The sequence below is a fragment of the Takifugu rubripes genome, chromosome 14 (assembly GCF_901000725.2).
Source record: "Takifugu rubripes chromosome 14, fTakRub1.2, whole genome shotgun sequence".
Lineage (NCBI taxonomy): Eukaryota > Metazoa > Chordata > Actinopteri > Tetraodontiformes > Tetraodontidae > Takifugu > Takifugu rubripes.
Genome location: NC_042298.1, coordinates 8519098 through 8657065, shown reverse-complemented (window position 1 = coordinate 8657065; position 137968 = coordinate 8519098). Strand labels below are relative to the sequence as shown.

Sequence of the window (137968 nt, the reverse complement as noted above, 5' to 3'; positions counted from 1 at the left end):
CCACGGACCGAAATATACGTCACATTAGTCTCGCACAGATCGTGAGGATTGTGCCTTTCATCCCAGCATCAGTCCTTAGACACGTCTTCTCAACCAATCTGCCAAAAAAGAAAAAGAAAACGTAAAGGTTGCGTCCATGTCAAATCCCCGTCTCCTGCTGACAGAAAACAGACGGCCAGTAAAGATACCCTCTGGAGAGCAGGTAATAAAGGGATTTGTACAGGACGTCGTACTGAACTGGGGTGAAAGGTCATCCTATGGAAGGGGTGTTTCGGCTCGGAACAGCACTCCTCCATCTGGTTTGCTTTTGCCTTGCAGGGGGCGTAATGCCGAGCGTCTTGGGTAGCCAAGAGGCGTGAGATTAGCATGCGTGGCCGTGTACTTCACCGTAACGTTGAAGAACGCAGAACAGGTGCAGGCCGAAATGATGTAGTAAAGAACGAAGGGCTGTGTCCAATCCCTTGTGTGTATCAAGTGTCCTCTGTTGACCAATCGTCCCACTGCAGCACGTCTGCGTCCAGCCGATGGAAATGCAGACAAGTGCGTAGTGAACTTCCTGGTGGGAACGCGATGTTTCAGAGACGCTGGTGAGAACATCAGCCCTGAAGCTCAGTAAATCTGTAAGCTGTCCTTGACATGGACTGAATACGTTTATTACCCCTCACCTCTTACATTCAACTCCAGATGTAAAGGAGGCTCCAAAGCTTCACTTGCCTACAACAGTTGGTCCATAGAAAAACAACAAATAACATGAATAACATGTGGATACTGCTCTTCTTCTACGACGAACGTACTCTTCGATGTATTTCGGCGACCTTCAAAAGTTCATTTGTGTGTGTGCATGTGTGTTCTTGTACTTGCTAGGTATAGAGTAAAAATACTCATTCTATTAGCAAAGTGAGAACAATTTGGGGAACGTGAGGACATTTTGGCCGTTCCCACAACTCAAAAAAAATCAAAGGATTGTTTAAGGGTTATGTGTCAGAGTTAGTTGTGATGGTTAGAGTTAGAGTGATGAGCTGGGAAATGTATTATGCCTATAAACGTCCTCACAAAGATAGAAGTACAGTGTGTAGAGTGTTTCCATATGCATATATGTGCGTGCAGGTATTGGCTCTTAAAACTGCCCTCAGATTTCATCTCTGGTCATGGATGCTTTTTGAAGACCTGTATCTGATTTGGTAACAGGGTGTGGAGAAAGGCCACCACTGGTCCCCATCCAGCTGTTTTTCACACCACTTGAGCTGAAAGACTTCAGAATTGTTGCTCTGAGGAGATTGCAGGACCAATTTGTGATCTGGTGTTCCAAACGTATTGCTCTAAACTGGTTGTTAAACCCTGATCAGAGCTCGATGTCTTGCTGGGTGTCTAAGCCGACTGCAGCCGTGTGATCGTGATGTCTCTATTAAGCTTCTTCAATTTGAGAGAGATAGGGGAGATTCCCCCAAATGTCAGACTCTCTTTTAATATCCTGTCAAATAACTTAGTCCAATTTTTCTTTCTTTTTTTAAAAAAAAAAAAAAAAAAAGGCATTTGCAGAGATTCCTTTTGAATGTCCACGTGTTCCTGGAAACCCTTTAAATATAAAAAATTTGAAACCTGGAGTTTAGTAAAGAAAAAAAAAGGTTGTGTGCTGTACATACATGAATGTATACATCGCGACCTTCCGATTGAAGCATTTATTCTGAAATAAAGCCTCTATTATGAAGGAAGCTGCATTTGTCAGTCAGAATGGTGTCGAGTGACCTCCATTGCATCTTCCACATCTAGTTCTTCCACATCGAACACTAAATGGAGTTGGATGGAGTAGTTCGGGAATAGTTTAACCTTTTCAGACAAAACAGTTCCAGTGATTTGGCTTCAAGGTTCTGGAGTAGATAGAATAGCCCATTATCCCGATCTGGGTGATGAGTCGGACATCGATTGTTTGTTTTCCTTGGAGCTACGGCGCTGACTTCCAAGCTTCACATTCCAAACCTCTCCGCCAGCATTCCGGAGACTGTCTTGTGATAAACAAGTGTTTTTCCCTCACTCCCGCGAGATGTTCCTCATTCTGAGGTCATGTGATGGATGCTTTGATCTCAAAATGTAGCTGTAGGTGGTGCGCTATACAGATAATAAAAAATAAAACCCACTCTTTACGGTGCAGACAAACACAGCCAAGATGCTGCAAGAAGCACCCGGTACATCAAGGATGTTCACATACGCGTAGACAAACAGCAGTTACATCTCATCTCGTAGCTGATGCCAATAGAGGCTCGCGTGGAACCCTCCCAGGCTGCACATCCAACTCTCCACTGCCTTTTCAAAATAGGAGCCTTGATTGACCATAATTTAATTAGATTTCCCGACAAACAGATGCACAATTAGGTTCGTAAATGTCAGCCTGATTAAATGAGGCACGCGGCTTCACTTTGAGAAACAGTGGAAAAGTGCGACAGCAAGAAACCCAAAAAACTCACACATACTCGACTCTCACAGTCTGGGGGGAGCAACGGGACTAAAAAAATCCCATTGAAGAACATTGCTACCAGCTGGATGGAGCTAAATAAACCACCGTCTGTGATCGCGTCCAGGTCAACTGAGTCTGAATATTGAAATGAGCAAATCTGTGAACAGAAATCAGGGACAGTGTTTCTGTGATGTAGGAGGAATCGAACGCGTTCAGCAGGGGGACCGACGACCTGAGGAAAGCAAAGAGAGCTCACAGGCTCTGCGTGAAGATGCCTCCTCTTCTCCCCGCATTGGTAAACTCTCCTGAACACCCTCGGGGTGAATCGGGGATAGTGGATCGTTTGGAGATTGGAGAGTGAAAAGAAAAAAAGAAGAAGAACTGTGAGCAAACCGTTGTTCACAGTGGAATCGTTTTGAACAATGAATTCGGTGCACAAAACCTCAAAGCCCTTCGCAGGCAGCTGCAACAAAGAAACACTGTAGTAGGGGGGAAAAAACCCTTCCTCACGGTTTCCTCCTCCAATATTAACGCTCCAAAAAGGAAAACTATACAAACATCTGTGGGAAACGACGCACCGTTAAATTCCCACATGATTTACCGAACATGAAAGCACCTCTTGGAGGGTTTTGATACACAACCCACGGCGCCTGCTGAGACCACAGGGTGATTACTGAACGCAAGAGTCCAGCAGAAGCTCTGCTACGAGCTGACACCTTTCAAGTCACCTCCGACCACTTTTCTCGCAGAGAAAACCCAGACAGGCAGAAGAACCCAACTCCACCCTGACACAGACAGGCCTCGACCCCAGAACCTTCTTACTTTGAGCCAACTGTGCTGACCTCCGCTACGATTGGAGCCGTCTGACGAATCCTCCGCCTGTCGTAGCGGGTGGCCAGCAGCGACAAACACGCTAGCAAACATGCATTCATTGGCAGCCGGGGATGTCGTTAGCGGTGTCAGCGGCCGATGACTGAATATCGATCTGGCGCCCGTGTGGCGCCTCGAGGAAGCGCGGCAGGATGGCGGCTCCGTCTGCGTGCGAAGGCACCTGATTGAGTGATGACAGAGGGGTTACGGGTTGGGAGGGATGGGAGGAGGTAAAGTGTGCCGCGCCTCATTGTAATCGGTTTGTGACGAGAGAGAGGAGAGAGCTGAGCTTTAAACATTTAAACAGTCCCCCCCCCCCACACACACACGCACTTTAATTGAAATGCATTAGCAGCATCACCAAAAGCAGTGCTTGGGCTGAAAAAGGCAGCGTATGAGAGGTGTATCGATTAGCTGGGCCTAGAGGAGAAGATTGTCCTCATCACACTTCCTGGCAACAGCTCCCAGAGGGCATTTGTCTTAATGCGATATGACAGCCCTCAGCCATATCAAAACTAGATCTGGAGATCAATTTCAAGGCTTAAAAACACTTTTACGCTCTCCTACGAGGAGGCAGACACTGAAGTGTTTGTCTTGCTGCAAATGACAAGGCCGCTCACTTTGAGCGCAGCGGCACACAACACACAGGTTCCTCCATGGCTGTGGGGGGGTTCTGGAACGCCGTTTCCTCTCACATTACCGGGCGGCATCATGTCTAAAGACCGATTGTTCCATGTGCGTGTGGAGAATCGCGAACATACTTAAGGATTTAATCCAATTTCTCATCTCCTTCCTCACAGTAGGCTGGTCTTCATAGAAACTTTAATTATTAACAATTGAATGGTTCAGTCATGGACCCCCCTAAAATAGTAACCTCTCTTTCTTTTCCCCATGTTGACACTGCCGAGTCGTCCACTAAAACCACTAAAACCACCTTTTAACATTTTCTAGGGCTCTCCAAACGTATACAACACGTTTCAGATGTTGTTTTCCAGAGGTGCACCAACGTTCGGGCTAAACAAGTTTCAGTCAGAGTACAAAGCGGGGATTATTTCACAGTTTAAGTGTGTAATTGGATTATTTTTAAAGGGATTAGTTCACCCATAGAGGTGGGGGTCACAGGAAACAGGAGCGCGAGGATGGTGAGGAGGAAACGCATTCCTACAGGAAACACACAACAGGAAAGTTCCCTCTATAGTTACATTGAAGAAAAGGCTTTTTCCTCTGTTTTTTGGGGGGGCGGGGGGGGGTGGGGGGGTGTCAATAAAGTTTAACCTACCGTAAATGTATTTGTTGTATCAGACTGTCAGTAATGTCGGCATGAGGAGTCTTGACCTCCTCTCTGGTGATCAGAACACATTACCCCCCCCGCAGGGTTTGGATCATGCATTATGACCAGATATGATCATCCACAGGTGAACAGGTTCTGTGATTGCACCAGAGGAGCCGGGGTCACGTCAGACCCTCCGGACAGACAGGTCGGGGGCTCAGGCGTGTTCAGCCTTCACACACGGCCTCTCTGTCCTCTGTAGCATCAGCTGGCACCGCTGGAAGCTCTCGGTCAGGCGCTACGGTTCATAACGACCTCGCTGACATCAGCGTGCAAATATGGCTGCGTATTCTGTGTGTGGGGGGGGCAAAGGTCACCGGCGGTGCACGCTCGGTTTACAGAAGACAAACCTCCACTCAGAAGTAAACATTTAAACCACCAAAGGAAGTCTGTCCACTTTAATACCAAATGGTTGATCTATTGTTACGGTTGTAATAACAGTTTAATAAAGTCTGTTACTTGAGAAAGTAAGTGGATCACAAATAAAGAACGCGCTTGTCTGCTGCAGGATTCTCTCCATTGGAAAGATACATTGAATGGTCTCATTCTATGCTGTGTTGTTTATACAGTTAACATGACTTCAATTTGGATCATTGAATTTAACCTGGACCTCAGAAGACCAGAACGATCCAGACGAGCATGTGGTCGAGGTAAGATCGGGCCTAAAAATTCCAGCCCGACCCGACCCAGGCCCGCGGGTATTAAAGCCCGACCCGGCCTGAGCCCGATCAATTAACTTGATTTGCAGGCCCGAGCCCGAAACAAACCCGAAATTGTATATTTTATTAGATTTGGAAATTTGGAGGAACTGTAGATCACAAGGAAGGGCATCAGAGATACACGGGGTAAAGCCTCCAGAGGCAGCAGGTTCACTATAGTCTTCCTTACTAAAGACTTTAAAAATCCTCCGCTGGAGACTGCGAGCACGGCCTGCTCTGGCTCTGCGGCTCCTGTTTAGTAGTTAAATAGCAATTACCATACAGCGCCCTCTCTGTTTTATCCAAATTATTTATTTTATAAGTATTCCTTAGTTTAATAACCATACATCGTTTTAGTATACATAATATATAAATAAATATTTATTTTTAAAAAAAGTTAGTGAGAGAGAAGCCGGCCCGACCCGACCTGAATGTAATAATTGACATTTGGGCTCGGACTCGGGCTCGGCTTAAGATCTTACCTCTAGCCTGTGGCCAAGATGTGTTAAAGTGTTAAAGTCAGTCGCTGCTCCGCTCATTGAATTACAATCAGCAATGTCAAGCCATGTAATATTTTAAATAAAGACGCAGCTCAGTTTTTCTAGCATGTTAAGGAACTAACTGGGTTATCTATACGCGACTGCGGGCTGGGACATCAGCAGGGACGGAACGGAGCGCCAGAGCTGCAGAGGTTCGGGCGCCATCACATAACGGAGCTGCAGAATACGCTGGTGCTCAAACAGGCCTGACCACACCTCGGTCTCAGACACGTCTCCTTCCACCGGTGGAGGTTGAACCTAGAGATTTCTGCTGCTTTGGTGTCAGTTGGCTCCCGTCTGTCCCTACCTCCCGACCTCAGGCCTGTGCCCGATTTTGGCGATGGGGGGCGGGGGGGTGTCAGCGTGGGTCTTCACAGCGGCGGCGTACCCCCTCTTCTGTGGCATCATCCTCCAGTTAGCTCAGTGATTTGGATAGTTGCTGGACAGAAAATCGATGCCTCTGCTGCAGCGTGACAGAAGAGCGCTGCGGTGTTTTGATAAAAACACCCAACAGCCGACATGTTTGGAAAAGATGGGGGGGGGGGGTCGCTCATGCACTCAGGTACCCGGGCTGAGTTGTGATCAAAGGATCTGTCATCTGCGCTAAATACCTTCGATTGTTCTTTTCAGAGCAGCAGCCACTACGGACGTCAGTGATCTGCCTGCCTGCTCTTGCTGAAGGTCCTTCCTGCTCCTGACGGCACACTCGAATCTTTCAAACAGGATCTCGGGATCCCGGTGCAGAAGAGTCTGGAAGAGGAACCCTCACAGCTCGTCCTCTGTCTGACCAGCAGATGAGGCAGGGAACATCTCCACAGAGCACCAATGGCAGCACGGGGCTGAAAAATAGTGCCGCGTCAGCAGACAACTCACAGCGAGCGGAGCGGCTGACAGTATGGTGCACAGAGAACAACCCCATCCTGGAGCCCACCAAGAGGAATCGTCCTAGACTTCAGGAGAAGGCACGCCGCCATTCAGCCACGGCTCACTGGACGGGTTTAAGTGGAGATAATTATCTACAGTCCGGGATCTTTCTTCACTCTAAAACACAACTGGAGTCCTTTATCACACACACCCGCGCACACACACACACACACACACACACACACACACACACACAGCGTCACGTGACATTTATGCCAGAAGAAGTGAGACCTTTACAGAAGACGAAGTAACATTCTTCCACATTAAGTGAAAAACTCGGGGCCTTCATTAATCCGTCCCCGCGACCTCTGAGCCATTCGACCTTGATCCCGAGATGCTCAATTTGTGCTCCGTAGACGTGAGACTGGCCGACCGACTCCGGCGTTAAGCAGCCGCCCTGACAGGTAATGAACATACTTCACTGCTCGCGCCATTAGAACACGATCACCGTGACAACGGCAGAGGACGAGTGTCTCGGTCTGCGCACAGAACCACAGCACGATGAAGACGGCGAAAACAGTTTTTCTGAACTCTTGCAGGATGAAGGTGAAGTCGGGGCAGGTCAAAGGTCAATTCCACTTTAAAAGGCCATTCCAGAGAGGAGTGGTAATGCACGGATACAAAAAGACCTATATTATTTCAATCTATAGGCTGCTTTGTAGAGCACATCTCACTATAGAGTAGATTTAATTTACAGAGGACAAAGACCTCATTCAGAGCTAGTTCAATAAATGCATTTGCCTCGGGTCATCAGCAAGACATGATCACGCGTCATGTGGTTCCTGGAGGCTTCACAGCACTTAAGTCCGAAATAACCCATCCCCATATGTTTAGTCAGAGCCTACTTCTGACACAAGTTGACTTAAAGTCTGTCGACCAGTCTAAATAGATCCATTTGTACTGCAAACGGGTCGAGAGATTTGCAATGATTCGGCACTTGTTTATGCCCAGATGATCGCAGGAGACGTTCTCGAGTGATCGAACGCATCTGATCAGATCTCCCGTGAATCCTAACCCAGGACACGCAGGAAGGAGGGTTGGTGAGTGAAGCGGCAGGATCTGCTTACGTCAGGAGATCAGATGCTTCGGTGCAGCTGCCGCGCCAGAGCCGCAGCGCTTCCGTCTGAAGGGAAAAGCGCGTTCCAGATCCCCTCATGACATCTCTTAATAACATCAAATGGGAGGTTCCACTCTGAGCGGTACAATAGGAGGCTGCTCGCTGGGCGGAAGCCGCTGTTCATGTAAACTTCCACTTCGTTAGGATTTTTCACCCTTTGTGAGGGTGAAAAATCTCATAGTCTCATGAGGACAGATTAAATTATTTAAGGAGGCAGGTATCTGTATCATCGCACACGCTCCAAAAGCTGCCCACTCCCAGGTTTCGCACAGGAAGTGTACCTGAAAGGGGGCGCCGCAGTACGCCAGGCTAAGGTTGAATAAAGTGTTGAGAATAGAGGCAAAAGGCACAATAAAAAGGCAATAAATGTTCAAATATAAAGCAAAGGTCATGAAAAAAACCCACTATTGAACTTTCCTAAGTCAGCATAAAGTGTCATTATGGGATGAAAGATGCACTTAAACTGGCTGAATGCCTTTTATCTCTCAGAGAGATTTGCATTCAAAGGAAGGGTCAAAGGCTCTTATGATAATTCCTTTATTATATGAAAGAGGCAGATTTAAACACAAAGTACAGTGTAACACACCGCGTCCCACAGTTTTCACACATTTCTTTACAAGGCTACACTGAAGACAGGTCTGACGTGAGTCACAGATAGGCTCGCGTAAAAAGCAACAGAACGAGGGATGCGGAGGGCATCGCGGTGTTAATATTCTGTTCGGTGTTAATATATTAACTGTGACTAAATTTCCAGAAAACAAACACCCTCATCTTAAGGGGAAAAAACAAAAAAAAAACAAATCAGGGTTTTTTTCACTCCAGCTACATCCTCATCCTGATCAAATATCACAGATATGGAAATGCTGTGTAAGCCAATCACGCTGCTCCTCAGCCTCCTCTCAATCAGCTCCTGGATGACTTGTGGCCGCTCGCCTTTGAAAGGACTCGAGAGGAGCGGCTGAAGGTGGGGACCCGCTTCAAAGCAGAAAGGACGCGGGCTGAGATTAGTATTCTACACAGGAAGTCTAAATACGACTGCAGCTAAATTAACTTTACAATAAAAGGATAATAAAAACCTGCACAGCAATGAACAATTAACGGTTCGATAATTCAAATTCATATAAAACACCCATGTCAGGCATAGCTGAAACCTCACCGGGTGCTTTGTGCCCACAAAAAAAACAAACAAAAAAAGACATTTCAATATATGGCTTGTCTGAAACGGGTTGATAATAAGTGTCTGTGGAGTCGTCGGCCAGTGCTGATAACAGACAGATACATTCATGGTCTGCATGAGGCTCCTCGAGAGGATTTCAAAAAGCAACCGAGGGTTCGTGAAGAAAAGGCCGTTAGAATAAAGGACAAAAGACTCCCTGCCCCACTTTATGAGGCGGAAAACAGAAAAACCCCCCAAACAGCTCAGCTAAGTTAAATCTGCAGTCTCTGAATTAAAATCCTGCTTCTGCCACTGTGGTGTAATTGTCCTAATTACCAAGGTGGCTGCCTGAATATTAGCATAGCAGGCAGACTGGGGGCTGCCAGAGAGAGCGAACGAGAGAGCAACAGCGACACAGGAAAAAGAGAGAGAGAGAGAGAAGAGAGAGAGAGAGAGAGAGAGAGAGAGAGAGAGAGAGAGAGAGAAGAGAGAGAGAGAGCGAGAGAGAGAGAGAGAGAGAGAGAGAGAGAGAGAGAGCGAGAGAGAGAGAAGAGAGAGCAGTTGAAGCACTGCAGCTCTGTGCTGCAGCGCTGTGGACAACTTCTGCCTCCATCTGCCGATTCTCAGCTTCAATCAAGAGGCGACGCCGCTTCGCCATCTTCCCCCCTGAAGAAGCAGATGGGGGGGTTCTGTTTTTAACTCATCAGAGGCGGGTGATCTTTAGATCTTAAACAAACTCTCCAACAGAGGAGAGAAGTGAAATGAGAACCCCCCCAAAGATTTGATCTAATTCAGCGCACATCTGTTTCAACCCGCCCTTCAATAGATTGACTTAAAAAGGTGTGTGTGTGTGTGTGTGTGTGTGAGTGTGTGTGAGTGGGGGGGGATCTGGCTTCAACCGATCTCAACTCAGTCTGTGAATCAAAGAGGCCCACCCACGTTTAGAATGATGGGAACTCGGGGTGGTGGGGGTGTTAGCGGGGGTGGGGGGAGTGTAGCAAATCACAGCATATCACGTAAACACGGCAGCGTCTTTGTAACGGATCACACCTACAGAGCCCAAATGAAGAGGCTCCGCGCCCCTCTGCGCGGGGAGAGAGACGTCATTAGGAACGCGTCACCCCGCTGCACACGTGCCGAGCTCTGCCGCAGCGACGCGATCGCCACGTCTGAGACCGCCGTCTGCATCAGATTATGTCTGACTACGGCCGCGTGCGCGCGTCAGCGTTTAAGCTAACCGCTCTGGAAGGAGCAGTGCCTCCTGACGTCACTTCGGGGGAAATAAGCGTGTTGTTGAAAGCGCCGGCGACCTCCGACAGCCGGAGACCCCACCTGTGCTTCATACCTCAGTCACCGGCACAAGACAAGAGTGGCGTGCACACGCACCCTGCAGGGAGAAATGGCCAACGTTCTGAAGCGCCTCCGTCAAATAAGAAAGTACATTCAGATAGAAGAAAAAGCTACGAGGCCATGTTTCGCTGTTTTTATAATAATGAGCAAAGATACAGGTAAGAAAGTACAAATTAACGAGACGCGTCCCACCAGACTGGAAACATGAACACGGCATCATCGCCGTGGAGCAAGTTACTGTACGATACATCCTAAATCTAGTTAAAGCAGCATTCATGTTATAGAGGCTATCTTTAGTAAAGCTAAGAGAATGTATTCGCTAGAAAAACAGACAAAAGAAATCTATCCAAAGAAAAGACACATTAGTGAGGATAGAGCTATAATATAGCAGAAGCTTGGGTTCAACTGGTACTTCCCACCAAAGGAACTTCACATTTTTGACCATTTAAATTGTTATTGTGGAAATACTCCCTTGTTTTCAACGGAACTTGATTTGTTTCCAAGGAAGTCCTTGGCAAGAAAAGAACCAATTTGGTCTCAATTTGAACTACCAGCAACAGCAGCTGCAGCTGACTGGAGCTTGATAGGTGCTGTTTTCATGGACAGGTTTTAGACAATAAAAGCAAAAAAGAAAAAGACAAAAAAAAAAACAACACTCAGAACATCTTTAAAATATTATTTCACTCTGCGACAAATATAAGACGGACGTGGTAACAGCTTGAGTAAAAAGGCCCCAAACAGCAATCCCATGTGCCTGAGGGATGCTCAGAGATAATCTCAACTATCATTAAAAACGGCGCTCTCTTTAGCATAGACCTCCACCCTAACCTCCAACAGGCTGTTCCATTTAATACACGATCCTTCAATATGTGAACTGATAATACAATCACTGCAGGGCAAACAGAGAGACATGTCAGTGTTCTGCTGCATAATGTTAGTGTAACGAGATTCAGCACACATGGCTGCAAAAACATAATAAATCTAGCTATGATGATAAATGACGGCAGAAAGCATATATATTTTCGGCCAGGCCCTGAGGTATTGTGATGCAGAGGCAGATATTTTTGATGTAAAGAATAGGAGGGGGGAGGGGGGGACACAAAAACATCACTGGAATTAAATGGCACTTTTACGCTTGGAAATGAAGGTGTCCAGAAGTGATTTTGAGTTGGAGACCTGACCAAATAGTGTTCAAAGTCTTTTCAGTGGTCACAGAAGCTCACGATGGACAAACACAAAACCCAGAGAAATCTGTTTGTTTGTTTGTTTGCTTGGCCGGTTCCCCATGTTTCCCCTGCAGCAGGAAGGGGAGATAAGCAGGTTAAAAGTGGCTCATCTTTCTCCTCTTACATTAATCCATGGCTTCAATCTCTCAGTTGACAGTAGTGCTTACTCAACTACGCTCTATAAATATATCTGTCCCCCTCAAAAATGTCGAACTTTTAAGTAAATGGGACCATCCTCTGAATGTTTGGGTTCAAACACGAGCTGAGTGGTAAACAGGGTGTTGACTGCTTGGTCTGTGTGCCATATTCTTCTCTCCCTTCAAACAAACAGGGAAGTAAACTGTTCCGTGCACGTGTAGAAAGGTTTAAAATGGAACAGGCTTGCTCCGCGTCCCGAGCTGAATGGATTGTTTGTGTGCTGTGTTGACCTGGCTCAACCTGTGGGTCTGCAGGGCTCTGGCTTCACCTCTCCTGTCACCAGTTTGCTTTGACAGCTTTGACATCGCTCAGCAGGTTTTGAGCAAGACAGATCCCAAAGATCTAAAGAGGAAAGAATACAGCACATTAGGTCAGCAGATGAGTGCAGAACATGAGCTCAGAACCACAGAAAACACAGCACACTGCTGCACCGTTGAGGGGTGTGGACGTTACCCCTTGTCACCACTAGGTGTCATTGATGGCCCAAATCAGCCTTATTGTCACTTTTAAATGAGTTTCAAGCACACACATGGTTTCATGGACAACAATCTCACCTGTAAAAGTGCAATACCCACAAATATCCCAGCTACAAATTTCAAATTGTCCTGAAGCCACTTCTCAAACTGTCCCACGCAGCCCTTGGTGTAGATGTCTTGCTGACGATCCAGTTCCTTCAAAACCAGACAAAACAAGAAACATTCAACATTCTGCATGCAATATAGGGATGTCTTCCTGAACCATCATGTTACCAATGTGAAACCTGAGGATGGCCTCATTCACAGCAGAGAAGGGCATGAGAAGCGAGCGCTAAATGAGTCATTCTGGGATTACGTGTTGCTGCCTGTGCGCCATGAAACGTATGAAGGAGGTGTATTTAGAGGACCATGTTGAGAGTGAACAAACAGGCAGAAGCTGTTTCCTGTTATGAAAGAGATCGCGCTGTCTATGATTCCATGTTGCCTGCAGACTAAACTCAAAGATTAAAATTAAAAGGTGCAATTTAGACGATTCCAGTGAAGAATGGAACGCAGATCTGTTGCCGTTTTCTGTGTTCATCAAAAAATAACCTGACCATATAAAATGTGTTCCCTGTGAGACATAAAGCCACTTTTGAGCCAATGAGAGGTAACAGGAAGCCTGAGGAGCAGCCAATAAAGAGGCAGGAAAAGCAATGTTGTTCTGCCTGTGGATGTCCTCTAAAGCTATTTCAGCCCTTTGCCTTTGTTGTGCTGCTCTCCTCCCCACGTCTGCTGCTCTTCCTCTTTCCCTGCCCGGAACAAGCTGCGCAGGAAGCTCGGCGCACATCATTAGCAGTTGATGCACACGTTAGCAGAACAGCACGCAGGGAAAATGAATTCACACCAACCCAGTGGCAGGTGGTTGGCTTTATTGCAGCGCGCCTAGCAACAGCAATCTTTCTGACTGCAGTGCAGTAAGTTGTAGCCACCACACCCACACATGGAGGGAGCAGGAATGAACTGGCATAACCCACCAAGCTGCCAATTACAGAGTGTAGTAAGGCTGCTCTCTGGGCTATAACCGGATCCTAATTATCCCTGTTTGAAGAACAATCTGTTATTAAGGCATGAGGCGCACAGAGGAATCCGTGTGCTATTTAACCCTGTGATTTCTCTGCCTTTGGCTTCTGCAACGCCCTTTAAAGCAACAGTTTGTGCGTCCTTACCGAAGCCTGAATGAAACTGATATTCAAGCTAACTGTTTAGCGCTGCTGAAATCATATTAATCAAATAGATCTTTAACTTGTCCCTGATAACGCTGCCGGGAGGAATTTCATTCTGTTTGATGGCACAACGCTGCCTGTCAATGACGCAGGACTCGTGTCGGTTACTGTACGGTGAACACTGGATCCGTTGGTTCTGGCTTATCAGGAGAATATGGAAGAAGCAAGGAATCCTCAAAGACACAGGTTCTGAAAGGCGGAACTACAGAGAAAGCGGAGCAAATGCAGCGATGGCTGTGTGAAGAGCTCTGGAGGTATAAATCTGGATACACACCCTTTTGCGTCGAACGTCGTAGCCACACTGTGTGTTGATGACATCCTCCTGCACGAACAACAGTAAACGCATGAAAACCGCACGGTCTCACAGTGTCTACCACCGTTAGCGGAATTTGACTGAGCATTGTCAACAATAAGCAAAAAGAAATTCTCTCATTTGAAAAGATGGAACCACTCAATGTATTTTTATAAGAACCAAATCAGGTTTTCATGTAATTGCAAATGCAATTAATCATTTAAGATTTCTGTGAATGTGACGTTACAGTAAGTATTTGCTTTTGTGTACTCACTGCCGGGTCTTTGACACAGCATGAGAAAGGGACTCCACAGCTCTCCCGGCTGGGGTTGAGGTCCGTGCAGTTGAAGTAGATGTTCAGGTTCCAGTCGTCAGGCCCGTGGGCTCCGCAGCAGGACCACTGAGAGCGCAGCGACATGGGTCAAAGACCAGAGGAGCCAGGAGGTTTCATCAACAAACAGAGAAATGTGGCGTGAACGAACACTAAACTTGAGAAAGGAAACGCCGACAGCTGACGGACACGGGAAAAAACATGTCTATAATAGTTTACATCAGGCGAGAGTTTGTTTCCAGAACCCTTCCGTCTCCGACAGCACTGGGATGTTTTCTTTTCCTTGTCCTTTTGTGTCCCCGTATGTTCCTCACGGATGACAGCTACGGCGTGGAATCTGGGTCGTGGTGCTGATTGGCCGGTTCAACATCGCGGACCAATCAGCATCCAGAATAGTCAGACCCACACCTTCCATCTCTTCCCATCTGCTGCCTTCCTGAAGCTGAAACATCCCTTCAACCCTATGCGATTGGCTTTTATCATTGTTTAACTGGTTTACAGCCTTAATCTTGTTTAGCGCCCAATTTCCCATGAACCATTTCTATTTATACCTGGCTGTGTAGGAATGCCCTACATTCCGTATGTTGGCGACTTGTCAATCATCCAGACCGAAGAGAAATCTTGGTTGAAAAATCTTCAACTGGAATCCCTTTAGTTTTTCCGAGAGGTTTCAGCATTTATCCGAGGGGATTCTTCAGAACTGTACATTTAGAGAGTTCTTGATATTACTTCTCACCTTTTTCTCTACACTTCTACACCTGAAGCACTTCTCTGCAGTGCTCATCTTAGCTATGATGGCCAGCAGCAGCCATCGGGAAGCTCATTCCCTTTATAGTACCTTGGGATACATCCCAGTTTCCTTAGACAGGAGCCAATTATTGCTTCATTCTCTAATAACGGGATCCATATTTGAGAGGATTCCTCATCCCGTTTAGTTTTGGAAACACTTCACAAGGGCGTCTTTTGGTCAAACGGAGGAGTTGCTGACTCACATATTCTTGTGCAAAATCGATGAGATTCTGCAAGTCGATGTCGTCGCGGTAGGCTTTGATGTTATTGTTGATGAAGAAGTTGAGCTGGTCTTTGATCCAGTCCTTGAAGACGAAGGCAAGAATGCCGGCAGTCAGCTCCAAGAAGAAGATCAAACCCAGGAACACGGAAAACTGGGAAGCGCAAAAACATGTAAGAATAAACAGAGGATCTGTAAATACGGCGCTTCGATCAGGCGCTCGGGGCGTGGCTCAAAAACACTTCTGAACGCGCCCTCAGCTCCAGAAACCTTTGAGCTGCATGGACCAAGACTGAGGCAGGTCTGAGGTATGGTTCATTTCCAGGTCTGGTTAAAAGGCCATGTTCTCTTCTGCTGAGAGAAAAGTGCAGCAGCACAACCCAGAGTCCCTCAGGAGCTATTATATCTTCCTTTTACAGTAAACGTGAAGAGCAGAGGAGACGGCGAGAACGATAAATGCAGAAAAGCCACATTAGCTCTTCGCACTGACGCCTGGCGCTCTGCGGCTAATGGACACTGGCTGGGGTTAATAGCTGCTGTGAATGTTGGCCCACCACATGGAGAAACGGTCTCGCTCAGTCACGCATTCTTATCACTACTGATGAAATCCAATAAACTTTTTAAATTATTTTCTCCGTAGTTCCTTTGGGCAAATGAAGAAAACTGGACACGGCGGAGGGGAAGCCTGCACGGATCATTAGCCCCGGAGACGTTGATTTTAAATAACGCCGTCGCCTATAGCGTCGGCGTCATCCACCGACACCTGTTGCACCAGCGTCTGGTGTGATCTGCGCACGCTCTGAACACGGGAAATCAGGACTTGGCTCACAAATTTAAGCAGGAAGGTGTTCTCCCTCAGGGCTCCGATGCAACCGGCAAAACCCAGGATGAACATAACACCTCCGACGACAATGAAGAGCCAAACAGGGTCGAAGCCCCCGAGGTCCGTTATGGATGACAGATTGGACAGCACGCCCTGGGGGGACAAGAAAGGAGGGTTACCAGTTTCACCAATAATAATAAAATCAATCAATTCTTCCTCTCGTTGTCTGATCATTGAACGTGAAGCTGAGCAGTAGAAGAGGGAAAACCAGAGTGAAGGATGTGGAGGCTTCCCAACACAGTCAGTGCTGCAGGTGAGAGTAGAATAAGAGGAATAAGGAAAGCGTTCCACCGTTTCCTTGGTTCTGTGTGATGCCTGGAGATTCACTGCTGAATGAATTATTGCTGCCACACTGAGGACAAATTGCTGACTCTATCAGGAAGATGATTATGCCCCATCTCCTGCTCCCTCTGAGGGCGCTATATCACGTTCCAAGCAAAGAAGTGAACAATTTGCATTTCACAAAAGACTGAGTTCCTGTTGAATTCAGTAAGTGATGGTTAAATTAATTTCCCCCAGAGGGAAGCGGCAAAGAAAAAGTTCCGGCGGTCTATCCGTATCACGCACGTCCCGGAGAGCAGATCCAAAACAAATTGTTTCCACAGCCAGACCTCCCTGCTCATCCCGCCACGGCAGCCTGAAGGGCGCTGGGTGCCTGACATGTCACCAGTCCATCTCTGGTGGGTTCCTTTAACAAAAGAAGTCTCCTCGTCCCTGGCAGAGCGCGGGCTCGCTGGACTATGGCACCACCACATTTGACACCGTGGTCGGCCGTCACCCATGGTGCACGTATCAGACAGACGCCGCTGGCATCACTAATCTGCGTGCTGATGCCGCTGGAGTTCAAACATCACAACACTCGCTGACAACCACAAGAGAGGCTGTTTCCTCTGCCGGAGCTCATCTACCCACAGACGCAACCCTGTTTATCTGATCTTAAGCAACACAACCTGAAACTATTGCCTGTTTGGGCTGAACCCTGCAGGCTGGAAACTGATCAATGCAGCAAATGAGATCCAAAGTCCCCATTATTCCTTTTTTTAGCATCCACTATTCATCATTCAAGCTAATCCTTTCAAATTATTCATGCTGTTCCTGCAAGGTACTTTGGGGCAGAGCGGCCATTTTGCACAGTTCTGGACCGGCCGGCACTAATCAGTACACGCTTTCACGCTGATGCGGCGTTTACTGAAAGCAACTGGTGCGGCTTTGATCATTAACAAGAACACTAACGGGAGTGGGGGGGGGGGGGGGGTACAAGAGAGGTTAATGAAAACACCCGAGCCTTGGTGCCGCTGCACCGAGCCCAATAACGGCCCGTTTGCATGTAGATTTAAACGACAGGCTAATTTCAGCCTACGCAACATTTGAACGGATCATTTAAATCACAGCTGCAGCGACATGTTTTATTCACTAGGAAAGTTTCGAAGAGAGAGAGAGGGGGGGTGATCCTGCTTCCCAAATTCTGTTTATTCCAGACTGTTTCCTGGAAGGTGAAGCTCTGTAAAGCTCCTGCCCAGAACGCGGGGGAAGACGTTAAGCTCTGCTGCTGCAGTGGTGATGCTCTCCAATGGTGTGTGCGTGCCTGTGTTTATACGCACCTTCTCCGCCCAGGCCCACAGGCCTATTCCCAAGAACGCTGCTCCCAGTAACTGCAAAACAAAGCAGATTCACATGTAAAGCAACCCTCCACGTATCAAAGTGCCGCCAGAACCCAAACTCGGTGTGTGGAAGCAGCTCATGGCACAGCGTGGGTGTGGTGGGTTCACTTTAGATTCTGACAGGGGTCTCCCTGGAAACATGTGCAAACAAAACGGGGACGTATTCTGGTGCTATTCTCTGATCCATAGTAGACTATGACATCACCCTTTCCGCGAGAGCCTCACCCATTTCCAGTACGGGAGCAGAGTCAACGACAAAGACACGTGTATCTGCAGTCGCCCAGATTATAAAGTGCTCATGCAGAACCACATCACCTCTGGACACCAGAAAAACAAGCTGCCCCCCCCCCCCCGCCCTCATGTCTGTATTTCCAATTCTTTCCCTGCCAATTAAATAAATAATAAACTGTTCTGACAAGCTGTTCCTGTGGAGGTAAACGGCGTGTATGGCTGTGAAGAGTCCTCCTCTGGTTTGTACGTGAAGGTTCTGTTGACTTTACAGCCTTCAAGGATCCCAGAAATACCCTGGGGGTCAGAGTTCACGGAGAGTTTAGGCCCAGAGAAATGTGGAGCTGTTTACAGCCTTGGAATTACAAGCGAGGCAGCGTTCCACCTCTCTGCTGTACTGGGAATTATGTGATACAGCAAGAAAAGGTCGGGGGGGGGGGGGGACACCCACCCACACCTCTGCACACCAGTGTTCCAGAAATACAGCAACCTGAGAAAAGCGCAGACTCTTGGTACCGTTTGGAATATTTGTCATGTGCGATCTCTAATCCCTGTTTGAACGTTCCTGTTGGTGAGCTCTAAACGTGCGGGATATTCTCCGCCTCTACTCACATCTGATCACCTTTGGAATCACACTTTCTGTGGAGTCATTTAAACACGCCGTCGGCGCCGCTCATGGCTGCGACTCCCTTAGATGGATCCATCTGCGACTGGCCGGCTTATTCCAGGGAATCGCTGCTAAACACGTCCTGACAGTGTTTACATGAGCTCACTTCCTGTCTGTGGGGACGTGGAAGATCCTCAACACTTGAGCCGGAGACTCCCGAAGCCGGCTGATCTCATTAACCTCCACTAACCAGGAGACCAACCTCATGCTTCCTGCAAAGACCTCAGGACGGGCACGTGTTCACGGCCAGTGGCGGAGCTGAACGGGGGTTTCAAAACGGCATCTTCATCCTCGTCACCATCAATACCAGCTGGCAGGAAGCCCTTTCTCCGTGAGGCATCTGTTGTTTAGGCTGCACATCTGCAGCAGCTGGAACGGCTCTTCCCATTCAGACGCAGCGTTTTATAACGTTGGGAGGTATGAAAAGAATGAAGGAAAGCCAAAAGCCACATTTCTGCCAACAAAGCTCACGTTCTTCACGCTGCTCACCGGCCCTCGTGGCCTTGAGTTCACGCTTGCATTCTTCTTTAGTGACTTTAGCGGTGAGCTACCATCACGCTGGGCTGATGTCACCCCCCCCCCCCCCCCCCCGGAGGCAACGGCAGGCCGCCACCACCACCTCAGCCCCACGGTTAGAACCTAACAAGCTCTAAATTAAAACGTGCAGAGCTCCAAAATATTTCCCCATCGCCGGCTTAAAGTGCAATGAGATGATTAGCGCGAGGAAAGCCGCCGCTGTCGGAGAGCTGCGGCGCTGCCGGGGCCGGGAAGACGAGATCGCCAGCGGCCGGCCAAGCGCTCGATTTCATTCCGCTTTTGCCCAAATGTTCTGTGCTTCAGTAGCGTTCCCTCTCAATTTTTGAGCCCGACAAGGGCGCCCCAGGACAGGACGTTGTGGACCGGGGGAGGTCTCGCTCTTCTCGTCTGTCCGACCCTCAGCAGAGAGGCGGGAGGAGACGTCTCCCAGTGATGATTACAGGAAAACGGCTGCAAGCCAGAACGTGTTCCACAGGTTCAGACTGGGCTCAGTCAGAAGGCTGTCAGCACGGACCTGCTGTCAGACTCTCGAAAACCAACTAAATGAACCTTCCACGACGCCACAGCCACGTTGATTGATCAGCATAAATGAATTACACACTTTTAGGGAACATTCGTCCGATGGAGATTCCCGTTCCCTGTAAAAGTTCCTCGGAATGAACACACAAGTGGGACTTTCAGAACGCCCTCTGTGGCCGGAGGTCTTTGTTACCACCCTGGCTCTTTGTGATTGTGGGTGTGCTGGTGACAGGAACAATGGTGTCCCGAAGAGCCCGAGCACGACGCTGGGGGGGGGGGGGGGGGGGGGGCTGTCTGGAACGAGAAGGGCAGGGTAGCATTCAAGCCGATACGGCTTATTCCCCCTAACAGAGTGTGGGAAGGAACACACAGACACGCCATCCCTTCACCCACAGACGCTATAATACTGGGGGCGCACATGGGGCGGGGGGGTCGAAGCAGGCTCAACAGAGGAACTTTTCAGGCCAAGGGGGGGATAAAGACGTCTGGCCAGACAATGCAGAGAAGTCTGACATTTCTCAAACTCCAACAATGGCACCGATCCTTCAGCGCTTGCAAAGGTAGAACGGGAAAAGAAGCAAAGCGGATAAGACAACAAAAGGAAGGGCAGAAAACTTGAGAGAGGGCTCACATTTCCATGTTGTTAAATGTTAAGCCTGTAATACACCTGACTGTCGCCCTTTGGGAATTTATCAAGACAACTCATCTCAAATGACAGAAACTTTGAAATGACAGAAACTGCTGAATTATACGGAGATAAAGTACCTTTCCTGATGGCCATCATCATTGGTTTAGATAGGGATGAGCTCGGGCATGATACCACAGCAGTGCCGCTAACGTTAAGATAACTTTGCCCCAATATTGAAGACAACTTTATGATACCAACACTATCGCCATTTACTTACCCAGAATAAAATGTTGAATCCAAACAAGAAGTATTTCACGCAGCAGCTTACTTCTGCTCCTTTAAAATGATGGTGTTTCCTACTCATTCTTCCAAAGCTAGTGGTGGCTAATTGGGAAGCTAGGTTAACTCCTACGGCTGGCACTTCAAATTCTTAGCCAAAGCTGCAGCTCTTTAATAAACAAAGCCGACGGTGCCTCCATTAGCCAAACTCTGCCAGGTGCTCTCGCCTGGCAGCAGTAAGTCAAGCAAGTTATTCGACCAACTATCCCTTTTGCAGTTCTAGCTTGCTAGGCCAGCTAGCTTCACAACTTCTGTAATTAGCATTAGCGGCTAACAACAACAAATGCAGGGACGCGCAAAGGCACAGACGGACATCTGCGCTTGAGTCGATATTCAAGTAGCCTGGCGCTTAATTCGCAAACGCAGGGGGACAGAGGCAAAGCTGGCCGCCCCACAGCTACCTAAACGCCTGCTCGTTTATCTCTGTTGCCGCATCGCCTCTTTCAAGCCTCTTCCTTGTTGTTTTGTGCCGTAAAACAAGCCCCTGCTGTCAAACGGGGAAACCACAACGTTGGCGTTCGCCCTTTTCACCTCGAGAGCGCCCCCTTGCTGGACATGAGGAGTACTCCATCGCTCGATGAACCACGCATTCAGAGTTCACGTGTTCCGACACTTGGTGCAGGGTGGATGCATTTATTAAACGTCAGACAGACACGCAGCCATGTCCTGCGTGTGTTCTGTGAAATAAAACGATGCATATTTATCTCAAGTGAAGCACAGTTTTAACACTTTTCCCCCACTGATTTATGATCAAAGCCCTCAGGCCAAGGGGCTGTGATCATATGCATAATGCTAAAAAATGGCCTTATCTCACAATGGCAAGGAATAATCCAAACATTCCTGGATCCAGATGGTAATCTGCAGAAACACCAGAATTTGTCGGATGCAATTCATCAGCATTTAGCCGAGCTGGAGCGTGAAGGTTACACAATTTGGCGGGCTGCGACCACATTTTTGAGCACTGTAGATTATGATGGCGTTGGCACTGTTTACTGAGAAAGAAAAGCAAATTTCAGCTGCAGTGTTGCTCATTTCTGGACTTTTAATTAATTTTTCTTCTTTCTTTCTCAGCTGCATCAAGCTAACTTTCAAAACCGCCTGAGACATTTGTCTTTCTGCATTTGAACTTCTGTCCTACAGGTGGCAGTGTATGAGCCTGCCATAGATGGGGGGGGGGGGGGGGGGGGGGCAAGTTTCCTTTTCACTCTGGCGGATCCTGTCTGGGGTCTTTCACTCTCCATAATAAGATGGACCAAATTGGACAGTGAAGGATGGCACAAAAATGGGTAATTTACATCTACTAATAGCCTGCAGAAAAGCAAGGGCTGCCACCATACACACATTTATTAGAGGCTAAAAAGAAACACAGGCTACATAATTTATGAATATTAATGGCTGTGAGTCATTTCATTACTGTGTTGGTGCTGCATAAGTATTATAAATGCATTACCTCTTTGTGAACACAAGGTTCATTATAGTTTATTAGGGATATCAGACAGCTGAACTATAGCATGTCAATTATTTTACAATATTAATAGAGACTGTTAAAGTGTCTACAGAGTGGAAGAATAATAATTTGAATCCTCATTTGTGTATCATTAGAAAATTCATTGTCTTGGAGATTAAAAAGGACAGCTGCGTGTGGAAGCAGTATAATAACGGTCGTAAAACAGGTACACCGTTTAATTCGGTGCATAATCACGGTTTATTTTGCATTCATGGCAAGTTGTGACACGAGGGTAGAAGAGCTGAACTGGAACAGATGACAGGCGTGCAAGAGAAAAGCTGGCAAAACTTTGATGTGCGGCCGTCGTGTTCTGTTTGAGGACGTGTTTGGCTGGTCCAGAGGTGACCCGGGTCTGAAACCGAGCTGTGACAGCGAGACCGGGACAGATTTAATCCTGCTGAAGGAAACAGGTCACGGCGGAACAGGTGTCCCCGTCACTCAGGAGACACGCAGGAAGTTCATGTTCCAAAATGCGCTGATGCCTTTGACCCACGTGTCAGTTAGCGGAGGAATGTGAAAAACGACATTTTAACATAGTTACACATCTGCTTCTGTTTTGTGCTGCTTCTATAGCTGCATAGTTTAAAATGCCTCCTGAGCCGTCAGAATCAATGGAAATCAAGTGCAAATCAGTCATTAAACTGGACTTTGGGAGTTCTGATTGAATTTAAAATGGAATCATTTCCTCTGACTGTTTAATGGCATTTTGCTGCCTTCCCAATAGTAAAGATGTGAGTTTACAAGTGTGCACAAAAGCAGATTAAAGAACCGCTGATGTAAAACAGGTTGTTTGTGTTGAATAAAAAGACAGAACCAGCTCTCGCACACGAGGCTGCAGTAGTAATATTACAGTCAGCTAATGCTTGTTGACTAAGCTGCTAATTGATCCTTAAATATGTTGTAACCTCATTGTTTCCTTTATTAAAGGGTGTTTTCATGGCTGTATCACCTTCCTTCTTACACTTTCATTCAACATTTACTAAACAGATTCTCCACCCACAACAACGCACTGGCACTGCTCCTCTGTGGCATATGTTGGTCACATGGTCTTTTAAAAAGACATTTAAAGGCTTGTTTTCACTTTTACGATCCGATAATATCGCGCCATCCCACCACACAGTCCAACATATGTACATATCCTGAAACCTTCAGCCTCTCTTCCACATTCACGTGCACATTCAAAGCTCTAATCCTGATTTACTCATATTTAAAGCCAAATAAAAACACATTAAATAGAAGCACAAATATCAAAAAAAAAAAAGTCAGTGCTATTGAAGCAGTATATTGTTGGAGGTTTATATCTTTGGTTATTTTCATGGGATGTCTCGGGGTGTAACAAGCATACAAGCCGCAACATCTTTGTTACATAACAGGCCTGTTATTGTCAGTTTATAAGAACAATAATAACTCTAAGATACGACAGGATCGCTCTAAGTTACAGAGAAGTAACCCATCTGAACGTTGAAAATGAAGAATCATCAGAAGCGGCTTCCAAGGCCTCAGATGTGTTCGTGCTTTAAACGCCTGCTGGGACTGCCCTCACAGGTCGGTGGAGACGGTACTTCTCTTCACCCTCAGGCTGCCCCCCCAGCCACGGGGACAGGTGTTGTAGGACTGCAGCCCGGGGGATCGGTGGCCGGAGTCCTCGGACTCCACGGAGGCGTCCGAGTCGGTGAGGGAGCGGCTGTTATACAGCCTCACTGGGGAGCAGATCCTCTGTGTTGGAGTTGTGGGGGGGCTGGTAAAGGTTGGAGACTGGGCCCCCAGTGCTCGTGACTGGAAGGGACTGATGGGCTGCTGGTGACAGTCATAGCTGGGTTTCCCCACAGGTGAGATGGGGAGGCTGTGGCCGCTCAAGGCTCCAGGCGAGGGGCTGTTCTTACGCTTGGCTGCATTGATGATGTTCTTCGCCAGGAGGCGGTGGTTGGCTTTAGAGTCGAGGCTGTTGATCACAGGGGACACGCAGCAACTGTCTCTTGGCGTGTGGATGGGAGAGGCGACGGAGGACGTGTGCACGGGCTTAGTGGCGGGGAAGGACAGTCTGGTCTGGGAGAGTCCTGGAGACTGCGAGCGCAAACTCCACGGAGGAGAGGCCGGGGACGTAGACGTTTGTGTCGGTCTGGATGTGGAAACGGAGATTACAGGGGAAGCATTCTGGCTTGGCATCGGGGACTGGCATCTGGAGCCCCACGGAGGAGAGCATGGGGATGTGGTCGTGGAGGTTTGGAACGGTTTGAATGTGGCGGGAGACTGGTTTGTTGGGGAGTGGCACCTCGAACCCCAGGGAGGTGAAAAAGGAGCCGTCTTTGAAGTCTGGGACGGTCTGAAACCAGGAACGGGCGAGACGCTGGACGACCGAGTGTTTTGGGTCATCATCGGTGACTGACATCTCGAACCCCAAGGAGGAGAGCGAGGAGAGGCGGCTGCGAACGTCCGGGGTGACGCAGATGTTGTGGTGGAGGTGACGGGAGAAAAGTGGACAGTCTGAGTCACCTCAGGAGACAGACATCGGGGCCCACCGGGCGAAGACATGCGAGGAGCAGCTGGGCAGCTGGAGATGGAGGTGGAGGGACGGTGACCAGGAGTCCAGGCTGCTGTGGCCCCCTCTGGGCTGCTGAAACACTTGCTAAGGCCGGATGTCCTAGTTTGAGCTGGAGTCTCACTCACAGATGGGCACGAATCCTTCGGTGTCTGTCGGATCAGCACAAAAACTATTGTTGAGATTCATGGAAACACGAATTACACATTCAGTATTTAAGCTAAAACTTACCCCAAGGTGAACTGTTTATGGAATAAGTATTATGGAATAAGTAACCAATGTACTATCTAAATGATATTTTTATTTAACGGCGGAGTCACTCTAACAGGGATCCTCAGTGGGATCAAGGTCATTATTCTATATCTTTTATTCCATGTCTTTCTGCATCAAACCCCTGCCAACAGCTCCCACTGGCTCAGTCTTCTCTCTCTCTCTCTCTGTTTCTGTCTCTGTTTCTTTCTCTCTCTCACTCAGGTTACGATCATCTGGTTTTTCAGAGGCGCCTCACCTTTCGCAGAGATATGAAATTACACGAGTGAGGCACGAATAACAGCCGCTCACATAGTGATGAAGATCAACGCTGCCCACATTTGTGATGATGACATGAAGAGCACTGCTTTTAGTTTAAGGAGCTTACATATAAGATATTGAAACATTATTGTCTGTAAAAATTGTTGTTGCTCATTGAAAAGTGTGTGGTTTGGTTAAAAAAAAAGGGTTGGGGTCAAAGGTCATCCCATTAGTCTGAACTCCTCAAGAGTACCAAGACCAAAGGTCAGGTGTTAATACAAAAACACATTACTCAAATATTTCAGTGCACAATAAAAAGCCGAGGTGGAATGATTGGAACACAAATAGTGCAAAATGCGTGTTGTGTCTGTTCCTACGGTGCTGACTGCAAGCTCGGTAGACGGAATGCAGGAAAGTAAGCGAATGAACACGAGCAAAGGGAAAGAAAACAGTCAAGTCGGGAAGTTTAAGAAGGAAAAAGAGGTCACAGCAAAGACAAGAAAGCTTTAATCAGAGACAATCTTGTGGACAGAATAAACACAGAAGAAAGCAGTGAATCAAAGTTTGAGAACGTAAAGGAGCAGAGCATTTGGGTGCCTGTAGAATTCTTCTTAAACCTTTGTTTTAAATCACAAAATGGTCATTATATGAAGGCACATGATGCCGGTTAGTACGCAGCCTGCAGATTTGAAACATCAAAGAAATTCCATCTCAACCATAAAAAGGTATGGTAGATGATGCTGGAAACCAAAGAAATTCCCCTGAAGATATGTGACATAAAAGGAGTTCTTGCTCAGTCAGTGAGCAGCATTAAATTGCAAATTGAAGATCATAAAGCAGATGCCAGACCATCTGCTCAAGTACTCTCAAATGGCATAATGCACTGTATTGGGAGGCAAAGTGGAAAATGTACGAGGTTGTTTTCCATCATATTTCAAAATGTCCTGAAAATTAAACTGTTTTTCCAGCACTAATGTGCTTAGCCGCTAAGGTATGTAGGCACTGATGCCATCTAATTGCATTAAGGCACATTCCTATTTGAACTGTTAGTGATGTTAGACAGTTATTCAGGAGAAAACCGGTTAAGAGTTAAACTGTAACCACTGTGATTGGATTTGAAGGTGCACTCTGACATGATGCTGCAGCCAGTTTATCTCTTATTGGTGCAACATACTAGTGATGCTGGTAACAGTGCTATCTAACAACCAGTGCACATCACATCTTTGCTCTGGACAATCCCTTAAGATTAAAGCAATTTTGCCACGGTGTCCAGGAGCATCTCCAATATATATGATAGCAATATTTCATTTATCATACGTGCGTGGGAAAAGTTCAATGCTAAAGGGCAGCAAAATAATTCTATCTCTAATTTAAAATAAATGCACCAACCATGTAATCTACTTTACACAAAAGGCCCTGCTGGTATAAACACACATCCTAAAAACGGTAGAGAGGAGGGCTCCACACCTGTGGTACAATCCCTGATTTCTTGGCAGAAAATGTAGGCCTTGGTGCCTGGACCCCTGACCGGGGCGAGGACACTCTCTCTGGAGAAAAAGCAGACATTGCAGAACTGCTCCTCGGTGGTCCTGAGCCTGGATGTGACACGGTCTCTCTTCTTCCTCTTGCAGGACTCAGAGGCAGCTGTGGTGACGTACACTGGGTTCTAAAGTTCAAAGTAGAGCTGTTAGGTAAGGAAGCTTGTCTTGAGAAAGCTTGGGTCAGAAGGTTTCTGGAGTGCGGGGCTCCTCTGGGTAGGGTACTTATGGGGTCCATGACTGGTTTAATGATGAAGAGATTGGAGTCTATTTGGTAAGGTCGGTGGCTTGAAAGATCCATCTCTATCTTAGAGCAACCGTTTTCTACAGGAGGTGGTTCTGCAGCTGGTTCTGGTGCTTTAGTCTTCTGTCTTGGGCGTTGTTTGGCTGCTTGTTGGGCCTGTAAGTTTTGTGATAGCTGAGCACTAACGTCAGAGTTTTTCACAATGGCTTTGACTCGTCCAGGCATAGTTGATGGGTATACCCACGATGGAGGCAAAGACATGGTAGGAGATGGAGAGCGCATCTGTCCACCTTGGTTTTCTACGACGTATTTCTCCATCCTGGACTGACGCTTGGCAAACAGCTCTGCTCCCTTTCCTGATACATTGATGAGAGTCTGTTCGGGCCTGTGTTCGGGCCTTGGTTGGGTCCTGGAGCTCTTGAGACATGATACCCATTCTGGAGCTTTTGCATCTTCGACCTTTGCCTCCTCCTTGGCGAGGAAGTTGGAGGCTTCTGCTCCCAGTGCCAATAGCTCTTCCTCACAGGCTGGTTCTGGGACAGATTTATGTCCATGTTTCTTCCTTTCATCCACCCCCTGCACCAGCAAGAGTAGGTCAGGATTCGGAGATACCACTGGTTTCTCTTTGAATGTGAACATCGACTTCTTAGTTGCTCTTTTAGCGGCACTTTCCTCAAGTACTCCTGTTTTTATTGGAGTTGTTGTCCTTTTTTCTGAAGCTGACTGAGCTGCAGGGGGACCATAATTGGGCATGGGTGGGTACTGGGATAAAATGGAAGCAGGAAACTCAGATGGTGGAGGGGAGGAAGGGGACATCACAGGCGATACTGGGGGTGGACTGGAACAGTAGGTCTGCGGTGGCTGGTTGGTAAAGGCAGGTAGAGGGGGTGTAGGATAGGATGGTGGTGGTGGAGGAGGGGAGAATGCCAAAAGTTGGGGAGCAGTGAAAGCAGGGAGACGGGGAGTATCATAAGACGGAGGAGGGGGGATGTCCATGACGGGACACCCTGCCTCTGGAGACTGCACCGTCAGCGGTGACAGGAAAGGCCTGGCGGTTCGATTGATGATTGTGCTTGTCTGTTTGGAAGTGGACACGCACACTCTCTCTGGTTCAAATGCACCGTGACAGCCATTAACCTTTCCAGGGAGAACTGGCCCTGGATGGCTCCCCTTTATCTCTCCTTCCTCATCAGCATTGCTACTTTCAGGGGCAATCTCATCCTTGACCTCAAGTTCCTCGTGGATTTTATCTCCCACTTCTTCCTCCTCTTCCTTGACAGGAAGGAAATGTCTTTCTTGGATGACCTCCATGTCCTCTCGCTTGTAGAATTCCTCACCTCGGTCCGCCACGTCGTTACGTGAATGCACTGTCCCAGAAACTGACAAATGTGGCTGGGTGGTGCTATTTTTAAAATCCTGTCCTCTGACGCTTCCCTTACTGTTTCTCCCTTCCCATGTTACACTGATAGATGTTGGGTTGATTTTTACATTCTCTGGTCTGTCCTCCTCTGACCTCCCTCCACAGCTTTCACGTGTGAAGGCATCAACCCTCTGTTTGCGACGGTTGAATAGCTGCACGCCCCTGGAGCTGGAACTGGACGGGATGGTCAGCTGAGCTGCAATGATCTGACTCCTGACACGAGCTTCTTTGAGCTCCTTCTCTGATAAACTTGCACTCCGGGTCAAATCTGGAACAAAGAAAAAAGAAAGGGGAGGAACAACTTCATCAGTCAGCCATCTGATTAAAGATAAAAGAGACTCTGACTTAAGGACACTTAACAATGTGCCAAACCTTCTTTTGCAACAAAGGCAGCTCCCTCAGCATATAATTAAGTCCACCACATGAACTTTCATGTACAAATAGAGACAACCAAAAACGACAGATCTTCAACAAGTCTGGGCTTTAATATTCCCTTTAAAACCCACATAACTGTTTTTGCCATATGGCTCTGATTACTTTTGCTTTCTTTGAGGCACTTTTTTTATTATGGCTGCTCCGGCAAGCAAATAGAGCTTTGTGGACACTTGACTCAGCAGATCAGAGCTTTGGACAAAGAACTACTTCAACTCAACATTTTATTGAGAGAAGCATGAAGAACTGTAGTCTTGCGTTATTATAAAGTTCTGCATTTGTCCTGCAGAGACAAGAGAACTTGTCTTTCATTTTAATGATTGCCATGAAATCATAGGATGATGCAGAATCTCGTTAAAACCACAAGATTTTTTTTCTGCGCTTAAGAGCCCCATTCCAGCCCACAGAGTTATTTCCTCTGCCATCTGCAGTAGTCCCTCCCTGAGCATTCCTCCACCACCCAGAAAACTCCCTGTCTGAGCTTCCAGCATGTCTTTGGTTTCTCTTTGTTACTAATCTTTGTGTTACTCCAATTTAAGACCTTTTTACTGTTTTGAAAAACGAACACTCGACGCTTCGAATCCCAGTTAATCTGACTAAATCTGAATCTCTGAGAGCATTGGATGGAGGCTTTGATGGGCATTGTTATACAAGCTCCTCGTGATAACACATCTGGCAAATTATTCATCAAACTTCGTCATCTCAGACAGCTGACACGACGATGAGTCTTTCTTGGATTTACCAAACTGATGGACCAGATGGTCTGCGTCATTTGATAGTATCATATGCCAGTCACAATAATTATGCCTCAATTGTCCCTGTGCTCATTCTGTATGTATTTTTTTTTTTTTTTTTTTTTGGTTTAACAATGACCCAATCAAAGGAATACTCTCATCTGTCACTGATTATACCAAACTGTTATGATAATTATAATACCTTTTTGCAGGTTGTCTGTTGAATACGATATATTTATGATCTCGTCATAAAAGGAGACTGTTTGGATAATAAACATTTGCAGTCAGTTTACATGCATTTAATTACAGGCTTCGTTCATGGTGATGTTTAGTGAGCATGAATTAATCATGCTGAAAGTGACAGGGATACATGGCTGACAAGCCAGCATGTTAATATTACAAGCCCCCCACTCTTTAGAGCAGCATAACGACGTGCTCGACTCAGTGAAACAAGCAGAATATAAATCTTTATGTAAAGATGATGAGCTGTTATTGTTTTATTTTATTTTTTAAATAGGGGCGCATGTTACAAGCAATTTCATTTTATTAAACGGTGGGACGGTTACTATGTTCAAGTGAGAGGTCAGCAAGGTTTAATTTCTCTCTCTCTCTGTTTTTAAAAAGACAGTCCAGTAAGAGCCGCACTGAAGGGAAAACGCATGATTGACTCAAATAGAATTTTTAGAAAAAGATCTTTGAAGAAAAAGGTGAATGTTTTGTTGTTGTCACTTCTGCCTTGATATTTATTGTCATAAGTTTTACATTCTTCATATTTTGAGACTTCAAAATTTGGATCAAACTTAGGGAAAAACATGACCCCAGAGTCAAGGTCCCCCAACAGACTTCTCACTCTACATAAACATCTCACTGTATTGAGTCATTTCCCCCCAGCTCAACAGCAGGAAGGTCAAACTCATATTTAAAACATCTAAATGATTCCGGTTAACTAAGCCTTTAATCTTGCTGGATCGCCCTCGCCTTACCTTTGATGTGTCGCTGCAGGTTTCTAGTGCCTCCACCAAAGTTTGCGATCTAACTGCGACTCAGAGCTCAACACCCTCTTTCTGTAGCAAGACTGAGGATCAGATTTCTTTTTCTCGGCAGTCCAGCGTGCAGTCAGGCAGGCGGGCAGGGAGGGTGGGAGTGGAGACTGGAGGCTGCGTGACAGTCAGCCAGCTCTGTTTCGCTCTTTCACGTATGTGCCAGTTTCCACAAATGCATCTTTTTATAAAAAAATTAGACATGCCTCTGAGAGAAGAGCTCAGGGCTTCTGACACTGACTACACTGTGTTTCGCTCCTGTGGAGGCGTCCAATCAAAGCATGGAAAACATGGAGCTAATCTCTCTGTCAAGCGTGGTCAGTTGCTGTCTTTAGACTGAGGAAACAACTGATAGTCCAGATTAAGTGTACTAGAAGAGACCTAACATCTGACCTCTGCTGCCCCGGTGGATGTTTCTGTGTTTACTGTGCACACCACCCAGTCCTCTGCCCTCCCTGAACCCTCTGGGACGGACCGCTCCAACCTGCGAGGGCAGGATTGGAATTTCCTGTCCTCCAGCAGAGGCAACACTCAGACCTGGGTATTGATGCCTCTAGATGTCTATGCCCAACCCCACTTTTCCAAGCTTCCTAACTTGCTCCCTCGACCCTCTGGCGGCCGTCCCATCCTCTCATCGCCGCGTGGGTGAGAGCCGACAGCGAAACTCCCCCACAGCGAGGAGGGTTTAAGTCAGGAGGCCGAGCCTGCATTTGTGTATCAAAGGTCAGATTACGTTGTCGGATGTTATCTTTCTCTGGGTGATGGCTGCAGAGTGAGCAGGATGACAGCGCTGACCCCCGTGGGTGACGTGTGAAGCGGTATGGAAAGACATGGATTAACAGAGGTCCTGGGATCTTACCGGACTCAATGTGACCTAAACTCTCACTGGATCCCATGGGGGGATAAAAGACCACAGCTCAGAGGTGGAAACCAAGCCCCGTGGCTCATACTGTTACTTTTGTGTGTGCAATAGGTCCCTGCGGACTAGTTGGTCGGCACTTTTGTGATGTTTTTCATGAACTGTGCTTTATTTCAGGACTTTAATTAGCGAGTACTGACTGATGGCATCAACACGGAGCTTGAGAGACCACAGATGTATATCAGCAACAATTATGTGATGACCATGCCCTTTCTTTAGAACACATTTTCTCTTTGAAAAGTGGATCTGACAGATCCTCACAGCACAGACGGCATTATCCTTTCAGCTTAGGGCCTTTTTTAAAATTTTTGTACTCCCCTTTGACAGCTTAATGTCCAGTGTCATTATGAAGAGAGAGATTTCTTGTAAGGACGAGGGCCATAAAAGTAAAAAGAATGTTCCCAAACAGCCTTTTTCCACAAGTTAGCCCATTATCTTCAATGGCTGTGTTGTATATTAAGACTGGCCTTTAGCAGTACTGCTTAATTGCATTTCCATTGCTGTTAGGGCAGTTTGTGTTTTTACGGCGTGGAAACAGATGTTTCTTGGGGAACCTCAGTCTGTTGATTTGCAGTGAAGAGGCAGGAGTGCCTGTTTTCTATATTTCTCTCCATTTTCAGTTTCCTGATAGGATAATGTACTGCGCTGAGGTCTCGAGGGAGCCTTCCAAGCAAACTGCTAGAAATTCAGCTTTGCCTCATCTCACACTCCCGAAATTAGGGCAGAAAACAGCAGATAAACTCTTACTTGCTTTCCGGCTGCTCATCTCGTCTTTGTTGAATCCTGCCCTCTCCCATGGTGCATTACAGTCTGTCCCAAGGGGGTGCGTGGTTCGCGTTGCACTGAAAGACTTTCTGAGTCCTCCTGGACTCCAGCTCTCCCCTCTTTTGACAGACATGTGTCCCCGCTCCATGTCCATCCCTACTCTCTGTGAAAACAGTAGAAACTACAGCAGAAACAAACCCCTCGGTGGGCAGAAGCCTCAGCGTTTCATCCCAGCGGGCTCAAGCTTCTGTCCCAGGAAGATTAAACTGTGTGTCCGTGCCTGATACCACCGGTCGGAGAAGCGGTTTAGAAAGCAGGCAAACGAGGAGAAGGAGCAGTTCGGCTTTTCGAGGTGCCTCTTCCTGTGATCGTTCTTCTCTCGTAATGTTTCTCTCAAACGTTCTGCACTCCTGCTTCCCTCTTTTTTTCTCTTCTATCTAATAGGACCTCCCAGAAGAATCATATTCAGTGCATTCCCATGGACGACTGCCACAAAAATTGCACAAGTTTGTTGTGCTGACTTAAAAACCTGGCAGCGAGCACTGAGAAACACTCGAGTCTTCTCTATTTGCATCTCTCTCACTCAACCCCTTGTTGCCCCTCTTGCTCCTCGGCTATTTTGGTCACCAAAACAGGCTTTTCGTCTGCATCCAACCTCCAGCAAGTCGATTATTTTTCTTTTACAGAGAACGATCTGCCCCTTATCTCAAAGATCATAACTCTGCAGTGACGTGAGGGGAGAGCTTTGTAAACGGTGGCTTCCTGCTGTTAGGTGCATGTGGGCAACATTTCACTTTTGAAAGGTCAAAGCAGAGACTGGTCTCTTTTCAGAACATTGTACTCAATTTAAACTGCTTTACTCTGGTGCCCTGTGTTGTTTCTCAAAGATTGAACCCAGATGAGGCCTCTATAAAGTGTAACCATAATGTGGAAAGAGTGTTCCTGTTTCTTCAGTCTTCCAATGTTTAGTTTGAGTCCTTGGAAGTTTGGTGGATACTTCTAAGATGCACATAAGAAGATGAGAAATTGCTGCTTTTTATCAAATTCCTCTTTGTTTTCTGCCCAGAAGCACCTGCAAGAGATAAAATGCAAGACAATGATTAAATGTTAGTATCTATATTTCGTGGGCGTGATATCTGCACTCATTTCTTTAAACTGAGGCAAACAGCAGGCCTGATTTTCCTTTTCTCTTTGTGCAATGTTCCAAGAGCACAGGAGTCGAGGAATAATGGCTAAAGCATCATGAGGGCTTGACCTCTGTCCAGCAGGAAGTCTGGAGTTCATATGAACTAGGACGGCTTTGGAAAAAAAGGGTCTTGAAGAGCACTTTGCTGCACTCCTTGGCTCATCTGTTTTCATGACCAGTGATTTATTTCAAATCAATGCCTCTTTTCAACAGAGAAAGTCAATATTTCGGTTGCTGGAAATGTGGCTCACAACCGCAGTTGGGCTGAAAGGAGTCTAAAACAAAAGTAAAATAATAAGGCATAAAAAAGGAAGTAGAAGTCTGAATGCGACAAATTAGTGTTGTCTCTAGTCACAATGGGAAAGCCACAATTCAAGATTTTAAGCTCATAAATCAGCAGTAAAGCTGAAAATGTGTTTTTTTTCTGCCGGGCCCTGGGGCTTGTGAAGTGATGCAGAACACTGAGGAAGTCAATCCCTTCATCATGACATGAACAGACCATAATTTGCACTTGACATTCTTTTGATTAATTTTTTATATATATCTGTGCAGCAGTGTCACGTTACACGGATGACTGACTAGTAAATTTGTAAAGATAGACCAGTGATTGATGTTTTCTTTATGTTCTTGATCAGACTTGCCTCAGACTTGCAATTACCCAGGAGCTCACATGTGAGGGGGTGTGCAGACAGATGTGCACGAATTACTCATCAAAATGTACTTTTGCCCACCCTTCGCAGGCCGAGGACCCCTGAGGGAACATCTTCACGTCCTGTGAAGTTGATGCCTCGCCGGCGTGGCAGCTGAGTTACGGCGCTGCTCACTGGCCGCTGACAACAATTGGCCTTAACAAAACAGTGCCCCCGCCTCCCCGCGCAACAAAAACAACAAAGCCCTCCACAATTAAGCCTGCAGGGGTGACGGTGTCAAACATGAGCAGATGAACGCCGCCATTGTTTTAGGAACCGGAGCGTCTCCAGATGCATCGATATGGTGGCCACCGACGTCTCTTTCCATTAGCATCCGATCATGCTGCCATTTCTTCATTCAGACTGCTGCTGCAGATGTTCCTTCTCACTTGTCGAGGGTACACGCTACACCTCCAGCTGATCCGTTAAAATATGACTCGATTGCTCTCTTTAATGAAGCACTGGACCAGGAACAAATGTGAATTAAATTTGACACTGACACGAGCAGACATGTGGGTGACTAAAATGACACAACACAGACATATGGACTCTTGAAATCCTCATCTGTTCATTTTATTATTTCCACTGGTCTGAGCCTGTTAGGATCAAATTTGTGGTTGGCATTTCTTTCAGCCTTGTAATATTCCCTCCTAGTGATCCTATCTGCTTCTCATAGCTGAGATCTGAGGTCATCACTCTTGTCCCCGCTTCTCTTTAATTACCTTGGAGGTATTTCACAGTGCATGCCCACCTGTCAGGCTCAGTTCCCACTCTCTTCCTGTGCCACCCATGGACCTTCATCATCAGAGCCAGGGATATAATTCCCCTCTGGCTCTCTCGGGCTTGTTAGCTTGTAATCAAAGCGTTTTCTGATGATAAAGCTCTTCCTCAGCTCCTCCTAACATGACTCGCATAGCAACAGTAAGCCGATAAAGGTCGCTGGCAGCTTTTCCTGCCATCGCACATTAGAAGACAAGGTGGTAATCAGATGGGATGTCTAATAAAGACATTTTCCCTCTGGGTTTGGCATCTACATATTATCACTTTGCCCCTGGCTTTGCCCTGTGAATGTATAGATGCATCATTCAGCCGTTTACCTCTGTTGGTCCTGGGTGTATATGTTTCAGGCACATCCCTGTATTTACTCATTCTTGGTTTGTTTGTGGGGTTTTTTTTAACGTGATATAGAGTTGATTCAGCTGTAACCAGCCTTTTTCTCCTTCACTCAGTCAACCCGTTCAAGGACAAACCTCTACAGGACAATTTTGGGTCGCGCTCCAATCCTGGCAGTCCTGACTCATAATTCCCCAGGAGGTTGACAGTCAACATGCCCTAGCTTGTGTTGGCTGATGACTGACAACTAAAACATTTTGTGGCGCAGACTCCAAAAGAAAACAGAGAATAATCGCTTTTTTCCTTTGTTTCTGTTGTTAAGCTTAAGAAGTGTGCAAAAGCAGTCAGGAGGGAGGAAAAGGTTGCAATGCTGCTTGCACACAAGTGGAGAACTTCACTAAGTAAATACTTGGAGTACTTCTGTGTGATCGTCTGCCAAGTGGGAGGAAGCATCTAAACCCATCAGATTCATCCTCTGAAAACTATTAAACATCAAAGGGGAACGAATTGAGCACTTTAAAACCTGCAAAATGTGTTCTCTCTTTACCCGTACCATGTAAAATGACACATTCGAGCAAATTCGGGTGTTGCCAGTAGACATGGCAACATGGATGACCAAAACCCATAGTTGGGCTTTTATAAAGTAGTTTTTAGGCCTCACCTGCTGTGCTAACAGGAAGCAATTAATTATATATGAGAGTCAATCCAGGTCCAGCAGCCAGATCTTTAATTGCACATGGCTTCTTCTGTTACACAGTGAGAGTTGAAGTATATAACGTGGCTGCACAGCAAGGTCCAAACACTGAGGACAATAGGCTCACATTTCAAACCATAGCGCTAATCTAGCGCCCCCCCACCCACACACACACACACACACACACACACCCCTCTGCAAAAGCTGGGCACACCGGAGGGGGAAACAGCAGCCACAGATGTTTGTCATCAACTCCAACAAAGAATTTCAAAGTTTCGCTCCTCTCATGTACAAAGATAGTTTCTTACCCCGTGAAGCTAATGGGCCACAGGTGACGAAGCCTGCAGCAGCCAAAGGCAGATAAAATTCCAGGATCTGCTGCTCCTTCCTGTTTGGCAGTTGTGGACTAGTGTGCAGCTCACCTGTGCTCCTGTGGGTCTCCCTTTGTGAGACAGCAAGTGTGTACTGCCTCTTTTCAGCTTCCACAACTTCTACATCTCTCTCTCTCTCTCTCTCTCTCTCTCTCCCCCCCCCCCCCCCATCTCTCTCTGTGGTGAAGCAGACGAAGGATGGCGGTGGGTGGGTGGATGGGAGGGGGGTCAGTTGGAACACAGAGGGCTCTTTGTCTGGGATTTTTTTTTCATATGGTTTCCTTCAAGCTTGCATACTGAACACATTATTTTATAATATATTTTTATATTCAACACAGAGATGTTGGGGCGGGGGGGGGGGGGGGGGGGGGGGGGCGGCTGTGGGCCCCAATCTGTTGTACTCCCCACACTTCCTTTTTGGATCCATTTTCCCGCCATGCACAGCAAAGAATCACAAGCAAAGAGTTGAATCTTTGCAGGGAGTTGCCCAGATTATCCCGGTGCCATACTGCTGCATGCAAATGATGTCAAATTTAAGCTCTGTATGGATTTTTGAAGGTCAATGCCAAGCGTATGATTGAGGTAGAACTTTGTATTTTCACTCATTGATTAGCTGCTAACATCCCACGCGTGTCACCACAGGTCAGTAACCCGGAACCGTTGAGATTCTCGGAATCTTTATTGATCAGAGCTTTATTTTTATAGATCTGCAGGGAAATTGAGCCATCTCGAAGACTCACGGTAAAAGGATTTCTATAGGTTTGCTCCATCTACGCTACACAGTTATGGGATGTAGATGATGAATCTTTAAGATTGAATCTTTAAAGACCTTTCACCCATTCAATAAATACTCATCCTGCTGTGGTTGACCACTCTGTCAATTCGCAGCTCACACAAGGTTAACCAGAGCACAAACCTTTTTTCCCCTTTTTCACAGACCACCACACATTTTCAGGATTCTTTGTAATTCAGATTTCTGTGGGGTGTGTTTATCTCCGCGTTTCTTTTCACCGCCTCTGCTCGTCTGATGGATAGCCGCGCCAGACGACTCAGACCATCCATCACCTCAAGGCCCTCCGTACTCTGTCAACAGCCCTTTTCTCCTCCTCACTCTCCCTCTCTGTTGTTTTCAACCATTTTCTCCTCTTTCACCACGCATCTTTCTGCCCAGATTGATTTTTCATCTTCTTCTTCTTGCCTTTTTTTTTTTACTCTGAAGTGTCCCACTTTAGTCGTCAGACCTCCGTTTTGTTTTCTGTTCATCTCATTTTCTCATCAATGCGCTCTCTGTTGACCTGGCTTCTCCTGACAATCCCATGCAGCTGGAAGGATGACCATTAGATGCTACATCTAGGCTTATTCTTTCTTTTCCCTCTCCACCTCTGCAGCTCTTCAGGCCTGGTTTAAGGCAGCTCTGTCTGCAGAAGCATATCCTCCAATCAGGCTTTTATGACACTTCTCTGTATTCTGCATCAGGCTTCTCTACACTTGAAATAAGGGTGACCAGCCATCACACTAATCTTATTTTAGCGTAAGGTTAAAACATGCCTGTGCATAAGTGACCACGTCTACCCCATCCAAGCAGCATGCTAAATCCATCGCTGCTCGGAGTGAAAACTGACTGACTACGGCGAGACCGCTGGCTCAAATCAATTTGTATCATGAAATCTTCAAATCTATATTGCTCCAGTCTTCCTCTAGATTTCGCACCTCTCTGTGTAGGAGAGCAGGGAGCGGAGGGACATGTTACTGCACATTCCTTCTGAAGAAGGACTTTCCTAAGAACTGACAGTGTTGCTGAATCTCTTACGCAGTCTGGGTTGAATTTCCTCCCGCAACAGCTCCATCTAAGGCAGTTATCAGGGAGGCCTAAATTGATTAGGCTCATATGCAGAGTCCACTCTTTGCTCCCCTGCTCACCATAACAACCTGCAGCTTGTCCCCTTGAATGTAACGGGATACACACACGGTTCAAACGCACCTTTTTACACAATCAACACCGGCTATTTCCATTAATTATGAGGTGGAGTTTGATCTAACTGGCGCTCTATTTTGTGAAGGAGAGGATCTCCCTACCAGCTGTGTTACATGCCAATCATCTGGGACACGGCACATGTAAGACCGATTCACTTACAGCGCACTCGTGTTTCAGCCCCGCCGCTGCTTATTTCCATCTGAGCAGACATCTGTATTTCTCATAAAGCACTTGAGAGGGTGTCGCGGTCTGATGCACAGATGAATAACGGCTGACTGTGGGAGGGTCCACTTGTGGTTTTATTAAACAGCAGGCCCAGAATGTGACCATCCAAGACATTCTGATGACAGTTCTTAAAAATATCTTCCTATTTCAAGGATTCCTGAATTATAAAAATAACAGACATTTTGTGGCTGCAGTCACAAAAGTCGGACATTAAAACCAGATATCCTGCGTGCCTGTGATCTTAGACCAACAAATATACTGAACAGAAACTAAACAGGCACCAAAACCTGGTTTTATAAACCTCAGAGTAAGAGGAAAAGTAGTTCGGTATGTGTCCAACACATCTCAATAATAATTCTGGTGTATATCACACGCAGAGAAGCACTGTGACTGTGAGAGCCATTACACCAATGAGAGAATCAGGTCATGAAAAGAGCTCATTTTAACAAGTCTCACTGCTTCTTAATTACTTCCACAGTGATTGTGTGTGTGTGTGTGTGTGGGGGTGCGTGTGTGTGTGCGTGTGTGTGTGTGTGTGTTCTGACTGGACCAAAAACACAATCAGCTGGCTCTGGCTGCCTCCTGAAGCACTCACGGGGCCAATTGTGCAGTTTACACATAACAAAGAGAAAAATAGCAAAAGAGAATGAATCGGCTACATGGCAACGCGGCCTCCTTCTTAATCTGTTCCTGGCTACGGCGTCGCTCAGACACAAGCGATTGGTAATTATCGCAAATGACTGTCTGGAGCTGGCTCTGAACGCGGCCGCTGCCTCCATCGCTGCCAGCTCATCTGGACTTGATTTGTAATGTTTTAATGTCAGAAATATTTGATGTGACTGATTAAAGTCGTGCTCGCCGGTGTCCGCAAGACTCCTGCAGCCAAACACCGATGGGGCAGTCTGATTTAAAGGAAGAGCAAACTGGGTTTATATCATATCGCATTAGAGGCAAGGCCAGAGTTGCAGCAGGCTCGGGTTGTAATCAGAACCTGCCTCATTCAGTGCAGCAAATTTCTCCATAATCACACTCTTGGTGGATTAAAGAATAACAGGAAGTGGGTGTGAGTGTCAGCTTTATTAAAGAAAATACAGTCCTCCTCCTACATCCTCACACACATTCTCTGATTTCTTCCTTTGCAACAACACAAAAGAAATGCGCGCCAATTTGGATCGGTGGCTGTGACGTCCTCTTCTGATTCTACTTGGTTCCGCTTGTGTCAGTCCAAATGCCTTTGAGCTGAGTAGCCAGGCTTCGGCAGATGGTACGAGAACAAGGCAGGAATTCTTCTCCCAGCAAGAAGCTCGTTCTTTGTTTGGAGCGACGCAGAATGTAATCAAAAATGTCCGACAAACCAGTGCCCTCCGATCTGATCCGGCTCGTTGAGACGAAAGAGCTGATTTTTACAACGGTGAATGAATGTTGCCGCAGGGAAAGTGCTGCAACTTTTTAGGAAATTTAGCAGCATGCCAGAGTGAACTCTGGACCTGTAGAGGCTGGCTGCTGGAGTCACTATCAGAGGAAGCCGCTGTGCTGTCTTCATGTTGCCTCAGTAGCTCATGCTTCTGCACAGCTCCCCAAGAATTATTCATGAGGCAGCGCTGCAGTTTCCTCGCCGCCTCCACCTGATTTTGTAAAGCCCAACAGAAAACATGGAACGTCGCTAAGTGCGAGCGCCGTTGCTTCGGTTCAGTCGCTCTGCAAACAGTAATTATATGAAAATATGAACGCTCATCCGTGTTGAGGGGTCCCTCGGGTGCATTTGTGCCGTTACTCTCCTCAGTGCCTTCTGTGTGAATCGTGACAGAGCAATTAATCTCCTACTTCCAGCTAAATTTCTAAATTATCATGTTTGGCTGAATCTCCTTTCCATTCTGTGGGGTTTGTATCTAGTCTCAAGACACTAGAAGCTTTGTTTTTCTCCGCCGGCCTCTGTAAAAATGACCCGCGAGGGAAAGTTTCGATCTCTCGCATGGGAACGACTTAACTAACAAGGTTTGCAGAGTTGACATGAAAATCAGGCAGCTGCAAAAACATTCCATGTTAAATGATGTTGTTACATGAGCTGCAGCCTTTAGGATGATTTCATTCATAATGTAAAGTCCATTCAGGACTTATTTGAGAGGAAAACAATCCAGATGAAGCTGACTGCGGCTTATTCCTGGTGCCAACCCTGTGAGTCAGACACTGATAGATATTTCTGATGCTCACCTGTGAGCAGCTTCTCTCACAGTGTGTTCTCCTCATTATCGGTTTAATGGTGCACCACTGGGCTGCTCTTCATCCCCGCGCTTTGCTCAAATACGCCACTTTTTCCGTTAATGACAAAGTGATGAGAGCCGCCATGGAAGAGTCGGCGGAAAGCTGCTTCACCAAAGGTTTGGCAGAGTTACGTCTTAAGCACATGAGCAACCTCAGAACACATTAAATTTCTGGGGGACGACTCCGGCATCACTCCAAGATAAAAAAGAAGACGGAGTTCTTGTCTATTAGGAGTCTCTTTGGGTTCCTCTCTGGTCTGACTGTGACAAAGAAGTTAAGGCTCCGGATGTCGGCAGGGCTTTATCTACTATTAATGAACAGGGTGAAGGTTTAGCAGGAGTTAACCAGATGTCTCTCTTCACACCAAGCTGCAATTCACCTTAAATTCTGCAGATCTTTTCATCTGGGTCTTTTAAAATCCTATAGCATGTTTGAACTCTCCGGATATTCCAGCAAATGGTTCTTATATGGAATCTCTGACCTGTGAGAAAAACCCTTTTAGAACCAGTGTAGTCCCAATAAGTTGAGATCTGATCAAATGACCATCTTCACCAGACTCTGGCACGTTGCAATATCTCTGACGAATCCCTGAAAAACAGAGCTGCACCATCCTGGATCCAGCTAACTGAATATCTTTAGTGCTGCGGATTTATAAGCAGCAATCTAGTAATTGCAGTACAACTAAACTCCTTTTATACCTCTGAGTGGCCGGACCATTCCACCACAGTGACTCACTCAGGAGTGGTTTGCACTAGTAAAAGAGCTTCAAAAAATCCCCAAATCCAATCCCAGAAGATCTTGGGAAAGAATTTCCTCTGTAAAAAGCTACAGGCAATTTGAGCAGTGTTGTAGCTCCGTCAAGGGAAACTTCTGACACCAACATCAGGGTTCACATGCAAAGTATGTGTGTGTACACGAACCTTTACAGAGAGAGTGACACTTCCAGGACTCTACAAAAATAAAGAAACGATGCAGTTTACTCTGGAAGCAATGGAAAGTTAACTTATTAATTTGGTGTGTGTGTGTGTGTGTGTGTGTGTGTGTGTGTGTGTGTGTGTGTGTGTGTGTGTGTGTGTGTGTGTGTGTGTAAAATTCAAATTACATGCTGTCAGCTAGAGCGTCAGTTTGATCAATTTTGCTGTTTCTTCAGAGTGGAATGATTTTTTTTAAGGTGTTTTTCGTTTCTTATTGTCTCTAAGAGATGCGAGTGGTTGAGCGTGTCTCGCCGCAGCTCCACAGCGACGGCACTGATTTTACGATTTTAATGATTTCTGCATTCTGCATTTGCTCGGCTCTTATACGTGACAGTATATATTTGGCTGAGCATTGGACTCCAAATCATCTCAGCTGCAATCCAGCCAGTGGAGATCCACGCCAGGACGTCCAGTCTGGTTTTCCAGACTGTCTAGGAATATGTTGAGGTCGACACCACTGAGATCAAATGACCGAGGCTGAATTCTTTTTCTCCATTGTGTGTCTTCATTCACGATCGCATTCAGCCCTGGAAAATATCAAAGGGACTGTTAGAGCCAGGAAGAGCATGTCAATTTCAAAGGCCTTTGCCTTTGGTTTGTTTCGAATATAAGTAACTGGATCAAGTGTGAGCGGCTGCAGTGACGGGGCCTGTGAGAACCAGCCTCAGGGAGGGAAAGAGAAATGTTAACAATTTACAGAAACATAGAGAAAATATCCTTATGGGAGAGTCCTGGAACGATATGATAGAATGGGGTTGAATTTTAAAATGCTAATTGTATACAGAGACCCCGGCTCAGACAGAAGGCACTGATATTTAGTCTCTTTAGCGACCCGACAGGCTCTGAATCTCTGATCATGTGGTTAATGTGGCATTAAAAACTTTGCAAATGATCATATTTCATCGCTCTTGTTTGTACTCACAAGTCAGCCGTTTGTTTACTGTTTGGTCTAAAAATGTTGGCAGCTATCCAGATCAGATAATCCCCGTCTCAGAAAACATGTTTGGTCTGAGACTGTTGTGGGTTCGACGTCCTCTCTGGACTCCTTTCAGTGTCACAGGTCAGAGGTCAGGTGAGAACTTTACTAAATTTATTCCACTATCTCATTGGAGCTGCACTCATGAAGCAGGAGGTCTGTGCAACAGGGTGTTTTCCTGCACTCGCAGTCCTCCTTGACAGCCATTTTATATCAAACGGACAGCTGGAATGGTTACAACAACCAGCAAGGCAGAAAATTGTTTAATCATCTATTAAATTATTTCTGTAAATAGTGAATGGACTGTATTTAAATTGTGCTTTTCTGGGGGTTTTGGCATCAGGGATGTAGCTTCAGGGGGTATGTTAGTGTTCAGTAGCTTGCTCAAAGACACGAAGTAAGCAGTATACAGGGTTCTGGAGTCGAACCAACAACCTTCGTATGACCCATTTTGCAACATGTCTTTAAACACAGTCAAATAAACAGAAAAATAACACAAGTTAAAGCAATTTGAGCATGCAGTCATGATTATCATTGCAGGAATCGCATGACATAATGAAATGGGAAGACAGTTTTCAAAGTGAGGCACGAGCACAAGTGGAATTTGTTTTAGAAGGAAGGGATCAAGCCTTCGTGAGTGTTGCCTCTCTGCTGGGAAGAATGTAAGACATCAAAATCTTGGTAGGTTTTCTGGGTTTTTTTCATCTTGCATTTTTCTTTTCTGATATCGTCAGCCAAAGCTCTTCCTCTATTCTCGTGTGACTCTTTAACACACAACTTTAAACCTCTCGCCCGGGTCCTGAATACCAGACGGGCCTGAAAACATTCTTTAATCCCACATAGGGAACAACGTGGACAAACGTTTCCACCCTGGAACTTTGCCTTTCATGTTAGATCTGTTCGGCTCCAGCCAGGTGGGTCAGCTGAGGAGACCTTCACTCGACACTCCTGTGCAGATGTGCATGTGTGAATACACGTGTACTTGCACACACACGCTTTTATGAGACCTGTGAAGTCCGCCTCAGGTGTGTACAGCTCAGCTGCACCTTGCTGACAGCAGACGGCGGTGGAGCGGATGTCTGGAGAAGACGTTGCAGCTCTCCATAAATACCAAACCTTCCATTTTATCCTCCATATCATAACACGGTGTGGACTCAAGTTCACGTCTTGTTGTGAGGACCACAGACTCTAGTCTAGCCACATCTGCCCAGCACATGGGTCAGCCTAATTCACTCTTTATCATCACCAATTACACAACACGCTTTTTCACCTCATGCAGTCTGTAATGGAAAACAACGCAGCGCCTCAAAAAAAACCTTTTACACATCAACCCAACCACACAACCTCCCACCTCGATGATACCGCTGTGGCAAATCTGAGCTGAATAAAACCTTTTTTAGCCATCCCCCACAAGGGTTTCAGCTCCTGCCCCACACGGACGCTCCTGATTATTGCTCTTCCCTTCGGATGAAGGAATTCCAGACAGCGGGGTTGTAACCAGACACAACATGCTTTGACCTGCTTTATACATGGTCGGCTTCTTCTACTGCTGTTTCTATTTCTATCACTTTTGAGAGTGTTCTCTAAAACAAACAAACAATAATAATGATTCTTAGATATGTGGGAAACTAAGTTGTGTCCCGGTCTAACCAGTCCATTCAGCCCTATGGTTCCAGTCCACCCATATGGTAGTTGACTGCTGAGAATACGCCATTAATCTTGGACACAGGGGAACACATAATAAGTAAGAAGACATCCTGCCACTGGCCGGTGAGGTAAAGGAGGAAGAGGAGAGGACACATACATCATGGATGCAAATACATCAGTTCTATTGACGATGCAGAGCACAAACTGAGCAGGTCCCTACAAATAAACACAGAATATGTTAAAGAGACATTAGAATTCTGGACAGATACTTTGGTCAGAGTGGTTCAGAAACAGAAGCCTGGTAAATCTGCTTCAGATGCTCCACAACAGTTCTGTTTAAAGGGCCTGGAGGTCACGGCTGCAAACGCAAACAAAGCTTCAGAAGGACGGGACCACACTGGCAGCAACGACTAGCTACACATGTCGCGCGCCCTCGGGAGCGTGTGGCGAGCGTCTGTTTGAAGGTGTGTTTGGTCTACGGGCAGAAAAGCGAGCGTTTGCGGTTTGGCAGAGAAGAGTCCCTGAGTTTGTCACTCTCATTTCATCGAGACGCGGCATCTCCAATTTTGCTCTGGCGACTCTCGTCGTCCATAGCCGCCCGGGAAAGTTCCGCCAGCAGATTATAATTCAACCCAGACGCGCTTCAAACCTGCCCGTTTTACAGGCTGCGCCGTCTTTACTCACTTATTTTACAGAGCCTCGTAAAAACACGCAAACGCCATCGCGAGGCCATGTTTCCAGAAGAGGCTGTGAAAGAAGAAAAAAGAAACAGCAGTGAATTTGTTACTTCGCCATGAAGTCAAGAGGTGTAATTTGTTACTGTCATTTGTTTCTTATCGCGGTTCCTGCAGCCCCGGTTTTTCCTGGGGCTCACTAACATTTCCAGCCATGTTCCTTTGATTAGGGGCCCATCTGACTCCAATTAAACCTTCCACATGCAAATCCACAGACTGCTCTGGAGCGAGATGGAAAGTTTGCTGTTTCTCCTTCCCGTCTCTTGCCCCCTCCTCCAAACCAAAACTCCAGCCTTCAGGAACTTACCAGCCGTGTGAATCACAGTGAAGATTTCGACTTTAATACCCTGGAAACAGTTGTTTACTTGTTAACAATTTCCTGTTTTGGTGTGAAACTCCAGGCTGTTCCTCACAAACCTTCTCACCGCCCAAAAGTTTAATCCGTCTGTTTGAAAGTTTGAAAAACGACGCAGCCAAACAAAGACAGCGCTGTATTTCCACGGGTCAGACTTTGAAGGGAAATAAAACTGCGTTTCACGGTGGTGGACAGGCACTGACAGCGCCGTCAAAGTGGACAGAGCAACAGGAAGTGATGCGACTAACCCACAGATGCCAGGCAGGAAGTGACACAATGAGACTTTGAGGCCCGCAGAGCATCAGCTGATGTGAACCCTAACCCAGAAGAAAGGAAATCCACAGCTCTGAAACGATGCCCAGCCTCTTTGATAGGTGGAAATAAGGTATAGTGATCTCTCTCTCGCTTCCACAGTCGTGGAGGATTTCATTTCTGGACGGTCAAAGATTGAAAACCAGCCGTTGTATTTATGATGTGAGGTTCAGGGTGTCAGGAATAATCTGTTCTGGTCACGTTAACTATGAAAAGCCACTAATGGTAATTATCGTTGGCCAGTGTGGATGAGACGATGATAGAATACCACATCCTGAAGAAATCCTTGATTAGTCAGAGAATAAGTCTTGAATTTAATGAGTAACTATAGTAACTATATGGAGGTATTTGGTCTGGGCCTCAGTGGAGAAAATACTGGAAGCAAATCAGATTCTGTCCGTTTTTCTGTAATAACAAGCAAAGACACACGGAAACTGTCAGAGTTGCGTTGAACCAAGTAAAACAGAATCAACACATGAACCAGCAGGAAATGAAAGAAACATTAGGGAGCCATGTTTTAATTCCCTTAATCAATTACTTTAATGAGCACCTTTCACTTGAGTGAAAACAAAAAGCCAGATAACATCTGGACACATAATAAATACTGAGATATTTCTAATGAATGAATTGACAGTATAATAACTTGGGACTGACTGCTTGTTTTCATAAGTTTGTATTTCCTGTACGTCCGGCTGGGTTTTCTTTTCTGGATTAGCTAAGTGTTCCGCTCGGTCCAACTAAAACAAAGATGACGGCGGCAGCTCGAGTCCTGCCCTGGACCGCCTTCCAGTCTATCTGCTAATCTCAGCCCAGATCCTGTCCAGACAATGCCGACTTCCCTGCGCTGCACCAATCAAAACACATGCCATTATACAGCAGCCGCGTGAGCGGGCCGGGGAGAAAGAAGCGGAGAGGAAGGTAACACAAAGAGAGAGAAGGTGGAGGAGGAGTTACCAGGACTGAAAGGCCATGTTGAGCTGTTGAAAAAGCCAAAGTCATCAAACGATGTGTAGTCTATGTCGACCACCCTCTCAGCTTTTGTTTAGTCCTTTGTATTGTTTTCATAGCCACGACTCTGCTGACTGCACTGCCTCCACCATCCAGTGCCTTCAAACAAAATCCATTTACTGGGACAGAGACGGGGCTCCAGAGACACCGGAGCTGTGTCCACCGCTCGGATTGTGAAGTCTGACAAGGCCCAGCTCTGACTGAGAGATCCAGCCCACTGGGTTTTAAACTTTTACAGATGTTTGGAGAAAGTGGGCATGAAGCAGGCAGGCCGTAATGGCTGATTAGCCAAACAGGAGCTTCTATATCTGCCTCTTAGCAACGTCTGAGGGCTCTATGACGAGCTGGAAGTTGACAGAATGATTTGTAAGAATTTGGATATGAGAACATGTGCATTTGATGGTTTTGGGTGTGTGTGTGTGTGTGTGTGTGTGTCTGTGTGTGTGTTCAGGGCAGTGAGCCAATCTAATCTCTGAACTCTTCGGCGTCTCTGAGTGCTTTCCAGATGAAGAGGAGGGTCCGGCGAGGAATGTGATTTTCGTTTGAGTCACATTTCCTTTCTGGAAACAGCCCGAAACAACACAACGTTACCACCGAAAAATCTGGGAAGGTCTGAGTTTTCGTTCCACTCGAGCAAGAACGTGACAAAACAACGTGGACTCATCAGCGCTGCCGCGACCAGCAGCAGGTGAAAGAAAGACCTAATAAAAAGCAGAGTAGTTTCCTTTACCGTTAAGAAAAGAATCAGAAGGGAGAAACGTCTCAACAGGAAGCTTAATCAGAGAGAGAAGAATCCTTCTGAGTCCTGTATAATACTGTATAATCATAAATGGCAGAGCTGCGTGAGTGGAAGAGGTAGGTGAGACGAGGCTGATTGAGACAGAACAGACTGAAGAGAAGTAGAAGGGAGGACGAGAGGTTGTGGGTGTGTGTGGGGGGGGGCTCTGTGGGGATGTTGGATTGAGTCCATGGGTGAGGTGTGATTGGGACTCCTTCCTCGTGTCATTTCCTGGCCTCCCGCACAAGGGACGTCGATATAAAACCAAAGAGGGCTACGGAGGTTTAACATTCCCCACAAAACCCTCTCCACCTCCTCCTCTTCCTCCTCCTCTTCCTCCTAAGCAGCCTAACAGTCTGAGTCTGACTCCATTTGGGAAACACAGTTACCCACTATCACTGGTGCCAAACATTTGCAGAGAAAAGGGGGAAAAGTTTGACAGCGAGCTGGACTTCCCAGTCCAGAGACGACCAAGAATGTCTGAGCGACGACTTTCAAGGTCCCGACTCAAAAACGAGTGGAAAATCAGATGTTCAGGAGGGGATGAAAAGAACCGTAGCTGGATCTGGTAAAAGAACAGCTCGTGTCATCGACTGAGCTGACCTTTGACCTGGGAAATCTCCTTCTGATTGCCTTTTTTTTTCTTTTTCATTTATGTGTTTTATGTGCTTTCAGAAGCCTTTGAAATGTCAATTCTTGCTATAAAGGAAGCCTTTTGTATAAGCTAAAGGTTAAAGCTCATGCTGGGGTTCTGATTGATTTACTATTCTGTAGCTGCTCAATAAACCAACATTGTTGAGTAAAACGAGGCAAAAGGTCACCAAAATGAAATATTTACTTCCGAAACAACGATAGAGATGTCGTACAAGGAAGAAAGCAGCAATAACTGCCAGGAAAACATACCCTTAATGTACAGATTGCTTCTACACAGGGTGAACTACACCTGTAAAAAAATAGAAATACAATCTATCATAACATTAATCCTGCAAGGAGCCCAAATGCACTGAACGTTGGAAACTTGGTGATCAATCAAGCTGATGCGAGCCTAGAAATCCACCCCGGAGCGACACGCTAATGTTGTTATTGGGAGCTAAATCAAAGGTGCAATCCGACCGTGTAAAGGGGAGCAGATCCAGAGAGGCAACTTAACTCAGAGGCATCATGACTGTTTTTGTTAAAGACTCGTTCCCGGCCGTTGCTGTTTCCCCCCTCATGTAAATCTTTTTGCAGCTTAAAGCAGCGCTAATCCAACCATGTGTAGATCCCCGAGCAGGTAAATATAACAAGCTGGGGGTTGAAAAGGTTAGGTTCCATATTCCACCCGCCTGTCTGCAGGTATTTAAGTATATCTAAACACTGCAGTCATACACTAAATTACACTGTTGATGACCTGCTGCAGCCGAACAAGCGTTACTTTTGTGCTACGAAGTGCCAAACCCCCCTAAAGCGAGTAGCATATTTGGAAAAACGACGGGCAATAACAATATATATTGCACGGCAGCGGGCAATTATGTCGTTTCAAATATTTTTTAAAAAGCCATTAGGCGTTGATATCTGCCTTCTGAAAGTGTCCCTGGAGACGCCCACAAATATAAACAGTCTGAATGCCTTGGCTGCTAACCCAGCCAGTGGCAGCCTTCTGGGCCGATCCGGTTCCAGTGCTGAACGAGGAAAATGAGAAAATAAATAGCCCGCAGTGCCAGGTTCCCCTTCAGGTTCCTGACTCAGGAGCCCTGTTGCAGCCCAGGGGCCATAAGTCCAACTGAAAAAGCACCACCGCGTTCAGCCCCTGAGGTGTCTGGGACTGCGGGGGGTCCTGACTGGGGGAGGTGTGTGACCTCCCGGTTCGTTCTCCAGAGAGGACTGGTTAGAACGCTTAAAAAGTCGTGCCTGGATTCCAGTTTGGTGACCCACTTCGGCGCCGTGTGCTGGCAGAAGGGCCCGAAAAGGTTTTCTCGTTTGGCAGCTCTCGACTGCAGAGCTCACCGGCTTAGCAACGGCGCTCTTATTTTTACTCCCCTCTAATTAGAGGCTGGGTGGGACGGGAGGGGTGAAGAAATGGAAAGATGGCCGGGGCAATGAGGCGAGAGAGAGAGAAGAAACAATGACAGCGAAAGCTGTGAAGGAGAGGAAGGAAGTGATGCGCGGCGAGAAATGGCAGATGCAGTTTTGATGCTGTGCAGAGGGGGAAGGAATGCTTTGTTTCTCTCTTCGTGAGGTCATGTATCAATAACCCCTAGCATCAAAATACTGGGCAACCCAGCAAAGTGAGAAAAACATAGCTTTTGGAAACAACTAGGTGTTGGATATTTGCTGTTGAGCCCTGTTAACGGTGGGGCGTGAGCTCCAACAGGCACACAAAGCCTGACGCCCACATGTTAGCAAGCTGTCCATGCAGGGAAATGTCCACCTGTGCCTCTGAAGTGTGAGGAACTGAGCCCAGAGGCGCTCCTGGATGCAGCGCCGAGCAAGTGGAACCATCCGAGGCTGGAGATGGGGATCGTGCAGGGAACGTGTTACTGCCGCGCCAAGGTCGGCGAGGCCGAGAACTCACAGTCACGCTCACGCCTCCGCTGGCACTGAGTCAGCTGGAGGTGTGAGCGCGCTGCCCTGTCCGCCCATCGTTCACGGCCCCATGAAACAAAGATGTGGGTGATTCAAATCTGCCACGAATGAAATTAGATCCAATTAGGATTCCCTCCTGCGACGTCGTTATCAGAGGATGTTCGGCATTAAAGGAGCGGCAGATGCTTGTGATTGGTCCCAGACCAAAATATTTCCCCTTCTGTGGAGATTTATGTTCTCCCCCTGGGAGCTCCCTTCCCTCCCATTATTCATCCTCTATTTCTTTGACCTTCTTCACCTGGAAACCCGGCAGCGACACATCCGCTGAGTTTCTTTTGTTAAAAAAGCCCCTCACTCACCACTGGAGCTTACCCTTTCCTTTTTATCTGCGACTTGTGTTTTACCTCCTTAGTCTCCAGAATCATGCATCAACCGCTCCCACAAGTCTGCAAACTCCCGCGTCAAAAATGCTCATTGCAAAAGTTATTGTTTCAGTCTTCAGCAATCTTAAACATCGTCTCCGTGTGCAGATTTTTTTTTTTTAGAGCAGCGGATGTGTTAGCATTAGGATTAGCTTGGTCTCAGCTAACTACAAATATTGTGATGCTCGTTTTTGCACTTTATCCTGCAACTGGCCACCACATTCTCATGTTCATATTCAGAAACTCCTGTGTTACCAACTCCATCTTCTGTTTCCCTTTTGAATTGCTGTGAAACTTTCTTCCACAATCATGGCAGTTCCACCGCCCTCTTTTGACGCAATACTTCAAATTCTCCCATAAAATTTGGAGTGCTGACACCAAGGTTGCTGCTCTCCCTTCCTGTAAGCAGGAAATCAGATCTGTGAGCTCCATCAGCAGGAAATTAAAAGGAACAGCACTGCAGACGGCCGGTCTATAAGAGCCAGCCATGTCAACCGGTGAGCAGCCACAGCGCCGCTGGACGGTGCCCTGTCTTCAGACTGCCGATAAACAGCTGCCCTCGGACTTTTGTGTAAATAATAGATGCTTGGAACTTCCAGCTTCATATCCCGGTCCATATCATCTCTCCCGGCTTATCAGAGCTCATTTCTTCTATATCAGCTTCTGACTTTGAAAAGCTTCATAATGTAGCCTCTTTAATGTCGGCTCCAAATGAAAGCGCCGCGATAAACCATGAGATCAAAGATAAGATCTGAGAGCGCATGTTAAACTTCCGCCAGCCCTCCTCGCTCACGTGCACTATAGGCCTCAAAAACATTTGAATCGGCTTTTTTTTACCCTACGAACTCCCATCTGAGGGAATTATTATCATCCTAAGTGCTCTCTCCACCTCCATCATGCACCAGTGATAGAGGCTGCAGCAAATCCCCATTTCATGTTCCTGCTCCACAAATCCAGCCGCACTCTCACCGAATTCCCGCATCGATTAACTGGGCTGAAATATGGCACCACTCAGTGGTGGGAGCCTCTCTGCATACATGTGGACACGCAGTGTGTATGGTGGGGCGTGTTTGACCGGAGCACCGCAGGTTTGGCTGCACGGAGGAGCTGCAAAAGGCCAAACGTTACCAAACGTTAATGGAGCTCAGCAAACCTCCGCGAAGACTCCTGTGACAAGTGTCGCCCCGACTGAGGCCCTTTCTTTGTTCAGCTTGCAGGTTTGCTGGTGGCTGCGTGGGTTTGATTCAGGTTGTCATTCGAGGACCTTCATTTTCAAGCTTTTAGAAGCTTTCTGGCATTTGAATCAAGATTTTTCTGGCAACTCTAATCATGCAAAGGCTTTCCTCTAAATGTCAGGAGACTCTAAGAGCTGCTGTGGCTGCTGATATACGCACGTGTGTGGCAACGAAGCAGTGGTCCAGCACAGTTAAAGCAAATATCTTTCAAATCATCTCATTAAAATTTTGGAATTACAGTATATGGAGTGTTTGCAGCTCATAAATTTCTTATTAGGCCGATTAGAGACTCGGAATGGCCTCTGGGCGTGTGGGGTGACCTGGCCTGGGTGGTGCCCACCAGCACCCTCATGACCCTGTTTCGGAATAGACAGCGATTAGTGAAAGCTGGATGGATGAACAGTAATGTGTTCTCCCAAGTATTTGGACGCATAATGAGCCAAACTGGAGAGCAACTGGAGAGCACAGGCTGAAAATCTGCAAAACATGTCCGCCCTTCTGCAGACCGTGCTGCCAGTTGATGCTGATTAGATAACCGAGTCCTTGTCAATCTGGGACTGGGACTGTTGGGAGTCGGCAGCATCATTTCCATCCATCTTATGTGGCACTTGTTCCTAATCAGGGTCACGGCGGTGCTGGAGTCTATCCCAGCAGTCAGTCGAGAGGCAGAAATACACCACTGACTCGTCAGGAGCCATCCACCTATCCATCACCCCCCCCCCCCCCCCCCCCCCCCCCCCCCCCCCCCCCCATCCTCCACCTCTATTTGGAATAAGTAATCTGGACTCAGCTGATTCTTTTACTTGACTTCCAGTAGGTTTGGCAGCTCCCCTGAGGCCTAAACCCCCCTGGGGTGCCGGCTTTGGGTCTCAATGCTGCTCCTGAAATCCTGCTGATGAATTCAGCAAAGCGCGCACGTCCAGTATCTGTGAGAGGGGGCTCGGAGCAGGTTTTCGAGGCTTGGCTGGTTTCTCAGAGTGATCTTTTTTCGGCCGGCCCTCCAAAGTCAACATTCCAACAACCCACTGCCATCTGAGTGCAGACGGAAAGGAGAAGCAGAGGAAATGGAGGCTGATGGGGAGACAATGACATCAGGAGAAAGAGAAAATCTCAGGTTTCACAGGTCTGGCGTGCAAACAGGCATTCATGCACCAAGGATTAGGGGCAGACATCATTAATTTCCCCTAATTAACCACATTACGATGGTCTGGTGGTCATTAAAAACCCAGACTGGTACCAGAAAGCTCATCCAAATCAAACCATCATCTGCATTATTAATGAGCCATGTGATTAAGAATGAAAACATAATCCGTTTATGACGATAAAAGCTTTTTTTCCTTGTTTGCCTTCAAACAAACAAAAACAGCAGCACCTTGATATTATTTTCTAGTTAAACCACTGGCGTTATAAACCAGTCAAAGGTCACATTTTTCTGCTGTTTGCAGAACAAGGTCCTACAAATAAGAAGAAAGCTGATGCTGAGCTGCTGAGCATGAAACAATTTCATCCTTGATCCAGGAAAATATTATTCCGACCAAGAAGAATGCAAAATTTCTCTTCCAGACTGTGTTTTTGGGCATCGTTCAAGGTTCGCTCATGATTCATAAACCTCCACCGACATATGCATTTCACATCTTCCTGTGTTATGAAATTAGAAGCATCATGTGCAGCTTCAGTGCAGCATTTATAACAAAAGGAAAAGATACAACACGTGCACCCCTCTGAAAGGCAGCCTCCCACACAGCAACGAGCACCTCTGAAACCATCCACCGCAGCGAGGCTGAGACTCAGTTTCACGTCTGCTTTATTGTCTCATCTTCAGGGCTGATTTACAGTCCTCTTCAGGCCTTGTTTATATCTGCTGCAAAGATAAAATAAAATTCATGGCTCCACTGCTCAGCCAGAGTTAGTCTCTTTACACAGCAGTCAGGCCTCTTTAGACAGATGCATCTCTCTCTCTCTCTCTCACTCACACACACACACACACACACACACACACACACACACACACACACACACACACACACACACACACACACCTTATCTGTAGAGCATCGCTGATATGTGGTGAGTTCAAATCATCAAGGACATTTGGACCATAATGACACTTAACCTGACGTTTAAAAATTAAAAATAAAACATCCACCGTTGCTCGTGGTATTAAAGTGTTTCTCTCAGGGAGCTTTTGTCAAGTATCTCTATAATTTAATGTATGTTTCCGGCTCCTATAGGTTCATACGTGTTCCTATGTCCTCACGTGTAACGCGTCTGAAACCTTGAGCCTGCAGCGCCCCCCTGTGGTGAAACACAACCTCCCCTACAGTAATAAATCCAGGAAGCCTGTTTCGTTGATCCACTAGTTTATTACAGAATAATAATAGCTTGTTGGAAGGCTCTGCTTTAATAGCGCACATGAAACCAGCAGCATTTGGGACACTGACAGAATTTCAACTCAAAACATTTTTAAAATCACGAAATTGTGTCTAAATACCTTAAATGACCAGTTTTTGCACAACATTGTCATGAGCTCTTGACATTGGTCGTTATGCGAAAGGATAAGGAGTAAAGGATCAGGATCAGTGCACTGGCATTGCCTAACAAGAGATATTTAGTGTAAGCATGCAAGTTGTTGGGATACTAATTTAAAGCGCAGCGGTGTGTATGTGTGTGTGTTTGTGTGAGTGTGCAACACAGCTGGAAAGAGTTCACATTGGACTTTTGTGATTTCTGATTCTGCTCATATGCTTACACTCGATTAACACCATCTGTTATTCCTCCACACTCATTAAAGTCCCTTTTCCAGTGAAACAAGAGCAGTGAGGAAAGATTTTAAGTGACAAAAGCCGTGACAGTTGCTCCTTCAAAGAAAAAGAATCGCATTGAATCCTCTTATGTCCAACAATAAAACGTTTTTTGTTTTTTTTTAAATAAGCAATCGATAAGTTAATTCTGAAAGTGTCTTTTCAGCCAAGTTGCAACGGACGCTAACTGGACAATAAAGTCAATTGTCACGGTTTGATAAAGCATTTAGCAAATATAATAATGATAATAAAGAACTGAACTATGGTGAAGGGGTGTTGTCATATATAAACTGGGTCAGACAATCAGTGCAAATCCTGTCTGTTCACCATCATAGCTGATAAACTAAAAACCTGTAACAACTGAACTGGTTCTCTAGTTTCAAGTACACCAGAGCAGAATCAGAAACCATTGGTACATGTGGATGAATCCCAGTTTACACAGAGCCGGCGTGAGTATTCATGGAGCCAGTGGTCCCAGACTCAGATCGACATGGTGCGTGAGCCAGATGGGCTCGGCAGGGGTTTCGGCTCCGTCCTCGCTCGGCCTGGTGGGAGCCGCAAGGTTCCGGAAGTCGTGTCGCATCCTAAAAGAGACCACGACGTCTGTGTCGTGTTCTCGTTGAGGGATCACTTTGATGAAGAAGCCAAGTTTGTTGGATTTTCTAAAGGCAACGATGCTGGAGGAGAGAGAGCGACGGGTTAAAACGCCTCCAGTCTGAGGGGATTCTTTCCTCCGTGTGATTGTCCACTTACTCTGGGTCATCCTGGAAGTCCTGAGGCTCAGCCAGTTCATCGTACTCTGCAGCAGCATCCTTTCCTGCCAAGACCAGTTCCCTGGTGGGGACAATTATCTAAAAAATAAAACAAACATTTTAATGAGAAAGAATAAATTAATAAATCAACAATCTAATTATTTTTTTTAATTGTGCGAATCAACTGTTGGGCCAAAGCTTTACGAAATACAACATAAAAAGAGAAAATGAACTGAAATAAAGCCTCTGGTGGACATGCACTGATAAACATCAACACATTTTGCGCATTCTAAAAATCAATAATCTCAAAAAAAGTAGTTTTTCTATTCTGAAAAAAGCTTGTTAATGTTTAATAAGTGTATTCGTTCATGTGACGACACCTGGCTTCATAAACAATTAATCTGAGCATGTCCGCCCTGCAGACGCCAAGTGCGCTCTTAAGATGTGGTGCACTTTATTCAAAGATGAGCGAAACCATCCATGAGATGATTCGAGCTCACAAAAATCAACACGGCTTCTCGCTGCCCTGCAGCTGTTTGCACATCAGATGGAGCAGAATGACAGGAGTGCATCCTCTGTTTGGCTTTAACCTGAATGGAAATTGCTCACGAAGCTGCTCCACTTTGGCCCGGGAGCTCACCCCTGCTACTTCTGGCCCATGAGTTCATATCTAAAGATGCCAAGACAAACAGCCCCCCCCAAGTCACCGAGACCCACACGGCGGCCGCTCAGCAGACCGTTTACTGCAGGAACACCGTGTTCTTCGCTGCCTCGTGACAGCTGACAGATGGAAGCAGAAATGGGACACGCCTGCTCGCATATGAGACGATAAGGAGGCTAAACAGAACAGGCGACACAGGGGCTGAAATCTCTAGCTGGTTAAGAAGAACGCAGGAATGACATTGATCACATTGTCAGCCGGGCATTAAACAGCTGCTGCGGTGACTGTGACAGCTTGTTATACTGGATTAACCCGTGAAGCCGCTGAAAGCTGCACAAGCTATTATAAAGCAATATTAAAACGATTAAGAAAGAATCTTGATCAGAAAACATTTAAAGTTCCGTGTGGTTAAATACCCTGGCTGTGCTGTTAATAGTGTCAGGATCTTCCTCCTCGCAGGCGGCCAAAGTAACGTGGGTGATGGACTCCACCGGGTTGGTCAAGGTCAGCAGCACTTGGCTCTCCTGAACAGATAAGAATGAGGGGAGGGAACAAAAGTTTAACCTTGACCCCTGTGGTTTTCTAAGCTGACATCACTGGGATGCAGGATGGGTCATCTTTTGACCCCCAACGTGTAGGATGAAGGATGAGCTATGACTAAGAAAGCCGAGGCAGGAACAGACTCCTCTTATTCTCAGCGGAGCTCTGACTGGCCTGAGGGTAGAAGCACCGGGAAAAAAGGGAGTTTTTTGAGGTTTCCATGTTCCATTTTCAAATTGAAACTGGATTTGCCAACCTCCGTCAGCTTAAACAGCGGTTCTCCCTCAGGAACAATCTTAAATGGCAGAGGCGGTGCACACGCTTACCTTCATGTATCGGAGATTTGGAATGGACATGATTCTCACTTCAGGGATGTAACTCCTTTAGAAAGCATAGAGGGCATTTTTAAACATAGAAAACACTGCATTTGGAAGGTGTGTTCATAATTAGAGGAAAAAACACAACATTCCATTTAGGATTGAACAGTTTCTGGAGGGAAAGCTACATCATGTAACCACACTCAGCTCAACTTTGGAGATCTTAATCAAAACAAAAACTAAGCCAGGCCTCGGGCTCACCGGCATTTGTGTTAATTAAAATATGGTCACATTATATATGAATCACATTTTTAATGGTGGATACTCACACAGCCACCAGCTGAATTTTAAACTTGATTGAAGTGGGATTAAACTCTGGCTTGCTCAAGTTGTGCTCACACTTCTGCGGGAGGGAAAAATCGAGATAAAGAGCGTTATCGCGGGGTCGACGTCTACATGGCTGTGACAGTCTTTGATCGACAGTCTTCGTTGGTGGGATGCTGGAACGACGCTCACCCGGCAGCGGAGTGAGCGCTTCATCAGGAGGTGTTTGTGTCTGGGGTGGAGCTGCGATGCCCAGGCGGGTTGGAAATCGGGCTGGAGAAGCCGCTGGCGGAGCGTAGTCACTGGAGAACATACGAAAACTCAGTTTAGTTCTTAATTATGTCGATAAGAGATCGGCACTGTTGTGAGGCGGAGCGCACCTTCAGTTAAGCTGATGGGCCTGGAATAACAATCTTCAGGGAGGGGCTCCACCTCGTCCAGGGCCTGGGCAGGTTCGATGCTGATCTCCTTCTGATCTTCTCCCTCTTTGAGGCTATGCATGTTAAATATACAGCTATTAGCAATCTGATGAAATACTTATGGGCTGAAATCTGAATTATTCAGTAATCACATTCAGATCCAAAGTTTTCTTAAACAAACTTAAAAGCTGTCAGGGTTTCCCGAAAAGCCTTTTCAAATTTTGCTCCTGCGTCTTACAGTGTCATTTGTCAGCAAATTATTAATTTTCCCATATTGTGCGGGGTCCTTGAATGCATCTCTCTGGTGAAACACTGAGATAAATAAAGGCGACACTGAAGAATTATGTATGAAGGTGTCAAGACATGTTTCAAGGTTTGATAAAATTGATGTTCATGACATGCTGCAAGGTCATAAATCCATTCGTCTATGTCAGCACAGCTACTCTGTGTTCCAATGTTTGTGTGAATAAAAGGCCACTCACGAAAGGCCACTCAGGCTTGATATGGGAACTCCAGGCCTCTGTCTCTGCAAACGCGTTCCGAGGCCATATTTCTCCTGAGAAGATAAAAGAGGTGGCAGCAGAGATCACTGAAGGTGAAGCTGGACTGACACCATACTCAGACCAGCAACTTTTCACAGCTCTTAAATGCTAAAAAAGTGACATTTCACAACACAAACATGCTGGCTTTTCACTAAGAGGAGCCCGTCTGCCCAGGAGGAAGAAAAATACTGTGGCAGAGAAAAATCAGCAACAGCTGTGAAGTCAGTTAGTCTGTTACACAGATTGAGGAGGCTGCAGCCAATTCAGTCTGTGGCCGAAGGTCACCGGTTTTAACTGAATTTGAATAGAAAAAAATAAGGAAATTGTCCCAACAATGTCTATATGAATCATTGGTTCTTAACGGTGCTGAAGTGACGGTGGATTAACAGCACTCCAACCCTAAAAGTGTTTCTCTTTCTCTGAGCAGCATAAAGGCTCCCATTGTGCATCTCAGCCTCATTCCCCCAAGGAAACATTCATGTGATCTGTGAGCTCACACTGCTGCAGCTAACAGAAGAAGAGGACTGAGGAGAAGACGGCACTACGGCAAAATTAAACTACTCCAATTTTGAAAAATACAACTCACCACCACATGAATAGTGTGTTGCTGGGGGAGGTTAAATATATATATATAAATATATCAGAGTGCATAAGCAAAGGAAAAAAGAGAGAACAAAGAAGCAGGTAAACCAGAACAGTTCAACAAGCATTAGTGACATTTGGTGATATGCGAAAAATACACATCAAAAACTGCAGCCACATATCACATTGTTTTAGTCATAAAAGAGGCTCCTGCACAAAATATTATAGCAAAATAAAGGAGGTGGTGTGCATATCCTGACTAGAAATAATTCAGAAATCGTACAATCTTTTAAAATCATCTACATACAGATAGAGCAGATCATATAATTTGCATTATCTCTTCACTGACGTGCTGATCTTAAATGCCCTTAGTAACACCATTTGGAATGTTGATAAATCTACTACTTGATTTTGTTCTATTTAAAGAAAATGGACTAAAATATCAGAAAAGAAAGAGCAGAGTACCGAAAATGCCAGAGGCATGCACTGTCGTCTCCTTGCCAGTTTCTTCCGGTCTCGTTCCTGCTTCTCTCTGTGCGCCAATTGCTGGTAATACTCAATTAACTTGTTAATCTGTCGAAATAATACAAATATTTAGGAAATAATACAATATTTAAGCACTACAGAACGTCTTTATGCTTCCAGGGAACTGTGTTTTTATTTAAACACATATTTGTTAAAAACCCAGTTTGCATGATGAGAAGACATGTGATTAACTGAAGATAATAAAATGGCCATGAGGCAGGAACTCACCCGTTGAGTATGGGGATTCTCTGGCTCTTGCCATCCACCACTGGCTGCAGTGAGCAAAGTACACAAACACGTGAGATGTCAAGGATGAAGACAACAACTTTCTCGACAAACTGGAAAAGATTACTTGTACCATTGTATTTCTAATGTTGCATTTCTATGGACTGACTTTTAGTACCCACCAACAGATTTGTCAGCCATTCCCACATCCCTGGAGGTCCAGCGACAGAAGCCACAGGCCAGGTAATAAGCCTTCTTCATGGCTGTCTTGGTTGGGTCATCAGGCAGAGGAGCTGGGACATTGGTGGCACGAGTAGACAGCGTGTGCATGCAACACGGACAATCGAAACAATTCGCACACCTGCAGTCAAGCCAAGAAATGAATGGAAATAACTGGCTGTGCAAATCCCTTTAAAATGCGCAATAAACTTGACATGCATGAATGTTGGATAGTCCTGCATATGGATTTTTTTTACCTGTTCTTTTTGAGCTTTGCTTCTGCAGATGGCATGTTCTCCAGACAGCTCGGACAGTAATGGGAATCCACCTAAACACCCAAATTATGGTTTTTAGAAACGGAAAATCATTAGATCCACTTCTTAAAGTTGACTCTACACTGATTAGTTTAGTATGACGTTGACAGGTACTGTCGCAAGACGAAACATAGTCATTAATGCATAAAGTCATATAGTAACAATAATGCTGGCTAATATATGTGATATAATGTCCTTTTTTAGGGAGGAACGATTGAGAAGGAACTGAATCGTAATCGATTAATAATCAGAGCTAAATCAGGCTGGGTGTGGTGCTAATAACTGTATAATCCTCTCAGGCTCGTCCCCGAATTTCAGCTGCGGAGAATCATATACAACATATTTCGTGTTCGTACTCGAATATTAAATAAAGAATAAAAGCAAAGCTTCAGTAGAATGAACCTAAAAGGCTTGCTAGCAAGTTTGGCCAATTATGCTAAGCTAGCAATAGCTCACCCTAACCGGAAGTTCGTGTCCCTGACAGCCAATAAGATACTAAGATTGTGCAACGAAGTCTTTATTGACCAGTGACTGAGCCATACGCCGAGAAGCACCGCTAAAGATCCCGCCTCCACGGCGCAGCGAGCAACCCGGCTAACAACACAATAATCGCTGAGTAGAGACAGCTAACACCTAGCTTGTCAAACCTAAGACGGAAATCTGCGAAAACGTTTACGTACCTCGTGAGACACACATTCTAAGGACCGCAGCTCGCTGCAATACCGACAGAAATACAGTTGAGATAAAGGTGCGCGGAGCTTTTTCTCTCCACGAACCAGATAGACGACCCTATCGGGCTGCAGAAGGGACGCCATCACTGACAGCACTGGCTGTGGGCGTGGCAAACATCACGGCGAGGATGGACGTCACAGCCGGTTCTCAGCGGAGAAATACTGACCCCACATGGCAGATAGGCGGAACTGCACATCCTCGCCGCAAGCGCTCTTTGAGAGATAAAGATTTGGCAGGAAAATTCACTCAATTCGCCTTTAAATACTAGATAAAAAATGCGCCAGAAATGTGTTACAACACAATTCCTTACAGTGGTTGTGGATTAAATTCATTAAGTGATGAACGAAAGGATGGGACACAGGTGTTTGGGTTTTATTGACTATTTTATTTGGCACCGACACTTCACAGCAATTTTTTTTTTTGCTTTTATATTTAAAAAACCACTTGCAGATGGAAATGTTAAAATACAAATAAAAGATTCATAATGCATCCACACTTAAGATTAGTGAAGAATTAAGATTAGTAAGGAATTTGTCTACATTCGGTTGTTTACATTTGAATTCCACGGACAGTGTAGATGACACTAGAACAGCAAATTTTGTTTTCAAATGTCACAGTCTGAAAATAAAACATGAACAATATAAATTTAAAGACTTTTTGCTAGCTGGCAATACACCACAGTTTAGGACTTTACCTTTTGTGTGTCCTTTCAGCATAAATCCACAAGCCCCCAGTGGGATTAGAAAGAAATAACCTTAAACTAAATACATTGAGGCAATTATTTTGATAGCTGTGCAAGCAAATTGCTGTACTTGTTTTGCTGGGCAATGACAATAAAGGTGATTATGTGACTAAAACTACATTCATTAATCATTCACGTATACAAACAGATTTAAAAAGTGGGAAGGTTTTAATTTTTAGCAAATCTCTGATTAAAGATAAACAAATGTAAAAACACTCTGTGCTTTACAAGATTGTCATGCCTAAACCAAAGGTACCTTTAATAGAACTTGACGTTATGGCATAAACTAGAAAATTAAAAAGGCTAGAAAATTTATTTTGCTCGATCCTTTTCTTGATCCAGTGTTTTTTAATTGTGTTCCGCTGTTATTTCCTTTTGCTGCCTGGGACAGTGACGTGTTCCGACAGCAACAGAGAGGGGCCTGCGGAGTAACACAGGGCAACGGCTGAGGGCAGGGTCACCATGGCAACGGCTGATCCCGGAGAAGAGAAGTGATCCGTGAAATAAAGTTCAGACAACAGAAGTCCTCCCTGGTTGAGGACAGGTAAAAGACTCCATTTAGAATTGCAGTCAGAACGTCTTCTGAACGTTTAACTATTAAAAAACAAGAAAAATATCAAACTATATCCTTTCATCAATCTGTGGATTGATGAAAGGATATATGGTATGCCAGAGAGCTGCCAATGAAACCAAACCCTCTAAAGGTGATAAACATGTTTCTGCAATGGGGAGAAAAGGGGTGAAGACTCTCATTGCACCTCAGATCCAATTGGAGATGTTTGTTTTAAGGGAGAGACAATTTCTTCTTTCGACTCAGAGACAATATTTGCTAATTGTCCTAGTCAAATGTCAAACGTTCTTCATAAAATAACAAAATAATCCGCTCCGGAAAAACGAGACAAATGCTCAAATTGGTGAAAAGGTATTTTACTCATTTAATTTTCACTAAGGTATCTAAGAATAAGTAATCCTCTGCATTTATCCCCTTAGGTTGGACGCAGAGGGTTACTTATTCTGCTGGTAGATCATATTGATTGCTTAGAGTCGACAGAGACTCAACTGCCTGGATGGACAAATAGAGTAGCTACACACATACCGACTGGGGACGAGGATGCTGGTCAGAACTAAAGAGACCCATGCACCACCACATTTGTCTGATTTTTTCTCGTTAATGATGGATAAAACACCGTGACAAGTGCAGTGACGTCAGCAGGTGCAGTGGCGTCAGCGCCCCTTCGCCCCGCCCCCCGTCAGAAGGCGTAAAGTCCATCCAGAGGCGCAGTGATACCTCGCTGGAGACGGACGGAGGCGGACGACCACCATGCGGGGCTCCTACCTGCCGCTGCCGCTGGCGCTGTTGGCCCTGCTGGGGTCCTGCAGCAGCCTGGAAGTTCCGCTCAAGCAGGTGCCTGTCGATAATCGCCCTAAACTTTATTTCTTCTCTTGGGATTACATTTACAGTCAGTTTTCAACACTTCTGGATTTTTGTGATAGATATAGATCTAGATATAGATCTTTCAATGAAGGACTGACTGAGTGATTGTAAAGTAGGTTTTTGTGGTTTCTTTGATTTTGTTTTTTTCATTTTTTTCTTGTTCTGCTTAAATCAATATGATGTGTTTTGGGCATTGTTATTTGTATTACTAGTTGACACTGCTAACAAACACAGAGTATCCTTATGTTCCGCGTGTGTATATTGAAGGGCTTTGCAAATTTGCTTTGACATTGTTTTAAAGGCCAGCCTGCAATTTTGGTAGGATTTGTTAATGCAGCATTAGTATCATCAAGGACTCACTCCAGGGACCCAAGAGACGAGAAGGATAATAGATGTGTGAATGTCGTCACGGTGCTTCGGACTCTGAGAGCAATGCTCTCTTGTTCTGTTTGCACTGCACACTCACATTTTGGAGCACAACAAGAGAATTGGGAGAAAGATCAAAGGTTAAGGTTATTTCTAGAACTTTTTTCATCAACATTTATTTAACATTACTTGATGTTAACTACTAACGCAGGTTCATTTCAGGATTTGATATGTGTCACATCGGAATTTTACTTTATATATAAAAAGTGTAGCAGAAGCAAGTTCCTAAACTGTAAAACTTGTTCATGTAGATCTGCTTTGTAGCTGTCTATACCAATATTGACACATATTTTAACACAGATTGATTAAAACGTAACAGAATCTTGCAGATGAGTCAGCATCTCATCAGGTCTGAGCTATTTGCAATTATCTTTGTCCAGCAAGCGTTCTAAAGTGTAATGGAAACCAAAATTGACCCCTGAAACAGTAATTATTTAGTCTAAACATGCAGGTTATTGTGCAGTAGATACGCTGTCTAACCTTGCCTGTGTCTGTATAACCAGTTCTGTGATCCAACGACCAATGGTACCATTTACGACTACAGTGCCCAGGTTCTAAATGGGCCCCTCAAAGTGGACTTCAGCGATTTCAGAGGAAAGTTCGTCCTCTTTGTCAATGTCGCCACATACTGATCGTACACCTACCAGTACAAAGGTGAGAAGAGGCGCCACGCACGTCAGAACCTTCACTTCCTATTGAAAATGAATCGCGTCTTAGTAATTTTTTTCATTTTATTTTTTCCCCACACTGGCCATCAGATCTGAATGCACTACAGGAAGAGCTGAGAGATTGTGGATTCATCATTCTCGGCTTTCCCTCCAACCAATTCGGGAAACAGGAGCCAGGAGCACCTGCTGAAATTCTGCCAGGATTAAAGTGAGAAACGCTGCGTTGGGTTACTCTGTAATCTATTGAAACATGTTCAGTAACAGAACCTTTAGAAGTGGATCCTGTCAGTCAACATGGCTTCATTTCATTTGGAAAACCTGTGTGTGTGTGTGTGTGTGTGTGTGTGTGTGTGTGTGTGTGTGTGTGTGTGTGTGTGTGTGTGTGTGTGTGTGTGTGTGCGCAGAGAAGTAATCTCGGGTTCCATGACCTTTTTTTTTAAAGTACGCAGCCCAACCACTGTAGATTTATTGTCTTAAAGAAAATGTCGGCCTGCTGTCCATTTACAAAGTGTTCAGACCTTCACTGCCCTCTTCCCGGATTCCAGGTATGTTAGACCAGGCAAAGGATTCGTGCCAAACTTCCAGCTGTTTTCGAAGGACGACGTGAATGGAGAGAATGAACAAGGAGTTTACACCTTCCTTAAGGTAAATGATCCTCTGCATTTCTGAAGGCTTTTCACGTGATGGGCGACGCCCCCTCGTGGTTGGTGACGGTATTGTAAGCGGTCCCTTAAAGTGGGATTTACTCATTTTACATGTTAAGGCATTGTTTTTTTTGCAAGTACTCACATTTATGTGCAACAATGTGCAATTCACCACTCTTAAAAAAAGTCACTCCTTTTTCGTGTGTCTGATTATTAAGTCTCCATACAGAGGTTATTTACTTTCATGTCTTCTGTAATGTCATGCGCAGAACTCCTGCTCTCCAGTCGGAGGGGACCTTGGCGACCATGTGGGCAGGTTGTTTTGGGAGCCCATGAGGATCAGCGACATCAAATGGAATTTTGAAAAGTTCCTTGTGGGACCGGATGGGAAGCCAATAATGAGGTGGCACCCATCGATCGAAGTGCCTGAAGTCAGGGCTGACATTTACAAACACCTGCATGAGAATAAAATTTTGGATTAGATTTTATTCCATCGTAGTGAAAATAGTGAGTTAGCATTATTAAGCAATGTCAACACGTTCTGATCCGCGAAAATGGGATGGTGAATGAAAAAGAGGCTTGAAAGCAGAAACTCTGTGGTGCCTATTTTGATCCTGTTGATCAGGGCAGCTCTTTAGTGCATTCAGGCTGCCCTGCTATCCAACAGTGTCTTTCCATCTTCTCATCTCAGAACCTGTTGGACATTAATATAATAAATCATGAAAAAAGCATTCAAAAGTCTCATTTTTTCTTTCAGAATAAACCTCCATTTGATTCAAGTGTAAACATGAATGATCAGGGTGACATGCTAATAAACGTTTTATTTAACCAGTGAAGATACAAAAAAGTTTTGAAAAGAGCTACAAGCTAAGAAAATACAATTGGCAGCATTTACAATGAAACCTTCAAGAGAAGCTTCATTTCAGCTCTTGACCATCAGGATCATGTTTAGAAGTAAATCTGATGAAAAACTATGACTGTGCAGTGTCTTCCTTGTGAGGAGCTGTCCAGGTAATATTGGCTGTAAAGCCGAGATGCTGGAATCTTCTAAAAAGAATTTAATTTCAGCACCAGGCTGATGACAACTCACATAATTGTGACAGAGCAGGCTGAAGAGATGTCGGCGCTAATCCTGATACATGGAAAAGAGTGTCAGAATGAGCGATCGAATCCAGTGTGGTCAAGTAAAAGTGTTGTTTAATGAGATTAGGTCCATCATAATGGAAAAAAAAAAGGCTTGTATGTCTCATACAAACATACAATGTCAATATCTACAATACAATATTGGGATTACACAACAACATAGAACAGCATTACTAAAGACAATGATTTACATATAGTCAATGCAACTATCAAAACAGCAGATTATAAATAAATTATCAATCACAATCATGTTTTTGGTATGACTCATTTCCCCAAATTATTGTATTTCAACAACCACTTTTGAACATTTACACACATGGGACAGTTCTATAACATTGATGGTACTGCAGAAATCAATGTTTACATTGTAAATTCTGATTTAATGTACCAATAGAATCATCGTTGGAATGAATAAGTGCAGTCTTCCTCATACTGGGGAATGGCTTACTTTAGCTCTACAAGTGTCATGTGTTACATTTGCAGAGAGACTATAGCATAGGTGTATGTCATGAAACAGAACGTTAAATTATTCCAACATATTTAACAGATTACTTCCGTCTGATTAAAAAAAAAAAAAAAAAACACATGTATTCAGAATAGTGAAGTGTCTCACAAATAGCCTTATAAAACCCAAGTATAAACAACATTACAATAGTATATCTACAGTTCGGTAGGAAAATTATAGATCAAATCACACCTTGTCAACTCAAAAACAAACTGTTTTCATGCTACTACCCAGACTCCAACAGGTGGGTACAGTGATGCATTTAGTGCTTTCCAGGGTCAATATTCTGACGCTCCCTTTTCCCAAATCCTGTTCCTCCCGTCCCCGCGGCTGCTGCTGCTGCTCCTCCTCCTCCTCCTCCTCCCCCTCCTCCTCCTCCTCCTCCAGCTGCTGCTGCTGTTGCTGCACCAGGCTGATCTACAGACGCACAGAAGAGCACCACAATCGTCACTGCTGCGCACATTTCAGTTGGGTTGATAGAAACCAGAACAAGTGAGAAGATACCAAAGCAGTAATGGAGGCTATGAGAGGATAAATGACTGATAGGTGTATGATGGCCTCATACCTGCGTTTTCTGGTGGTGGTCTGGAACTCTCGCCCACTGCTCTGGCTCCTCTGGGCTGTGGAAATGATGACTGCCATGGAAAACCCTGACCAAAATAGATGACGAGGGGGTCTGAGTTCAAAATACTAAATGCACGTATTCACCACAACAAGCAGCCCTCAAAGTTTTGCCAGAAGCCAAGAATGATTATTGATTATGAGCAACAAGTAGACCTGATTGTGCCTGAATAATGCTTCCAATGGATAGGGGGAATAGAGGAAGAGAAAAAGAGCCCATTTTTCTCAGTGTACCAGAATCACTCCAGAAACAGAGGGACCTTTGAGGACCCTTACCGGGGTGACAGGCTGGAAGTCTCGTACAGGGGGTGGTGCTGCGGTGGCTGCGGCTGTGGCGCCTGGTGCATTGGGCATCCGGGGAGGGAAGTGTATGGGCCAGCCCTCAAGGCCCTGCGGTCCCACCTGCACAAAGGGACCACAGTAGGGAGGGCTCAGCGGGCCATTCACTGAGCCTGACGTAGGGTCTGAGGTACGTCTTTCCTGCTGCTGCCCCTATGAGGGATCATAAGTACACACGTGATCCCTGATCTGTGTACAGCTCCTACTGTTGATGGCCCTGTCATGGCAGGGGCCACTGCTGACCTTCGACCCTGCAGCGGCTGCGCCTCCCACAGTGGAGTGAAAATGTTCCACCTGATGATGCCAAAAGCACTGACAGTCATTGATGCCACAGCGAGGCTCAGTTCTGGAGTACCGATGTGCTCATTAAATTTATTACTGTGAGCTCCTTGTTGGGGCTGCACTTTGTCACAAGAGGGCGCTAATCTGCAAGGTTTAAAGAGAAACTGAGTTCTGGCTCTGTCGGCCATCTCAGCCACCTACCTGATCTGGTGGTACCACTTCATTCAAAAATACAATAAAATAAACAACACTATCTGCAACACTGTGCTACTCTTGGCTGCAGCAGTACCTGTTTATGATGCTGCATCTGCAGTCTCTCCAGCTTGCATCTCTCCGTTCGTTCTCTCTGACACTCATTCTGCGCCTGATGAAGCTGAGCCAAAAAATAAAAGTTTAAGAGAGCAGTTCAGTCGTAACTCAAGTCAAACTGAGGCCTTTGCTAAGTCACGCGAGGCCACATACGGGAGAATAAATGCAGTAACTATATCTTACTTGATTGGTCAGATTAGTAATCTGGCCCTGCAGTCTCTCGACTTGCCGCCTCAAGTCTTCTTTTTCCTCATTCATTCGCTCTCTGTCACTCCTCTCTTTTCTGAAGTCCTCCTCAAAAATTTTGACCTGAAGTTGGGACATATAAATGAGGAGTACATCCCACTATTGCCACAGAAGCCCTGAAACTTTCTGTGCCATCCACACAATATCTGACCTGTTCCTTCAGCACTGCTATTTGCGTCAGCAGTTCCTGTTTCTTCAGATTGTTGGCAGCGTCGGCAAAATTACCCTGGCCAGGTGGTTGTTGGGAGGATGAAGGTGAATGAAGGTTTAAGGCTTCTTCCAAAGCCTAATGTGAGAAAAATCCAACATGACCACATATAGGCGCGGATCATTGTTTTGTTTTTTCCTGTTCCACAGGTGTTCCACACTCACCCTGTTGAGGCGTTGAATTTCCTTCTCCTGATACTCCCTCTGTTTGCTCAGGGGCAGCAGTTGATCCTGCAGGTAGCGAATCTTCTGCTTCAGCTCCGTGGTCTCAGAGTTGAGACACTCTTTCTCACCCTGAAACACGCAGACATGCTTGAAAAACACGTTTTCTTTTCTGTGTCCTGCTATTGTTAGGCTGCACACTGGCACCGGTAAAAACAAAAGATACAGCAGACATATCAACTGCTAAGCCTGAGCCACCTGTTGCCAGCTCCACCGTTTCATTTCCTCATTTGAACCAACAAACGCACACGCGTGTACAGATTTTACTAACAGAAAATAAAACTCCATCACTATCCCAGCCAAAGCTTAAAGATCAGAGCTCAGAATTGGGTCAAACCCTTTTGTTTTCCCAGTCTCACCTGTACATTTTCAATCTTGGACTTGGCCAACAGCAGCTTCTTGTCATAGTCTCGCTGCCTCTGCTCTCGTTCTGCCTCCAGCTCTAGCACAGTTTTCTGGGACTCAGCCAATCGTTGTCTGAGATCTGTAATCTGATGGACAACGTGAACTTGTTTACCTGCTTGCAGAGACGAGATCTCAGAGACAAACCGCAAAAATATCAACAACGCAATTTGGTGACACGAGCTCTTCGGTAGAGATGATGTAAATGAAACAAATTAAGAGTTAACAAAATAAAAACCAAACCACAAATAACATAAGCAAATGTGCTTTGGTGTTAACTATGAAGAACCCCAATGACGCAAATGGATATATCTATGGTTGTGTGGTTTAGACCCAAGGTTGCATCGTGTCTCGCAAAACAGTGTCAATGTAGGTTTGTTTGAGTTTGGTGCATGTATGTGTGTCTGTGTGCGCGTAACTGCCCTCTGACTGCACCACAGCAGGAAGTCAGAAGGTATGAGAGAGGTGAGGGGAATTTTTACAAAGGTGTGACAAGCTTGGTGGTTAAGATACTTTCAGATAGCAAACTACAACATGACTACACTTTTTCCACAGGAGAAGCAAAATAATTGAATGCATTATTTTTATAAAAAATGCACTCAACAGACATGCATGCTAAACCCCTGTTAGCTTTTATTTAAAAACGATGCAGCACTTTACATTCTAAAGCTCTATGGTAAGATATTGCACTCCTCTTTTCCTGCTTGGTAAAGAACTTTAAAGCTAATTCTGACCTGTTATTAGTGTTAATGTACATTGTTGGTCACTGGGCAGCTGAAAACAGTTCACAAAACTGTTATTTTAGACCTTCATTGGCCTTTACAACATGTTTTTTACAGGGACTAAAGGACACTTCACAACGTACAAGTATCTATCTATCTATCTATCTATCTCTATCTATCTCTATCTATCATCTATCTATCATCTATCTATCTATCTATCTCTATCTATCATCTATCTATCATCTATCTATCTATCTATCTCTATCTATCTCTATCTATCATCTATCTATCTATCTATCTATATTTCTACTGACATTTTAAAGTGCTTTGTTGAGAATCTTAAGAACTCATTGTAATTTTGAATTTTGTTATATGCCAGTGAAAGCAAAACGATTACGAAAGGGCTACAAGAAGTTTGCCATGGAGAAATAGGTTGTAGCTCTCATTCTGCAACTGTAAATCAGCCAAGTACACAGCATCTTCCCACACTCTCCATCACAATGGAGTCATTACAGTACCTTCTGTTCAAACTGTGACTTCATGGCGTTCCACTGAATGTCCCACTGTTTGTTCACCTCTAGTACCTGTAAAAGGCAGTGAAACAGTGAGACTTGGGAAAAAAACGACCACAAGTTTTCCCCAATGGCACAAAAGGGACGAGCAGTAAGAACAATAGACTCACATCCTTTCTCTGCTTCTCCAAAAGCTTGATCTTCTTTTCATATACCTCCACATCACAGGGCTTAGATGGGGTTTTCTCTGCAGCTTTTCCACTCTGCAGCACGCAAAAATATTCCTTCATTACTCGAATAGGGAAGTTCATCAATAGTGTCTATTTTGATTTGAGGAAATGAAAAGAAAAACCCATTTTAAATAAGAGCCAAGAAAGTTGTACAAACCATGTGTAAATAACTGTAAATTAAAAAGACACCAAGTAGTAAAATGTTGTTGTTTTTTTAGTATAATTTTCCCTACCTTCTGGGGTGTGCTGACCTCCATCTTGGGCCGTACGGCGGGCGATTCCTCCTTCACCGGCTCCTCTTTAGCCTCTGCAGCTTCGGCATCAGTTGGAACTGAGGATGATCCAGGCGTCGCTGCCGCCACTCCACCCGTCACCAACTCCTTCAGTTTCTGATTCTCTTGCCTGAAATCAGGCCAGAAAGTGAAAATGGAACCTGTTTGGAGCATTACCAGCATGTGTTCGTGTTTTGGAATACTCTGGGATGACCGTTGGGAAGACCCTACAATACAGGCTGGCTAAAACTGAAAGCAGAACAACTTCCCGCAAAATGTAAGAGAATGCTCGGCTGTCAGCATTGGTGATGTAAACCAGTCAGAGGAACCTCTAAGAGTGAGGATGTTATTCCAAATTTAGTAGGTAAGAGCAGCCCAAATGAATAAGCAGTAGGGATCTTTGTACAAGACCCTTTTAGAATAGGACCTTATTGGATGGTGTTTCAGCCTAACAATAGAAGAAGAAAAAAAGAGAGAACTATAAATCACCTTAGATGTTCCAAGTCTCGATTCCTGATGAGATGATCTTCTTCCATTTTCTTTCGGAGCTCATTGTTCTCCTGCCTGAGCTGCTCACAGAGAGTCTGAATATCATAAAAGGAAAGGCACCGTGAGTAATAAAACATGCTCATATTCTGTATAAAGACGGTGATAAATATTTAAAGGCACATATCACAAAGGAGGAGTTTCCATTTTCAGATTATAACTATCGCACCAACAACACCACATAATCATTCCTAAACTGGAGCCTAATATGCCACTGGAAGTCCTACGTCTCAAGTTATTCCCATTGCTGGCAAATCGACAACTTTATCCTAAGAAGCTACCTTGGAGCAGAAACACAAAATGGGCATTGACCACCAGTCATTAGGCTTCCTACCTGTAGGAGGGAGGTCCTCTGTTCATTCTTCTGCACTTTAGAAGAAAGATGGTGAAACTCTACAGCCATCCGACCGAGGTGAGCCAACAGCTGGTTGGGGTTGGACTCCTCTGCGAATATACTGAAAGAGCTCTCGAGCCTCTTCAGCTGGCTCGCCAGCTCGATGTTCTCCTGAGGCAGGAGCGGGATAACTCCTGCTGCCGACCCGGCCTGTAAAGATGGGAACAGATGAGATCAGAGCCAGAGATTCCTTTTAAAATGACCCAGCATGTGTCAGGACAAATGGAATGAGTCATCTTGATGCCATTTCCATGACACGTACGGGCAGGATTTGATACGTTGAACCAGTTTTTCCTGCTATATTCAATGTAGTGTAAAACAATGAAAACTCTTTAACTGAAACCAAAAATAATCTGGCCTAGTTCATATAAAATGTATATTAGATCAGTCGGTACCATTAGATTTAATGTGTGTACCTAAAATACTCTTGTATAGTATCCTAGTAACCCATTCCCTTGATGTAACAAGTTAAGGACTCAGTTGCGCAATTCTAGTCCGTAATAATCTTGGACTTTCCCAAGGAAGACTCAGGAAGGCTATCCCAGTATTGAGTTTGTCAATGACTCATGAAATTTGTAGTTTAAACATCACTTTGGGCAAACATTGACACAACAGCCAACCACGTGCTGTATTTATGATTAGCAGTGTATCTTCTGATCTGTCTCTCTGTCTAAATAGATAACTTAAGTATCACCATTTCCCATCCCTTTGTCTTAACTAACATGGGGGTTTGGGTACGTACAGTCAAGGCATCTGTGGTCTTCGCATCAATATTCCCAACCTCTAATTCGGGAGAGGCTTCCTGTAAAAACCCAAAAGTTGGCTGTAGGTCAGATGATACAATGCTAATTTATTTGTAATTTAAAAATGTATTTAGAAATTGCATACATTGGGCTTCTCAGGCTGAAGTGTCTTCCCTACACAGCTTGTTTGTTCTTCCTCCTGCTCTGCAGTAGGGTGTAAACGGGTTTTGCCTGAGATAAGCAGGAATAACGGTTAAGAAAACGTTGTTACACTTATATAGCTGAACTGAGGAAAACTATGAAATCGATCTACAAAATCAAAGAGTAATTTGTGGCCCATGTGACCTACTTTGTGTCTCACTCTGAACAGGCCCTCCCATACACAGACTAGCTGCAAAGCTGGATGACTTGAGGGCCTCGTTGTCTCGCACAAGTTCCTCCACTCGTTGCCGAAGCCTTGAAGCCTCCGACTGAGATTCTTCTAACAAATCACCTGCGGGGCACCAGGAGATCTTTTCTCTGTCTGACACCACTGTATATCTTTTGACTTGAACAGTCCTCAAACACTATATGATCAACTTTAGTGAGAAATTCTATAGACGCAGCACTTCTTCTGATGAGTCAAAAAAGAAACAATCAGACTAGTCACATTACTGGTATGTAGACATTTCAATAAATGCAGATCATCGGGTTTTACAACATGCTACCTCATTTACTGCTTTGGAGTTTCCCCTCAAGTATTTATAGTGCCACTGCAGACACATGGCGCTGAACATTTTCTTTGCATAAAATCTAGTAACATTAGGCATCTGCTGTCCTTTTTATTTTGGTATGGCAAACTGGAAAACAAGACATTCTTCAGCAGGGACACACAGCAGATGTAAATTACCTCTATCCCCAGATTTAAGATACCGGTAACCATTTTGCTTTCGGGAACCTACCTAAGCTTTTAAGTCCCTTCATCCGCTCCCTCAGTATGCTGTTTTCCTCCAGTAGCTGTCGATAGCTGCATCCTCCGGCAGCCTCCTCTCTGGCTTTGACCTCGCTCCCACCCGGATCATAGATGCGGTATGGACCTTTCCCTTCCATTGCCAACCTTCAATTCCTAAACATTGTCCTCTGAACTGTGGGAGGAAAAATAACCCACTGAATTAAAAAAAAACACAAAAAAACAAAAAAAAACCTTTGCGACTGCAGGATGTTACTGAGCCCGATTCGGGTTCTGATTATGAATGCAAGAGTAAAATGTCAATAAACATCTAGAGGAAGGCAAAAGCAAAACTGAAGCACGGAATGAGGAAAAGAACATTATGAAAACACTGTCATAGCACAGCTATATAACAACCCCCGAGTCAAAGGTTTTCCACTGGTAGAATCCCCCCCCCCCCATTGTTTATCATAACACGAGCCTTAAAGTCGAAGATAAAAAGTCCAGGATTTAAATTAGGGACCACCGAAGGAAGATTTTAAAAAATATATGTTATTTTGCTGCTATGCAACTAAAGTGAAAGGCTTGGAAAGAATGGTGTATTTTGTAGTGAATTATAGCAAATGCAACGTTCATATCCCAACTAAGAGGGACAAAAGAAAATAGACTATTACACTACAAACTGGTTTAGTTTTCTTCACAAACGCCTAATTCAAAAGTCGACAGCCAAAGACAGCATAATAAAGCTAATCGTATCTGTCTTGATTGGCTGAAGAAAGCTAATATTAGTTTTCGCTGTTGTCATGCAAATTGCTAGCAACATCCTCGTTAGCAGTCGGCTAGCTAACACAGGGGAACACAGTCTAATGACAGTAAAGGGGACTAAGGTAGTAGTTCCTCTATTTTACCCACCAGATGTGGCTTTATCGATCCAGCGACTCGGTCGAAAAGCGGAGTTAAATCGCAAATCAAAGACAAAGAGGTACCTTTTGTGTGAATACCTTTCAGCTGGAAGTGGCCCTTTCGTCTCTCTGCCCAGACATCTATCGCGGAAGTGATTTTACTGCTCCGTGCTTTAACCCATGAATGTATCTTTAGAACTGGATCCAGCGAGAGCGAGCGCTCAGCCTCGTTTCAAATATCCCCTGCCGGCCACCGTAGGTACTGCAGCCCCGTTATTCTGCGTTTCGGCTGTCTTCGGTTGGTTTAAAAGACAGCCGCGGTCGCTGGTGCCTCAGATTGAATGTTCTTCGAATGGGTAAAGGTGGTTTATCATAACTCAGTTATTATCACAATCTATGGACTACAGAGCCATCCTCCGCTCGTAAGGCGGAAGTAAGGGGCGTGGCTTGTCCTCTCCGATTCTTATTGGAATGTACAGGCGCCAGTTCGTCTGTAGAAAAGATCCAATTTGTCATTAATCCATGTTATATTTAATAAATGGCATTGGCTATGACTATAAAACATCATTATTCAATTGAAAGCATCACTTAAAGTATTTAATTGTACTTGAAGGATAGAAAAGTACCGGTAAACAAGACCTATTAAAATAAAAATCATTTACTTGTAAAATAATCCCCCACCATTTCAAATGAATTGTGCAATAGTCTGATGAGCCGTTTGAACTTTGTTTCCCTCGTTTTTCTTCATTGATAATTTTAGAAATGTCCTACTGGGGAGTTTCTCTTGTTGCATCAACAGCATTTCCAAAGAACGAGGTCAATATCTAGTTGATACGAACTAGCGGAAAACAAATGCTTCACTTAAGTTCTCAGAAATGCATGTTTTAATGTCGACACTTCGCTTCAAATGTCTTTACAATGTCTTTACATTTAATTTGTTCAAACCGATGTTGTTCTTACAGTAACATAGCAAGAGAGTAATACCGTATAAGTAATTACTTTATTTATGACTTAGAATTTCTCTAAATAGGCTCATTAGAGAAATTATTTGCCGTAGTTGATATTTCTCTGTGAGAAGCTAATATGACTATTTTAATTGAGTAATATTGTGAAATGTAAATGTCACCTTGTCCCATTCTTGGAACATAAATGTATCAGTCTGTTCCAGCTCATCGGAAGATTGTGAAGTAACTATGCAGCATAGAAACATTCAATCATCAGTCAATGATCCACTAATTTCTTAATTTAATTACAACTCCCTGACCTACCACAAAGGAGCAGTTTAAAGCAATAGTGACATCTTGTGGGAATTAACCTACTTGGAATTCACAGATGTATTTCCTAAACGCACCAAAGTCCAAAATTGAGAAACCTTTGGCCTGATACTCCTACAATTACTCCTAACCACTCAAGGTTTCGTGGTATTTAGCTGAAAAACCATCCACTGAAACGACTCACACAAATACCAAATAAGGTATGATTTGTCTACCCCTTGTTTAATTCTTTAGCAACAAGAAAAAGCTTAAGGACTTCTCAGAAAGGTCTACAGGAGAACCGCAAGAGAATCCAGTCAAATTAAAGGTGTGGGACTGGAACTGTCAAGCTCCAACATTAGCCTGTGTTCAATTCATTCCAGTTTTTTCTTTTTCTTTTTTTTATTATTTTTTTTACATTAACCTTGGAGTCTTTAAAGGAAAAACCTGTGTGGTTAACACAGGAGAAACATTTTCTGTGGCATTATTTGGTATAAACATCGCTTGTGCCTTCTGCATCAATGATATTATCTTTTGTATTATGAGTAATAAGTACATAAGTTCTTTTGAAGATTCAAAGGTGTCAATTTAAACTACCAAACAGAATAACTACATTAGCTGTCTGCCCGAAAGTTTCATGAGAGAATAGAGATGGCGATGAAAGAATAAAGTCTATATAAAACAAACTAAACAGTCAATGAAGCTGCTCATGAGTTCTGTCTGGGTTCCGTAAACCACAAGTAATGGCGTCTAAAGATCCTACAAGAAAACACAAGGAACCGTGCAGAAGTCTGACTTGTCCATGTGGTTGTTCAAATGTCATCTTAGTGAAATTAGGACAAGTCGTTGAGCAGGTTAACAGCCTTTTAACTGAACCCATATTCCAATAAATTAAGAAAGTTGCAAATGCAGGCTGAAAGCGGAGCAGAACGAATGGCAAAGGCTTAAATTTCCAGATATTGAATTGGTGGAGGACTGCGTGGGGCTCGTTTTAAGGTGTGCTGGATTTATTTGAATTTTTTGGTATAAAATGGCAAAGGAAATAATTGTAATCATTGAACTGTGTCTAAAAGTTATAGGAGCATGAACAGGGATGTTACTCCTCAGTTTACATCAGCTCAGCACAGATATTTTTGCCTTCTGTCTGCACGACCCTGGTTTTGATTTTAAGACAATTCTTTATAAATAGTTATCAATAGCCTTCACTATACCTTTTAAATGGTGGGACTCCACCCTTTATTCCTGCATACTTTGCTACAAGACTTCCTTTATAGTCTCCATCCAAACCAACTTATCTGGACCTCATTTAAAGGCTTGTCTATGAGTGTGAACTGTATTTTTTTGTTCTCTTTATCTATTAAAGTTCTCTTTAAGGCACAACGTTTTTAAAGACAATGTTAATATGTCTGGAAACATGATAATAAGATGTGAAATTAGTTCCGTTGTCCCTTGAACTTGCTAATAGCTGCAAAAGCTGCGATGCTGCAGTAGGAAACGCGTTGCATGGTGGGTGCAGAGGGGAGCCAAACATTGCTGACACAATTTCCTGATAAAAATATTCCAAAATATATTTCCGTTGCTGCAAAAGAGAAAAAAGTGGGTTTATACTGTAGATTAAGTAAAAAGGCTAAATACCACTGCTGCATTGCCGCACACAAGGGACTCAGTCTCTGCTCAGTAGACATGAGCAGCTGAGAGTCATTAGATCTGGAGTATAAAATGATGTTTTGTACCAGACTTAATTTATCTTCATTATCTCTTGAGACCAGAAACCAGCCCTACTTTGCCTCTTTGCGCAACAGTTTAAATTTGGAATGTGACTTCCAGTCGGCTTATCAAATGATAGAATTAAAAATTTAAAGTTTGTTTAAAATCGATGATATGGATTTGGAGTGTTTACTGGGGTATTTAAGCATGTTCACCCCATCTATCAGCATAGAGAGACGCATCTTTACCATCCCATATTTAAAACGTAGCAAAAAAAAAAACAACGCAGCGCTGACACAGTAAATCTAACCTGGCCCTTGTTCAATCAACAGTTTAATGAGCTATTCCGTTTCTGTCAGCGGGGTGCTTTTTTTTTTTTTTAGGAAATTGGCAAATAAGAGGGGGAAGTAAATTCAGTGCGAGAGTTGGGGGATTCCCATAACCTAGTAAAATGGCCTGATACTGTATGCTGAGTTTCAACAGTATCTGCTGTGTGTCCGACTGTGCAGCCGGTCTTCACCGATCAACTCAACCCAAGAACAAAACACCACATAAGCTTCCAGCACACAGGCCACACATTAGTTACACTACAGCAGAAAGAGGCCTTGTATGACCACATACATAGAGCACGGCAGGTTATCAGGACTGCACAGGAAATCATCAGAGAGGCCTCTCGTGCCGTCAGTGCCAGGCAGTAAGTGAAGCCAAATATATGCTGCACAAACTGTTCTGAGCCCAGCAGCTCACACTTCCCCAGCTGTCAGGAGGGTAATTCACCAGTGAATACTTAGACAATAACTGTCTATTAGTAACACGTCTACAGAAATAATTATCTGTGATGGCAAGTGACAGGCTGGCTGGGCCATTTAAAGTGGGACTGCTGCACACTTTATTTGTTGCCTTGGATTTTGGAGGCCTGTGGGGGATTTCCTTACCACACAAAACATCTTTTTTTTTTCCTTTCCTCTTTCAACCCTGAGACGGGCCAACAACAGCTGCGCGCATACGTAGGCAATGAGTTGAGACACTGACAAGAACAGCGAGCAGAAATAAATAGGTTGGTTTGAAACAGCCCAAAATGGCCTGGTTTGATCAGGTGGATTAAAACAAACAGAATTATTTACTTCATCTCTAGTTTTGTGGCCCCACTTTGGACAAAAGAGATTTTAACATGGAAGATTCACACATAGCACAAAGCACTTTATTAAGGCATAGATGACACTTCGACGCCATCGTACAGGAGGACACCTTCCAGTCTGCGTCGCGTGTGTAGCGCAAACTAATGTGAGCATTTTTATGTAACAGCTGACCGTAAAAAATCAAATAAAGCCCCGAAGCTCGGCAGTCACATGAGAGCAGGGAGCAGATACTGACATTAGCCATCGCAGTTTCACTCTGCTCAGGCTTTTTTTGGGAGGGGGTGAAGTAGGAGCCACAGTGATGTGAAGGCGTTAATCTTCCCCTCCGCAGAGGATCAACAGGGTTTTACGGTAGTCTCCTGATGTGTCACCCTGAAGAAAAAAAGAGAAAGTAGAAAACACACTATGAACAATGCAAAGATGTTACTTTCCACACCACAAAATTAGGATTTAAATGGAAGGAAGAAAGTGAACAATCTTACACAGTATATTTACAGCCAACACAGTGCAGTCATTTTAAAACTACAAACAGGGAGTTGGCTTAGGTTAGCACAAAGTAAAGGAAAACCTGTTTTTTCAGCAGTATTCCTTTTTTTATTAATTTAGTTAATAACCAATAATAATTACACTATGTACACATCAGTCTAAACTGTTATGATCAGTACTCTTCCATACTTGTTAATAGTTCTGCTAAAGCAGGTAATATCACAAGCTTTGTCTCTAGGAGACAGAATGTCTCTGCACAACTACACAGCAGAGAGGAAGTGGAGCAGGGAAATTCCTAAAGAGCTGTGCACTAGCTACCGACGCATCAATCATCGAAGGAAGCTGTACCCCACCACCTCACCACAGCAGCAGAAAAAGGATGTGCAACAGCAGCACAGACAATGGCTCATGACAAACACACAAAACTCCAGCAGAACACTCAGGTGACGGATGATGAGGCAGTAAACACACCACACCAATGTTAGTAGACAAGGACCGGGACTTACGATCATAGTTTCTACCTGGATGAATTCATGAAGGGAGACATCGTGTGTTTCCTTGAACTCTTTGCGAATAGTGAAAAGGTCAATCTCACTACGGGACACCATGATCCGAATCAGCGCCCTGTCGTCTGTACCGAGGCCCTGCAGGGGGGAGATTAGGTTGGGCCACTCACGTGAAGTAAACTGAATATCCCAAATCAAATCTATGTCAAACATTAACAAATACCTTCATGGCTTTGTATAAGCGGTCCGCTAAATAGGAGGGTTGGTTCTTAACGCTGCAAACTGCAAAGCACAGAGAGTGAGTTCAGCACAGTCAGCACCTACAGGGTAGCAAATCATAGTGACATTTAGACAATTATTACCTATAGCATAAAAGGTGTTTTTCACATCCCCCGACATCTCCTTCTTAATGATCTGTTCGATGTCTTTGTTGGAGAATCTGACAAACTCCTGGAATACTGTAAAGAGGAGGAACGAATGAGCAGCTACCACCAGTTAAAACCATGTATATTTCTTTAACCTTCGGCGTCTGGGTGAACTTTTACCTTTCCTAAGATGGGGAAAACTTCTGGTGCACAGAATACTCATGAACTTCACCTTCATGTCATCAGATTCTGCATTGCATGCGGCCGCCAGTTCCTGGCAAGTTACGGTGGAGCTTCATTACCATTTATAAGGCAAGATTATGCAAAAATGTAAAGTTTTACAATGACTCACTTGGGCATCGGCGTCAGCTCGTTCCAGGTCTGCAGGACCCTCCTCCCTTGCACCCTAATGAGATCAAACACACCAATTATTTCCGGTGTATTAAGAATCTTTGGTTGTCTCAGCTGTAGGTTGACATTTTCAGAGCACTTGTTAAATTGATATTTCTGTTCTTTGTCACACTCAGACAAACTGCAGACAGAAGTGGGTGTGGAAACTACAGACATTGAGAGTTCTCACGTACCTGCACCAGAGAGACAAGGATTCGACAGAAGAGGCCAGAAGTGTCAGACTGAATGGCTTCTTCTAGGGTCTTTTTATAGGCTGTGGATGTAAGTACATAATGAATGGCGTGTGAGGGGCTCTATGAGGAGATTTTAGGCTCTTTTTGTGTCCTACTCACCAGCCTGATAAGCAGCATTCATGGCCTGTATTTCATCATTGCTTCTGGTAACCAGAATCTCAATCAGAGCGTGTTCATCTGTCCCTGCACCCTGACACAAATGAAGAAATTTAAAAAATAAATGGAAACAGAAGCCCAGAAATCGGAATTCTTATTCCCTTTTCAAAGTGTCAAGATTTCAAATGTCAGAAATAATTTATTTGAAAATGAGTTTGGAGAGGAATTGACCCTTTTCCCCTTCATGATGCACACATTCATTAAATGTTAGCAATAACCTCACATGCAGCCTGACATTCATTTGCATCAGCCTAACCTCCATTGCCTTCTTCATCATTTTAGCATCAAACTCTGCAGGAGTCAGCATAAGTCCAATGATGAGCCTCTCCAAGTTCTTTGACAGCTCAGACTTGAGATCCTTCATCAGGTCCTGAGGACAGAACAATCATAAATGTTAGTTGCAGTTGGCGCAACAACTAGTGTTCATTAATAACTTGTGACCCTACCCTCCCCAGCAGGGATTTGAAGGTCTGCCTTATCTCTTGCCTCTGAGCATTGCTTCTCTGTGCTACAATGTCGATGATTGCGTCTTCATCTGTTCCTGTGAATGTTAGGGAGCAACATTTGTAAAACACCTTTAGTGGAGCTAATGTTGTATAAAGGAGCTTCAGCTTTTGGGGTTGCATACCGAAACCCTTCATGGCTTTCCTCAGAGCTTGTGCATCGGCAGCGGGGTCGAAGTTGGCTGCAGGGCGGACGGTTGGCCTCAGCTGAGGAAGCAAAAGCAGCTTTAGGGGAAGCAGATTCACTTATCCTTCTTTTATTAAATTGCGCAACAAAACATTTAGAATAAAGGCTCAAAACAATATGCAAAACACGCAACAGAAACGGATGCGTAGATTATCCACGGACATGGTCACAGAGAAGACATCATACGGAATTACGATCGCCTGACTGACAGACAGTGAGCCCACACAACGTCTGAGGCCATGACGCTGACAGTGAAAAGGCTCAGTTAGTTCCTGTTGACCAGGATCATTCTGATGTTCACTCAATGGTTTAATAAGCACACAGTTGCAAAGGTGAATATTTGTATTTGCGTGAACTGCATCAGGATGCAAACGTCACTGTCTGAAGCAAACACAGAACTATTACAGCATTAGGTGCGGCCTGGTAGATGTGAGTGTTTGGGATGCATGCCAATGGCCAAACATGCAGAAGCTTCTAAAATGGGAGCAGATGGGGCGGGGGGCAAACCTGGACTTTGGTCATGGCACTTAATTCCCACATCTTGTAGGCTATCTGAGCAGCTTCAGGGAAGAATTCTCCTGCTAAACTGCAATGTTGAGTTTGAAACAAGACAGGAAACCTTTAACAGGACAGTATGGTTAAATTTGAGAAAATTTTTTTTTAATCTGTAACCTTATTTAAAGTAATGCTTTCACTTGGACTGCAGCCGGAGAGTACTCACATTTTATGATGCACATGCATGCTTGACTAAAATTTGTGTTTTTTTTAAAACAATTAAGTGGTTCACCACTGAGAGTCTGCTATCACCACTAGAGTCCCTCCAAAGACAGGTGGGAGGCATCGAGACAGCAGAAACTCACAGTCTGTTCTGTGACTGCAGCCCAAGATGAATCTGTTTAAAATCTATTGGAAGAATGTGAATATCTATCCCACCACTTAGTTATTCCTTATATCCTATTTTTTTAAATTGAACCTCAAATAATTTAACTAAATCACAGAGACCCTGTTTTCTGTTTATGAAGGCAGTACTAGAGAAAACCAGTAGTGAAGGAAATGTCGCAACTCTACTCTATACAGGCGGTAACAGCACATTAAAACAGTGTTTTGTTGCCCCCTGCTGGTTGCTGCTGTAGCTTGCAACCATTTTACTACTTACTCGTCATCTCCTCCACACAGATTAAGCAGAGTCCTCTTGTAATCTCCTGACGTGTCGTCCTGAGCGGTTTCAGCATACAGAGATTTGGGTTATTGATTGGCTGTTATCATTACTGAACTGTAACCAAGTCACTCTAACTACATCCTCCTCAATAACCAACCTTGATCATGTTATAAAGTGACTTTTCATATCTAAGACGGAAACATTCTCTGATGTCCAACATGTCTATCTCAGAGCGGGAAATCATGATCCGGATAAGGGTGTTGTCAGCTGTTCCAAGACCCTGGAAATAACAGAGAGAACTTTTCAGGACACAGAGGCAACTGGAAAGGCTATTGCAAGAAATTAGCTCTTATTCCCAGGACTGATGATATAATTTTGTTCTTACAACTTGTTCTCAATGTATCAGTTCGGCAGAACTTTCTTCTTAAAAATACTTTATTCTTTTTCTTGCATTCTCCAAAAAACAAAGAACCTCCTGTCTTGTGCAGAGTACGGAATGGCCTCAAGCGATCCTTATCAAGTTTACCGGTATATACAGTATATCACATCAAAACAATCAATTGCACTTTGCCACTAAGAAAAATAGATTCCCCATATCTTATCTTGGACTTGTTTACCTTCATTGACTTATAAAGACACCTGGCAAAGAACATGGGAACACTCCTCACGCACTGGACTGTATAAGGAGAGAACAAGTTAAATAGGCAGCTTATGCTTCTGCCCGACCAGATTTTGCTTTCACTGTTTCTTACCAACAGCTAGCATCAGCCTCTCAAAGTCCCCAGACAGCTCATTCTTTATGCTGTCCTCTATTGACAGCTCTGTAATCTTCTGATATTCATCAAAAACTGTGAGAAAAGAAAGCCTAATTACACGCTTCCAGGCAACGTTAATGTCTTTTCTAGTATAACAAAGATGCTGAATTGGTGTGCTGCAGTTCGACGTCAAAGAGTTCAGGTGCACCACTGTTCTAATGTTCTCACCCATGCGGAGGTGCGTCACACTGCGGTTCCCCAAGATCATGATGAATTTCGCCTCGTCGGTTCCCCACTGCTCTTCCCCGGCTGCAAACAAGTCCTAATAAAATGGGTACAGCAGTTACCAATGAATGTGAGGTGCGACATGTGCAACAGGTGTGAGTGTAAATATCAGGAATTTTCATAGACAGGCGAGCAGGTCGGGTGGTAGCAGGGTAAACAGAAAACGCTGCAATAGATGTTTATTCATCAGTCCTTGTGGAAACCCTGCAAAACATCTAATACAAATTACTAGACAACAACTGACAGTAAATTCCAACTATGCTGGATAAACAACAGTTGTCAACAGAAATGACGGCTCGAAAAGGAGGCTTTATTCAGTCGGAAAAGATTCCCATGGGAATTTAACAGGGAGGTAACGGGAAGGAACGCCGGACACATCAGCTCGTTTTACACGACGCTGATTAATTTAATGTTCGAGAAAACACAGAGCACAGAAGCTTGCAAAATAAAAAGTAAATTACGATTATCAGGCATTGCCCATTAATGTCACTTCAAACCTCTGTTCAAGGACGACCGGAATGCAGCCGCTGTAAGGAGTATTAGGAAGTGACATTGGCTGGAGATAGAGCTGTAGAGCATGACGCAGGAGGACACCGAGAAGCAGGAGGATTTCTTCTTTTATGTATCTGTTATGGAAGAATGTGCTGGATGCGAGCCAAGCTAATTAAATCAGTTAAATCATATTCTCACCATTATAGTTTACAGTCTTTGCTTTGTATGGGACCTGCTATCTTGTGTTTTCCCCCTCCCTTTAGGCACATTTGAATTCTGTATAACTAGCGACCTCCTAATCTAAATAAAAGATGTGTCTCAGGATGGATTCTCTCATGTTTTAGGTCGTCCAAACCTAACAATAATGAACAGGAAACTGAAACTGTCATCATATATATATCAAAGTTTATCCTTAAAGTGTAAATTCACTGAGCATGCTGTGCTTCTCCACTGCTCAAGCTTAATTTCTCACCAGTGCGTCCTGTTCCACCAGGCTTGCATCCACCACTCCTGACTCATCCCTGGACCCCTGCAACCATCAAACATGCTGATCAGTCTCGTGGTTGGAAGTGTACCCTCATATAAAGATCATGTCTGGCGGTGAGCATACCTGGAGTAAGACGATCAACATCTTCTTGAAGTGACCTGAAGTGTCAACGATCACATCCTCCTCCAGGTCGCTGCCATAGGCTGGAGACAGAGACAGAGGTAAAACACTGTCGACTGATTCAACGCCCCATTTAAATCCGTCTTACCATCTTTGTACGCTGTGACCATCTCGTGCATTTGTTTGTTGTTTCTAGATGCCAGTACTTCAATGAGGCACTTTTCATTCGTTCCGACCCCCTGCAAACAGTGAATCGGGTACGATGTACAGTTAAATGAGAGGAAAAGGGGTTTTTAAATATGGGGATTAGTGACGGTCTTACTTTAATGGCATCGTGGATTTCTTTGGCGTCGTGGTAGGCCGGGGCTCTCATCAGACTGACGATGAGACGCTCAAATTTGCCAGTCAGCTCATATTTCAGATCTTCAATCAGGTCCTGTTGGAGGAACAAAAACAAAACCCAGAGTTTAAATTACGATGATGTATAATTTTAAGTTATTCCATGTCACCATAATATGTCTGGAAATTAATACAAAGTTATTTCACCTTTCCAAAGCTGTTTTTGTAGGCTGTAATGACTTCCTGCCTCTGGGCGTTGTTTCTTGATGTGATTAAATCCAAAATGGCCTCTTTGTCGCTACCTGGAGAACACGAGGCACAATTTTAAATGCTGAGGAGAGTCGCAGACATTGCCTGCTGATATTTGAGCATCACTTTTTTAGTGTTGGAGGGTGGACACACTCACCGATCCCTTTCATAGCATTGTAAAGGGTCTCGGCGTCGGCACTGGGGTCAAAGTCAGGAGCAGCTGTAATTGTACCTCTGAACACCTGCACATAACAATGTATAAAACCATCAGTTTGAGCCCAGTCAAATTAGCTGGGCCAGAAATATGTGAAGTTTTGTATGATCCCAGACATACAAACTCATTTATGCAAGCAGCCTCACATCTTTGGCATGTTTAAATGACGTGAACAAAAGGCAGCATTTCGGCACTTTAGAACACACTTGCCAAAAAGTGCTGAATCGCTGCAGTTTTAACTACGGTGGCTGCAAAGGAACAAAGTTGACTGTGTCTTGAAACGAGGCAGAGGAACATTCCAGCACCCCCGAGTCTTTACTACTAACAAAATAAAAAATTTTTTTTTCCAAAGTCAAAAAAGAAATTGACAGCTAGCATGCTAAGCACACTGTAAAGTAGACAGTATATATGATCTCTTTATTAAAAATCTTGGACTTTTATCACTTGATACACGTTCCAAATACAGATCTTCATGGATCGTTGCTATTATTTGCATAACCTAGAATTCTTTGCACGGTGGGCAAAGTTGAAGTCCGTGGATGTGGCAGAGGAGGGGCAAATGGGGCAAGCAGTGTAAAAGTCCAGGTCAGTGCAGCAGCTACCCCTGTTTCACCCCTGAGGAAAACTGTCAGACCACTTCAGGACTCTGGTCTTTAGGTTTAGGTCTTTGCAGGGGCTTCAGAAGATCTCTGGCTGTTTCAACAGTTTTAAATTAAAAGTAACAACAGAGGAAACAGCGCCGTCATCCGACACCAACACGGTCCTATTCACTACCAGATATAGGAATACGTGTCCTGCAGCTGCTGCTGGGGAGATTACTGCAGCACCGTGGAAGGCAGCCAAACTGCACACAGCACATGCTGCGACCCTGCGACTCCCCACAACAGCTGGGGAGCTTCGTACACATAGCAACGATCCACAAACACAAGCACTAATGACAGGGCTAATCACATTTCCTGCCGTGAATTCGTTACATACTCTGGGCGATTATTTGGGTTATTACATGTATAATTACAGCTTGGAAAATGATAACAGATATCTGCCACAAGCCTTACGTTATTCTTTGAGTCTGCACGGCAGTGACACCCTACACTGCTGTAGGTATGCTGCTGAGGAAGGTGACCTCACGCTTATTAAAGCTGCTCTGAGGTGCACAAAACTTAATAAAACACATATCACAATGCTAAACCTTGACGTTTTACCAACTTACCATTTTTGGGTTTGGTCTTCTGTGTCAACTCTGCAGAAATCCAAAAGTTCAGTTCTAAAAACACAAATGCTGAGTTAGAGCTGAAGAATTTCCAAACCCTGCAGCAGAATGAATGAGTCTAGTAGAACTGGGCACACTCCTAGATCAGCAGGTGGGATATATTGTGAGGGACAGCTTGTATTTAAAAAAAATAAAAAAAACTATAGAGAAAATTATTCTTTTACGCGCTGAAACTAACTTAAAGCACAAAAGGAGGATTCGAAGGTCAGTTAAAAATAACCCACTACTGAGTGGTAGAGGGTTAAACCAGTTATACCAGGTCTGGATCCGGACCTGGCTTTGCTGGGTATCTGGCTCGGTTCACTGCTGTGTGATCCCAACCAGAATCCTTCTAGAATCACGATAATTCTGCAGTTAAAGCAGAATATTCGGATCCAGGTTTGTCTGAAACAAACGTGAGGCTCTCCCAGAATAGCCTGCGCGGTTGGCAAGATCTTGGCTGGGGGGTGGGGGTGAAGGTTTGGCCGGGGCCCTCTGGAAGGAGCCCCACCCTTGACTGCACCCCGTTAAGACTGGCCAAGCAATACATGAAACATCATGCGGTCACGCTCGTGTCCCGGCTGACGGTGACGCTGCAAACTTCTCCAGAAGTTAGCCATGTCCATGTCTTACCGTGTCCGACAGTCGGTGTCCTCCTGCGACAGCTGTCCTCCAGTCCTCCTGCAGCGGCTCCGTCCAGACGGGACCCGCTCCGTCTCTCTGACTCGGCGTCCCGTTACGTGTCCACGCGTTACGTCACGACACTCTTGTGCGGCAGCCTTTGGAGCGTGCGTGCGTGCGTGCGCAAGCTGTGGAAGAGTGTATAAAATCGCCTCTTTTTAAATTTTAAACGTGTTCAATTCCTAATTTAGTGAAAATAATGTTGCATTCAAAATGCTTCTGATAAATAAGTGGAGCCGTGAACATTGACGTAATTGGCTTTCAGACACTTGGAAAACAATATATGTCTATTGATATTAGATTTGGAATTCATTGGACTCTGTCAAAATCGATATTTGATTCTGTTCCATACATACGATTTTTTAAATTCATTTTTCCACTCTTAATTGACATATTTTATTCAAATAATCATTACTCAAATGACTAATTTCTCAAGTTAGCAAAGGGGCGAATAATGGGGAAACAGGTTTAACAGGAAAAACTGATGTAATAAAGTTACTGCACATAATAAAATCCCTTTAATTTGAAACGTGAAGTCAAATCTCTGTCTCTACATTAACGTAGACCATGAGAAGAAGCTATGAGAGAAGCCTCCCAGCACTACTATGAGAGTTTGTCTGCACTATTTCTGTGCTGTCAGGCATCTCTTCCAGTAAGGGGGAGTGCACACTGGAATAGTTCTGTGTGTGTGTGTGTGTGTGAGTGTGTGTGTGTGTGTGTGTGTGTGTGTGTGTGTGTGTGAGAGAGAGAGTGTGTGGTGGGGGGGTCATATTTGCACTTTAGTCCAAAGATTATTAAAGCCATCTACTATGGTCTATTACTGGTGCTGTGGGAGGCACAAACTCTGACAATCCCTTATTGGCTTCAATTTATTTCAGTTGATTGTTTTAGATTTTTGCCATGTGGTTATTGTTGACAGAGCAGGGTGCACAAAAGCCACATTTTAAAGTCTATGTGTGAGGTAAAGGCCCCGGTTCAACAGAGCCTGTCTGGAGGGAGATGCCACACACGCCAGTAATGAACTGGGTTTTCTACACGGTCCTCTTCTGCATTTAGGATGCGCTGCGGGTTTATCATGACAATATGATCAAACTATCTACATTCTCTCATTCACACACACACACACACACACACACACAAATCTCATTATTTAATGAACTGACTATACCTGTTAACTCACAATCTAATCAATAAACGTACATTAACTGTAACCCCATGTCTGAACAAGTCATGAATGGAGCATAAAGGCTTTTTTTTGGCGTGATGCAGATTTGTTATTCACAACTCTGACCCTGTTGGGGAGAATTTGGGAGTGAGAAAGGCTACTTTGTGAGTAATTCCATTGAGTGGGAGGGTCACACAGTCCAGCCTTGTATATATTGCAGAAGAAATTATGTTTCTCGCATCGGAGGCAGCAGTCCGGATATTTTTTCCGCTGTCTTCTGCTGTTTTCACCCCAACTTGACAAGGTTCTTGTGCGACATAAGACAAGGTAAAGAACTTGAGCAATGCGTCAGAAAGTGAGACAAACTCCTAAAATGTGTTTTGTATTTTGAACTTAAATACTGGATATGTGTAAGGCCACATAAAATAGGCTTTTATACTGTACACTCTGTGTGGCTAAACAATGCATTCATGAACAAAGTTTGTGTGGTCAACTTCCAGGTCACATGTAGTACGCCTGCACCTTCTCGAATGGCCTTCTGGAGAAGTTATGATAACAGTGGTATCTGCAGATAAGAAACCATAACTTTAAATTATATCAGAAGTAATTAGACCGTCTCGAACATTTTCCCTCTGGGCTCCTGCCTTCTGAAGTAGATGCCAGCAGGGATTAGGAGCTGATATCCCCTGATGTGAGCTGAGAAGGTGAAAGCTGCCTTTTCAGTAAAGTGTGCAGCCTGTTGTGGCCCACATGCACGCATGCATAAGCCCTGAAAGAAGCTTTGTCTTTCCCTGTTTCATTAAACCATTAGTGTAGCAGGGGGACACGACTGAGGAAAATGATGCTAATAAGTAGCAGGAAACATGCAGCTTAGCTGTGTTGCAAAGTTCACTGACTATTTCCATACAGCCATGCGTGTAAGGTAGAGTTCCCATCCAGTTATTTCCCCAGAATTGTTCTTCATTTATCATCAGCTGTCTCAGTAAAACAAACGTCTCTCCCAGGACAATATATGCCCCCCCCCCCCCCCCCCATTTTCTTTTTTCTTTTTCGGGGTGTAAGATGTAAATATTTCTTTTTATTGTTCTATAGGCCAGAAAGGCTTCTCCTTATTTCCCCTGCTTTATTCCTATTTATAGCTTAGGTCATACATCCCGTCAGGTGCCCACAGTGCACCTTGACCCCCATTCTGGTGCGCAAAGAAGAAAACTTCAGGTTAAATTCTTCCGAGTGGAGCATCTTCCTTTCTTTCGAGTTTTGAAATGGCAAGTGACGAGGAAGGATATGGAGCAAATACATACAAGCCTCCATCACAAAAAGATGTTTGAATGAATACCGTCCACATTTTCCACCATGTCGGCGAGGCTCAGTAAAATATGGAGGAAAGATGTTGGACATATATATTTATATATAAATATAAAGCGTCAGGCTTGGTGTTGGCCACATGATGCCACTGAAAACTCCTGCATTATTAAAATTGTAATGTCTCCCTTGCTGTGTAACATGAGGAAGATGAAGAACTTTCTGCATTTCTTCCTCCTTATGATGCTGGATTCACGTGAAATGGGAAAGAAAGTGGTCAAGCTTTTTTGGGTTTGTTTTTTGAAACAAATCCAAGGTGGCAAACCCAAGGTACTTTGTAGGTAATGACTTCCTGTCCCAAATAATTAAGAAATAAATGAAATAAATAAATAGTCTTTACACTGATAAAACCTTTAGCAGTTTCTATACTATACTACTATTCTATCCTAATTTAATTGATTGTTTTTATTATTTTTTTATTTAAGGTCAGAAACAAAGAGAATTTCAGTGGTAAACTGTTTATGACCATCGGTATAAAGATACAGCACGATTTGTGCTGTGACTTCTGAGCTTTTTTCATCAGATATGAGCAGATTTCTGTCAAAAACAACTCTATTATTGGTGCACTCTGATAGCACACTTTTCAACAAGTGTGAAAGCAAAGACCTTACAAGAAAAACAGGGGGAGAGTGTTACATTTCAGACAGAATGTCACATTTCTGAGTAGCTGAAGTTGAAGGAAGTACCTGCATGCCTACTATAACTGGAGGCTGAGTAAAGTACAGAGCAGATGGGTGTTGTTTTTGTGGTAAACGTCATGCATCAGCAGTATCATATCGGGGGGGCTATAAAAAAGGGCACCTATAAAAGAAAACTACAATTTTGTGCAGCGACATATCCTCTCAATTGTCTCTGCTCAGGACACCTGCTCAGGATCACTTAGAGGTAAATGAATTTACATTTTGTTGGTCCTTCCAATTCAGAAATTCTTGGATGTGAACAGATTTTAGCCTGACGTTTCTGATGCTTCCTAAAAGTTTCAGTAAAACCCCAAAATTAGTTTAAAAGGGAGACTTTTTTTCCCTCTTTGCAGGCTTGACTTTGACAGAGCTGACAATTATTCACTGATCCACCCTTTTTTCCCTGTTCCTCCTGTGTCGCTTCACTCGCTCTTCATTTACCCCCTCTCCTTCATCCACATCCACCACAGTCCCACCTGCCCCACCTCCCTGCACCCTTCGTTCCTGCTCCAGAACCATGTCGTGCAATTCGCTGAAGTCCTTCCTGTGGAGCCTCTCTAGGAGGAAGCCTCTGGATCCTGAGGGCGAGGAGTCCACGTTTAACCGATGCCTGGGCACTCTAGACCTGGTGGCCCTCGGGGTGGGCAGCACTCTGGGGGCAGGGGTCTATGTCCTGTCAGGAGAGGTGGCCAGGGACACTGCGGGGCCCAGTATTATCATCTCCTTCTTCATCGCTGCCATGGCGTCCATATTCGCAGGACTATGCTATGCAGAGTTTGGGTCTCGGGTTCCTAAAACGGGCTCGGCGTACCTTTACAGCTACGTGACCGTGGGAGAGCTGCTGGCCTTCATCACTGGATGGAATCTGTTGCTTTCTTACGTCATAGGTAAGTGCACCACAGGATTTCCATCAAGCGCTTTGACAAAACCTATTCTATAGATGTCGGGCCCAGAGTGTAGTTCTATCTGGCAGTCTTCACTCTTCTTGCGTAACACGCGCGTCTCAGTGACAGTGCTGAATCTGATAAATGATCAACTATCAACACCAGAATCTCTGTGACCTTTCAGCTGCTGTAAATAAGCTGCGTCACTCTTTTTTTTACCATGAAACTTTGAAGATTTACCTGCCTTTGCTGACATTTACACAAGTTTTTGAAAGTCCTCTCTACCACACTCCTCAATTTGAATATATGGTTTTGAGTGACGCAGAGGCCAGAATGACAACGGCTGCAATCTGTTTATGATGTGAAATGGTGATTATCGTATCTAATATCTTAATATCTAATATCTTTCTGACATTGACTTCTCAGGAACATCCAGCGTCGCCGTAGCCTGGAGTGGAACCTTTGATGAACTCATAGGTGGCCACATACTGGATTTCTTTAAAGAAAATATACCCATCTACGCCGATGGCTTGGCCCCTTACCCGGATTTCTTTGCCGTGTGCCTAATTTTGATTCTGTCAGGTAGCATCGCACAGCGACTCCCTCTGACAAGCTTCCACGTTGATTATTTGCAGCCTACAGTGTCAAATGTTCTCTGTTTGCCTACAAAGGCGTCTTGGCGTTCGGAGTCAAGGAGTCGACGACAATCAACAAGATCTTCACGGCCGTCAACATCCTGGTGCTTCTGTTCGTGGCCATCTCTGGTTTCATCAAGGGCAACCTCGGCAACTGGGAGATCAGTAAAGACGAGCTGTTGAATAAGACGTAATGAAATACTGAATCATTTGCACACACGCCTTCATTAACTGCAGGAATTCCCTTATTTGATGTCTCATTTTGCTTCGGCAGATACTCTAATGCCACTGGAACACATAAAGGCGGAGAGGGTGGCTTCTTCCCGTTTGGTTTTGCTGGGACCCTGGCCGGAGCTGCAACCTGCTTTTACGCTTTTGTCGGATTTGACTGCATAGCCACAACAGGTACAGCAGCAAAAGCAGCACCAACATAACAGTGTCAGCACATCATAGTTGGTTAAAGGCACCCCTGGAGATGAGGCTTTATCAGATTAAATATATGAGATTAGGACAAAATGGAGTTTAATTGCATTCTAAAAGAATTTTATTGCATTTAAAGCCCTGCCTATGAAATTGATGATTAACCTAAATCAATAATTTGCCAATGTGGATGATGTCTCTGGATTGCCAGGCGTTTATCATTAGGCCTTCATTGGCGAACTGGCTTGATACCGTCAATAAAATCGCCAGGAAATCAGAGGATGGTTTTGATGAAGCTCATTCAACAGGAGTCAAAGCTCAGCCAGTCTTGCTTTCTGTCACATCACGCTGACCTTGTGCCTGGAACCTTCTTTATCTCGCACTATCAGTTATGCGTTCATTTATTATGTACAAACTGCCATCCAGCCTTCAAATAAAATGTAGTAAAACTCTATAATATTTAATCTCGACTTTCTCGTTTCTAGGCGAGGAAGTGAAGGATCCGCAGAAGTCCATTCCTGTGGGTATCGTGGCCTCGTTACTCATCTGCTTCGTGGCGTACTTCGCCGTGTCGGCTGCTCTCACCCTGATGATGCCCTACTACTTGCTCGATGAAAAAAGCCCCCTGCCTGTGGCCTTTCAACACATCGGCTGGGGTCCAGCCAAATATGTGGTAGCCGTGGGGTCGCTCTGCGCTCTGTCCACCAGGTACGGGACCACCTGCCCGGTGTGGGGGGAGAGGGCAGAACTCCTGCATTTAAGAATGAATTTGTGCTTGAAATGTTTGACCATTAATGAGTGCTGTCGATTCTGTTGGTGTTTTCCCGGGATTGTCTCTGCAGCCTTTTGGGGTCAATGTTCCCGATGCCCAGAGTTCTCTTCGCCATGGCCAGAGACGGCCTGCTCTTCCAGCCCTTGACCAAAGTCACCGCCAAAGGCAGTCCTGCTGTAGCGACCATAGCTTCAGGCATTGTGGCGGGTACAGACATCCCAGCATTTCTATACCTCCATATGTGCACGTGATTATGATTGTGGGACTGGAAGTAATGCTGTTTTCATCTGCAGCCTTTATGGCTCTGCTGTTTGACCTGAAGGCTCTGGTGGACATGATGTCCATTGGCACCCTTTTTGCCTACACACTCGTGGCAGTATGTATCTTAATATTAAGGTATGATATTACACGTTTATATATGTTTGAGCTCCAATCGACGTGTCGTCGTATGTGTGGTGATGTGATCAATTACGGTTTGGTATCAAGGTACCAAGAGGATCCAGTGGAGGACACCGATTTTCAGGTCAAGTCCAAGTTTAACCTGCTGAAACCTCCACCTTTGGCGACTGCCTCCACCTCACAAGCCGTCACCATCATGACTGTAATATCAGGTGCCAACGAACACGAGCGTTCATGCCCCGTTTTTATTCCTATATGTTAACAACCTCTTTCCTATGTGCTGAAGTGGCGTCCCTGGTTGGACTGTGCGTGACCCTGACCCAAGCCATCGACGCGCTGGCCAGGGTGGAGGCGTGGAGCGTCGCGCTCGTCTGCATCCTCGGCACCATCGTGCTGATCAACACCGCTCTGATCTTCAGACAACCGCAAAATGGCACCAAAGCAACCTTCATGGTAAAACAAAACTACATTCTAAAGCAACTTTGGCCACAATTTCTGCGTAAGATCCGATTACATCATTTTATTCCATCTTTGCAGATGCCTTTAGTTCCGTTTTTGCCTATACTGAGTATCTTTATCAATTCCTACCTGATGGTCCAGTTAGGCCCAGACACGTGGATACGATACGCTATTTGGATGGCAGTGGGTAAGACTGTGCACTTCTGAAGCAGAGCTTTAGAGAGCTTTTCACTCAGAACCTGAACTAACGATCACTTATGATCCCTTCTGGCTGCAGGGTTAGCCATCTACTTCATCTACGGTATCCGCTTCAGCACTCAGAGGACACGTGTGCTGCCCGGCAGGGCTGAGATCGAAACTGTCTGCAGCAAGACAGAGAAAGGTGACATCATTGAAGAAAAGTTCTGAGAGCAGAGAACAGGCTGTTTTTTGTTTTATTATTATTATTAAATTTAGAGTTTGTGCAACATTGTTAGTGCAAAAGTACACTTCGACAAGAACGTCTCTTGTGTAATATCAAATCCTGTGATGTGTATATTAATTTAACACTGTCCGAATGATGTGGTTTTTTTTGTTTTTTTTTACGTATTAAATGTAGAGTTTTACAGGTTCATGAACAATGTAGATACAGAACTTTTCCCATATGTTTTGTATGGTAAATGGTAATAGTAAATTATTAATTTGTGTTTTGTGTAAATATGTACAGTGTACTTTTTAATTAATAAAATGCAAAACAACACAGATTTGGCTGTCACCTGGGGTTCATTTTCAGAGCTTTTTATCTTGGATAAAACATTCAAATCCGGGAGTTTAGTGAGAATAAAAGGGTCTTTCACAGCAGCTTAGCATGTGTCACATTTATAGTAATTGTTCCTAATGGCTGCAGCATTACAGTTATTTCAGTCCTTCAACACCAGCGTCCCTTTTAAGAAAGTTCCCGTTTCTAATTAGAATTTGTGGCAACCAAAGTCAGTTAGAGGTTTGATTTGCTTTACCAGCAGCATTTGTGGAACAGAAAGTTTATTGGCCCGGTCCAGCAAATGTTTAGCCTTGCAGTGCTCCCGTTCCACGCTGCTAACGCACCTCCAGCAGCAGCTAAGCAAACACGTGAGGCCTCCCTGTCCCTGCCCTCCCATTGGCCCACACAAGATTGAAAGGCTCTATTGAGCCATTCAGAAAGAATTTGGGGTGCTCCTGCTGCTTTCACAAGGAAGAATTTGTGTCGCCCTGGCACACAGCTGACGGCTCGTTGTTCAACTCCTTCTGTTTCTTTCTCCTTCTCGTCTTTCTGCCCACATTCTCATCGACACTGCCGCTGTGATATGATCAATTATGTCTTTGGCAAACGTGTTTGTCTCAAAGCGTGGGCTCGTGCTGAGTGCCCTCCTTGTTTGTGCTGTGATCTTTGAATTAGGTAAGTGACTTTTTTTCTTCCTATGGACAGCAGAAATCTGCTGGCTTCACACACACACAGTGTAAATGAAATATACTTGTTACAAATATCCTGCAGTGGTGCGTCACATGCTCTGTACTGTGCACAGCTGACTGCGAGAAAGACGTCCACAAACAGAGGAGCACTACAGCTAAGACCAAACCAAAGCTTGTGAAGTCACCAAATAAGAGGCCCAAAGCCCAGAACAAGGCGAGAACACAGGCGGTACTCACACAGGTAGATATTTATCACAGCACTCTTTACTGTTCATGGAGGGTTTTAGCTGTAGGTTTTGTCTTTTTATGTCACAAAAAGGTGTTAAAGAAGGGGAAGTTTAAAAAAGTTGGAGAGACTTTAAGCGTGCTGACGGGGGACACCCTGGAGCTGAGGTGCAGGGGCAAACGTGTGCAGTGGAGCGTTCCCACATACCTGCAGGAGGATCACGATGGAAGGCTCAAGTAGGCAACTTTTAGTTTTCATTAAAATGCTGTAAAAGAGACCAAGGTGCTGAAAGTGTTGATTTGGTTAAATCTAGGTTTTAATATAGCAAGAAAACCCTTCAAAAACATCAGACAAACTTCTCCCAGAACTGCTGTGATTGATAAAGACAAAAGAAACATGCAACATTTGAGCAGAATGCTGCTACTCTGCAGTCAAATCTACAGATTATTAGGCTCTATTCTATCTGGATGGTGTTAGAGATAGCTCTGTGACCAAACTGTTTTTTACATCCTTCTGCCCTTTTTGAAACTCTCACTGCTCTAACAATCAACACATGACCCTCCCAGCGCCCCTACCGGTCATATACATGCATTACAACTATTCTTGTAGGTGTAACTTTCATTGTAGCTCCACATGTGTGAATACACACTTCTAGATATGTTAATGATTGCAGTCAGACAACTGACAGATATATTTATGAACGGTGTATTATTTATTTTGCAATTTACAGATGGACACAGGATTGATGGATGGGTAAATCCAGGAATCATTATTAACAGGGAAAGTCTATGTACAGTAGATGAGATTGGACAACGCACCACTTTAATGCTGCAGACAGTTAATGGATGCTGAAACTTTGAACTCTGATTGAACGCATGCAAGTTAGAATTTCTCAGTCTCAGTTGCTTCTGTTGTTTATGCAGGACGGTCCAACAAGAGCGGTATGGCGTCCTGAGGGTGGTCAACAGCACCGGTGCCGACACAGGCGAGTACGCCTGTTACCCTCTGTACTGTGAAGATGCAGACTGCAGGAGGGAGTACGACAAAGCAGCCAAAGTCTTCGTATTCTTCCCAGGTACAAAACCAAAGTGATGATTTCGGTCTCTTTTTTTTCCAACGAGATGATGCCGAAAAAACATCCCAAGTTTTGGTTTTTTTCACGCAACAGCTGTTTCTGTAATCTGCATCAGTGGTCAGAGGATTGTTTCACCAGAACATAAAGTTTATTGGGCATCAAATGTTTTTATAGTCCAGAGCGCCGTCTTCATCTGGACGGCGTGGCGTGTTTTATGCTGCTGCCACAGTAACAGTACTGTTACTACGAATGAGCTTTATTGATGTTAACGTGTTCATTTCTGCTTTGGTCTGGTAAAAGTCCTCTTAACTCTTTATCTTATCTTTTTATCATCATCTCCTTTATCCTCACGCACCACCACCAGACCCACAGGATCTATTTGTTCCATCCTCTGACCATTACGAGGTGATTCAACTCAGGACCAACTGGCCGACCCTCCTGCCCTGCCAGGTGACCTCCCCAGAGGCAAAAGTGACTCTGCATCGGGAGTTTCCGCCGGCAGAAGTGGCTGTAGACGGAACGGACATCTCCTTTAATGTCATGAAGGGCTTCACCATCCACAGGCCCAGGCCTCATCACGCCGGGGCCATGTACTGCGTGGCCAGTCTGGGCGGCCTGAGGCAGAGCTCCACCAAGTACATGCTCATCTACGTCCACTGTGGGTGGAAAGGCGACAGAAAGAGCATGCTGACCGCTGCAAGTCAATTATTGCTGGGCTCAGTTTACCATTTGGGTCAATCATTCACCTTTTCCTTGTGTCATCAGACCCAATGGCTCCTCCAGCTCCAGTCATCCAGGCCTCTGCAGGCTCAGTGGCTGTAGGAGAGAACCTGCGCGTCAGCTGCTCTGCGGTGGGGGAGCAGGATGTGGGGGTGGAGTTCAACTGGGAATACCCAGGACAGTCGGTACAACCCCACCATCAACATTTTGCATACGTCTTATCTTTCCGGCCCATTTTGTAAGATGTTAACCAGGAGGAGCGTCCATGCGAGTAACCGCAGCACCTGGAGATGATTTATTAAGCTGCAAACTAATAATGTCGCCTTGTAAATGTGTACTTTTCCACACTGCGCCTCACTGTGTGCTCATAAAATACATTCGTTAGCTAATTTATATTTTTTTTTAACAGATTGGGAGGCCTTTGTACACACAAGAGAGCATCAGTCCAGTGGACGGAGAACCAGCTCGCCAGAGGTCCCAGTCTGTGCTCCTGGTGGATGAGGTGAGGGACGTGGACCAGGGGACCTACACCTGCACTGCCCAGAACCTGCAAGGGGCCAAATCAGTGTCCACAAATGTCAAAGTGCTGCCCAAGCCCAAACTCAAGAAACTATCATCAGTCAGACAGTGAGGGAGAATATGGAGGGCTTGTTAAGTGTTGTGTGACTGTATGTTGTGCAATAGGATCAAGTGTTTTGTTCTGGAGACATCTTATAAACTATTTTTATATATTTTATAATGTACAGTTAAAGTGAAGTGCAGTGAAATAAACCATGGGAGTAACAATCGAGTTGTTATTACATGAGAAAATACACATTTCTTTTTACAACATTTTAATATTTTGGAAATAAATTAATGAAACTCCATAGTCAGCTCCATAGAGTTTTGCTTTTAAGAAGGAAAAATGATTCTGTGTATAATCTTAAAAAGAACCCAGACAACAGTGATTAGCTGAAAGTCCGAATTAGAGAATTTTAGGGACACAGACGACATTCAAACCTGTCGAGTTAATTTAAATTGTATTCAACTATTTGGAACACCCGAAAAAACAATTACAAGCCACCATACTAGGAATTGACATGAATGTTTATCACTAAATAATAAATAATCGTTTTTAGTTGTATTAGTGAGCTTTCATACAAAATGTTAAAATAATGCCGTTAGCTTTAATTGCAGTTACAGTATATTTAGTTAAATGGTCGCGCTGTGTGTTGAAATATGTCGCCCTCTGCTGGTTTTAAGATTAAACTTCGTAAAAATGTAAAAAAAAAAATTAATAAAAAGTGTAAAAATGTGATTAAAATAAACGTCGTTGCTGACAGCTTAAAACATGTTGTTGGATGAGAAACGTTCTCAAAAAGTTATTAAATAAGTAAACTTAATAATCACTTGTGTCCTCATTTTTAAATGTGAAATTTCCTCTGAAATTAAGTGCCGGTTTTTTAATTTCAGCTGTTAAATAATTTTTAACGAAGTAGTATTTAAATCATGCTAAAAACGCGAAAGATAAGAAGATGAGTAAAACGCGCTGGTTTAGCACCTGTCGGCTGAAAATGTAGAACTTAGTATATCCTTAGATCCTGCAGTATTCGTGGGTTGAAAAAATACAGAAATACAGAATATAGAAAGAATAGAAAAATACTGATGCATAATAATTAAAATTTATGGCCACTAGATGTCTAGATGAAAGGCTCAAATTTCCACACAACAATCCTCAAGTTGCACCGATACCTGTCTTGCGCTTTCACTAAAATCATCATCAATATTTAAATGATAGGTTTTTTATCCTTGTTTCTGGGTCGGGGGGGATGGGGGATGGGGGGGTGTACCATTGAGGACGGACGTTTTTGTGGCGCCTTTATCCCTCCGCTAGATGGCGTCGTTTCACTTCCCCCCACTTCAGCGTGGTTCCCCAGACCAGGCACATGTTGCCCTCCCTCTCCCACCTCTACCCACTCTGCTCTCGGCTGTTCAAACCTCCGAGAGGGAAAAGAAAGAGAGCCAGTGTCGCAGTGTTCTCTCTGACGGAGTCCCGGAAAACATCCCGCGGATAAACTCACATGAAATATTGGAAAAAAGAAAAAAAAAAAAAAACTACGTGCACCTGCAGATCAGAACCGAACCAGTCCAAGAGATGTTCTGCATGCGGAGTACGGTGAGCTAGTTGTTGTTTCTCTCTTCTTTAGACCACCTGTGCACGTACGCGCTCCGTGTCCGATCTGCTGTGATCGATGCTGGAAGAAAGAAAAAAGCCCTCTGCAGACCACACCTGAAGAAAATAAAAGGGGTCTTTTTAACTGAGTCACCCAGTTTATGTCACCATAAAGTCAAGGCTTCGTCCTTTCAGGGACTTTTCCTGGTGTGAGTGTGCATTTTCTGTCATTTATTCCCTGTTACTGTGCAGCCGCGGTGGTCCGCAGGACTGTAGATCACCAAAGAGTGTTTGACCGGTTTGGGTGTAAATGTTTGGATTGGATCTCAACCTCCGGACTTTCTATTGATGCACAAGAGTGTGTAGACAAAAGCTGCTTCCTTGAGTTTATGTGTGTATGTGGGTGGTTGGGTGGAAAATTCTGGGGACTGCCAGGCTGTTGTCGTGGAGACCAGAGGCCACGGCTGACCCCTGACCCGGGGACTCATGGAGCGTCACAGGGAGAGGCTTTTGAGGGCCGTGGTTATGGGTGCCCGCTGACGCACGTGAAGGAGCGCACCACAATGGATGGACAATAGATGTGCGAGGTGCTGTCGGAGATGGCGTTCCTCTAATTAAGTCCCGCGTTTCAGGAGGATCTGGCGAGGTCAGAACGAGGGGCGACAAAGTGCCGGTTGGATGGACGAGCGCTAACAGTGGCAGAGACGGCTTAAGTGTTGTTTAGGGTTAAAGACGCTGCAGAAAAGTGTGTTTTCTCCCACATCCTGACACTTCATGACAGAGTGGGGCTGAGCCGTGAGGCCCCGAAGAGCCAAACAAACCAGACAGTTCAGTCGGTTTCCGTGGTCTAGATGGGTCAGCGAGAGCTGCTCCGGACAGGTGGATCCATTTTCTGCTGCTGTTGTTGTTGTTTTCTGTTTTGCGTTGTTTTCCTGCCGGTCGAAAATGTTGTCAAATGCAGTTCAGTGATAGCTGATGACAATGACCATGTTTTTATTGCTGCTTAACTCTGAAGACGTTTTCTGTTTGCTGTTGGCAGAAACATCTAAACAGCTGAGATGACGTCTTCAGCTGGTTGACACTCCCTAGTGTGTGTGTGTGTGTGTGTGTGTGTGTGTGTGTGTGTGTGTGTGTGTGTGTGTGTGTGTGTGTGTTCCCCAAGGGCACCAGCAGCTGATGAAACACACAGATTGTGCTGAATGGTCAGAAGTTTCCTGACCATTTGCCAAACATGAAGGCAGATGTCACCAACTCACTGCGGCTTTAAATCCTCCTTTATCGCTCGGCAAGTTCAGACCCCGACGGGGGGTCCAGCACAAAGGGCAGAGTCGTCACGGCTCGGCTAGTTCCCCCCAGACCAGTCGCTTAATCGCAGACTAATCAACCTTTCTAGAAACTCTTTGTCACCCCTTCTTCCTATTCTGAGGGCTCTCTGCCGTCTCAGAGACCAGAGAATCCTGCGCTCATCTGCTGTCCCTCATCTTTGACCTTTTGAACCCCAGCCTATCTTAAAGGTATCACACTAAATTCCTCCTCTATTTTTAACCAGTTCTCTCCCCCGTGCACACAAACAGGCAGCGCCGTTGTGGTTTATCAGCGGTTCAGATTAGACCTCAGTTATGAGCTGTTCCGAGTCGTAGCTTCCATCCTTCAACTGAGTTATTTTACCAAAGAATTTCCCCGGGTTAATCATTAGCGCAGCGTGACAGCAGATCTTTACCGATGAAGATTGATCTTCAAACTTTTTCCTGGTTCTATACCCACTTGCTTTATTCTGAGCCTGAAACCGACTGTTGGTTAACCTCTGCGTGTTCTAAGGGTCAAACTCTTCCGCTCCTCACAACACCTTCTGAAGGTATCGACCGGGCTCTCCTCGTGCTCCCAAATCCTCCGTCCTCCTCCAGGAGCGGCCTCGTCATCTGTCAGAGTCAGAGGAACACCGAGCGGGGGAAAAAAAGAACATCGCAGCCCGCCGATGTAAAAGTGCAAACATGCATGGGTGGATTTGGCAGGACGCGCTCGTTCCTGTCAGTCAAGCAGAGTGGTCACACGTCTGTTATTCAATCATAAATTCCGCTGCTTCCGCCGCCTCCTGCGCTCTTCCTGGCCGCGTGGGTTTGCCACCCGACCGCTCAACAATAGCCGCATCCTCCCGGGACAAGTGGGGCTGGTTGACCTTCTGTGGGGGGGGGTCTGGGAACCTAAGCTGCTGGACAGGCCCCATGCGGTCACCATTGTCTCTAAATATCACCAAGTCCCCGTGCATGTGTGCGTGCGTGCGTGCGTGCGTGTGTGTGTGTGTGTGTGTGTGTGTGTAGAACATTTCTTCATAGGTCTGATGTGTTTACTCTGCATGACTCAGCCATCGTTTCCTCGTGTTGCTAGCGCTCCCACCTCCCGTCTGACGAGTGCAGATATTCTGTCTATTGAGCTGAATTATTTGCGGAACACTTGACCTTTGCCTCCTGCCTCTCTTGAATCGGGGGGGGGGGGGGGGTGGGGGCTGTAGCGACGTTAGGACACACGAGTCGAAACCATGTTGGGTAAGTGGCCGTTGTTGTTGGCGCTGATCTGATTGTGGAGCAGCGGCGCCGCTGCAGCTACGGTTCAGCTGGCCAACACGTGCTATTCTGCTTTTATATAAAATCGATGTGGCAGATCTAAAGGTTGCGGTGAGCCAACGTGACTAACACGTGTCTCACGTTGTCCCCGCCAGCAGGAAAGGTGGATTTTAATAACTAATTTGACATTTTAGACCAGCTTAATGGGTCCTGCACCAAAGACGACCTTCACGTCGGCATCAGGAGGAAGTGAATGCCAGTAAATGTCCTAAAAAAAAGTCAAACATCAAACCACAGCCTCACATGACGTCCCTGCGTGAATCTGTCCACTCTCAGGTAAAATCCAGCTGCTCTCTGTGTCCACGTCTCTGTGTCCACGTCAAGCTCCTCTCAGTTATTTTAATCCAGCTTTTTTCACTGACGGCGGTTTTTGTTCCGCCTGGATTAACCGTCAGTATTCCTCAGTTTTGTTTGTTTAATGTCTGATCCCTGCTTCTGCGCTCATATACACGACTGTGAAGTATCTTTTTAAAGAACAACCTCCAGATAGACATGCCAAGTCCAGCCAGGTGACCTACAGTCCATCATTTCCCTGAAGTGCTCTTTCCTCGACTGTCTCTCTCCTAAAGACATTACGCAGAGGAAATTGGTCTTCCCCGCACGGCCGTCTAGTCTCTTTGTTCAGACAGGTTGAATTAACTCTCAACTGTTGCCTCTTCTTCAATATTTTAGCTCCATGTTTGATCCTCTACAGAACCCCCCTGGGTTCCCAGAGTCCTCTTGTTGGAGTTGAGACGTCTCTGGGAGGCTTTGCATTCATGACAGAGGTGCAGCAACACCTGCTGGAGCAGCGGACCAGGCTGTCAGCCTTCAATGGGGTATTTGCCCCCCCAGCCCCCCTTCTGTATTTTAGCTGTGAGTCTTCCAGACCAGTTTGCTGGCCAGAGAGCACCGTGAAGCATTACATTCCGCTGTGGAATGCCTTTGATAGCGTGCCAGGCTCTACCTTGTGCATCCCTGGTTGGCGCTTTATTAGCTGAGATTCCTGTTGTGCTTCCTAAACCCCGACGTAAGAGGCCTGGATGCCTCCTGTCCACGTCTGCGGCGTCCTACGTCCCGTGTTGAGGAAGGAAGACAAGAAGTGGCTCTGCTCTGGTTAAGGACAGGAGAACAATGTCCTCTCTTTTCTTCCTCACCAGATGTCTCCAGTTATGTCATTCAATACAGGGTCCAGTAACCCCACCTCAGGAAGGGAGGGTCACACTCAGGCTATTGTCCAGTCGGTCCACGCAAAAGAGACCACCCCCGCGTGTTCTTAAAATGTTCTCCAGCTTCGTCCCGGCCCAACTCCCATCCCTGGTCTTTGTCTCGTCAACTGTCAGTTGACTGTTAGCGCGGGGTCCGGATTGACCGCCACAAAGCTGACTCACAGCTTTTGTTCCTAGAACCGGGAGAACGGGTCCAACCACACTCGGCCTCGCGGCGCACAAAGAGGCGAGCAGGTGAGGTAGGGGAGAAAAGCCGAGCGGGGAAAGTACCGGAGTCTCAACATCTGCGGTGTGTGTTGACTCCGCCCCCATGCGTGGATGACGATCAGTTTGGTCCTCTGTTTTGATCATTTCGAAGACATCCTGCTGCGTCCTGCAGGTCAGCGGGCAGCTTCCAACCAACTGACATCGCCAACAGGAAGTCCAGTGCACAGATCAGAACGAGCGTGTGATGATGAGGAGAAGCTCCGTGTGACGGCACTCGCAGGTAAATGAGCCGATTTGGGTCGTCATCCCCTCTCCTCACCTTCAGGTCGGCACTGGGAACCAGATAACTACTGCTGAACCTTTCCCCTGGGGTGAGGGACGTCCCACCAGGCAGCTCGCAGGGCAGAACAAATATGATAATTCACCCCTGAGCGTCCAATAATGGAACCACAGGGTGCTTAAAGAACAATATGTTGAATTTTCAGGATCTTGGGTTCCTCAATAACGGTCCTTTCGTTAGGAGAGTGTTTTTGTTATCCTGATAATCACTGGTTGGATGCTGTAACATAATTGCGTCTGTGGAATTTGCCCCGGGGGCGATCCGTGGCTATGCTGGCTAATAAGTTTTTACTGGACTGCCTTTGTTCTGGTCTTCCTCCCCGCTGAGGCTCAGCAGACGCACAAGGTGAAACTCTGCTGGTTCTTTGCGACAGCCTGTAGTTCCCACCGTGCTCAGCGCCCACAAACAGGAAACAGTGACTTTATTTACAGGGAAACAACACAAGCAACAAGTGCTGACTGTGCACGTCGGGATCAGCGTGTGTCAGCATCGGTGTCTACGCCCTCCACAGCCCAAAGCCCTCAACCACATAACATGGACACCCATTTTTATCCCTGGTAAATTAGACATATATCTGACTGGAAGGTGGATGCTGCAGAACCGGGAGGAGGAGCCACCTCTCTGGGAACCTCTTCCTCGCTGTAATCACAGAAAGGCGACTCTCCTGGGACAAAGAGGCCACAGAGACAGGGGAGAAAGTGAGTCCCTGCTCTGATGACTTTAATAAGCCTCCAGCTCCTGTTTCCTTGTCTTTATGGGCTCAATTTGACACGATACCGGCCTCCTGCGCTCGGGTTATGTGCTGGAATTATCAGTCATTTGACGTCTGATGTTACCAAGGCAGCTCTCATGGGAACCTCGCTCCAGACGGGATCATCGACACCGCGGATTATCATGATTATTACCATCTACAGGTGATCCACGCCAGGCGAATCGGTGCCGTGCCAGTTTTGCGGAGGCACATTAATAATTGCCCAGTGAGAAATGTGAGGAATGCGAGTTTCATCTCTCTCTCTCCCCCTTTACTGATAGCAGCCGTTGGCAAACACTGAGCAGGCTCCTCCCGTGGACAGAAACCAAACAGGGAGCTGGAGCTGGATCCAAAAGTCAAGGAAATAAATAGCCGGCCGTTCCTTTTGTGTTTGCTTTCTCGCAAATTCCTCTGAAATGAGGCGAGGGAGGTGTTTTTTGGCGCTGTGGCGTACAGCCGATGGCGTGGGGAGAATCCATGTTCTCCTTAAAATGGAAAATGCTTAAAATCAGGTGCACATGAGATTTATTCCAGCAAAAGTTGAAACAGCGTGTTTTGCGTAACGCCAGTGTCAATATCTCCATGAAGATATGAATATAAAGCACCTTACTGGCTGGCTCAAGCAAGTGTTGCTGGTACCAGTACACAATGAGATGCTGTTGAGGAAGCGGCTGCGTTCCCTTTCACAGCACTGTGTGGATTTTAGGCTCTATCAGTGGAATCTCCATGGCGATAACGACCCTTGTATGTAAGACGAGCGAAGGGCAAACATCAGCGTGGCCCGCCATCTTCTATTCTGACCGGCTCTCTTCAGCGCTCACGCGCACACACGTGACAGCGTGTGGGGACGATCGGTCAGATTCCGATCATTGACTTTAACGCGTCGATGCAGATGAACCCAGTGGCGGTACTGGTAATTAAAATCTGGCGTAGTGGATGAGGAAAACCAGTCAGTAAGTGGACCAGGGTGAGTCCAGGGCTGCCGGCGTGTATGCTCTGACCCGCCTCAGCACTCAATGGTGCGCCGCCGTGACCACATATGACCTCTTGACCTCTGTAATGTGTTCGCCATCAATGAAGCCAGTGTTCTGGACCTTCAGCTTTGACACCAGCGCGTCTAAGTGCCAGCGATTTAGGTCACGGAGACGCCGTTCTTGTCTTGAAGTGAGCCTTTCATACAAAGTTCTGTCTGGGAATCACTCTGGGCAGTCGGCCATGAATGTTTCCGTGTGTCGCACAAGGTTTTGTCGGACTTCCCGCAGATTTATGGCGGTGCATAATGACACACGCTGCCTTCATAGACGGATGAAGAAATGTTTCATGAACCCACTTCATGCTGGCTCCTCTGAATGGCCTCAAGGACTGTGAACAGGAACAGGGTCTGTCTTCATGCTTCCCCCCCCCCCCATCCATAATGAATGCCCTGCCAACAATAAATAGGCTGCAGCTAAGCACCCCTCTGTCTCGCAGTCATGCTCACGACATGCGAGACTTTGGTCAGTGCGCTCTTGTTTTACATGTTGGAGAGTTTCGTCCTTGCTGGAGCTGCGGCTGAAAATGATGATTCTGCATTTGCCGTGGTAGATTTGGGGATTCTGTCTGCATATTTGTCACACTTTTTGTCAGGAAACGACACTGGATGCCAAGGTTGGGATGTTAGTATACAAATTTAAATTAGGCAGCAGTATTTTGGGGGGATCCAGCATTACAGATGTGCGCGCGGTGTTAATTAAAGCCACTGATATCACAGTAATGCCCTAATTATGGCAATCAGAATATTAGCTTGTAGTGTAGGCGGGACATTCCTCCTGAGTTCTATTGCAACTTTTACTGCATAACATTTGTTTTATTTTTTACTTTTCACATGCAGATGAAGCCTCCAAAACATCCAGTCACGACTTTGTTTCTCCCATAAGGAGAACCATCAAGAGTAGGAGTCGACTATAACAATTTAGTTCCATCTGAAATGGATTTTTAAAGGCCAGTGGCTGGATTGCTGATCACTCTGTGGTGCTGTGCACAGCGAACAGCTGTGAAAACTAGCCAGGGCAGCTTTGATAGCGCTTATATAATCTCACAGTGTGAGCGCTGCGTGGGAGTTTGAGATGTAACCTGCAAAGTTACCCCACAAATATAAACAAACTTTCATCATGAGAGGAGAGATATCGCAGTGGAGAGATCGCAGAGGGACGAGTGGGGAGGATGCGGCGCTTGCTTTTCTTATTTTGGGGGGGTTGTGTCGAGTGTCCTGCGTCTGCGAAAGGGAATATTTAGTGCAACGAAAAGCGGACGAGCCCCAGCTTGCGTGACTGCGAACCGCCTGTGGAATTTGGCTTCCAGGTCGTCCTCCCCGGCTGCGTGTGCGCCTCCGTCCATGTTCCCCATCAAACCTTCCATCAAAAGCTTTGTTTCCCCACAGAGGAGCGGATGACAGCACTTAAGCATCACTGACGCTCCTCAAAGGCTGCATGCACCGTTGTGGCTCAAAATCTTCACTTTCCTAATGAGACATCTATTTAATCATTGTATATTTATGTGATCTGATGTTGACCATGATGACACAGATACAGGTTTCTGCCTGCTTTTTTTCCCCAGATGGAGGCATCACAGTTTTCCAGGCTTCCTAAAAACTTGCCAGAGCTTTGAAAGACATGTTAAACAAGAGCACTGCAGCTTTCAATTAGGCGGTAACCGTCCGGGGCAGTAGGAAGCGCCACTTTGATCTATCTGCGTGTGAGATTTAAGAGGGAGTGTTGCGTTTCAGGGGCCCCTTTGCTCCGTCAGAGCCTGGCCCATAAATCTTTGCGTGTCTCCTGGTTTTCTTGTGCCCGTAAAACAGGAGGCAATTATGGAGAACAGCGAGATGCAAGGTTAATTCAGTCCCCGCAGATTTGTTGCTGCGGCCTAAAAGCATTTTGTTTTTTACCCGACTGCCCTGGACGATTTGCCTCACCCTTCCTCACCCCTCCCAGCTTCCCATCAGGCATCGATCGGCCTCATGTGCTTCTGACAGACGCGAGATACAAATGGAGTAAAATACCAGGACTAAAAATACTGTGTCAGACCTTGGCAAGTGTCCATTACACTTGACCCACCCGTGATTTATTATTATTGTGGAACATTCTGTGACCGACTCGTGTCCATCGTGTCCTTGTCTGACTGAGGAAAATCCTCTTGGACGACTCCAGGAAAGTACAAAACATACATTAGAACTACCCAATTCATCTAATGTGCTGCGTTATTGCTGAGTATTTGGTCTTTGATGTCATCCTAACAGCTTAATCAGGGAACTGGCGCCTCATATATGAACATGAGGAGGTTTGACCTGCTTGATCCCAGCCTGGCGGAGGGCCCTGAGTGGAAGTGGGCTGCAGTTGCCTTCTCACGCTCTATTTTAGCCGTCTGCACAATTGCTGCAACTGCGGAGCAGCGATGTGAAGTGCTCGATGAATGCGGATTGTTTTAGAAAGCGGAGGAGTTTGTGGGTTTCTTCTGTTTAGCTTCCCATTCAGCCGCACTTATGTTTGATTATAATCATCTTTTAATAATCTATATCCTTCATTATGGTTCTGTCTCTGTCTTTATATTTAGTCTTTTAGGTTGTTATAGAATATCAAACATATGTCTTAAAACCCTCCCTGTGACCCTGAAAGGGATAAAGCGGTCCAGAAAACAATAACAATGCATTTTTAAAAGGTTGTGACCATCCACATTTTATTGAAATGAAGTTTCTGTACTTTCTGTGTGTAAAAAGACACCGACGCTGTGCATCATCACATTTCTGGTTGAGGAACCCCCCATGAAAGCATGATCATGTAAAAATAGAAGAAACAAAGGGTGTTTATCATTGACATTAAATTGGGATTTCATGTGAATTATGTGCACTTTAAACTGCACTTGTCACATAAGTTCTCTTCGCACAAAAGGGGAATTTGCTCAGCGTCTATAGTCAAAAACTGCGGGTGTCTCAGCTTGTTTTATGGCCTCGGGAAGGTTTTATGGCTGCTGGAGGCTGTCTGTGGAGCTAGAGAGGGGTCAGTAGGGTGAAATCAATAGTAATCTTAATGATGTTGTCTGAGGAGAGGAGGAGAAGGGAGGGGAGGTTTATCCGCAGCAGAGAGTGACTGAAACTCAGATAAAACAGGTGTCAGAGCGGCCGGGTGAGCTTGGTGACAGTTCAAAATATTATCACAGTTGTTGTGTTCTTATCCCACAATGAGGACACGTCTTGTGCTTGTCCGACGTGCTCCTGTGTGTTTGTGTGTCCCTGAGAGGGAACATCATGAGCGCTGAGGGGTTCTGTGGAGGTTAAGATTTGCCTTTTGCACCGCTGAGGCTAATGATAAGACGTCTGTCAGCTCATTCTCTCGCTCCAAAGGTCCTAGGAGGTCGTAAAGGTGGAGGTTCTGGATGGTGGAGTTGGTGGTGATTCACCTGACCAGAGACAAGAGTGCTGCCACCCAAAAAATAGACATTTTCAATCCACCTGAGCAGATTTTAGCTCTCGCCTCATTTCTAATGGTCTCTAAACTTCTCACAGACCAGCTCACCTGCTCTCAGACCGCAGTAACCAATGGCAACCTCCGTCCAGACCCTCCCTCTGAGCCGTGGAAACAACAAAAAATTCCGGAACCCGTTCTCTGGAGCTCCGCCTCTTTCCTCACGCTGCGGCATGGGAAGTGTGGGCAGCCTGGTGGAGAGGCCAGACGTCTCCCCGACTAAAACCAACCGCGCGGTGCCGCAGGTGAGACCCAAGCAAGCCAACGGCCTCCTGAAGAAAGGCTTCACCCAACGCGAGTTACTCAACTACCTCAACATCACCAAGTCGGTGCCGCGGTGGGAAATCAAGGTTCCCTCTGTCAACCCTGGTTGTACTCAGTTGATCTGCTTTGTGTCCCAACAGAAAAGAGCCCAAATTGAACCCAAACAGTGACAGCAACAACGAAGGCACCTCTGGCGTCAGCGCGGCCGGCACGCGGAAGGAGGACAACCTGTACGCAAAGATCTACAACAAAGACGGAGCCGAAGTCGATCTAACCAAGAACTCGCTGCCGAGCAGTGGCAAATCTGAAAAGGTGACGTTAGCAGCGTTGACACGCTTAGATTTGTCTGTCTTCTCTGTCCTTTCAAAAGCTGTCCCGCTAAACCGCCCCTTCTTCCTGTTCTGGTTTTTCAGGCTGGTTTTAGGTCTTCAGCCTTCAAGCCCGTTGCCCCCAAAAATTTCAGCTCCATGCAGAACCTCTACCCTTCTCCCACATCTGACGACGCCGATCACGGCCTGTCTAACGGGCTGCATCGAGCCTACGCGCACGCTGCCAAAGCTGTCTCCAGCTCGTCCTCCTCTCCCTCGCCCTCCCGTCAAGGAGGACCGTCCAGCGGCAACAAGGTAGCCTGACACTTTGTTGCTCTGTCTGTGTCGCAGTCATTAAAATGTGCACGTCCTGTGGTGCAGGCAGTCGCTTCAGCTCGAGGTCTCAGCCAGGAGGAAGATAATCTGTCAGACTCTGGACATAATTCCATGAGCAGCCTGCCACCGTATCGCCCGCCTGTCCATCCACACGTGGCCCACATCAGGTTAGACGCGAAGGCGATCTATAGGTAGATTAATTCTAAAAGAAAACCTAAATGCTGATTATTATTTTTGGTTCTTGCACATCAGTGCTTCCATGGGCCACATCAACACCATCGGCTCCTCCATGAGTCCCAAGGCTGTAGGGTCAGGGGGCACGGCGTTGGGGGAGATTTCGTGCCGGAGCATGGCGGCCCTGAGCCGACTGGCGCCCTACGGAGGGGAGGCTCCGCCTCCTTATGAATGGACGCCGTCTATATCTGTCGAGGATGTGGTGAGAAACGGAGGGATGGATTGAAGAAGGACAAGTTCCTCGTGGGCTTACGCACGATCTCGTTCCAGGTCCGCGATCTGGAAGAGCGCCTGGTGGAGAAAGAACACGAGCTCTCACAGATGAAACGGAACTTGGATGAGAGCGAGGGCGCTATCGCTCAGGTGACTCACTGCGTTTGCTCTTTGCCAACCTTTTCTCCGTCCACCCTCGTTCCTTTTCGCACACCGACACGGGTCCGATGTGCGCATTGCAGGTGTTCGAAGGGAAACAGCGTCTGTGGGAGAAAGAGGTGGAGGAGCTGAAGCGCCTGTACGCCGCCAAGTTGCGCCAGGTTTCCCAGCATGCCCAGCGGTCACAGCGCGGCCTGCAGTTGCAGCTGTTCAAGGCGCAGCAGGAGAAGAACCGACTGCAGGAGGAGCTCAACAGGCTGAGACGGGAGCGGGGCGAGGAGAGCGGAGCCTCGTCCAACCAAGTCAGTCCGACTCTGGAGGAGACGCAGTGGAAGGTAAAAGAAAAAAAAGGGAGAATCTCAACGAGAACAACGGTAAAACATCTCCACCTTTGCAGATTTGCCAAAAGTCGGGGGAAATCTCGCTGCTGAAGCAGCAGCTGAGGGACTCGCAGGCAGAGGTGACCCAGAAGCTGAGTGAGCTCTTCCAACTGAAGACGCAGCTCAGGGAGACGCGCGCGGAGCTGCGCGACAGGGATGCCCAGATAGACACACTGAAGCTGGTCCTGTCCTCCTCTCAGCCTGCCCAGGAGGAGGCGAAAGCTGCAGAGGAGAGTCCATCAGCTGGAGCAGCAGGTCAGTTCTCGCATCGTTTCATATCAACGCACATCAGCACTTCATTGTTAGCTAACACAAACACTAACTAGAGGGATATGAAAGGAAGCCTCCCACTTATGCTTCCTATCACATAGCAGGAAGTTGCCTGAGTAATTTCTGACATTACGAGCTCTGACCCAAACCCAGCCTATGACTAATCAGGTCAGGAGCAGCGTTGTCTGCACCTTCAAAAGCACCCGGCGCCTTTCATTACGCTCGACCCTGCGGCTGTGTCGGCCTGCAGCTGAAGCCATGCGAATGTTTCCTCTGCAGGAGGGTGCGGGGGCTCCACGGAGGAGCGCCTGCGTGCGGAGCTCCTGCTGGAGCGGCGCCAGAGCGAGGCCCAGGCCATGGCCTTCGACGAGGAGAGGCAGACGTGGCAGACGGAGAAGGAGAAGGTCATCCGCTACCAGAAGGAGCTGCAGGCCAGCTACTTGGAGATGTACCACCGCAGTGAAGCGCTGGAGAGGGAACTGCACCAGCTGAGGGCGGGCAGAGAGCGAGGAGGAGGCGCAGGAGCAGGAGGGAGCAGGAATGGGACGCTGGAGGAGGAGGCGCCAGAGCTGAGGAGCGAGGGATGGAGCGAAGAACAAGGGGACAGACCTTTGCCAGGTCTGCCGTGGATAGAGAGAATCGAGTCCTCTGAAATTTGAATGTGACCTATTTGCCACGCAAATAAATTTCCATCGGGTGTTGCGTGGTTGGTTTCCACGGCAACAGCACCTCCTGCCCAGAAAGTCCGAACCTGTAAATAATTTCTGAAGTAAAGGGAACTGAATGTTATTTTTAACACGTAACTTTTAATACAGTCAAAATCTGAATCCCAGATCTGTATCCAAGTGAAATCGTTAAATATTCTGAAGTGATTTTCATCACACACGGAGGTTTCCAAAGATCTCTGTCCACACACACACCCACGTTTCACTTTTTTGAAGATTAAAACTGACGACGATCCTCCTCCTCCTCACCCCCCTCACGCTGATTGACACTCTGATGGTTCTCCTTCCCGGAGGCTGTGCATGTTAGTCTTGGTCTGTAATCAGAAGCCTTCAAAGGGCATTTTTATGTGTCAGATAACATCTGAGCAGCTGCTGGCTCTGCGGAAGGTTGGATGGAAGAACGCTGCATCATGGGAAAAACCTGGAGGAACAAAGCTGTTAGCCATCAAGGGACCTGTAGGACCACTGGACCTGTCAGACCTGCACTACAGGTGTACATACTGTGTTTTGTATGAATTCTGTGTAGTATATTGTATTTTGCAGCACCCTCCTCTTACATGGGCGTGTCCCCACAACTATGGATTGCTGTGAAAGTGATTACTAGATTACTGTGCTCTGCTTATTGGTGTGATTGTTGCCCCTGCACAGCCGCCAGTGCATGCCTTGGTTCAGCTCTGTAGGATGACACCAGCTCCACGTGAACCACTGTGACTGGTCTATTAACTGGAATTAAACTGTACAGCCATGAGCTTTCCTTCAGATTTGGAATAAAGCTTTTAAATGTCACGAAAGCGCTGGTGCTGCTGGTGTCAATCAGGACGTTTCCTTCAAATGAAGCGGGCAGAAGTCCTGTTTTTCTTGGGAAACAAACACCACGATGCAGCCGCGGCTGACTCACCGGGTCCTTACCTCGGCATTTAAATTATTACATAAACTGAGGCTTAATATAACAGGGAAGTTCAGGGGTGTAGTGACGTGGGATGAAAGTGTTGTTACTGTAGGAGGGCCGCAGAGCATCATCACCGCCTCATGAATTAACATCAGATCAGATTATACACTCAGCAAAGCCGCACTTATGTGTGAAGATGTTGGATTTTACAGCTCAAAACCGATTTTAAAAAAAAACCCTGGGTGTGAGCGTGTTACAATAGCGCCTCTGTGTGGTGAATGTTGGAACAGCAGGCTCCAATTGGAGTAGAAATTATAATTTTTTTTATTTTAATTTCAGATGCAAGTATATGAAACATGTCAGAGTTTAGGTATTTACAATAAGCGCTGCACACATAGAAGCAGGAAATGCAGACATTCGACAGAACGAATAAATGATACCACAGACGTACGGGATGCCATCAGTAGGAAACAGCTGTGAGTGATTGTCAACCAAGAAGAAAAAAAATAATGAGGAAGTTCAGTTGTAAAGTCCACTCAAAACATTGTGTTAATGTAACTAAAAAAAGATCAGGAGTCAAATATGTAGACTTTACTAGAACTGTAACGACTGCTGGGGTGCTGGTGTGGCCTGAGACATCACTGTTTCCATGGAAACACCAGAAATACACTGATCTCCTGAGTATGTTTATATATATGCACTTTATCAAAGTGTGTACATCAGTACTTAAATATCATCTATATAAACGCCAGCAGGACACCAGCTTCAGTAGTGGAGACTCGTGGGGTGGCCACTAGAAATGTACATCTTTAAATATGAACTGCAACGTTGTGTGTGTACAATGAGCCCTGAGCAAATGTCTGGTTCATGGTGCGACTCAGCGGAGGCATTTTGGACACGGCGCGTACTGAACAGCCACAATGACCAGACAACCCCCCCACCCCCATCTCATGACGATATAGCGCGTTCACAAACCACGTGCGACGCTTCCGTGCACGACGTTCTGGCACAACGCACATCCCGTCCGTCGTAGTGTGGATTATAGTCCAGTTTTTACTAGTATACATGGGCCTTGGAGATGAAAGATGGAAACAGAGCACATTTCACAGTAGTTTATATATTTCTGCCATTGTTAAATGCACACATAATACAGACAAATGGGATCTAGAAGATGAGAAACTCTTGCTGGTGCAGTCACAGAAAGAAGAAACCCCCGCTGTCCTCTCATCGATGACTTCCCATCACCAAATAGTTCAGCCAGCAGTGACGTTCAAGCAATGTGAGGCCTTTATGACTTGAGGAGGAACATCAGGGTCCAGATCAGAGCAGGGTCGGATTCTGTTGTTTCTTCTTCATGTAAAATAAGTTATTTTCAGAAAGTCAGCCACACCACTTACCCACAAATCATCATCCAAGTCCTTCTGTCCCAAACAGAAAAAAAAAGGCAAAAAGAAGCAGTCATCCAACTTGAACAGCCAGGAGAAAAAACTATCAAGTATAATTTAAAGAGATTATTCTGCAGGCATTCGTAAATGGTTTCCCCCAAAGTGTTTCTCCACTGACACCCCCCCACTCAACTACAGTTGGACCGTTCCCACTGGACTGCGTATATGGGATGGTCGGAGGTGGGACAGACAACGGCCAAGGCGGTCCAGAGGAGCACCGGGGGCAAAACCTGCTAACAATAACAGGACGAGAGGCCGAGGGGCGAGGAGAAAAGAGGGGGGGGGTGCTCGGTCCTGGAAACGCAACCAGCTCCAGCAACAAAATCCTGACTCCTGACGAGAGCGTGGAGGATCAGAAGTAGATCTGCTTGGCGTGTGACGGGTTCTGCTCCATGGGGCAGTACGGACATTTCAACCTGCAGGAGAGGAAACGATTGGCGTGACACAGCATCAGTGGCTGGGATGTTACACTGGGATACATGAAGCTCGGACATTTCACCAGAGAGTGGAACTCATAAATAAATCATCAGGAATTCTGCCCACAAATTCGGCTACTTCCTGAACTTTCCTGCCGTCACGTTCAACCCTGCACCGATGCTTGGATGCAGTGTAACCACTCAAAAACTCCCTTTTTGTGGATAAAAACGTTGACGTGTTGCAGCACGGATGACTTCTACTGGCTCTTAAAGCACTTTATTACAGTCAGACTGCTGCCAACTGTAGCGTTTAGGCTAGTAGTGGTGTTGCTACAGCAACAGGTGCAAACTAACTGGTATTAAGACATTATGGAGCATTTTTAAATGGAAGGCAGCAGTTGGCAGAGCCCCCACTGGTCTGAGACGGAGCGGCAGCAGCGTCGAGCAGTGGCCACATTTTGGACTAAACCTTTCGCTCTCGGCCAAACTTACTTCCCAGCGTTGGTGAGTTTGTTGAGGGCGTCTCTGGAGATGACGTGGCCACAGATGAGCTTCATGGGGGGGTTGCTCTCCGACGTCTGCTGCCTGAGGATGGGGCAGGCGAACACGGAGTGATACCAGCACTTCTTACCCAGGTCGATTTCAATCTGGAAGCACAAGAGCGGGACGTGATCGCCTGCTGGCTTAAACCGACCGGTACGGAGAAGCCGAGTAAAGAAGAAGCGTCTCACGGGCAGCTCGTCTTTATGTGTCCACACGCCGCTGCACTGCCGCTGCTCTATCACCTGCTTGATGTTCATCAGAACAGGCAACGCCATACACCCTGAGGCAAAGCTGCAGAGACACACGTGTGACGGCACCAACGCCAGGACAGTGAGAGAGGACGTGGGGGGGTGGCTGCTCACCTGACGCTGAGCGGAGACTCGACGGAAAGGCCCAGTAAGGCACAGGCGTCCCTGGTGAAGATGTTACAGATCTCGGCCCACTGGTTGGTCTCCAGCAGGCTGCGGTACGGAGAGTTCTCGATGCCGTGGCGCAGATACACCAGGCTGCCCATGAGGATCTGAATGTCTGCAGGGACACACGCGTTAGGGGGGTCGCTCACGTCCACTGTGCCGCGGGTGCTCGCCTCTGCTGACCTCTCTGGTGCTGAGAAGCAAAAGGCTGGAAGTGCCTGGCGTACTGCAGGGCCTCCATCTGCTTGCCGATTCCGCCGCTGAGCAGGCTGATAAAGTACAAGCGGTGCAGCTTGAATTCGAGACTGCTGTTGAGGTCCAAAAGGCGCTGCCGGTTCGTTACGGCCCACCTAATGAGGCACAGACAACGTCAAAGAGGTGGATGCGTGAGGCCACTCCCAGTCTGGGGAATCAGCCAGACGGAGACGCCGGGCGGCGACGCCAGACAGGATAAATGGTTGAACAATGAGAAAGGCGAGCCTACTCTAGCGCTGGCCCCAGGTCCTGCATCCGCAGAGCTTCGAGGATTCTGTTCAGCTCCAGAAATGGCTGCTTCATACTCATGTCTATAACCACACCAGACTCCTACAGGAGGAAAGGAGCAGACGGTATCAGCGCGCACGCGTCGCCCGCCTCCTGTGGGCGCAGCAGCTCACCTGACAGAGATCCTCCGCCACGCTCAGCATCCCTTGTCGGTACAGGTGCTCCACGACCGTCTCGCTCAGGTGTTTCTGTCTCTCGGGGGTGTCCCACACGTTCTCTGCCACCACAGCACTGATCTCCGCATCGAAGTTCTGCAAAAAGAGCGGCGAGCGTGACGCGGGCGACGCCGCCGTCGAACCAGACTCCGCGGAGCCGAAGCGAGCGCTTACTCTGTCGATGGCTTTGCCCACTTTTGAGACGCTCCCGTGGATGTCCTTGTGCCGCGACGCCAACATCTGCACCGTTTCTTTGATGTTCTTACAGCACTGCGCCATCGTCTGAGACAGGACCGACAGGTCTGCATCTTGCACTCCTGCAAAGGGAAACATAAAGAATCCTTTACTCAGCAATCACGCCGTCGCTCCAAATGACTCACGGGGCGCCGTTAGGACGGGAAATTAAAGCGGCGGTAGGAGGGGCATCTTACCAAACGCCACCAGCTGTGCTCTGATCTCACAGACGCTGCGCAGGAGCTCATCTAGCCTCTCCTCTGACTGGTGGCCGTAGATCACAAACCGGTGGAGCACCTTCTCCAGCTCCCGCTCAACGCATGCACACTGCTCCATGGCTCGCACTCCAACACGCACCCGTACACACGCACGCAACAGCAACACCTTTGAGGAGGGGGGTGGCGAGAAGAACAAGAGGAAACAGACCAGATGAGACCAGGACGAGAGCACATGAGAGTATGAGAAGTTTGGGGAGGTTCTAACATACACAAGAGCTTTGCTTGGGTGGATTTGTTGAAACTGGGACGCCAGGCGGAATCAGTCCAAATCAGGGAATGTGTAGAGATATTTAATCAACTTCATCTGCTGGAAACAATCCAAAGGAGTCAAAGTTAGCCCAGGAACCAAAGCAGCAGCAAACGAAGGGAACCACAGTCCGATTATTCAAGTCAGGCTTTAAGCAGGAGTCCAGTACAGGATGGCTGAATAGTTCCAAGAACACACAGCATTAAAGAGATAGTGTGAATCGTGGGTGATTAAATCATTAGTCTGGGACCTCATTTTATTTATATTGGCCTTCAATAAAGGATGCCAACGTCTGTTGGAACAATTTAAATTACAATAAACAACAAACATTCACGATGCCAAAAAGCTGAGAGCAGTCGACTTTTATCTTTAGCTCCTGAAATTAAGCAGGCCTTGACAATGGGCAGAAATAACTTTATTTGACAAGAGGACAAGTCTTAAAGAGCCGAGTGTGTGTCCGTGTGTGTGTCCCGGTGCTCCAATAGCATGAAACGTTGACAGACTGCGGCCTGCTGTTTACTAACCTCGGTCACTCCGAGCGTCTCAAACTAGTACAATAAGGCAAAGAAATCAAAGAGACGTGTTGTTTAGGGGCAGCAAATCTGTATACTTACACGTTTGCTTGGCCCTGCGGGAATTATATCATTAATTAGTAAAGCTGTGTATAAAATAAAAAGTTAAAACCATTACCTAGCCAATACCGTAACAGTGCTAACGCTAAAAACTAATAGCAACCCTGATTTGTTTTTGTCCATTAAAATACCTCATTATACATTTAATACAGCGGTAGGAAAGAAAAAAATCGAATTTCAATTAATTGATGACCGCATATGGGGATCCGTTAACATAGTTTCTCTTAAAAAAACAGACTGTCATTGAGCTAATATAAACAAACCTTAATAGATTGGCGAGCTAACTAAATGGGCTGGAAATGCTAGCAGCTACACAGCTAATGGTTGTTCTCCAGGAGCTAACTGACAAGGCCTGAAAAAAAAAAATCAGCAGAATGACAACCCAGTTGTCCTCGTTATTTAAACGGTTCCGGTAATTAACTCGACCTGTTGCCGCGAAACTGAAATTCAAACCATTTGTTTAAAGAATCTTCGCTTACCTCCCTTTGTGATTAGTTAGCAAACATTAGCCTTAGCCACTTTCCTGTTGGGGTTGCAATACAGCAGCAGTCGTAATGCGGATGTTCCTGTGTCGCATTCTGCTTTAACGGGACATTTCACAATAAAAGCATATAAAATCGATTCATCATTGAGATGATTCTCTTCCTAAAGTAAACTAAAGTAGACAAACATGCAACGGGTTATTCATTTCCAACGATTATTGGAGGACGCATTATTGTCTTAATCAAACCTGTTCTTTGTGAATTCAAACTGTGAAAAATTCAAGTTGAGAAGAATATGGAGAAGCAAAGTGATGTCTTTATTCATTATTGATGGTACAGACTACACGCACCATTTAAGTTAACACTGGGAAATAATCAGATTAAAAGCAGAAATAGGTTAATTAGTCAACTGACCTGTAGTATAAAAAGGGGTTTAAATCATGGTTTTATCGCGTACATTGGCTGGCATATAAGAAATCACTGCCCCCAAGTAAAATCAAGACAGTTAAAATACTTTTTGATCCAAAAGGCTGCATTCGCCCCCTCATACAGCTCATTGTTCTCACATCTCGGCGTGCCGCATCACCGGGGCGGCGGGCGGGAGGGAGGGTGGGGTGTTTTGACTGGTGTGACTAATCTATCAGGGATGGCGGTGACTAAAGATGCCCAATGCAGAGGTGCTCGGCATTCTTTCCTTTTGAGAGCCGCTCCTGTCTAATGTGCTGCAGTGACCACAGAGGGTTAGCATCTCTGCGCAGCACTTAACATCACACATGTACAAGCGCGCGTGCATGCTTGTGTGTGTGTTGCCATCATCTCAGGGTTCTGTGTATTTCACATTCCCTGTTTTTAATAATGGCATCAGTGGAAGAGGATCCCGGGTCTATATATGTCTATATATATGTGATAAGACTGTAACATATGCAAAGACTTTGACTGATAACCTTTTGTAAAAGTCTTCCAGGACTGTGGGCCAACCTTTTTCCACTGGCTTGAATTAGCCCATGACTGGGACTGAATTGTATGAGGCATTAAGCTTTGGGACGGAGGACTTATCCAAACCCACCGAACACCAAACACGCCCAGACAGACGTTACGCCTCACACGGCCCAACACCAAAGCAGCGCGACACTTTACTGAGACTTTATAAAAAGGTTGAGTATCTTAGAGAGGTGAAGAGTTCCGTGTGTGCGACCGCTCATCCAGATGTTACCGACCATAGATGAGACCGTAAACACGTGAGAAGGCCCCACCAGTGTTGGATAAGTGTATAAGAGGTCCACGTGCCTCAAAGGTGGGTGATCTGTGTTGACCTTTGACCCCTGCTCAGCTTTACGTTACACCTTACAGAGCAGTTGGTGTCACTTCCACAGCATCAAACCAAACCGCTGCGCGTTTCTTAGGCGACCTGGAGCATCACAGAACGCTGCAGGGGTCAGGTGGTCAAGGGGATGATGCCAAAGCCTGGAACTCCACATTTTCACACTCTTTCCCAGCTAACATCTAGGAGAAGAACAACGCTGCACCTCGGCTATCTGGACATGATAGCATGGGTCTATATATAGAGCAGCCCTGTGACCGAGCCGGCCCGGAGTGTCAGATTCCAGGCGCTCTCTTCTGTCCTGGCTGGATCAGCACCTGCTGCTAACTATAAACCCTCCCACCCCCGGCTCACACAGGAAAACCACCATCCAGCCAACCCCAGCAGAGTCCGGGAAAAAGATCCAGCACAGACATGGAGAGCAATTCCTCCCCGATGCCAGCTGAGAGGGGAGGGGCAGAACCAGAGATGGGAGATGGATGTAATAGGCGTGAGTGAGATGGCCCTCTTGGTTCTTTCTATTCAGGTCTGCTGTACGGCAGCGTCCTTTAACTCAAGCTCGCCAGTGTGGCGCTGCATGACTGAGCTGCCCGACTGAGCTGCCCGACTGAGCTGCCCGACTGAGCTGCCCGACTGAGCTGCCCGACTGAGCTGCCCGACTGAGCTGCCCGACTGAGCTGCCCGACTGAGCTGTGCGGAGCAGCCCTGCAGGCTGGAGTCTGGATAAGAGGCTCCTACCGCAACATTAAGGAACTCAGCGACCTGAGGAAGCCTCGCCGCTGACCACAGGTGCTGTACGGTTCATTGTGTCTTTATATCAGCGGTTAGTGAGTTTAGTTCAATTCCAAAATGTACAACTTTCTTTCTAATTTTTGTTTTGGGTGTTTTAAAGACAAAGTGATCTATCAATTGACGTCGAAATCATCAGAAGTGTACTCAGACAGGCGCACGAACCAAGTTCACCACAAATTGAGACCATGAAACTACTCTACTTTCATTAAAATAGCTATAGCATAAAATGCAATTCGCGATATTTTACAACACTATCTATCTATCTATCTATCTATCTATCTATCTATCTATCTATCTATCTATCTATCTATCTATCTATCTATCTATCTATCCATCCATCCATCCATCCATCCATCCATCCATCCATCCATCCATCCATCCATCCCCACACGCACGCACGCACGCACGCACGCACACACACACACACATACATACATACATACATGTGTGTATCTAGACATATATATATATATAGACATACAGTAGATTTCACTATGAGGTAAAAGCTTAAATGTGAATGTGGACTCTTGTCCTACATATTCTTGCTACATATTGAGAAGCAAAACACTCATTCTAGCTCCCAACACTTGTCTGAGGGTTTAGGTTAGGCGGTAATGTATAATGTCTGTGAAAGTCTTCACAAGTATAGAAACACAAAAAGAGAATAATCTGGATGGTAAATTCCACATTAGCTGTGATATCAGTAAATGAGCCTCAGGCCATCCAGATGACCATGTCTCATTTCCAGTACAGAAACAAAGGCCAGCGGCGCCCAGACCAGCAGTCTGGAAGAACCACGGTGCCAATTCAGAGTTTGTGATGAGCAATGGACAGCTGGACTCTCCAGGGGGACAGCTACTCCTTCTTACGCAGCGCACCACGTGCCCTTTCCCTTTGTCATCGTGACGGCACTCCCAACCACGTCGAGATCTTCGACATCATCACTGTCCCTAATCAGCGCAGTGCAATTTCTGAGACAACCTGCCTGTGTGACATTTTTGGAGACGACCGAGAGTCACCCTCCCTCTCTGGCAGCCCTCCCGCAGGGCCATTTGTCCCTTCTCAGAAGGAACTTAATGGGATAGTTGCCTCCCCTGTGGCAGACGACCCGAACGACTCCTCTGGCTCTTACCACAGTGCACAGGGATTCAGTGAAGGGGAGGAGGGATTTGAAGATTCAAGGGAAAGACTTTGCAGCCCCCCGCTGCAGGGTGACTTGTCAGAGACGACAAAGTCACTGGACACAGGGAATCCAGGAAATAGAACGGACAGTAACACAAGCATAGAACCAAAAAGCAGATCGCCTTCATCTTTCAATAACCCTAGTCCACCATTAGGAGTCTTCACCAGCAAAGAGAGAGCGCCCTCTCCTGGACAAAACAGCCAATACACTCCGAATAGAGAGGGAAGACCGTCCTCTCTATCTTCCTCTTCACCTGAACAAAGATTTTTACCAATACCTCCTAATCCTGAAAAGGAAGCAGAACCAAGGGGAAGCACTCCTACCCTGAGAAACAACAGCCCGTCACAGCCGGCTCTGACACCAAGTCCCCTCCCAGACAACTGCATCACCCCTGACCCTCCTCCATCAGAAAGTTTGGAAACTTCATCCTTTTTGATGAAAGAAGACCCTGAAGCAAGGAGTCCCTGCTTCAATCACCACAGTAGTCCATTACCTGAGCCCACGGCCACAGACTTCTCTCAGGATTTCCCACCGTTTGAGGCTAGAGGGATTGTTCCATCTCCTTTATCCAGTGACACAGACATATCACACTGGTCAAGAGGAAGCCTGGCTTCACCTGAGCTGGAGAATAGATCCCACCCCTCAGATAGTCAACAATCATCTCCTTTTCCGGAATTAATAAGGAGGGTCTCTGTGCCTGATATGTTCAGCAGAGGCTCACCACCAGATTCTGATATTTACCCCCGCAGTCCTGAACAGATTTCAGAAATTTCCACTGCGGAGAGGGAATACGCAATTCCTGCTGAGAGCCAAGGTATAAGGCTATCGCATCAACCTCTCAGTGCTGCCTCTACCCCAGCAGCACGTTATACACCTCCATCACCTGCCATCTCCATAGAACCTTCTCCAGAACTGGTGGAGACCAGCGTCTCATCTCACACGGCTGCCTCACCTGACTTGCTTAGTTTTGCCTCTCCTTCCTCACCTGGAGCAAGAACCCCCTCTCTACTGTCTTCACCTGTGATGAGCCACAGTTTATCTCCATCACCTGCAGTTACAAGTAGCTGTTCTCCCCTAGACCACAGATATACTTCCCCCTCACCTGAGATAATTATCACAGCCTCTTCGCCCGAGGCCAGTAGGAAAGTGGAATCTTCTGTCGAAGTGGAAACATCACCCTGTCCAATCTTAGAGCCTCGCATTGATTCTGCCTCACCTAGAAGCTCTTCAACATCGCCGCACATCACAGGAATTTCAAATTCTGTAGTCCAGCCTGAGGAAAGTTCTCCATTTCCGGAGCTTTCCCGACTCTCCAGCCCTGAGCCTGAGAGAACAGTTGCTTCTGAATCAAGTTATACTCCAGACAGTCTCACAGGAGCCACAGGAGCACCGTATGATTCTCTGCATGACTTGTTCTTCAGCAACTCTGTTGGACGATCTGAGAAAAGTAATTCACCCATTTACCAACCAATATCTCCTCAGCCTGTAATTCTAACTCCCCTCGCTGATAGAAAGGCTCACACAATTACAGAGGATAATCATCTGAGTCCCTCCCCACAGCACAGGAATAAAACACCATCACCTGTGTCTATGTCGCCTGAGGAACGGCATAATCAGCACTCACCAGCAATTCTCTCCACAAAGGATTACTGTCCTCTGAAAACATCAGAGTGCAAGTGGGATTCCTTTTCAGTTGATATAACCAAATCACAGTATTCAACATATCTGGAAGAAGGAAGTGCATCATCCTCGACTGGCTCAAAAAGGGGTGACACATCAGCGACTGAATTCATAATCGATTCACCTGTGTCTGTGGAATCCTTGCCTGTGCATGCCTCGCCGGTTTTAGCTGAAGATAAAGTAGCGAATTCACAGAATCGACAAAGACAAGAGATAGAAATAATACCCCAGGAAGTAAATCTTCAGGAAATTCTTATGAAAGAGAACATCAATTATAATCTTCCTATTGAAATCAGTCCTCTTTCCCCTAACCAAATTTCTGAGGACAGCCACAGTGTTTCCCCTCACTGGGTTGCACCCACATCACCTGTAGTCAGTTTGGGATCCCCACAGCCTATGGTCACTTCTTGTTCTCCAACCTCTGAAAGCAACTGCTTATATAAAAGATCTTTGACACCTGAGCACACAAAAGTACAGCAACCATCCGGTGACAGGATCACACCAGGAATGGCTTACCGTCACCACAGAAGGCGGACTCCTTCTCCGCCCCTCACAAGGTTCACACCTGTTCACATCATTGCGCCTCAGAAACCACAGAGGCACTGGCAAAACAGCAGCCATAGCCCCTCTCAGGCTGTAGCATCCTCAGCTAGTGGTAATTTAAAGAAAGCGGTGACAAATAGGGAAAGCCCCGATGCTGCCCCAGCTGACAATAATAGCCCGGCTTACTGGGGCAGACTTGGAACGCAGTTGGAAATAGAGAGGGAAATGCGGCTGGAAGAAGATAGAGAAGTGGGTAGGGAGAGGTGGATGGAAAGACACAGAGAGGGGGAGGAGCAGCTTTCTGAAAAGGGGAAGGGGTGGCAAGAGAATGCCAGTTACAGAGAGGAACAGGTTGAGCTGTCATTTGGTTCCAGGAATAGAAAAGGCTCTGCAAGAGGCAGTGGAGCTCACCCAAGCAGACAAACCAGCCAAAGACTGCCAACGGTGCATTCTTATTCCAAGAGCTTGCATTCCAACAGACAGCAAAAGCAAGAACAGAAGGTCATATTTGCTTCCCAACAAGATAACTGGGGCAGCGGTCCTGGGAAACGACTTCAACCACCTGCATTCCACAACAAGAACCGAGCCGCTGGCTGTGCTGCTAAAAACAAGCTTTCTCAGAGCTCCAGTTCCAGCATGGGAAGTGAGCTTGATGAGGCTGACAATGAAGTGAATTGGTTTACAGATCTGGATTTCAGCACCCTGTCGAGTCCTGAGGTGGATTACCTTGATATGTACAACTCCAGCCACTGTTCATCGACAAACATTTCTCAACCATCTACCCGGGAGAGTCCAGCTGGGGTCAGTGCTGCATTACATGCCTATGCTGAATTCAGGGATTCTGCTCCAAACAATGATGACCTCTGCTATCAACAACCATCTGCATATTCCTCAGATGGTCTAGATTCATCCAGGTGCTTTGAGTTGGGCAGTTTTGAGTGTATAGATGTGGCATTGGAGAGAGAGGACTACAGGAAGTCAAGAAGAGGTGTGCCCAAAAGACAGATCCAACTGAAGAAGAAGGACAGTGATGAGAGCAGTCAAACAAGCAGTCTGAGGCCAGTGAGAACAGACGTCCTTTCAGTGGAAAATTCCAACAGAGAGAAACTTATGAGACAACACAGCACACCAGCAGCCATATCAGAATGCTTCAGCACAGACTGCACCCATGGAACCAATCAGCAACAGGAAGGAAAATCAAAACTCCAGAAATCTGCTTCTCTGGATGAGTCATGTGCCAAAACCAAGATGGCCACTTGTTTAATCAACAATGTGCTGTCCAAGAAAATGCACAATGTTGATCCACAACCTGATGAGAAGCCTGGAGAAAGTAGTACCGGTTTTAAAGAAACTATCCCACAAAGAGAGAAGGTAGCTCAACCTGCAAGAGATGCCTTAAAAAATGATGAAGCTGCTCTGAACTCAAGTCTTCAGACAGACTGTAGACTTTTGCCTGAGCATCTTGTTATGAGAGAAGAAGAGTCTCCGAAGGAGGAAGTCAAAGCAAAAAAATATTTTGGAGAAAGATCTACGTTCAGGCCAAGTTCATCCAGCAGCAGCAAAAGTGTAGATTTTTCACAAACTGAGAGCGAGGAAGTCAAAACTGAGAGACGACAAATTGGGTCATTGAATTTGGATATTGCTTCAGAAATAAACACACCGTTTGACAGTGAACAGTCAGAAACAAGGCGCAGAAGCAGAGCAGGTATTTCAACAAATGTCACCGCTGGAGACATAAGAGCACCTAATGCCACTGATGTTAGCAGCATGGATGCTGGAGCAACAGCCAGAGATGAAGACTGTGAAATACAAGTAACCCTCAAAGCAGCCTTACAGAGTGACCGGAGCACACCAAAATCAAAGGAAAATTCATTAAAAGGGATGGACAAGAAGAAGACCTCCCTAAACGTCTGCCTTACACCCGAGGCAGAAAACAATATGGAGGCCTTCCGACAAGACAACTCTCTCACAGACAAACATGGACGAGTAGAAAACAATATGGAAGAAAAACCAGAGAAAGAAGAAGGAAACAGGAATAATCAAACAAAGGCACCCATTCACAAAGTTAGGGATGTAAGACGGCTTGTAAAAAATACATATAACCTGTCTTTTAAGGCAACTGGTGCTGCGCAGACATCAAAGACTACTGAAGATATGACAGAGAAACTTGAGGACACAAGGCAAGAAATGACAAATGAAATAAGAGAAGTCAGTGCAGAAGAGTTCATGGAGGTGAGGCAAGAGATAATAAAGGGGGAGTGTAGAGATGGAAGAGAAACATCAGACATGAAACTGAAACAGAAAGAAGAAGAAGAAGAACTGCTAACTACTCCACCTGAAAATGCTGCCATGTCTCGTCCACTGCCAATGCAAATAGAATACAAAGCTGTTTGCTGGAAAGAAGACAAAAATAAACTGCCGTGCAGCAAGCCTCAAGACTCTACTGCAAACGCACAGGATGAGCTAACTGGGGACATTGAGTTGTTAAAGCCATACCAACGTGAGATAAACATGCCTGCAGAGATGCCGGCAGCTAAGACAGAAGTACAAAAAGTGCAAGAAAATGAGGACAGATCTGTGCAGGTGGCAAGAGAGGGAAGACCACCAATACTCGGAAGTCTCCCAAAACAACCCAGTAAGGAAAGAGAAGTGTCCACTGCTGTCGTGTTAATAAGAGACCAATCCAGTAAAACCCAGACATCTGTTCCAACAGCCCAGAAAAAGACCCCTTCTCCACCCCCAGCTGCAAGCGCTTCACATTCACCTGGTCCTGCTGTCCCTGGTAGTAGTGGCCACTCTGTTTCCATGCTACTAAAGGAGAAGGGCTACCAAGCTGACATCGGAGCAGTGGTGGGAGACAACGTGTGTGAAGCTGGTGGTAAAAAGATTCATTGTAAACATGTGAATAGTTTAAAGATTCCCCTTCAGAATGCTGTTCCTTCAGAGGTAGGTCAGATTCAGTCTCAAAAGGAAAGAAAAGTCTCCCCCTCATTGAACATGACTGGACCCCCAGCAGTGTCTGACAGCAATGACACTCCTACAAAGAAAGACAAAAATGATGGAGTTGGCAACAAGCCTGCAGTAAGAGACCTGACAAAGCAACAAAGCACATCCTTGCTCAGGAATTCTTTGGAGCAAAGACCACTTCCCACCAAACAGAAAGAATATGGAGACTTTGAAGCTGTGAAAAGACTTGATCCAACGTTCCCCCCAAGGTCCCCAGCACTGAGGAGGTTTAGATCACAGCCAATCGAAGTTAAGTCAGTGACTAAAGAAACACAGAAACAAGAAATGCCTCTAAGTTCATCTGGAAGTAGGCCTCAAACCATTGAAGTTAAATCTATAGCTAAAAAAAGTCAAAAGCCTGTGGTGCCACCAAAACCAAGCTGCAAATTTAAACCTGCAATCAATTCAGGACTGGAACTCAATGAAGCGCAGAGACCATCACTACTAATGCCACCTGTAAGACCGTTAAATGAGGACAGACCTCAGACAATCATTGTGTCCTCACCAACAATCTATAGAAAACTCTCCAATGAACCGACCTCAGCGTCAAACAATGCAAGAAAGCTCTCTGTATCTGCAATAGCCAGCCTCAAACCTCCAACATGCAGACCAGCAGAACCTTCCACCAGCACTCTGGCAGACCACTCATCAAGAACTGAAGGAATTCATGACAGTGCTCGAAAGCAGACAATAGGAGCCTCGCAACAAAGTGCTGGTAATATTCAAAGGCCAGGTTCAATCTCAGCTGTAGATTCTGAGCCCGGAACAAACCAAGCCCCTGAACCAGTCCTTGATGAAGCAACCCATCAGCCAATCCAGCCAGTTGCGGAGGTGGACAATAAACCAGAATGTGCCCCAATGGTGCGCCCCCGTCAACCTCTGCCAGTATCATTAAATAATACAAATCAAACTGCTGCTGCTTCTAGAACACAACTTCCGGGATATCCTCATCAGCCTTACCGCCAATCCCTCTCTGCAGAGAGCAACCACCTTTCAGATGACCTGCATTTTTATGCCTCAGATGACCCCCCTAGCTACGATGAAAGAGAGAGCTTCAGTCCTCTTATGCCCCCTGATCTGCCTTCCCGGAGGCTAAATCGCTATCAACCATCTTCCCGCCCTCCTCCCTGTTCCTGTGCAGGTGGTAGTTCCTCATACTCTGGTCCCTCTTCTCATCGTCACCGCAGTCCCCATAACCTTACCCCTCCAGCTCCTTCACATTCACCAGGGCAGACTGCATCTTTTCCACTGGCTCAGCCCCCTCTCCATCTGCATCAGGGTAGATCTGACCCACAACAAATGAGTTACCAACCAGGATCTCCAAAATCAAGCCCTATAGGGCCAACCCAGCCACCAGCCTTGTACCAGCCTGTCCACCAGCCTCCTCCCTGCCTTCCCCACCCTTCACTAATACAGGCCTTTCCTACTGACCGGCCATTGCAGCCATTTCAGCATAACGAGTCTCGCCGGCCTTCCATCCGCAGATCTCCTCAACAGCAGCCACCTGGCATTCCCGGGGCTCCATTCTGTAGTCCTGGGAACAGCCACTCCCCAGGACTTCCTCCTGCAGACCCTCAATACATGTGTGGCCCTCAGAGCTTAGGAGCTTCGTATGGCTCTGAATATGGGGGTGACACTTCTAGTTTGTACTCAGAAAGTACATTTAGCCAAACACCATGCAGGGTGCTCTTGGATCCCGAGACAGGGAAGTATTTTTATGTTGAAGTACCTGTACAGCCACTGAGGAAGATGCTATTTGACCCAGAGACTGGTCAGTATGTGGAAGTGCTCATCCCACAGCAAGCAATGTCACATTCAGGCCTGTATCCTCCCTCAGCTGCCCCTTATCCACCTCTCCACAATCCTAACATGTATGCCCCTGCACAGCAGTACATGCCCTATGCAGCTCCCCCCTTACCCCATCCCCAGGCTCAGTCCCAGCCTCCTCGTTACCCCGAGGCCTCTGCAGCAGCCCCACTACATCACAGTGGGCCTGGGGTTGCCTACAGAAATCCCAGTGGCCAACCCCCAAAACCAGAACTACAGAGCCATCCACCACTGAACCAGAGCTACCTGGAGAGTATGTACTATGTCCCTACAGGAATGGGTGGAAGCCCCAATCCCACCCCACCAGACTATTACAAACATCCCTCCAACCTACCCCCAACAAGAGGGGAAAGGTCCTGAAATAGAGGATAGATGCCGCCTTCTCGGAGCCCGCCGGTTTTTAAATACACAGTATATAAAGGGGACGTCTAATATTAGCCTGTAATGTTATTTGAGTTTTGCCGCTGCAACTGAGGAGAGTAGTTTTTCAGTTACTGTTTCTTTACTGCTGCTTGCTCTGTGCAGGGATTTTATTTAGATAGATTGTACTTGTTTTTGAATGCACAGCTGTTTTAATGATAAATAAAATGTCTTGCTACAAGGTAACATCATATTGCATTTTTAATAGAAGTGCAGATACCTTGATGTTGTAGTTTTAGTCGAATAGTGATGTTTATACTTTGTCAATTTAAAAAAAACAACTTGACTGAACCTTTTAAAAGAACCTCATATTTATTTTGTTATTGAACCTCTAATACTGGGTGAGTCCGTGCGCATAATTCCATGTGGTGTTCGTATACATAGTGTCTGCAATAAAATTGCCAATAAAATGGATCACTTTATGGATTGTTTTATGCTTTGTCTCAAAAGCAAAATCGGAAATTTTATTGAATAACTCTTGACAAATCTAATCTGTTTTAATCGTTTAAGGATAATAAGAAGCATCCTGACAACATATTAGAAAACAAAACAAAAAAAATCAGCTCTTTTACAGTCAGACTGTATAAAGTTAAACATTAAACATTAATCGAAATAATCAAATGTTTAGTTTATCATAGTATCATACTTTGGTGTTGATGTATTTTTTTTTTTTTACTATATCATTGATTTATGTTTTGACGGAGAGATTCCTGTTTCTACTGTATAATACTGTACTGCACTACTCTGACCATTAGATGGAGCCAAAAGCTTTTAAAGTGACCCAGATTGGCCATTCTTTCCTTTTCAGTAATCAAATACTGATTCTGATAACAGAATCGGTTTTTATGACGTTAAAGTTGTTTTTTTAAATGTGGATGACAGTAAAAGAGGTGTGAGGGGTTGTGGATGTGTTAAGTGCATAACTCAATGTGAATATATGACTGATTACTTAAGAAAAAAAGCCCGAAATAAAATACACACCACAGGAAACCCACACTGTGTTATATCAGATTTGGGGCTATAAAAAGTATCTTTAAAAGTAATATGAAAGTCAAAAGGTTTGTCAGTTAAACAATTAGTGCTACTTAGCAACTGTTACGACAGCAGCAGTGACACATACTACACTTATAAAGATAAGAGGCACAAAATAACCCCGTGTGTTTATTAAAGGCAGAGAAAAGGCTGTTTTACTGCAACTTCCTCTGAAACTGACAAAGGAATGCAATGCTGAGGATGAAGGATGAAGTTTATTGCCCAGATCTCATATTGTTTCAACAGGGATTAAGGGCACACCTTAACAAAACCCACAAACCTCCAGACACACCTACACTAAAATCATTCACACATAGTAGACACACTTCAACGCAACCTGTGGCTTCCCCAAACAACCATTTTCCAGGATTTTTTTTTACAGGATTCGTTTATTAATGTGAACAGTGTCATTCATGATAAAAAAAAAGTAAAAAAAAAAAAAAGAGATCCTGTCAGCTGTGTTTTGAATTGACCTTCCTGTGCTTTCACAACTATTTCTGTTTTTTCAATTAAGATTATAGACCTAAAATTTCTAATAATCCTTTAAAGAGTGACCAACCATTTCCAGACACGTAGCCCTCCTCGTGTGTCACTGTGCTGCATTCCTATCATACACACAAGCACAAAACCTCCACATGACATCATTAAGATGGCTGTGGGATCTTTCCAGTGTCCTTGATGTTGTTATGTTCAGCAGCAGTTTTCTACCCCACATATTGACCACACACACACACACACACACACACAAGGATGAGTGGATGGGGCTGACACCACGTTTGATGTAGGCCCTGTTGGTGGGAGGGATTGATTGGTCAGTGGAAAAATCGTCTCCACATTGTCTCTCTGATGGCAAGAATGAAGAAAAAGTGGGTGGTTTTGGTGAGGCTGCTAGATAAGAGGTAGAGGTTGACTGATGATAAATTTACTGCGTGGAACAAAATGTGTAATGTCCTTTTTGACAATTTCCTTGGCACGTGCATCCAGAGATTAGACATAATTTGTTTTTATTACAAATATAAGTCATGATTAAATTGTCTTAGGAGTGCCCTGTGATCCGGTCAGTCTCTCCATGACTGTCCCTGACTGTGTGGGATGTATTGGTTAAAGTGAGGAAACCAGGTCACCATTTGGGTGTCTGGTTGGCCTGTAAAATTTTATTAATCATGACACATCACAAACGCAGACAGCTGTTCAATTAAGCAAACACAACTCATAATTTATCTCAAGGGAGACCTCACCTGGGCTTTAAATCATTGCCCATAAAAGGATTTCCTCATGAAAGAGTGGGCGTGGCCACAGAGGGCTGGTGAGATGGCGAGATAAGAGAAAGCTGGAGTTGCGTGAGACACCAGTGAACATCTGAAGCCCTGCCCTGAGAGACCTACCTGGTTTCCCAATGACCACAGACCATAATAATGAGTCAATGTTCCAAACCTCTGCTTTGCGTGTGTGTCCCTGTGTGTCATCTCTCCATCCACCAGGTGGTGTTCCTACCTGTCTGTTTGTGCATGTTTCATGTCACATCCTGTGATTGCTTCAGATCAAACTGCTGTAACAATAATCACCTTTATCAAGTCGGTGTGACTCACATGTGCAATAACTTCAACATTTGGCTCTGATCGGCTGCTTAATCATACACAGACGTTCAGCGTTAAAAAGGGACATTATTATAGTCTGAAATGTTTTTAATGGAAATCGTCAGTCTAGACTTGTCTGGTCCCCGTAGCGTCCCAGGACCCCTCATGTCTAGAGAGGAAAACTCTTACATATACAATGAGCTAATCCTTCTCTCTCTCCGTCTCTCTGTCTCGCGCACACACACACACACACGCACACACACACACACACACACACACACACACACACACACACACACACACACACACACACACTGGCATAAACACACACACTGTGTCTTGGTTGGTAATGGCTCCATTCCTCATCGATCTGACATGCAGGACCAAAGACTGCGGTGGGAAAGTGATCAGGGGATGACATCACTTTTCTGGCGATCTCATCCTCAGGGCTGTGTGTGTGTGTGTATGGGTGTGTGTGTGTGTATGGGTGTGTATGTGAGGAAGTGATGCCAATCAAGGACCCAGAAACATAGACCAACATTTCAGTTGAGCCAACTGAGAATCAGGGACAACTCCTGACTTCCTACTGATGCCAGAAACTGCTGTGCCTCAGCTCTTTAATATCTCACTTCAAAGAGTTTCAGCACAGGAAGGAATCACTTGGGTATCCTCTGGTCTTGTTCAGGTCCATTACGAGGTGGTGTGTGTATGGGCCAGAGGATTCCTCGAGCATGAGGTAAAAGTAATGAGTCATGGGAGGGTGGCCCATGCAGGCCTCGCAGACTGCAGACAACAGACATTTAATAATTAAACTCTTAGACATTGGAGCAGAGTTAATCCGTCAACCTGTGTGTTTTCAATCAAAACTGCGTTGCAAATGATTGTTTTCTCTAATTTGAGTATTGCTGTCGCTGGCTTTTGTGACAGAAGCGTGTGGAATGTCAAACATGGTCGGAATGCTCTCAGTTCCAGCGAAGCACCGGAATTCCAGTGAGTGTGCAGTGTCACCAGTCGATACCAGGAAGGTTGGAAACAGGTGACAGAAGTGTGTGTGCAGCAGATGACAATCGCCATCATCCTCAACTGAGTGGGAGCTTTCATTCACTACTCTTTGTAAAAGGAAAAGCAGAGCTGAACACAGACATGATGACAGGCGGACGGACGGACGGACGGACATAGATAGATAGATGTGGGAGCGTGTCATCTTATCGCCCTACCTGAGAGGTGTTGGGGGAAGGGTCTGTGGAGCAGAAAGGTCAGTCTGTCACTGACACCGCTGCACCGTCGGGAGATGGCACTGTGCTGTAGATGAAGAGGATTGTCTCTGGTGGACAGGAGCCCGTTCAGCGCCGGTGGTTCCGCCACAGGTGTCCAGACTGTCCAGCTCTGGCCAAGGACAGAGGCCGCCTTCCTCACCAGTTTGTCCAGGCGTCCTACTTCTTCTTGAGGCTGCCCCCCAGCACACCACCACAGCCTGGTGGGAGATCTGTAGCAGCTTCTAGCAGCTGTTGAAGGACACCAGCTTACTGAAAAAGTACAGACGACTCTGATCATCTATGATGGCTGTCCATGCCATCTTGTAATCCAGCTGCAGTTTTTTCCTGAACATTAATTTACTGTTGTTTCTATTTGTTTCATGATCTGAGATAACAAATTACTTTTGAAATAACATGAATACTTCATAATAATGCCACAGATCTGGAAGACACTCCTCAAGGTAGCATTGAGCAACCAGGTCTGATTTGTTAAATGAATGTTTTTGGCTACAGATTCAGTTAATCCTGTAAGGAACTGCTCCACAGCATGCAGACTTGATCAAAGCAAATGTTTCACATCTTTGATATAGACTAGCCAAACCACATTGGACACCAACACTTCCAGGAACTTTCATTTCCAGGAGTTCATTGACATGGTGAAAAAAACATCAACAGAAATCCCAGTATCTGCATGGTTGCATTCCCACCATACTTTAAAGTTCCAGAAAATGTATTCAAATCAGGCTGATGACATCTAGGAGGAGCAGTATCACGGTCGCACCCACTGTGACAGCCGTGGTCATTCAGCGTCCTCTCTTATCTCTAAATGACTGAAAAGTCGTGTGTGTGTGTGTGTGTGTGTGTGTGTGTGTGTGTGTGTGTGTGTGTGTGTGTGGTCCAGTCACTGGGATTTGACTCATATTTTGGGGTCTTTTGTTGAGTGCTACAACTTTGCTGACATGATTTTCCTCCTGTTATGGAGGAGAGATAATTGCTAATGTGGTCTAACCTCGTCTGATGGAATCACCGGTGATCAGAGTCACCACAGCATTGACACAAACAGATGAGCAGAAATCACACATGCGGTCCTTTTGTTGACTGGATTATATTTTAAATCATGTTTTTGTTTTTCGTGTGTGTTTCTGTGGTACTCTCGGGACAGGGTGCCAATGACTGACATCATTTAGCAAAAATAACAGATAGCGTTTATGGTTTTATTGAGCGGGCCTTACAAACCACCTCCCATCAGATGGAATCACCCCACAGACCATGAAGATAGACTCTGAGTATGAAGTCATGATGAGTTTGTTGTCTTGTTGATGGGTGGAGGTGCAGTGATAACAGATTAATGGGCTTTCTGTCATTCCTTCCCGTCAGCACGGAGGCCTGCAGCTACAGTTTACTAGCTGTTTATATGATGGAGTTATATTTAAAACCAGCATAGGAATAATGTAACAGACAAGAAATTTTGTTTTGGAAAATGTTCGTTTAGGCTGTAATGATGAACAAAATGCCCATCTTATAGAAGATGTGATTCTCATTAAATAATACAACTTCATCACTTTGGCCCTCATCCATCTATCACAGGAATGCTCGAGCCTATCCCAGCAGTCTCTGGGAGGCAGGAACACATGTCCAACACATGTCCAACACATTGGACAGGTCACAGGACACACAGGTCATTCACCAAGGAGCAAATTAGAGTTTCAAATCAACCCAATGTTCATGTCCCGAGCGAGCATCCAACTTTGGCCTCTGTGTTTGTTCAATTTGTATCTGCAAATTCCTGACCCTATACATTAAATATACTGTAACAATGTAAGTGTCAGAGCATCCTGAGCATCTGCTAAACACCAAAACATTTATGTTTTTCAGACCAGACAGTGTGACTTGCAGGCTGTGGTTTAGGGCTGCAGGTGACTCACAGGGGTGCACATGCAGGAGCTCACCGATGACATACACCTTAACTTGGATCTAAAAAACGTAGATATCAGGTATGTCTTCATTGCTAGTGTGCACATTGTGCTATCATTTGTGTTGATTGCATAGGAAAGCAAATGAGGAAGCAAAGCAGAGTTTAAATTTCCCCGACTTGCAACATCGTCTTGAATAGAGAAGCATCAAATGTGGCATAATTCACTTAAGTAGAAATATTTTACGTCAGTCCCTCTTGCTACGTGCCTTCCTTTCTTGCATTGTCAGTGAGAATTAAAAAAAACAAACAAGAGACACAGTGTGGATGAGATCCACTAACTCAGGATTCATCCAAAACGTGGCTTCATAGGTAATGATGCGGCCGATAGGTCAGTGCGGCATCGTGGAGGCGCAAAGCATGACATGACTGGACTCCAGCAGGCGGAGAAGGCCTTCCATTGTTGCAGGGAGAATGGAAACTCTCACGCAGCCAGATTCCATCCTTCCAGCGCGGTCACGGTGGCAGCGCTCTGATAAGCTTTTTCTGAACCAAGCTCAAAGGGTCCGTTGTCCTGTCCTGTCAGATATAAACGCTTTGCCCGTTTCCAGTACCTCTCTGACATATTTTCAGACAACAGCTCACAGATTGGGCGCCGGCTCGTCCTCCTGCAACCAGTGAATGTGCATATTGATCCTGGTTTGATGTGATAACGTTCCAGTGGTGAAGGGGTTGTTGCCCCGGTCACGCAGGTGTGGCCAGTAATTCCCACTCTGTGCAGGCGCACCTGAATGAACCCTTTAGTGCCGCATTAACATCATCGGCCCTCGACTTGCGTCACTCGCTGCGGTCGGCGCTCTTTCTCCACCCACAGCATCCATTCCATGGTATCGTTGGAGCTGAGCACAGAATTGAGAGTTTGGATAGAAACCATGGCAATGGCTCATTACCAAAGCAGTGACACTCCACCACAGTCACCGCAGCATTGGGCAACCCTTCTATAGACAGTTGCAGAACCACAGTGTTTTCCTTCGCTGGTCTCCAAAAATGCACCACTCTATGGTTTTATGAGCCACGTGACTCTAAATGTTTAACCCCTGGCACTTGCTTCATTAGAAAAAAGTGCCCTTCTATCTCTTTTTCAATGTGATATAACCTCCAGCCTGTCCAAACAACCGTGTAGAATTAAATCTGGAAGTATTTATTTTGAAGATATATTTAGTTTCTGACCGCCAGCTTGGATCATGCCAGCCATGTTAACTAGCTGGAGCAGGGCTATATTTACAGAGGGTTGGGCATCCATCATCAGCAGCACAAGAGCACGGACAGACAGCGAGTGAGGAAGGGAAAGTGTGGTCCATCAGTCACCACAGTCCAATCCTAGTATTTATCTATTTAAAACACCTCACAGTCGGACCACAGCAGCGCCGCAGATCAAACTGTAGTATTGGACCTCCGGCGTAGCATCCCTCCACCAGCCCATACCTGCACTTACCCTCTGCCCAAGATGAACCTCCTTCTTGCGTGCACCTGCGCATGCATTCTCATAAAATCCAGACTGGTGAGAGTTTGATGACACTAAGAAGGGGGGCAAATAAATCTGATGGAGACACCTGGACTCCCCTTCCTGGCACACAGCACCTGAATGACATCATTCAGATTCGCAGACAAAATAACACATCAACTATGAAATAGAAACTGTCTGAGACTGCAAATAGATGGCCAGTCAGATAGTTTTAAAGCAGACAGACAGTCGCAAGGTCAGAGCAGGACTGACAGACATGCTGTGTCACTGCTCAAATGGGTTACCTGCATTAGATCGGAACCCGTGTGTAAATATATGGTGCATGTTTTTGCATTGCTTTATTGTTATCTGTATATATTTTGTGTGTCTCTGTTACCAGACTGGTGACCCAACCTCAAACAAAGAGGACAGTAATGAATAAATGCAGGATTAAAGGCAGTAAAGGAACAAAAGGAAGACATGATTGGAATCAAAGACTCAGAGCCTTATAGAATCAGTCCCCTGTATAGTCACATTCACTTATTGCCAGTAATGGGCCGATACCAATATCAGAATATCTGGTTATTTTGTAAAACTGAGAACGAAAAAAGATGAACATTCTCAATAAGACCAATAAATGAAGGAAAAATAGGAAAAGGCCGACAAACTAAATCAAATACCTTCAAGACCACCTGCTCATATCTCTTATTTGCTCGAGCCAACCTGTCTAATAGACGTTAAGCTTTGTGGTACATGGTGGCCGTCTGCCCCGACCACTGAATGCACCCGGCATAGCAGTCGGGGGCTTAACATCAACCGAACTGGGCCGATGTCAGCCCACGCAGATGTTCCCTGGGTCCGCTTGGATCGCATTAAAAGCAGCCCTTTAAAGTCTGCATCTAATCCTGCACCCAGTTTGCATCTAACCCTCTGCCGCGAGGACGTGCATGTGTGCTGGCTTAGGCGCAGATCTGCGAAGGTTGCGCCGATGCCCCGTGGCGTTGGGTGCGATGGGCTGGCATTTTCAGCATGCGGCCAAGTCGTTAGCACATACGAGTGGAGAATAAACCCACCATGTAGGGATATTTGTCTGGGAGCAGAGAAACACTGAAACCCAAGATGCCTTTTAAATCCTGCCCAACCGCCTGCCTCTGGTGTATTAATAACGCGACTATTTACAAACTCCAATCCGACTAGATTTCATCATCAATAACCATAACCAACGGTGAGTTCCAACAGGTAATCCCACGCTGCTGCGCGGCGAATCCTCAGGTCACCTGCCCGCGTATGGCCCCCCTGTCCCAGCGCGCACGCTATTGATCTGCAAAAACACCCGTTTAACACAGTCGGTGGGATTAACGTGAGGTCAAGTGTGGACTGTGATCAGGGTGTGAGTGTGTCAAGTTTTATGACATCATGTAAATTTACACCCCTGACCATGTGAATGCCTCCAGGATGGTGAGGTCATGACGGTCTGTAGATCCCTGTCATGGCGGGAGGTGGCTGCTAAAAA

General features: G+C 45.7%; 12 protein-coding genes across 26 annotated transcripts in view; 6 read left to right on the top strand and 6 right to left on the bottom strand.

Moving 5' to 3' along the window:
- The window catches only part of mchr2b (melanin concentrating hormone receptor 2b), a 5807-nt gene extending 4095 nt beyond the window's left edge, over positions 1-1712 (top strand). For both annotated transcript variants that reach the window (XM_029847674.1, XM_003970536.2), the window contains one exon: positions 1-1712. This exon is cut by the window's left edge. The gene's annotated coding sequence lies outside the window, so the exon portion shown is untranslated.
- A 6739-nt stretch (positions 1713-8451) lies between these two features.
- On the bottom strand, positions 8452-21209 carry tspan17 (tetraspanin 17). The gene is made up of 8 exons (XM_003970516.3): positions 20634-21209; positions 17718-17768; positions 16063-16209; positions 15217-15387; positions 14168-14293; positions 13876-13923; positions 12415-12531; positions 8452-12202 (listed from the first exon to the last, which is right to left on the bottom strand). Exons 1-8 carry the CDS (start codon positions 20718-20720, stop codon positions 12137-12139), a joined length of 813 nt encoding a protein of 270 aa, XP_003970565.1. The 5' UTR covers positions 20721-21209; the 3' UTR covers positions 8452-12136.
- Positions 21210-22363: 1154 nt separating this feature from the next.
- Positions 22364-36489, bottom strand: synpo (synaptopodin). Its single transcript, XM_011610829.2, has 4 exons — positions 36334-36489; positions 32326-33415; positions 26719-28721; positions 22364-24893 (listed from the first exon to the last, which is right to left on the bottom strand). Exons 2-4 carry the CDS (start codon positions 32495-32497, stop codon positions 23742-23744), a joined length of 3327 nt encoding a protein of 1108 aa, XP_011609131.2. The 5' UTR covers positions 32498-33415; positions 36334-36489; the 3' UTR covers positions 22364-23741.
- Positions 36490-54207: 17718 nt separating this feature from the next.
- Positions 54208-60938, bottom strand: dctn4 (dynactin 4). Of its 2 annotated transcripts, XM_029847811.1 has the most exons (14): positions 60766-60938; positions 60029-60099; positions 59735-59913; positions 59556-59599; positions 59268-59375; positions 58807-58827; positions 58161-58234; positions 57640-57752; positions 57452-57561; positions 57265-57338; positions 56945-56999; positions 56495-56602; positions 55419-55516; positions 54208-55342 (listed from the first exon to the last, which is right to left on the bottom strand). In XM_029847811.1, the coding sequence occupies exons 1-14, from the start codon at positions 60898-60900 to the stop codon at positions 55123-55125; spliced, it is 1410 nt and encodes a 469-aa protein (XP_029703671.1). In that variant the 5' UTR covers positions 60901-60938; the 3' UTR covers positions 54208-55122. The 2 variants fall into 2 exon arrangements, with proteins under 2 accessions (XP_029703671.1, XP_011609132.2); XM_011610830.2 differs by lacking the exon at positions 58807-58827 and having other exon boundaries at positions 60766-60937.
- A 1868-nt stretch (positions 60939-62806) lies between these two features.
- On the top strand, positions 62807-65463 carry gpx3 (glutathione peroxidase 3). 2 transcript variants are annotated; one of them, XM_029847812.1, is made up of 6 exons: positions 62831-62964; positions 63296-63500; positions 63924-64074; positions 64179-64296; positions 64634-64733; positions 65002-65463. In XM_029847812.1, the coding sequence occupies exons 2-6, from the start codon at positions 63387-63389 to the stop codon at positions 65212-65214; spliced, it is 696 nt and encodes a 231-aa protein (XP_029703672.1). In that variant the 5' UTR covers positions 62831-62964; positions 63296-63386; the 3' UTR covers positions 65215-65463. The 2 variants fall into 2 exon arrangements, with proteins under 2 accessions (XP_003970586.2, XP_029703672.1); XM_003970537.3 differs by lacking the exon at positions 63296-63500 and having other exon boundaries at positions 62807-62964.
- Positions 65464-65907: 444 nt separating this feature from the next.
- On the bottom strand, positions 65908-74630 carry tnip1 (TNFAIP3 interacting protein 1). Of its 6 annotated transcripts, none has more exons than XM_029847807.1 (18): positions 74268-74630; positions 73369-73551; positions 72777-72920; positions 72573-72658; positions 72427-72486; positions 71625-71834; positions 71234-71328; positions 70706-70874; positions 70413-70562; positions 70249-70314; positions 68966-69097; positions 68550-68678; positions 68329-68463; positions 68115-68240; positions 67912-67995; positions 67278-67493; positions 66946-67030; positions 65908-66797 (listed from the first exon to the last, which is right to left on the bottom strand). In XM_029847807.1, the coding sequence occupies exons 2-18, from the start codon at positions 73514-73516 to the stop codon at positions 66643-66645; spliced, it is 2190 nt and encodes a 729-aa protein (XP_029703667.1). In that variant the 5' UTR covers positions 73517-73551; positions 74268-74630; the 3' UTR covers positions 65908-66642. The 6 variants fall into 6 exon arrangements, with proteins under 6 accessions (XP_029703667.1, XP_029703666.1, XP_029703665.1 ...); XM_029847806.1 differs by having other exon boundaries at positions 74342-74629; XM_029847805.1 differs by having other exon boundaries at positions 74357-74629.
- A 3766-nt stretch (positions 74631-78396) lies between these two features.
- anxa6 (annexin A6) lies at positions 78397-87325 on the bottom strand. Of its 2 annotated transcripts, none has more exons than XM_003970519.3 (25): positions 87186-87325; positions 86514-86567; positions 85247-85331; positions 85048-85142; positions 84824-84937; positions 84650-84740; positions 84505-84584; positions 84367-84423; positions 83346-83439; positions 83115-83210; positions 82980-83038; positions 82520-82642; positions 82360-82418; positions 81711-81789; positions 81142-81223; positions 80960-81054; positions 80770-80883; positions 80457-80547; positions 80298-80377; positions 80066-80119; positions 79894-79987; positions 79711-79806; positions 79572-79630; positions 79349-79486; positions 78397-78728 (listed from the first exon to the last, which is right to left on the bottom strand). In XM_003970519.3, the coding sequence occupies exons 2-25, from the start codon at positions 86514-86516 to the stop codon at positions 78669-78671; spliced, it is 1998 nt and encodes a 665-aa protein (XP_003970568.1). In that variant the 5' UTR covers positions 86517-86567; positions 87186-87325; the 3' UTR covers positions 78397-78668. The 2 variants fall into 2 exon arrangements, with proteins under 2 accessions (XP_003970568.1, XP_011609133.1); XM_011610831.2 differs by having other exon boundaries at positions 79364-79486.
- A 3197-nt stretch (positions 87326-90522) lies between these two features.
- On the top strand, positions 90523-94752 carry LOC101071145 (cationic amino acid transporter 2-like). Its single transcript, XM_029847768.1, has 12 exons — positions 90523-90645; positions 90911-91327; positions 91751-91906; positions 91996-92149; positions 92234-92364; positions 92865-93087; positions 93222-93358; positions 93445-93547; positions 93638-93762; positions 93837-94003; positions 94088-94196; positions 94287-94752. Exons 2-12 carry the CDS (start codon positions 90958-90960, stop codon positions 94415-94417), a joined length of 1806 nt encoding a protein of 601 aa, XP_029703628.1. The 5' UTR covers positions 90523-90645; positions 90911-90957; the 3' UTR covers positions 94418-94752.
- A 443-nt stretch (positions 94753-95195) lies between these two features.
- On the top strand, positions 95196-98324 carry LOC101075610 (platelet-derived growth factor receptor-like protein). The gene is made up of 7 exons (XM_003970539.3): positions 95196-95423; positions 95551-95678; positions 95757-95899; positions 96587-96738; positions 97103-97396; positions 97504-97643; positions 97868-98324. Exons 1-7 carry the CDS (start codon positions 95342-95344, stop codon positions 98087-98089), a joined length of 1161 nt encoding a protein of 386 aa, XP_003970588.1. The 5' UTR covers positions 95196-95341; the 3' UTR covers positions 98090-98324.
- A 1027-nt stretch (positions 98325-99351) lies between these two features.
- n4bp3 (NEDD4 binding protein 3) lies at positions 99352-112916 on the top strand. Of its 4 annotated transcripts, none has more exons than XM_029847135.1 (10): positions 99352-99608; positions 109278-109561; positions 109641-109812; positions 109914-110123; positions 110190-110311; positions 110397-110580; positions 110649-110741; positions 110834-111085; positions 111148-111385; positions 111680-112916. In XM_029847135.1, the coding sequence occupies exons 2-10, from the start codon at positions 109311-109313 to the stop codon at positions 112057-112059; spliced, it is 1902 nt and encodes a 633-aa protein (XP_029702995.1). In that variant the 5' UTR covers positions 99352-99608; positions 109278-109310; the 3' UTR covers positions 112060-112916. The 4 variants fall into 4 exon arrangements, with proteins under 4 accessions (XP_029702995.1, XP_011609048.2, XP_029702996.1 ...); XM_011610746.2 differs by having other exon boundaries at positions 99353-99613; XM_029847136.1 differs by lacking the exon at positions 99352-99608 and adding an exon at positions 102135-102507.
- Positions 112917-114111: 1195 nt separating this feature from the next.
- Positions 114112-118523, bottom strand: rmnd5b (required for meiotic nuclear division 5 homolog B). 2 transcript variants are annotated; one of them, XM_029847138.1, is made up of 11 exons: positions 118400-118523; positions 117251-117348; positions 116961-117147; positions 116704-116846; positions 116488-116625; positions 116316-116416; positions 116015-116181; positions 115781-115946; positions 115607-115709; positions 115368-115522; positions 114112-114875 (listed from the first exon to the last, which is right to left on the bottom strand). In XM_029847138.1, exons 3-11 carry the CDS (start codon positions 117097-117099, stop codon positions 114812-114814), a joined length of 1176 nt encoding a protein of 391 aa, XP_029702998.1. In that variant the 5' UTR covers positions 117100-117147; positions 117251-117348; positions 118400-118523; the 3' UTR covers positions 114112-114811. The 2 variants fall into 2 exon arrangements, with proteins under 2 accessions (XP_029702998.1, XP_003970495.1); XM_003970446.3 differs by having other exon boundaries at positions 117251-117345; positions 118400-118491.
- A 1649-nt stretch (positions 118524-120172) lies between these two features.
- On the top strand, positions 120173-129953 carry LOC115252439 (uncharacterized). Of its 2 annotated transcripts, none has more exons than XM_029847667.1 (2): positions 120173-120512; positions 121269-129953. In XM_029847667.1, exon 2 carries the CDS (start codon positions 121342-121344, stop codon positions 129112-129114), a length of 7773 nt encoding a protein of 2590 aa, XP_029703527.1. In that variant the 5' UTR covers positions 120173-120512; positions 121269-121341; the 3' UTR covers positions 129115-129953. The 2 variants fall into 2 exon arrangements, with proteins under 2 accessions (XP_029703527.1, XP_029703526.1); XM_029847666.1 differs by having other exon boundaries at positions 121264-129953.
- The last annotated feature ends 8015 nt before the right edge of the window (positions 129954-137968 follow it).

What these genes read in the sequence shown, in the direction of transcription:
- LOC101075610 (XM_003970539.3), top strand. Translation starts at nt 95,342, where the DNA reads ATGTCTTTGGCAAACGTGTTTGTCTCAAAGCGTGGGCTCGTGCTGAGT. An exon ending in TGCTGTGATCTTTGAATTAG is followed by an intron (nt 95,424 to 95,550) that starts GTAAGTGACTTT and finishes TACTGTGCACAG; the next exon opens with CTGACTGCGAGAAAGACGTC. An exon ending in CATGCTCATCTACGTCCACT is followed by an intron (nt 97,397 to 97,503) that starts GTGGGTGGAAAG and finishes TTGTGTCATCAG; the next exon opens with ACCCAATGGCTCCTCCAGCT.
- synpo (XM_011610829.2), bottom strand. Translation starts at nt 32,497, where the DNA reads ATGGACATGGAGCGGGGACACATGTCTGTCAAAAGAGGGGAGAGCTGG. An exon ending in GATGAGCAGCCGGAAAGCAA is followed by an intron (nt 28,722 to 32,325) that starts GTAAGAGTTTAT and finishes TCTTTGTTCCAG; the next exon opens with ATTTGACCCGGAGTGCAAGT. An exon ending in AATCAGGGATTGTACCACAG is followed by an intron (nt 24,894 to 26,718) that starts GTGTGGAGCCCT and finishes CTGATCCGACAG; the next exon opens with ACACCGAAGGATTCGTGCCC.
- rmnd5b (XM_029847138.1), bottom strand. Translation starts at nt 117,099, where the DNA reads ATGGAGCAGTGTGCATGCGTTGAGCGGGAGCTGGAGAAGGTGCTCCAC. An exon ending in GACCTGGGGCCAGCGCTAGA is followed by an intron (nt 116,182 to 116,315) that starts GTAGGCTCGCCT and finishes GTGCCTCATTAG; the next exon opens with GTGGGCCGTAACGAACCGGC. An exon ending in TGCTTCTCAGCACCAGAGAG is followed by an intron (nt 115,947 to 116,014) that starts GTCAGCAGAGGC and finishes GTGTCCCTGCAG; the next exon opens with ACATTCAGATCCTCATGGGC.
- dctn4 (XM_029847811.1), bottom strand. Translation starts at nt 60,900, where the DNA reads ATGGCGTCCCTTCTGCAGCCCGATAGGGTCGTCTATCTGGTTCGTGGA. An exon ending in AAAATTCAGCTGGTGGCTGT is followed by an intron (nt 57,000 to 57,264) that starts GTGAGTATCCAC and finishes TGCTTTCTAAAG; the next exon opens with GAGTTACATCCCTGAAGTGA. An exon ending in CTATTAACAGCACAGCCAGG is followed by an intron (nt 55,517 to 56,494) that starts GTATTTAACCAC and finishes TTTATTTTTTAG; the next exon opens with ATAATTGTCCCCACCAGGGA.
- tspan17 (XM_003970516.3), bottom strand. Translation starts at nt 20,720, where the DNA reads ATGAGTAGGAAACACCATCATTTTAAAGGAGCAGAAGTAAGCTGCTGC. An exon ending in GATTCAACATTTTATTCTGG is followed by an intron (nt 17,769 to 20,633) that starts GTAAGTAAATGG and finishes TTTGTTTTGCAG; the next exon opens with TTACTGGGAGCAGCGTTCTT. An exon ending in GCTGTGTCAAAGACCCGGCA is followed by an intron (nt 13,924 to 14,167) that starts GTGAGTACACAA and finishes TTGTTCGTGCAG; the next exon opens with GAGGATGTCATCAACACACA.
- LOC115252439 (XM_029847667.1), top strand. Translation starts at nt 121,342, where the DNA reads ATGGACAGCTGGACTCTCCAGGGGGACAGCTACTCCTTCTTACGCAGC.
- n4bp3 (XM_029847135.1), top strand. Translation starts at nt 109,311, where the DNA reads ATGGCAACCTCCGTCCAGACCCTCCCTCTGAGCCGTGGAAACAACAAA. An exon ending in AACTACCTCAACATCACCAA is followed by an intron (nt 109,562 to 109,640) that starts GTCGGTGCCGCG and finishes GTGTCCCAACAG; the next exon opens with AAAAGAGCCCAAATTGAACC. An exon ending in TCCATCAGCTGGAGCAGCAG is followed by an intron (nt 111,386 to 111,679) that starts GTCAGTTCTCGC and finishes TTTCCTCTGCAG; the next exon opens with GAGGGTGCGGGGGCTCCACG.
- anxa6 (XM_003970519.3), bottom strand. An exon ending in GAGGCTGATGCTAGCTGTTG is followed by an intron (nt 83,039 to 83,114) that starts GTAAGAAACAGT and finishes CTCCTTATACAG; the next exon opens with TCCAGTGCGTGAGGAGTGTT. An exon ending in TCAAATCCCTGCTGGGGAGG is followed by an intron (nt 80,884 to 80,959) that starts GTAGGGTCACAA and finishes TTCTGTCCTCAG; the next exon opens with GACCTGATGAAGGATCTCAA.
- LOC101071145 (XM_029847768.1), top strand. Translation starts at nt 90,958, where the DNA reads ATGTCGTGCAATTCGCTGAAGTCCTTCCTGTGGAGCCTCTCTAGGAGG. An exon ending in GACGAGCTGTTGAATAAGAC is followed by an intron (nt 92,150 to 92,233) that starts GTAATGAAATAC and finishes TTGCTTCGGCAG; the next exon opens with ATACTCTAATGCCACTGGAA. An exon ending in CTCTGCGCTCTGTCCACCAG is followed by an intron (nt 93,088 to 93,221) that starts GTACGGGACCAC and finishes TTGTCTCTGCAG; the next exon opens with CCTTTTGGGGTCAATGTTCC.
- tnip1 (XM_029847807.1), bottom strand. Translation starts at nt 73,516, where the DNA reads ATGGAAGGGAAAGGTCCATACCGCATCTATGATCCGGGTGGGAGCGAG. An exon ending in GAAGGGACTTAAAAGCTTAG is followed by an intron (nt 72,921 to 73,368) that starts GTAGGTTCCCGA and finishes GGTGCCCCGCAG; the next exon opens with GTGATTTGTTAGAAGAATCT. An exon ending in TAGCAGTGCTGAAGGAACAG is followed by an intron (nt 68,241 to 68,328) that starts GTCAGATATTGT and finishes TCCCAACTTCAG; the next exon opens with GTCAAAATTTTTGAGGAGGA.